Source organism: Nycticebus coucang, chromosome 21, assembly GCF_027406575.1.
Source record: "Nycticebus coucang isolate mNycCou1 chromosome 21, mNycCou1.pri, whole genome shotgun sequence".
Taxonomy (NCBI): Eukaryota; Metazoa; Chordata; class Mammalia; order Primates; family Lorisidae; genus Nycticebus; species Nycticebus coucang.
In genome coordinates this window covers 63,127,954-63,271,239 of record NC_069800.1, presented here as the reverse complement: position 1 = coordinate 63,271,239, position 143,286 = coordinate 63,127,954, and the positions used below count along the sequence as shown (strand labels likewise).

Sequence of the window (143,286 nt, the reverse complement as noted above, 5' to 3'; positions counted from 1 at the left end):
CCTGGCCCAGCTTTCTTTCCTATTGCAGCACTTATGAGCAACGCATTTGTGGCCTTTGTTTATTTTATCTCTGTTGGACTGCAGTGGATCGAGGTGAACCAAATCAAAGTGCTGCTCTTGTAGGTCAAAGACAGACGAATATTGGCAGTTTCACATGTTTTTACTGAATCCATTCTAGGGGACTTTGCTTCCTTGCTCACACACAGTAACTAGGACTGGGCCTGCCCCCAAGCCAACCCCCGACCCAAGCTGAGGGATGGATGAATGGATAAGACCGGTCATTTCGTGGCTTGGAGTGCAGACTCCTGGAGTTGTCTGCCCTAGGGGCAGAATGGATACGGGGCAATTACAGGAAGGTACTAAAGGTGCTCCAGCTGCCCCCTGCCCACGTGAGCCTCCCACGCATGACCCTGGGCTCAGGGAGATGGCAACCGCCAGGCCCTGTCACTGTCTTGCTAATGGTGGGTATTCAGGAAGCACATCAGGAGGCATGGGGAGGGTGCCAGGCCATTTGGCTCACGTTGGCCCCCCAGCTTCCTCCTGAATGCATTCGGGAGGGAGTGGGCGTGGAGTGGGGGGCCCAGAAGCAGGTTCTGGGGGTGCAGTGGGCCCAGTTGGCCGTGTGTACCGAAAGATGACCATTTTATATACCAGTGTCTAATGAAGGTCGCAGGTGAATGTGAATGGAACTAATGAGAAAATAATTATCCAAGCCGGGAAGCCATCAAACCTCTGGGTGCTGCGATTTCTGTGCTAATGGAAATGTGGCCAAAGGGAGGGGTAGCCGGAAGAAGCAGCCACTTGTGTGCTTTCCTGAACTTGAAGTTTCTGTCTGGGAAAGTTCTCGTGTGGGGAAAACGGGAGGCCAGACATGGGAATTCATCTTAGGCTGTCTGGGAATCACCCCCCTCCCCTTCCTTAAATCCCAAGTGGAGGGAATGAGAGATGTTAACCTGGGTATGTTGCTGGGGGGGTCCCTTCGTTCCACCGATCAAGCACTTTAGGACCAGGCTGAATGCCCCTTTCCTTCAGCTTTTGAAAAGAGCTTGGTTGGGAGGATGTCCACAGAGGACAGGCAGGTGGCGGCCAGGGTTAAGGCCAGGAAGGGGATGTCTGGGCAGGGACCTTGTTCGCAGGCTATTGTTTTGAGAGAGGAAGGGACATTCCACCCAGGGAATCGCCATCTGTGCCCAGAGATTTCAATAGCTCCAGGCTTCTTGGGGGTATCTGTCTATTGCTTCTTGCAACCTGGCTACTGGGGAGATAAAGCTGTACTCCCTGCCCAGCCTGCAGCCCCTCCCCGTGTCCTGGACAAATACAGCTGTAAGAACTATACTTGGTGACACTCGTAACATTTGTAGGAGCCAGTGGAGTACCACAGATTGCAAATTCAGGTCATTTCCACAGACACAGCACACATGTCTTAGGGCTTTAAATTGTGACTTGTGCTTCGAGAGAGGAAAATCCATCTTCCCCTGCCTCACTCTCAGCACTGGCCTTCAGGTTCAGCCTTGGGTCTACAAATTGCCCTCATAAGGCAGCAGATAAGTTAACTTGCCTAATTTAGCATTTTCTTCGCTCTGGGTGCTGGGGGAGAGGGGCAGGAGTGGAGCTTGGCTGCCCAGCTACACAGAACTTGAAAAATACAGGTTCCCAGGCCCTGCCCCAGACCTGCTGGTTTTGAGTCTCCAGGCTTGAATTCGGTCATTCTTGTTCTTATTAAAGCACTATCACCCCCCAAACCAGCCTTGGAGACATTGGCCTATAGATAATTCCAAGATGGATTCTTCATTCAAAGGGATTCAGGGGAGATTTGAGGTTGAGTGGTGAGCAACCGAGTTGATTTGCATGGGTTGGGGAGGCTGAGAAGTTTTCCACTACCTTGAGACTTGCTCTCCAACGACTTGAGGCTGTAATTATACATGCAAAGTGAAGCTAAAATTTCAGAGAAGTATCTGGAGAATTCAAGTCAGAAGAAGCACGTTCCTGTGAAATACCTAGATAATGAAAGAAAAAATATATTCACTGCATAAAGTGCTCATTAACTCACTCCTCCGTGGGGGCACACAGCTTAAAAGCAGGCGCTTTGATTAATCCAAGCTACATTAAATCCTCAAGATGCTCCGCCCCATGCTTGGATCTTCATATTTCTTTTCTCAAAAAAAAAAAAAATCATAAATAAAGTTGTCCTTTCGAAAAAATACATTTCAGATTTGGCTTGGCAGAATGAACCCTGTAGTTGGTAGAATCAATTTGGGTGCGCTTTTTCTTTTTTAAGTACACATTTTGAAATCAGATGCATTCTTTCCAGTTCACTGGAAATGCTAATTTTTTTTCCCATCACATTTCAAAGTTACATTATGTGTGGCTAAGTGAATAACACCCAACACAATAGCACTTCAGAGACCGAGGAGGACACAATCCCAATCAGGCGGAAAGTCAGGGAAATGGTTAATTTCAAAGGCAGGCAACTGATTGAGAAAAGGAATCTATACAATTACTTATTCCCTTACAAAAACCCTGAAAATTTAAAAAACCACTCGGAAAGAACAAGAGTGTAATCCTAACAGGTTGATTTCTCAAGGCTGTCTAAATGAAATCTCAGCATATCTGCTCCTCACCCCTCATCTGCGGGGCTGTGGGATCTTAAAACTCAGCTCCCTTTTTCTCTTTGTCTGTTTTGTGCAGGTGTAAAGGATCATCACTTGTCCACCTGGCTATTCTGCTTTTAATTTCTCTGTTCCCCAAACGTGCGGCTGGCTCCCTGCGAGGTGGTTCAGCCTCGTGTGGAACGCTTCTTACAGTCAGCCGTGAATTCCTCGATACCATTGTCCGGTCCTTTTACAAAATAGCATTTTTATGGCTGTCGGCTTGACCCAGTAAGAGTCTCCCCGTATCTTCCTAGGGCTCAGTATTAAGAACTTTGTGATGCCATGTTTTAGAAAGCTCATGGGGCGCACAGCAACATCCTGTATATAAATATATTTTTAAAAACTCTCTGTAGAAAAGAGGGGAGATGGACATTTTGGGATGCTCAAAACCACTCTTCATTCAGTTAACACAGTGATAGATTGTTCTGATGTAGGCATTGATGGAACCAATCCCCAGATTTGAGATTTTAGAAACCAGTAAAAAAAAGTAGTAATAATAATTAGCAGAGGAGATTGTCACTTTTTATTTTTATCAAGAAAGAGCATAAAAAAGCAACCACCTTCTAAGGCCACATCTTATAAAAACAAGAACATTTGAACTCCCTAAGAGCAAACATAAGCAAGAAGGATCAAATCTCAGAAAGGATGAAGCAATGTATTTATTCAAGACAGATCTGCTGAGGGCCTGCTCTGTGCCAGCCGCATTCCGGGATTGGATGTAAGCAAGGTCCAGATTTAAGGGCAGCTATCCATGTGGAGTGTTGTAGCCTTGGATAGACCCCCAGCCTGCGGGACTCACCTCAGGGGAGACCTTGCTCTACTGGATAGCACTTTGCCAATCAAGTGCCTGTCACCTCCCGTGTCAAGAAGCCATATGCCTTCCCTGGACAGAGATATGACCCACCGCAAATCCAGCATGGCGTCTGCTGTCCATCCCACCAGCGGTGGGTGATGAGATCTCCCAAAGCAAACCGGCAGCAAACCAGCAGACTGGTCAAGGAAGGAGAGGCAGGAGGCAGAAGGAGAGGCAGGAGAGGCAGGAGAGGCAGGAGAGGCAGGAGAGGCAGGAGGCAACCAGGTGGCCCACTCTGCCTTTCCTCCTGACACCAGGAGAAAACGGTGCCCAAGTAGGAATTCCATCCCCAGTGTCAGGCGTCACAAGCCCCTCCCCTGATCCCTAGACCTCTGACTCTTGCTCTGCCTCCTCTTCCAGGATACACTGAGATGTCAGTGCTCCAGGGGACACTCCTCCAACCCTTGCTGCAGGGGACACTTCAGGTGGCCTTCTGCTATGGTCTGCCCAATGGTAATGACCACTTTGACTATCTGGTGCACAGAGCAGCAAGCAAGAGTCTGACCTAGACTTAATTATTAGAGAGGGGCCCCACTGGTACCGGCCTTCCACGACAACTGTCTTCTTAAAAATCCCTCCTGCTTCTCTGCCTTTCATCAAACTCACTTGAAACGAGGCACTTGAGCTGGTGGGTGGTGCCAGGGGGACCGAGGTACCAGGATTGTGTAGAAAGATGTTCTAGGCCAGGTGTGGGCAAGCTATAGCCCTTAGGCCCGGCCGAGCCTGCTGGCTAAGAAAGAAAAAGAATATTTTTTCTTAATATACAGAAATTATTTATGGGAGCCCAAACTTGAATTCCCAGTGATGTTTCTTTGGCACGTGGCCACGTCCACTTGTGCCCGTCTCCTCTATGGCTGCTTTTTTTGGAAATATTTACTATCTGGTGCTTTGCAGAAAACATATTCTGCCCTGGTCTAAATCCATGGGTAGACCTTCAAAGGACTCCATGAGATCCCTGGAGTCGCTCACAGAGTGAAGCCCAGCCACTTTTCCAAAAGAAGAGCCACGGCTTCATCCAGCTCTCCAAGGGGCCCTCGCCCCCGAAACACAGGGCTGCCAGAGTAAGCAAGTCCGAACACGGGACGCTCAGTTACACTGGAATTCCAGACAAATGATGGATAATTTGTTAGCATTTGAGACATGCTTATACTAAAAAAATTATCCAGCATTTATCTGAAAATTCAGTGTAATTTAGGTATCTTATAATTTATCTGAAACTCGACCAGAAGAGAAAGAAGCACTAACTTCTAAGGGTCCCCTTCTATGGTCCCTCCCCACACTCTTGACCCCTCCTTCGAAGGAGTAACGGACACTCTTCCTCCCCTGATTCCCCCTGGGCCCCTCCCTGCACTGTTTCTTGCGCCATGTCGGGATCTAGTAAGGAAACTGAAATTCCATTTATTTCCTCTAAATTTATTTTGACATATTTTCATGGCATAAGTTCTTTTCTAATTACAATGAAATCCATGCTTATTATAAAAATTAAATCCTGTGTGAAATGGACAATAAATGAAGGAGAAGTATTCCATGATGGAGCTGCTGGCTACTCCCAGCAACTACTGGGGACAGATTCCCCCACTGTCTCCTGCCACTGTGCCAGCTGGACACTCCTCAGATGGATAGTCATGCCAGCCCCCTCCTAGGAAGCCCACAGGCCTTGTGCTTGCCTCCTGGCAGGCTCGGCCAGGCAGATGCAGGGAACGTCATGTGCATGGGCTCCTCATCTCCAGGCTGAGCCACAAGCTGATGGATCTTTCTGGAAACACAATGTCTTCCTCTTTCAACATAATGGGCCAGGATGAGCAAGAGCTGGGGGGGAGGTGGAAAGGGCAAGGGAAGTGGGGCACCAGCCACAAGCCCCCTACAAGGTTCTGGGAGATGTTTATAGGGAAAGAAGGAAGGAAGGAAGGAAGGAAGGAAGGAAGGAAGGAAGGAAGGAAGGAAGGAAGGAAGGAAGGAAGGAAGGAAGGAAGGAAGGAGGGAGGGAGGGAGGGAGGGAGGGAGGGAGGGAGGGAGGGAGGGAGGGAGGGAGGGAGGGAGGGAGGGAGGGAGGGAGGGAGGGAGGGAGGGAGGGAAGGAAGGAAGGAAGGAAGCTAAGTTTCCCAAAGTCAAAAATGGGTCATTCCTGCAGGCCTTGTCAGTGCCTTTGTAGAGTAAGGCTGATGGGCACTGGGACCCTTTCCCAGCAGGAGAATATCACTCCCACAGGTAATGGTTTTTTTCTATTTATGTTTGTGTCCCTGGCACCTGACTATAGGTCAGGCCTGCAGTAGCTATTCAATAAATACTACTAGATGAGGGGCAGCACCTATGGCTCAGTGAGTAGGGCACTGGCCCATATGCTGAGGGTGGCGGGTTCAAACCCGGCCCTGGCCAAACTGCAACAAAAAAATAGCTGAGCATTGTAGCAGGCGCCTGTAGTCCCAGTTACTCGGAAGGCTGAAGCAAGAGAACCACCTAAGCCCAAAAGCTGGAGGTTGCTGTGAGCTGTGATGCCACGGCACTCTACCGAGGGTGACAAAGTAAGACTCTGTCTCTAAAAAAAATTAAAAATTAAAAATTAATAAAAAAAACTACTAGATGAAAAACTGTCCAATGATGAGGATTCAGATGTGCTAACAATCTCAATGACTCCACCACGGGTGGTCACGCCCACTCACTGAGACACACAGTCCTGAGAGCAGGGCCAGAGGCACAGTCAATGGGTGCTGCTGGACCACCCGCAGACATCCTCCATGACAGTGCCTGAGATTCCACCATTAGGGATTCATTCTGTCAGCTTAAACATATACACACGTGCGCCTACACCATTTAAATTCGACTCTCCCTGAAGGACCAAAAGGAAATTTTCTTGTTCATCTTCCTCAATTTGAGTTGAAAACAGAGTATGGATCTGTATCATTTGAGAGTCCCTGAGACAATTCCTGGGTTCTATGCTTTGCTAGAAGTCCTTGCAGAATTCAGCATACTGCTGTGTTCACATTTACAATTTATCACAGGGAAAGGACACAGATTGAAATCAGCACACTTTTTAATGGGGTTGTTTTTTCCTTGCTGACTTGTTTCGGTTCCTTGCAGATTCTGGATATTAGTCCGTTGTTGGCCACATCGTTGGTGAATATTTTCTCCCATTCTGTAGAATGTCTGTTTACTCTTTTGGTTATTTCTTTTACTGTGCAGAGCTTTTTAGTTTAATTAAGTCCCATTAATCTGTTTTTGTTTTCATTGCATTTGATTTTGAGGTCTTAGTCATAGGATCTTTGCGTAGGCCAGTGTCCAGAAGAGTTTTTCTTCTACAATTTTTATGATTTCAGGTCTTACATTTAAGTCTTTAATCCACTTAGAGTTAATTTTTTGGACCTGGTGAGAGATAGGAGGCAGTTTCATTCTTCTGCATATGGCTAGTTTCTGCAGCACCATTTATCAAATAGCATGTCCCTTCCCAGTGTATGGATGTATGTTTTTATCTGCTTTGTTGAAGATCAGTTGGTTGTAGATAGATGGTTTTGTTTTGGGATTCTATGTTCTGTTCCATTGATCTATGTGTTATTTTTCTTCCAGCACCATGCTGTTTTGGTTACTATAGCCCTGCAGTACAATTTGAAGGAAGGTAACGTGAGGCCTATCAGTTTTATTCTTCTTGCTTAGGATTGCTTTGGCTCTTCAGGCTCTTTCTTTGGTTCCTTATAAATTTTAGGATTTTTTTCCCCCTAATTCGGTGGAAAATGACATTGTCATTTTGATAGAAATTACATTAAATATGTGGATGGTGCTGGGCAAGATGGTCAGTTTAACATTATTGGTTCTTCTGATCCCCGGGCATGGGATGTTCCTCCACTTGTTTGCGTTGTCCCCAGTTTCTTTCATCAGAGATTTGTAGTTCTTCTGGCAGAGATTGTTTACTTCCTCGGTTAAATATATTCCTAGGTAGTTTAATTCTTTTGCAGCTACTGTAAATGGGATTGAGTTCTTGACACTTCACTGCGCAGCCACTGCCATGTCCTGAGTTTAGAATCCTGCAGCCCTCAGCAACTGACCCAACCCAGGAGGTTCCACTTGAACACACCAACAGCTATGGAGGCTCAGGATGGGCCCCCAGGGAAGGCAGCTGCAGCAGGAGAGCAAGGTGGCAGGTAGCTAGTGACAGGCTTGGGTGACTTTATGGCTTCCAGAGGCCAAAATCTGGTTCGATTGGTCAAGTGCATAGACTTTCATGACCTTCCCGCACCCCAGCCACCAGCTCCACAAGACCAGAGAACCCCAGAGCGTGCTGTGTGACCTTCAGTGAGTTGACCCCTCTCTCTGGGCTACAGTCTTCCCCTCTGCAAGGCCAGAACTGGGCTGGAAGATGTTCAACGTTTGCTGATGAGTGAGCTGAACATTCAGAGGCCCTCCGGGTTCATCCCTATTTCTCAGACAGTGGGAGGGCACTGGGATTCTTTCTGGCTGGTGTTTTTTACTTCTGACTTTTCCTAGGTTCATGAGAGTGACACTGTGGATGATGTCACTAGCTCGTGCTCAGAGGACAGTGCTCTGAAGTCCGAAGCAGCTGAGAGGGATGAGCAAGGACTTTGTCCCAATAGTCACTGCCTTCATTTGAGTGTGAATACCACCGGGAGCCTTTCTTCTCCTCTGTGGGGAAGGTCCTGGGGGCCCTTCTCCTAAGCCTCACAGGTACTGAGAGAGTCTCCACAGTGGGGCCAGCTTGGGCTACCTGATGGGGGACAGACCCCAGAGGGACCATGGAGGGCCCAGGGTTTGCAGAGAGGCAGGCTAAGGACTGGAGGCAAATTCCCTAAGTGCAGTAGCAGGAAGAGCTGAGAAGCAGAGCGCATTGGTACTGAGCTGAGGATGCTGTTTGCCATTAAGTCTTGCTGCTATTTGACAGAGGGGCAAGTGACTCCTGGAACAAGCATAGGTCCCACTCCCACCCTCACAGTGGACAGAGGAGCCCTTTGCCCCCCAACCCCCTCCCAGGAGGCTGTACTTTAAGAGGCCAGAGTTAGCAGTTAGCTGTCCTCCAAAGTCCTCTCTTCTTGATATGTTCTTGACCACCTGAGTGAGAGGGTGTGGTGACTGGTGTAGACCCCTTCCCATACCCCAAAACCTAAGAGTAAGATGTCACCAGCTCAGGAAGAGGCTAGGCTTGGGTGGGAAGTTCAACCCACACAAACTTCAAGTCCGTGCCCATAATCACATTCTACCAGAAGGAGAGAAGTCACTGTCTGCTGCCCTCCTTGGTCATCTGCTGCCACTCATTTACTCATTAATCAAACCTTTATTAAAATCCTCTAAGGTTCCAGGCATGGGCCCAGGTGGCTGGGGAGATAGGGATGAACAGGAAACACATAACCTTGATTAGAAAGTCACTAATTGGGAAAGTCACTAACAATTGGGTGCCAGGCATTGAGGATACAAGAAGAACCAAGACAGATGGGGGCTTACAGTCTGATGGGGAAGGCACAGAGCTACCGGATGATGGCAGGGGTCCCGGTACAGTAGAAGGCCATGGAAGTACCCATGAGACACTGCTGAAGTTGTCCCTGGGCACATGTTAGGGAAAAAAGGCCATCTGAGAATGGTTTGGTCTAAGACAGCTGAGGAGGGTCCACGGTGTGCCCCTGTCCTGTTTCCACATCTCATGCTGAGCCTGGGTATCTGCTCTCTGTGCAAAGTACTGGCTAGGACAGAGAAGGTTAAGGTGAAGATGCTGCCAAGAAGAGATGCTGGACCTGAGGTGTTCATGGCAGTATCTGGTGACTACCTGGTTGGCTTTCTACACCCAGGCTGCTTGGAATGACCACATTCTTTAGGACCAACCATAGAGTCCTAGAAGTTCCATCTCCATCCATACTCTGGCCTTTGATTCTGTTAGTGTCCTGTTACACGTAAGTCCTCCTGCTACAGCAGTAGTCCTCACAGTTTGGGATAAGTTGAACGCAGAGAACTGGGAGCATTCGTTCACCTTTCCATCCTTATAGAGGAAGGCAAGTCAATGGCCATGTTTTCACTAAAGTGTGAATGACTAATAGTTGCTTATGAGATTTCTTTTCCTGTGGTACTAACAGATTGGGTGTGATGGTCTGGAGTGGGAAAAGAGAAGATTAAGGACATATAATAGTTGTCTTAAAATATTTGAAGGGCTGGGCGGTGCCTGTGGCTCAAAGGGGTGGGGCGCCAGCCCCATATGCCAGAGGTGGTGGGTTCAGGCCCAGCCCCAGCCAAAAACTGCAATATATATATATACATATTTTATATATATATTTATGTATATATATATTACATATATATATATTTGAAGGGCTGTTGTTGGCCAAGGCATCCAACTTTATGTAGCTCCAGGGAACAAAAGGAAGGTGGGGCGGTCTAAATTACCAAGAGGCATGTTTCAGCTTAATGTGTGAAAGAATTGCAAAAAACTGATTCTGCTCACCAATAAAGCCATTAGCTACTGGGCATTTGACCCATCAAATCTGGGCTAGGCACATGGGATCTTACGGTGTGTTGGGAAAGCCCTAGGAGGTTTTGCTCACTCCAGTGTGAGGGAGGCTTGTGGGAGGACGGCTCTGGCAAGAGCTGGTGCTCCCAAGGAGCAGATGTCTTCTTTTACTTAATTAAAATGAAAATTTAAAAACAGCAACGCTTGATTTAGTTACTGGAAAACTTTAGGGTTTGTTTGGAACAACTTGAATGTGTGAATCTACGTCTTCCACTTTAAATATTATAAAATCTAAATACAGATCACGCATTTCCAGCGAAAATTTAGCCTCTGAATTGAGATCTGCTGAAAGCGCAAAATACACACCAGATTTTGAAGGCGTGCTCTAGGAAAGAAGCATGTGACATCATGGTGCTTGTCTACATCGTCTCCATGTTGAAGTGATATTTCAGATGGTTTAAATAACCATGCTCAGCCCCCGGCACCGTCCCTGCAGATGTGAGCCACTCTGCTTGGAATGATTGAGCAGAGCTGAGGTTTGGGGGAAGAGATTCCTACTCAACACCAGAGACACAGGGGCGGGATTTTCTGCCGCAAGTAGCCACAATTTAAAATGTCATACACTGTGGTCTACCCTTCCAGCGAAGGGCTCCTGTACCAGTCAGTTTCACAGGTGGGACCCTATGGAGGACTGAGGAGTTCAGGTTCATGTTTTCCTTCAGAAATAGCAAGAATTGGTGCTGTTCCCATGGAACCCACAAAGCAAAAGGAAAGACCTGGAGCTGCCTTTTTGTGCCATGGTCCTTGGGCAGGGGAGAAGCCCTGTGGACATCGTCAGCTGGGCAGCATGTCCTCACGCCATGGCAGCCACCACACTTTCTTCTGAAAATAGCACAATAACAGAACAGCAACAACCAGAACTCAGCTTAGTGAAGGGCTCCTCCAGGTCAGGCATGGTTTCAAGGGCTTTATAGTATGATCGCCTCAGTCCATAGATGAGGAACTCGCTCAAATTTCCATGGTATTCAGTGGTGAAATTGGAATTTCAACCCTGGCAGTGACACTAGAGCTTCTACCTGAACCATGTGCCTTAGTAAGAGGAAGTGAAATGTGTAAATGCTGTGAAATGTGACTAGACTTGAGCTGAAATAAACCACCATGATCTCCAATAAGATCCCCTCTCTCCCCAAAGAGAGAGAGAAAAAAAAATAACCAACCACCATAAAAGCCCCAAGCTTGTCAAGCCACAATGGTGGTAGCAGTCTGCAGACCCAAAGACCCACACTGTGGTCAGCACACTCCTGGCATTCAGCAAGCACTCAATAAATGCTTGGTCGATGAATGAGGCTTACCTGAGGAGCGGAGCAAGGAGCCTGCCTCTCAATGCAGGACAGGGCTGGTGTCCACACACCACTGTTCACTGCTTTGTGTCGCAAATGTCAGTGGGAGTCATCAGGGCTGCTGAGGCTCATCAAAGCACCCTGGGGACTGGCAGGTGGGTGCTACTCATCTGGAGATGGAGGGGTCAGTGTTCTTACCAGAAAATAACTTGCCCAAGGTCACAAAAGCAGCTTCCCTGAGCACTGATAAGAAGCTGTCATCTTGGAGAAAACAGTCTGTATGAATAATTTCCTAAACCACCTGTTCCGGGGGCAGGAAGGGGGAAGTTGTACATCTGCTGGCCTTGACAGGGCGATTGGTGGAAAGCCCATTCTTCATCCCGTATCTGTTTCTGGCTTTTGCATGTAGCCCCATGACAGCCAACTCTGCTCCCCAGACAAAGTAAGCTGCAAAGGTGGTGAGTTTGCAGACCCCTCCACAGCAGCTCGTCACCACAGGGTGAGCTCACCTTCCCTTCCTACATTCAGCTACTCAAGGTGGAGTCTGTCACTTGGTGTGCACAGTTCCATCACAGCTTTCTGTGTGCAGGGCTCAGGAGTGCCAGAGGGCTTCTGCGGCATGCAGTCTCTCTCCCCGGTACCTAACAGGGTGCTGGACATGGGCAAGTTTTCTAACAGTTCGCTACTAACTGTCCGTTGTCCATTTCACACTAGCTCTAGGAGGAAGGTAAACAGAGGAATGCAATAATATACCATAGGTGAACTCAACTCATTTCTTTCCCTGCTAAGCCAGGCTAGGATAAAACTGCCCTAGACCTGTCTCCTAGCATTGCCCAGGATGGAAAAGTTCAAAAATAGAATCCCCTAGATTGATTTAAAAAAATAAATAAATAAATAAAACCAACAGCAGTCACACCTGTTTGTCCTCAAGGCCACGTCCCAGATGTTTCCTGTCTGCACAGCAGCCACCTGCACACTGAGGCACGTCCAAGGAGGGCTGTGAACCTGAGCCCTGACCCCTATGATGGATATGAGGACTCCCTTCCCCCAGCTGTGACTTTCTCCATGTTATATCCAAATAAGAGCCTTATTGTGTGACACTGCCCAGCCGGGAACTGTGGGTTCCTGTCCAGCAGGTTTAGGAGGCTCCCTTTGGCAGAGCCCTGTGGGTGATATATGTCCACACTTTATTTACCAGCAGACAGACAGAGCTCCTTGTTCCTCAGCCTGGTAACAACCTGAGGCTGTTCATCACCCGCTTGCTCCTTTTTGAAATTCACTGAGCAGCAGGCATCTCTTTAAACTCACACACATAATGCATTTTAAAGAGCATTTTCCACACAGCTCCATTTGCTCGACCTGGACTCTGAGCTCAAGATGGAATGGAGTTTTAGGAGGCACCTTCCGCAGCCTGTTTGGAATGCACGGACTGAGATGTAAATGTGGCTGTGGACCCCCCGGAGCCAAAGGGAGGCTGTCATTCAACACTGTCCAGCTGGTGGCTCAACGTGAGACCCTGAGCGTGGGGTTGTGGTACTTACAGAGGCAACAAGGCAGGGTTTCTGTCGTCTGGGCAAGGCGTGAAGATGTACACTGGAGTAACTAGAGCGTAGGCAAGGAGAGGCAGAGGATGGTAGCCCGTGTCTCTGGGTGCCAGGCGAAGGTTGGTTTACCCAGCAGGACTTTCTAGAGGAAGAGCTTGGCTTAAAGGATACCTTGGGTCTCCGTAGGGGCAGGTGATGGAGGCATCATTCCCAGGTGGGGAAGTATCCCTGGTGGAGTAGACAGAAGGATTTCAGTGTGATGCGAGCATCTCTCAGCTTACACAGAGGGGAACCTGGATGCCTTGTGGCCTCCAGACCTCACTTGCCCCAAACCAGACTCAAGGTTTCTCCCCTAAGCCCAGTCTTCTTTCCTAATCGCCTGCCTCAATGAATGGCCTCTCCATCCATCCAAAATCTATAAGCAAGTTCTCTGTTTGAGCTCGTGTCTGAGCCCCTGTAAGGGCATTGCTGCTTTGTGCTGTCCTCAGCTCCTCTGGTAACCACACATGTCCCTCTTCACCCCTTCCCAGTACACATTCTCCAATTTTTCCTGTACCCTCAAGGGAAGTAGTGCCCCCCAAATCAAGACAAAGTCACAGGATGCACTTTAGGCAGAAATGGCCGACATGTCTCACAGCAGAAGCCCCAGAGGAGGGAAAGGGATAAACCCTGTAGAAGGTGGTGGAGGGGGTGAACTGAGCCCAGAGGCTGCACCCTGGGTGACATGGAGCTGAACTGGGCTCTTGGTTTTGCACAGCAGTTTCTGGGGACCAGGAAGGAGGCAGGAGGGCCAGAAACTTCAGTTCCTTCCCTCCCTGCTCCCGGCCTTCAGTGTTCTAGCTGCCTGAACAGCCCCCAGAGCCAGCACTGACGGGGCTTGGGAGACAGCCCCAAGCAGGCAGGGGGACTGGACTTGCCTCAGGCGTCCTCTGCCCATCTGCCCTCCAGTCCCTGCTGCTTGCCTCACAGGGTGGTGGGCTGGCGGCTCTTAGCGAGATAGGGTGGGTGAGGCCCAGAGAGAAGCCACTGGCGGCCCGTCTGCATTGACCAGTGAGGTCTCAGCCTGATCCACAGCTACATACTTCAACCCTTTCCTCTGGATAATCAACCCCAAGATTCCCACACATGGGTAGAGAGACATGGCACGTGTGTGGGAGGCAGAGTGGGAGGGATTGATTTCCAATACCATGCAAGGAGCTCAATAACAGACAAAACTCCCAGCCCGAGGCTCCCTGGCTTCCTGGGCATGTGCTTCCTCCATCTCTGAGCTTGCAACTTCTCTAAAGGCACAGACTCCTTCATCTTGGTGTCTCATGAAGACTGCCGTCCTCCCTCGTATGAGAACGAGCATGGGCCAGCAAAGATTTCCAATGGAAACTGTGATTCTGCAGTTCCTAACTCTCCCTTGCCCCTGTGGGGGTACAGCCGCTCCCGCCCTCTGACAGTCCACACTGTATTTCGTCAGAGGACCTGCAGATTAACTACAATTCATGGAAGAGGATCCTGAAGTGTTTGCAGGGGTCCCGGGGTCTTTTTCAGGGCTAGTCCTTGTGACTATCTACATTTAGCAGTTCTAAAGTATTGCTAGGTTTTACAACCAAGCCCTGAGGCTGTCTGAAGAGGGATAAGCATTTGGCTTCGGGAGCTCATGGCTGGTGGCCTCTGCAGTTTGCTTTGCTAAAAGGCCAGAATGCATGGGCTTTTGGGGTTGGGAGCAGTGTGGTGTCGCCCTGAGACCAGCCCCGGGGCTTCCTGGTTAGAAACAGAGCAAATAGGGTGACTACTCAGCAGGACCTGTGTCTACCGAAGGAGAAGGTTCCCCAGGGGCCTTCATAAGCCATGAATGTGCCGGTGCATGTATGGGAAGGGGCTCTTCTGTCCTCAAGGTCTATGGAGATGCCCATTCCAGTTCCAAAGGCTTCAAGACTGTAGCTCCCAAGTCCAGGGCAGGGGAGGACACCACATGGCCCATTAGGACCTTGCTGCTAGGCCACTCCTGAAGTATTAGGGTCCCCAAGCCCCTGGACTGAAGCCCACACTGCTCCCACACCCATGTAAGGGTTTCACCAGACTCACAACAAATCCTGTCCTCCAACTCTACACCAAAAGCATGTGTTCTAGATGGTTCTCTGAGATGACCTCACCTGCCAAAGAACCCTGGGTAGTTCTTGTACTGAACCCTTGCAGGTCAGAAACATTTGATTATCTAGAGAAAGGACAGGCATCTTAGAACCCAGGGAAGGACCCAATTCTTCACCTTCGAGGCTGTCCTGTCCCCTGTTCCAGGCCAAGTGCTACAGGCCGGGAGCAATTGGACACATTGGAGCTGTTTGCTGAGAATGCTACCTGCTGGTTTTCTGCTAGTGAGCATCCTTCAACTTCATTACTGTAATGAAGACTTTCTGAAGCCCACCAGCCTGCATAATATTCCTACTCAACAGAAAGGCACACCTGCCAGGTACTGCTGTCCCTGGGGTAACATTTAGAGATTCTGCTAATAGACTCAGAGAATGGGCTCAGCTCAGGAGAGTGGAATTAGATTTACTTTCCATTTGCCGAGTCATCCATTCCATAGGTATTCTTTTGAAGTTGCTGGGGAAAGTTAGAACCCTGTAGGTCTGTGCAGGGTGATCAGAGAGGGCAGAGGCCTTTCCTTCTGCCCAGATACCTCCAGCTGCAGAAATGCACCTGTCCTCCCCTAAGGTGGCACTTTGCTTGCTCTGGGGCCCCTTTCCTGGGTGGTCTCTGAGAACTACTGAGGTGGGAATGTTCTTTATGCCAAAGTTATTGGCTTTATTTTCTTTTTTACCATCTTGTACTTTAACAAAATTAAGACGCTGGCTGTGAAACTTGGCTTTTAAAGTTTCCTTAATCTTTAGACTGAGTCACTAATATGTCAGAGTATTTCACAGAATCCTTATTTTAAAAGGTGGTACATTGCCAAAGCAATTCATTTTCTCACTAAGAAAAATTAAACAGGCGTCTCTGGTCTTCTTAATGCCTGAACCTGTTTTTCTGCTCCAACTGTGCAGCAGTCCTACCACCTTACATGAAAAAGTACACAAAATACCACAGTTTGATTCTTTTTCCCCCCAGGGATTCTTTTTTGGTCAACATCGTGATGTTTGTTTTGGTTTTTACCCTGCTTTGTTCATATCCGAGGTGGGAGTTGAAAGCCTTAAAGAAAATGAGAATGGTGAGGCGGTCGGGTCTCTTGGGAGTTGCAAGCTACACCCACGAGCCGTGTGCACTTTCTCCCACACTCTCCCCGGAAATAATGTGTTTGGAAACCTGTAATACTAATAATCCCTGCTGTAGAGTGAGGAGAAAACTTGGAGAGAAAAGTTCTCTTCTGAGGCCGTCTGAGTCCCAGTGGGTTGAACTGGTGGAGTGGGGTGAGGGGCGGAGGTTTTCCGTGGAGGAGGCTGTCGGTGTGGGGGCTGGGTCGCTCTGCAGCATGGCGCAAACACCAGCTCCTGCAGTGTGACCGAATCCTTATCCCCTGGCAACGCGGAGGTGGAGACTTGCGCGCATCTCCTGCTGTTTGCAAGGGTCTCTTCTTCTTTCCTTTAGGGTTTCTTTTGCACAGAGTTATCGCCTTTGTGTCCCTTTGCCGGGCCTTTGTGCACTAGGGAAGAATCTCCCTGTTCAGTTACCATGTCCCTGCTCATCGAGGATCATTCTTTTAAAAACCCCAGCAGGGAAAGAATGCCCATTGCTAGGGGACTGGTTAAACAAATCATGGTCTGTCTCTGCAGCATACTGCTACGCGACGGCTCTACACATATCAATAGGGTGTAAGCTTCCACATACATTGTCGGGTGAAGGAAACAAAGTGCAGAACGCTGTGTGTAGAATGTGCTACCGTTTATTTAAGGCAAAAGATACATACACATGCTTTGACATACAGAGCTGAACGCAGCAGACACCTGCAATGATGCTTGTCTTCAGAGAGGGAGAAAAAAGCAGAAAGGAGAGTTTTCACCGTCTACCCTTTTGTACTTTTGCATTATTTTTTAACCATGTACATACATTGTCTAGTTAACACAATAAATAAACCAAATGTTAAGAACCTATTAGAGAGTTTGCTGTTTAAACAAATCCAAGGGGAATGAATGCTTTCATTAACAGAGACACCTCTCTCTCTCTCTCTCTCTCACTGGCTTAAGGTTATAATTTGAAAACGTTTGAAGAGGTGAAAGCTAAATAGAGAAGAAAAATGCATTCTTCCAGTTCGATTTCTGGATTCAAGAATATGAGAAAAGTGTAAATGTAATTCCCAATAGTGCAGGATGAACCAAGTCAAGCTATTTTTTTTTTCTTTTTTAATGAACAAGTTCATGATTGTCTCCTGGCCATATTTCCTAGTGGCCTGAATCCACTTCCCTACCAGGCATTGATAAGTTGATTCTCCATTTCCTATGTTGAAATGCCTAAGAATTTCAACCCAAGAATGCTGCCCTTGAATTTTTAGCCTAGGACCTGGCAGGAAAGAGGAGGCAACTCAGGACTTTGCAGACGAAGCAAGTGGAGGGCTGCAGGATGAGCTGGAGAGACAGGAGGAAGATGGGAAGCCGAGGGGAAGACACCAGCATATTGGAGGTGCTGCTGCCCCCAAAGTCACATGATGTGTCTAGGGCTCTCTGAGAATTTCCAAGAATCTTGGGCTTTCTGGAAAATGGTGGCATTCATTTAAAACATTAATCAAGGCTGTTGACCTGACCCAATACACATTCTCCTCCATTTTAAGTAAGGGCCTGCAAACGGGATGGCAACTGTCCCAGAGGTGGGTGGACCCCCTACTCTCCCCACTACCAACCGGCTGGCACTGGCTTATGCCACCAAGCTGCTACTCTTGGGACAGAGGGGAGCCAGCTCACGTTAGTGGGACCTTTAGATTTGGAATTCCATGACGATTTGCACAGCGGTTGGGTTGATAGTTGCCACTGCAATTTCATTGAAAGCATTGTTTACCATAAAGAATGACAGAGATTTCTGGAGCCTGTTTCTCATTTGGAGAATCAACTGCTTGCAGGTGATTTCCGGAGCATGAGTGTGTTTGATTCAGCCTGTGGTTGGGATTAAAAAAAAAAGAAAGAAAGAAACATGAGATACTCAGCACAGTGCCTAATGTATTCCGAGTACTTAATACACACCAGCATCTCTCATTTTACCAAATCAGAATCTCTCTCAACTATTAAGAACAGCAAATGTCAAAAGACCTCTCCGGGGCAGTGGTTAAACTTAAACTCCTCTTGGTCAGTTTGTTAATTGTGCATTAGTGCATCCGTCATTGAGCATTTAGTGAGGGCCTTTTATGTGCCAAGTACTGGGCTAAGCTTTGAGGGGCTAGAGAGAAAAAATTGGTCTTTCTCCCCTGAAGGAACAGTCTAAGACAGGGATCCGCAAGCCATGGCTCCCAGCCCAAATCCAACACTCACGTTTTGTAGATGAAGCCAACCTATGTCCTACCCATGCCTGCCTCTTGTCACCATGTTGGAACTGGGTACACAGCAGAGAGCAGCTACATGGCCCACAACGTCTAAAATACTTAAGTGTACCCCTTTGCAGAAACAGTTTTCCAAAGTTGGTCTGGAGGGGAAATAGCAATGTCACCAGATATTTGGAATGTGGGGAGCACCATGTTATAACAAAGCAAAACACAGACAACTAAGGGATCACAGAGGGGGTCAGCCTGGCCTGGGGGTGCAAGGGCATTGTTCCCGGTATTAGGATTATTGGAATACTGCATTCTTTAAAAAAATAAAATAAACAATCACTAGCTAGTTTTGCCCACTTTGTTCTGGCTTCCTCCTAAATGCAGAAGTCTTCCTGTTGTTTTAAAGAAGAAACTAGACCCCACACAATCACCAGACCTGCAGCAGCTGGTTAAAGGTTTTCTCTTCTCCTCAGAGGAGGAAATGAGTGACTGGGACTCAGCGGTTGCCAAGCTGACCGCTGGTTTTCTGAAACTTCCAGAAACAGGCCATGAAACTCAAATGTTTCTGTGGCGCATTCTGGAAATAAACATCACGGATCCCCTGTCCTTGGTGATCATGGGGCTCCTGCAGAGGGGGTCGTGGCCATTGGGAGGGCGTGTGCTGAGATTTTGAGGCTGGGTTTTGTGGCCCATCCCCTTTTTTTTGCATCATGCTGACCTCATATTGAGGAGCCAGCAACTACATTTTAACTCCCATTTTGTCCTAATTTGAAATGCTCTTATCACAGTCAGGGAATAAAGCCCAAGCCAAGGCACCCCGCAGACTTCAGCATTTTCCTTGCAGGTTCCTTTGATGAGTTCTCTGTTTTATATCCTCCAGGTGGTTTCCCCGCACTGTTCTAAATCACAGCCTCACGCATCCTGCTTTTCCGCTGCCCAGCGGTATGCGATGGTAATCTGCAAGGCTGTGTGTCCACTGAGAGGCGTCGTGCCCACCTGCCCGCTCCCTAGACTGCCCAGAGGTGAGCTCTGTGCCAGACCAGAGCCTCTCCCCAGCCGGACAGGAGCTCCTGGAGGGAGGCAGTGACTGAGCCTGGATCTCTCCAGAGCCTGCCTCATTAGAACCCTCTGGAAGAACTGCTAGATGACCGTTCAGACACAACAATCTGGGGGAAAATAATCTAGTGCAAACTTCGCCATCTCAAAAGGGGAAAATCAAGGCTCCAGGCGGGAGGGGCATGAAAGACCTATCAAAGAGGCCACATTTTATCCACAGGTGAGATTCCCGAGGAGCAGATACCTGCAAGTGACCAGAGATGCTGTACCTGGACACGGCAGAAAGAGCTGTGAGGACGGCTGGAGCCAGGACAGGGGACAGAGAGGGCTAGAGTGGCGTGTTGGTTACAAGAAGGTCAAGGGAACATGAGGGAGGTGGAGGCCAGAGGTATGAAGGGAAACGGGGAGAAAGTCTCAGGGGTACCTTTCTTCTGCCTTCTGACTGTGGCAAGAGTGTGAGGTGGGAACAGAACCATCACTCTTTTGTGGGGGTGGATGGAGGGGGCAGGTGCTGCATTGCAGACAGATCTGGAAGGACTCATGCTGACCAGCCAAGCTCGCCTGGGTCAGCCCTCTCTCTGTAGCCCATGGGCACTGGCACGGTGGTTTGGAGCACTAAGGAAATGCCATGGCCAAGTGTCGCCTTGTCTGAAGGTGGGGATGGAATGATGGCCTATGATTAGTGGGAACAGAGAATGTCAGAGAGGTCTAACCCTATAGGGCCACTTGCTAGGGGGAGACAGAGTGCCTGGCGTGGGGCCTGGCACACAGTAGGCGCCCACAGTAAGCTCAGCATCCCCTTCCTTTCCCGAGGACCATCACATTAAGTAATTGCTTTAGTGGCTGCGTTATATATTACCGAGAATGAACCTGGCTTCGACTTATCATTCACTTTTACTGTTTTGCCTAGAGAGGTTTCTGTGGCAGCTCAGAAAGCCAGAAATGAATAAGGAGAGAGGTGACATTAAAGGCAGGCTGTTGGCAGAAGTGAAAATTAAACAACTCAGCCAAAAATCGAAGCCCGGTAGCGCCTTGCCCGCAGAAAATGGGGAGATGAATAGTGCCCCCCCAGTCCCTCCCGAGTGCTGGGAGTTCGTAAGGGATTATCTCTTCTTGATCCTAATACTTTTGATTCAGCCCTGCGGCTTACAGGTCGTAGCTCCCTTTTCTAGAGGAGTATACTGAGGCTCAGGGACATGTAATTACTTGTTCAAGGTCACACAGAGAAGGAACAGATGGGTGCTGGAATGAGACCCCCATCTTGGGGTCACCACTTGACCGGTGGGACAACTCACTTCACCAGGTCACATCCACGGACCACATAGGGAAGTCCATACCCTGAGCAGGCAGAAGAGAAGGTGCAATGGACAGATGGCGACAGACACTCCCCTTGCTCCAGTCAGGTGCGTAGCGCCAGACCTCAGGACTAGAACATGAAGGAATAAAACAGCAAATGGCAGGAGGCCCTTGAAACCCCATTCAGAGCATGCAGGGAGCAAAAGTCCCTGGCCAGACAGCTCTGGTGCAAGAGATTGGGATGATGGTGCCCAGAAGCCTGGTCCCCCTACAAGGTGACCGATGTACTCCCACCATTTCGGGCCATTGCACTGGCCCACTGAGCACTCACACTGACCCTAGGAGGAAGGGCCCTTCTTGGATCAGGACTCCGAGGCCCAGAAGGCTCGGGGGGCCCCCCACCTATGGCCACATGGGAGAGACGTGCAGTCTGTGGGGTTTACGCCCTGTGACCTAGCTGGGCTGGGCCCTGGAAGGCGAGGGGGAGGCTGAGCTCACTCACCAAGGGAGAAGGGAATTGTATTCTACACGCTGGGTAGGAGGCAGGGAAGAGCAGAGTCTGTTTCTTCACAAGTTACCCAAGAAGATGAACAAGGAGGCTTTGTGGGGCCCCCGGGGACAGATGCTCTGAGCTCCCCTGAGTCACTTGGGCAGCTTCCATGAATCATTTCCTGGGAGTTCTGCAGAGGGAGCCTTTATGGCAGGACATTTTACTTAAAGACGTGTCAGCCTCTATTGGTTACCACTCAACTCCAGACCTTGTCCCCAGAAAGCTTATGGAAAGGACGTGCCAGCCATCCGAGTCCTCAAACAGAAGTCCCATTGAGGCTCCCCCTCCTCATTTGCTGAGAAGATGCACGGGGGGTCTCCGCACCGCCATGGGAGGCTGGTCAGAACAGAGGTTCTCTATGAGCTTTGTGAGAGGCAGCGGGGCTTCCAGCACATCTGCATGGGAGCAGGGATGCGCTCGGCCCGTCTGGGGCACTGAATAGACCTCACTCTTCATCTCAAATAATCAGCCCTTGCAAGTGCCCCGAGTCAAGCACACAGGCCATACTTGTGCCTAAATATGATCTAATCAGGTAATCCTTTTCATTTGGGTGTCATATAATCAACGGGGAAAATGCAGCATATTTATAACCAACAATTAGGCTTTCACTGCATCCTCTCCCTTCCTTTTGTTCATCAGCAGACACCCCTCTGAACCCCATCCCCAAATCTGAGTCATCTCACTCTATCAGCCAGGTCTGTCCGGGTGCAGGGAAGATGGCACAGCATGGCTATGGGCTCGGGTGGGGGTGCGGGGCGGAAGTCCACTAAGGATTATTTTTAAATTCACACATCATGCAGCAAGATGGATTTCAGCATTAATCGGCAGCATTATTAAGAGCTAGCAGCCCAGAAGGGGAGACGTCCTTGAGAGGGTGTGTTGGTTATATACATTGCGTTATAAAGTAATATAATCAAGCCAAGTAAATGAACTCGTTATGATTGGCTTTTTATTCCCCACTTGTCAGGGGTCATAACTGTATGAAACATTCTCCACCTCGATCAATTGGAAAATCAATACCTTGGCATTTGTGGAGAGCATCTCTTATAGGAAGAAATGAAAGGAAATGTTTGGGAAACATTCAGAAAATTATTTAGCCCTTCTGACAGCCCAGGTTTTAAAGAAGTCGCTCTTCTTTGTAAGAGTTGGTGTTGAAGCAAGCACTTTCTCTTTGAGGTGGGTGGGCTAGCTGAGATGGGAGTGGTCGCATCACCCAAACTACATTTCCGTTGAAGCATCGAGAAGGAAGAGGCTGTAGTGTGTTTCACTCCTCTGCCTAAAGAACAGGTCCTTGCCAGACAAGGCTCCCATCCCAGGTAGTGTAGAGGTAGCATTTGCCTTGCTTGGCAGAGCCAGCTTGCCACCGGGGCCTCTACAGCCCTGGAGATGACCTGGAGTCTGTAATTCCCTCGGCCTTGGAGCCAGCAGCAGCCCCGACACCATCCCTGGAGCACGTCTTGACCGCAGGCTGTGGAGCACTAGGCAGCCGTTCATCAACTCTGGATTTTACAAGTTTGGCCTTGAGGTGATATGGCTGCGTAGGCTTCACTTCCTGGATTATCGATTGCTTTAAAAAAAAAAGAAATAGGGCAGCGCCTGTGGCTCAAAGGGGTAGAGCGCCAGCCCCATATGCCAGAGGTGGTGGGTTCAAACCCAGCCCCGGCCAAAAACTGCAAAAAAAAAAAAATAATAGTAATGATGATGGAATACAAAGTAGAGAGAACAGTGTCATGAACAACATGGCCCTGGCCCATGGGTTATTCTGGAGGGAATGCCAAACGTCACCCACACTTCCGTGTATGTCTCTAACAGATACAGACCCTTCAAGGAGTATAAACACTGCCATTATCACACAGAACAGATTGACATGTTCTCAGTGTGGTATAAGAATCTGGGTCCGGGTTTTCCCGATTGGCTTAATTCAAGGCCCAAATGATACCCACACATGGCAGCTGGTTACTTGGTTGACACATTTTCTAAGTCTTCCTCGGGAAATGCTCTATCCCTGCAATTTATCGGTTGAAGGAATGTGATCAAGACCTGTGGAGTTTTTCACAGTCTGCATTTTGCTGATTGCATCCCCATGGTTTCGCTTAAAATGGTGATATTCTGCGTCTGTCCTGTCTTCTCTATTTATTAACTGAAAGACATCTGTGAAGAGAGACTTCCCTTCATCAACTATGTAATTTCCCTGATGTACAGTTCTTACTTTAAAAGTGCAAGATCATTGCACTATTTTCTCCCCGTTATTTACCCGTTTTCAGAACAGGGAGTTGGCTCCCTAGTATCCTCCAAGATGCCCAGGGAGGCTCAGCGTTCCCATCTTTCAAGGCTATCGTGTTGCAGATGCTCAGCCGCCTTCACGGTCGGTGTGCCCTGGACAGACGCTGCCCTTGCCTTCCTTTCTATTCAAACCCCAGACCCCTGAGAGCCCCCGCGGGCTGCAGTGCTCACCGCAGCGCGTGACCCTGTCTCCTTACCACCTTGTGGGTGACAGATTCTGCTTCCTCATCCCTCTCGGCAGTCTTTAACAAATTGGGTCTAGTTATTTATCCGATTTGCTAATACATCAAAGGGTTGTAATGAATTTCTGGGCTATGGGGCTTGCTTCCTAAAAGCAATAAAGCAAAAATAAATTAACAAACCTACCTCCCCTCCCTCCCCAAATCCCAGCAATCTTCCTGCCCCAGAGCCTGAGGTTGCCCTGTCTGCCCCTTGACTTTCGTCACTGGAGTCTGTGCTGCCCTCAGTTGAGCTTCCTGGCCACCCCCAGTGCCATAAGGCAGCATGCAGGTTTCTGCCCCCTCATCCGTGTCATCTGGGTGATTTATTTGTCAAGGTGTGTCCCAGATACTGTGGTTTTCCTGTCAGTCTTCTGATCTTTTGGTGTCATCGTGCCTCGAGTCGCCTCCTGCTTCCTACAGAGGTGAAGCCACCCAGCCTGCCTGCTGCCCTGACTCTTCAGGGGAAATGTCGTGTTGTGACAAACACTGACATGGAGGTAGACATGGTGGGCGTCCTCCAGACGAGGTCCTGGGCCTCGTCTGTCTTTGTGGGAGAATTGCCGTGCTTTGGCCTAGCGTCTGGGTCGCCGTGTGCTGGGCAATCATTGACCACTATTGACACAGTCTGAGAACAGAGTCCAGCTCACCAAGCCAACCCACGCTTGTCTTGAGAGGAAGAGAGGAAGTTGGCCCAACTCTGCCCTAAAATACAAATAAAGATGTGGAGAGCGGGAGGGAGGAAAAGCGACAGCCCTTCACCCACCACGCGCAGCTCCCCCGGCGTGTCCTGCCCCTGCCCAGCATTCTGGCAGCAGCGTCCTGTGAACCCTGGCGCTGCTGGGGAGGCCGAGCCTCCTGTGACCCAGGATGAACCGCGCCGGCAGCGCTGGCCAGAGGGGAGCCAGCCTGCAGACTGAGTTGGGGGTCTTTCCCTTGGTCATCTCATCGCAGCCCTGTGAGGATGCAAAACTCATGCCCTGAGTCAAATCGGAAACCTCCACCCGTTCTTAAAGACAGTCTTCCCGCACAGCCCCTTTTCTGCGAGCTGCTGGGTTTTCCTAAGAATATCTCCACAGTCATCCTGTTTTCTCCTTCGAGTTCTTCCCATTTTCCCTTTCTCTTCTCGCTGTCACTCTTCCTTTCCCTCCTCCTCACCCTGGCCTTCCTCCTCCTCTTCTCCTTTCTCCTCTTCATCTTCTTTCTACTCTGCCTCGTCCTCCTCCCTTTTGTCCTCTTCCTCTCTCCCTTCCTCCTCCTCTCTTCCCCTCTTCCTCCCAAGCCCCCTCTCCTTCCCCCGCCCTCCGCAGAGTCCTTGCTCTCACTCCCGCACACCAGCTCTCTCCTCTCGCCTTCTCTTGTGAACAGTGAAATCCTCCACTTCCCACCGTCTCCGCTCACCCTCTTTCTCTCCCAGGTGGGTACTGCAGCCTTCAGCCCTTCCCTTGGTTTCTCTCTTCCCCGTGGCCTTGTCCAGCCCCACCCCCACCTCCCAGGGCTTGCCACCTGCAGCTCACAGCAACCCATCCATCTCCAGTATTGAGCACTCAGCAGGAGGTTGTCTCCATAGGGTACCTCAAGTCCCATGAGGCGTAACTGTGGTTCCCCAGACAAACCAGCTGTTGGATTTTGAAAACAGGTTCCCAACATCCTCTCAACCTTTTAAAAGAAAGTCCTTCCTTTGACCCTGAAATCATATCTGCTATCTTAGTCATTCCATATAATTTGAAAGAAGCCTTAATAGAACATAGACTCAATGATCTTTAGAAAAATAATGAAGACAAAAAGAAAACTGCTCCTTTCTTTACAGATTACCCACAGAGAACCACAGTACAGAAATACATTCAAATCTCATTAAATGGTTGTATCTCCCAGACTTTGCCAAGAAGCCAGATGCCAATTTGTTCCTCTGTGAGGACCGAGGGTGCCTGAGTGCCCCTCGGCTCAGGAACCTCAGATTGGGCAGGCTGTTGAGAACTTAGGACATGCCAAGTGCCGTTTCAGCCTCCTTCTTTGCCAATCTTCTTTCCGATATTTCTCCATTTCATCTTCTTGTAATCACCCAGACAGTACTCAGGGAAGAAATATGGTTACCAGGTTCCAAGGTCTCCATCTAATTAAAAACTGCTTGCGTTGGAGAGAATTTTAATTCATAAGCATTATTCCAACGGGGTGAAAGGAGGTAGGACTTTCAATAGATGATTTAAAGTCCAGAGATTTAGTAAGATACTAAATAAAAAGTGGATGGCTGATTTGCAAATCAGATTTTCAAATGTTGTCTCAGATAAAGGTCTTCTGAAGTTTGGGTTTTGGAAGTTGGCGTTTACCCATCCGAAAGAAAGCACTCCTTGTTTTCTTCTCATTAATCTAAAAAATACTCATCTTCTTGAGGACAGACTGAGGTACACACGGGAAGATGGAAGGGTGATTGTGGAAATAGTCAAAAGTTTTCATTTCCTTCATCCAATTTTTGCTTTTCCCTGAATTCCATCACATGCAAGATCCATTTTTTACTTTCATTTGTTCACTCATCAAAGCTAGTGGCCCCCAGCTCTGTGCTGAGCACCATCCTGAGCTCCTGAGCATGGGGATACAGCAGTGAGAAGCTGCAAAGTCTCTGCTGGGCAGAGTGTATGTGTTACCATGCCAAGGTCTTTAAGGGGTTGGTGGGGTGCAGGGGCACCCACCTTAGAACCCAGAGCTCGCTGCCTGGGGCTCTGGACTCCCACTCGGAGCTGGGTGAAGAGGCTCCAGGGTATATCATCTGGAAATTCCTGCCATGTGACCAGGGAGACTCCCAGGTGATGTGAGAGGATGGACTTGGCCCCCTGAACACACTGCCTCACTGGCCCCAAGGAGCTCACCCTACACAGCGACTCCACATGGGGCTCATGTTTGGTGCCAAGACTGGGGGGCAGGGCAGCGATTATCAAGAACCACGGCCCCTTCCTGGGTCCTTCCAGTTGGATTCCTGTTTCTTCCATGGCCTCCCCACAGTGTCAAGAGCTTATAGATGAGAACAAACTATGGGCAAAGAGGCAGGCAGGGCGTCACCTGGAGATCAGCAGCGAGCGAGGCCGGAAGACTCAGCCCTGTTCCCAACTGCATTTTCCCTTGGTGAGCCTGAGGATTGGCCCTAGGCGCTCTCAAGGGTGGGCAGTCTTTCCCCCCTTTTAGCATTATGGGCTCAATAACTACTTCCTTTAGAGTGGAAATGACTATCCTTTTCTTTAATTTCTAAACTATTACAAAATTGAGGTATAATTTATATTAAGTGAAATGCTCAAATCTGAACGATCAGATTCAATCAGCTCAGTGGAGGCTCACCAAGCATAGAATGTGTCCATCATCCCCGAAATCTCACTCAGTCCTCAGTTGGCCCTTCTCCCCTGATCTCATTTCTACGGGCACAGGTTAGTTTTACCTATTCTAGAACTTCATCTAGATTCTAGAAATTGAATTGTATGGCACGTACATTTTTGTGTCTGGCTTTTTGGGCTCACCATAATATTTTTGAGACTCCCCCATTTTGGAGTGGGGTTCAGTGCATCATTTCTCAGCACCGTTCCACAGTAGGGGGTGCACCACATTCTGATTATCCACTCATGAGCTGATGAACTCGTGTTCTTTCTAGTTTTGAGCTAACATGCATAAGCTTCCACCAGTATTTTGTATAGGATTTTTGTGAACATATACCCTTGTTTCTCTGGATAAAACCCCAGGAGTGGAATTGCTGGGTCATGGGGTGAATATACAGTGCTTTAAGAAGCTGCCAGCTAGTTTTCCAAAGTAAGTGTGCTGTCTTCTGTGTCTTTCTGGGTGCCTTCCCACCTAGTCTCCTAGTTACGAGGTGTATGTTGGCTGAGTCCCTTCCTCATGTTAGCTGCGCACTCATTGATTAAGAAAGATGTACTGAGCACCTGTTAGGTACCAGGCAGTGTCCAAGGCAGCAGGAATTCAACAAAGATTCCTGCCCTTATCCCGGCAGGCTGATTCTTCTTATCAGTTTTAGAAATTGATAAATTTATGTCCAAAGCAAAGAATATCCAACCTGATTTTTAAAAAGAAGAATGGAGAATTCATATTACCTAATCTTAAGATTTACTTTATAGTTTAGCAATCATGATTGTGGGCTAGATTAGAGGAAGAAAACCAGGATATAGGAGCAAAAAGTTCAGAAATGATGAGTTTTTCAACAAATGCTTTTGGAATGACTGAATGCTCATATCCAACCGCCCCCCACCCCTAAACCCCACAAACCTTGATCCAGACCTCATGCCATATACCAAAACTAACTTGAAATGGACTATAGACCTAATTGTAAAGCCCAAATTATAAAAATTCTGAAAACTCTTTGTGACCTTGGGTCAGGAAAAGATTTCTTAAATAGGATACCAAAATCATAAGTCATAATTAGAAAAAGTTGCTAACTTGGACTTCATTAAAACAAAACAAAACTTCTATTCTTCAAAAGACACTGTTAAGATAAGCCACAGAGTAGGAGAAAATATTGGTAAAACCCAGGTCTGATAAAAGACTTGTAACTAGAATATACAAAGCTGTTTATAGTTCAATAAAAGAAAACAACCCATTGTTTAAAATGTGCAAAAGATTTAAACAAGACACTTAATCAAAAAAGATAATAAGATAATAAGCAGATTTTGGGAAGACGCTCAACATCATTAGTCATTAAGGAAATGCAAATTAAAAATTAAAATGAGTTGCGCTACACACTTATTAGAATAGCTAAGATTAAAATAAAACAAAACCCCCCTGATAATACCACGTGCTAGAAAGAACGCAGAGCTACAGGAATTCTCTTCCGTTGCTGCTGGGAATGGAAAATGACAGAGCCACTTTGGAAAACACTGGTAGTTTTCGTGGAGCAATCACCACATGGCCCAGCCCTTCCACTCCTACAGATTTACCCAATGGAAACTCAGTTCACACAAAATCCTATCTATGAATGCTATGGCACCTGTATTCATAATTGCCAGAAACTGGAAAAAATGCAATTAATTGCCCATTCACTGGTGAATGGGTAAAATGTGGTGTATCCATGCAAAGGAGTATTACTCAGCCACACAAAATCATTTCCCGCTGTGTGCAGTAGCGTGGATGCGCCTGTGCCACACTTAGGCCACGCTGTATGATGCCATTTCTATGATATTTTGGAAAAGGCAAGACCGTAAGGACAGAAAACATCAGTGGTTGCCCGGAGGTCAGAGGGGATCAGCTATAGGGGGCCCAGGGAACTTTGGGATTGATGGAAATATTCTGCTTTTTTTTAATATTCTACAGTGTGATTGTGATGGAGGTCACAAGACTGTATGCATTTGTTCAAACTCAAAGAAGTACACACCGAAAAGGGGGACATTTATAGCTGCAAGGTGCACCCTGCACACCGCACCCTGCCCTGGGGGCCTTCCACAGTGCTCAGTGCACATCACAGCCTCCTGGGTTCTGTGTTTCTTCCCACGTTAAGGTGACCCATGGGAGATGTGTTTGTGTCCCTCCATCAACTGACATTGTCTTTGCTTTTCACTCGCTCTTCCATCTTTTAGGTTCTATTCGGGCATGGTGAAAGTTGCTGGGGTTTTGGTATCAGTTCTGGCTTGTACTTTGCTCAGTTTTTCTTGCAGGAATGGCCTGGATCACCATCCCAGGAGCTGGGTACATGGTGGCCTTGGGACACTTCATGCTGCATGAAAGCCACCACTTCCTGGAGCCTGGGAAGTGGATTTCGGCAGCCACCGGGCCACCTGGTTGCCTACTCAGCGCTCAGGTTGCCGTGAAGACTCTCCTTGTGGTCAGAGAGTCCCTTCTTCAAGGCTGCTCTTTGTTTTCCTAGCCTGACTGTCTTAATACCCTAGAAAAAGGTCCTGCCAAAGCCAACAGTCATCTTAAAAGGCCTTTTACAAAGATGTGTTTACCAAAGGTGGGAAAATGTAAAATAATCCCCACATGTCATGCATGAGGCAGCCTCCCCTTTTTAGAGTAGCTTTTGATGTCGAAGAGCTCTGAATTTAAAGTAAATCAAGAGGTAAAGAGGAGGAAGTCCAATAGAAAGAATGCTTTATAAACTAGCTGGGAACCTTGAGACTATGCCCCATGAACCTGGTGTTCCTTCATTGTAATAGAACATGCCCATTGGCCGGTGTGTTTCCAAGAGCAGTCATGTTGGAATAACACAGCAAAAAGTGGATTAATCTGGCAGTTCGAAGGCTAGAGAACTCATCAGTCTGACAACTGGAAGAGGCCACAAATGATTATTTGGTTCATCCTCCCGCCTCCACCCACTGCTGCCATGCAGGGTTGGTGAGAGTTGGGCCTTCCACGTGATAGATGAATTCAGAGGAATAAGAGCCCCACCCAGGACTGTCATCTGGTCTCAGAGCCACCAGGCGCAGCTCCAGACTCCCACTGCTGGCTTTCCTGCCTGGTCTGCTGCACCCCACAAATGAACTTCCAACTCAGCTACAGATTAAACTCCACTCAGCATAATGGAGTCATTCTTTGAAGGCTCCGAAGCCTTGGATCATCATTCAGCATACTGGTCCTTGTTGGCCTGAAACTCCTGAGTGATTGCCTGTCGGATGAGCTAGCTTTTACTGTAATGGCAACATTCGAGTCACCAATTTATCTTACTACATCTCCATGGGTACTGACACCATGGTGTCCTTCAGTGCCATCTGTATTAGGGCCACGTCCCCCTAACGGTCCACAGGTCTTCCTTATTGGAAACACAGATGTGGGAGGGAAGGACTCCAGACATGATGCTGTAACTTTGCAGGTCAGAATGCTGAGATTGAGAAGAAAGCAAGGGCCTGCTCCTGGTCACACAGCTGTCTATGACCACTCCATTTCCCAGGCTCAGTCCTTATGGACATAGGAGATTCTTCCATGGCCTCTTGGTCAACCCCCCCTTATGTTCTTGGGGAGGAGCATACTGGGTCCCTTTGGCTGCGTGGCCAAATGCTACCATCTGCTTGGGCCATACATGCAAGGTGACACCTAAGGAGATAAGACCACAGGGTTGACGAGGGCGAGCTGAGCGGGGGTGCTGCAGACCCAGCCGAGACGTGTCTTCTTCATGCCTGTCCTCTGGGTAGGTCAGCATGTGTGCGCCAGCTGCTGGTGAGTCCCCTGCGCACAGTCTGGACATTCAGAGGCATGAGGGCGGTAAGTACCCAACCAGCTCTGCAGTGTGGCACATGTGGGGTCTGGATACAGCTGGCCTGGAGCTCACACCTTGTGTAAGAAAAAGTTCAAACACATAGATAAGTGGACAAAACCGTATAGAAACCACCCACGCGCCCACCTCTAGGTAAACAGCTGTTTATTAGTGTTTTGCCATCTCTGCTTTAACTCGATTTTTTCTTGCGTGTGCGCGCGCATCTGCTGTTCCACAGTGAGCAGGTCTTTGCAAACCTAACCCCAAAGTCCGAGGAAGACAAGAGGCTGAAGAAAGAGCCCTACAGCTCCAGTTTCTCAGAAAAAAATGTTTAATAGGAATTTATGAACAGAAGCCATGACTCAGGACAATGTCTTCCTGCACTGCTACGCCTGAGCCAGGGTCTCTACCCCAGAGGGAAGGAGTGTGCGGGATAATTGAGTAGACCCATCAGGGAAATGCAGGAAGGCTCTGAGAATCTGCACTGGAGTGGGATTGGCAGTAACAGGACATCAGGTGGAAATCTTAGAGGAGTTAATCAGGGCCCCAGCTTGCAGATTTGCATCCAAGATGGAGGTACCATAGCCTCCACACATGCAGAGGTATTTTTGTGAAATCTCTGAAGACAAAGGTGCAGGCATCAAGACATTCTACATTACCACCAGATTGTCAGTACGCCCCAAGAAAGCTGCTCAAATCCCTGATATCATCTAATTCTTAGTCTTCATTCCAGCGTCTTGAGTTGTTTCGAAATGGTTGATTGCAGCTGCCATTATTGTTTTTAGAATCAGAATCCAATCAAAGCTCAGGAGCTGCCTTTGATTGTTTTGCCAGATGACTCTTTGAAGGGCCATTGAGGAAAGGCCCTGTAAAAACTGGAGCTGTCCATTAGCTCAGGGAAAAACCAAAAGGAAAAGGGGGGTGGGGGTGGCCCCAAAGTCTCTGCCTAGAGGAGACCAGATGTCTAGTTCAGTGGTCGCTGGGCTTTGGGGATAGTCCCACTCTGTGCTGAGGGTGCTTCCCCCCCAGAGTTTGCGAAACCCCAGCCATGCCACTGATTACCTGGCGACCTGTTTAGAGAGGGAGGAGCCCTGGGTTCCGCCCAACTGGAGCTGCATCTGGCCTCCTTTTATGAATGGAGGAAGACGGGGAGTATATTTATTTTCACTCTTGTCTCTGAGTGACATCTTAGGTTAGGCTCTCTCCTTCTCGCTCTCTTTCTTAGTTTGTCAGGAAAATATGTGAGGACACATCTCTCATCTTTCACAGACAAGCCTAGAGCCCTGGGGCTTGGTGCTATGGCCACGGGGAGCCGGTTTCTGTACATCACAGTGAGCTGCTGAGCTCTCTGTCAATCAGCCTGCTGTTTACCCCAAAGGGAAGGTATGAGTCACCAGCAAGGAACCAAGAGGGAGGGCAGGCCGGCCCGCGAGGGGGAGGGCTGCTGCGGACGGGGGTGCACATCCCTCACCCTGACCTCATCTCCTTGTTTCCCTAGAAGACCAGGCATTTTGGCAGGCGAGGGACAGGGCAGAGAGGAGCAAAGGGAAGCACAGCCAGGCTGGCCCTCTCTCCCCGAGATGGGCCTCCAGAGGGGGGACCGCACGCCAGACGGGCATGAGATTTTGTTCCATGCCACTATCCTTGAGGACAAACCCTGAGAAAACGAGGCGGGAGTCCTCCAGGGGCCACACGTCTCACCTTCTGCTAATCCAGGGATAGATTTTTCTGAGCTATTATAGCCTTTCCATGACCCCTGATCTGGAGGTCACCAAAGCCTTAGCACACACGTACCAGGAGACCTAGGGGTAAAGACATCAGATTCAGGGGTTCTGCTAGACATGAAAGAGCCTTTAGTCAAAAGCTCAAGGAACCTTAGAAATCACAGAAACCTCAGGTCACCTGATCTCACTCCTTCCATGGACGGAGAAAAAGCTGAGGGTCAAAGTGGGCCCCTGCCTGGGGCTGCTAGGGCTGGCTAGGAGCATTTCAGACCCAATGCTAGCCTCTCCTCTCAGGGCCTTTCCACCACACACTGCCCCTTCTCAAGTCGGGGACCCAGTTCTGCCTGCAGCCCTCTGATTATGTGGGGCCATGAGACCTTGGAAGACACTGCCTTGTAAACACAGAGAAAGGGGCAGGCTAAGGCCCTTTGCATAAGTAGCATTAACCCTGCAGCAATGAGGGACAAAGTGCCACTTAGAGTCAAAGGGGAGGTTGGCCAAGGTCCCTGCAGAAGCAGCAGACACCCTCCACTGCCACCACGCCAGCCTTGGACTTCTATCCTTGTTTGAATGTTTGCCGGACCACCTTGCCTGACAACCCCTTCTAGTGACAAATCTCTCATCTGATACTAAGCTGATCATGCGGCAGCCCTGGGCTGTTCTCTTTAATTCATGGGAGCGCTCCCTGGAGTCGCACCTCACGCTGCACTTTAACACTGCGCCAAAGGGAAGCGACAGATTCAATTTCAGGGGAATTACACCATCCATTTTGGTGGTGCAGACCAATATTCCAGGATTCAGATATGCCGCTGATCAAATTGTGTCCCCTCAGACTCAACCACTCCTCACCCTGAGACCCTGCCTGAGCACGCTCAGGCTCCGGGCCGGCCGTCAGCGTCCATCACCTTGCCGAGCTTCCAGGGTGCACCATGTCCTGCCCTCTGTCAAGCTGAACTCGGGCTTTGTGATCTGGAGGTTCCTGCTCTCTGGGGAGAAAAGAAGAAAAGGACATCTTGTGAGCAGCCAGCTACATCTGTGTTGTTATAGAAATGATGGATGCAATTCATTTTGGTGCAAAAACTAATAGTGACTTTTTACTAGCAGAATCCACAAAAATGTTACCCAGGCTAGGCTAAGAAGATTTTAAAAAATTTTTAATTATCATGGATACATAATTGTTGCATATCTTTATAGGGTACATGTCATGTTTTGACACAGGCATACAATGAGAATTAATCAAATCAGGGTAATTGAGGTGTCCGTCACCTCAGGAAATTATCATTTGTGTTAAGAATGTTCCAATTCCACTCTATTAGTTATTTTAAATTATTCTCCAACTCGGTGTTGATTACAGTCTCTTTATTGTGCTATCAAATATTGTTCACTCTATCTAACTATCTAACTATATTTTTATACCCATTAGCTACCCCTGCTTGAGATCCTGCCCGACTTTCCGCTACCCACCCCAGTCTCTGGTAATCATTCTACTCTCTGTCTCCAGGAGATCCATGTTTTTTGATATTTAGCTCCCACAGAGGGTGAGAACTGAGAGATTTGTCTTCCTGTGTTTGGCTTATTTCGCATACCACAGTGCTCTCCACTTCCACCCATGTTATTGCAAATGGCGGGATTTCATTCTTTTTTATGGTTATGTAATAATCCATCGTGTATATGAGCTGCCATTTCTTCCTCCAGTCACAAGGTGACTGATTTCTGTATTTTTCGCACACACAGGGGCTCTGAGTTGTTGGAGCTCCCCCACGGTAGGATGTTGAAACACTGTGGAGAGGATGAGAAAAGTCGCCATGGAGCACCATGAAACAGTGAAGTCGGCTTTCCTTTGTTTTTGTCCTGCAAGCGTATCTCTCCCAAAGGACCTGCCGCCTTGTTATCGCTTGTTTCATTCTTTGGTACAGTCATTCCTTTCTTCTTTCTTTCTCTTGTTTTTAAATTTCACTGAGAAGAGGAGCCTGCAGTACCTGGGCATGTTCTGGGGCTGGCTGTGTGGAGCACTCATGAGTGGTAAATGCCGTCAGCCAGTGGGTCTGAGGGGCAGAAACCACCGCTGATTTCTCCAAGTTGGACAGCGAAGGCGGAGCTCTTGATTGTGGTGAGAACATGGGTTTCTCCAGGGCTGTACCATCAGCTAATGAAATGCCTAAATGAAGAGGTGATATTTGGAGCTCTTGACAGCTCAGATGCTCAGTTTAGGCTTAACCCACAGCCCCCCAGGCAAGCCACGTGCCTTCCCGGGTCTGAGCCTATCCCTTGCCAAGAGGAGATACCTAGCACTTTGTTGAGCCAAGATTGTGCTCCATCCTGCAGCCATCCCAGATGGTTCCTGGGAAGGTTCCTGGGGATAGAGAGGGCAATGTACTTTTTACTTAATGGCTATATTTTTATTATAGTGCACGTTAGGGGAAAAATATCTAGAGCCTCCAGTGTATAATTTCAAGGATATGATTGTACAGGATCATACTAAGTTTAAAATTGAATTGACTTAAAATCAACTTTGGGAATTAAATTCTACTGGAGAAATCATGGTGTGCAGATGACTGAAGCTGAGGAAGGGCTATTTTGTTGCCTACTCAAGTCTGAATTTCCAAACTGTCCAAGCCCACCACGCCCACCCCCCAACCCAGGCCTCCATCTGCACTGTGGTCCCCTGAGATTTGCAAAGCCCATTGTAATATGTGTCCTATCTTCTTGACCAGAGAGGTGTCAGACCTCCCCGTGGCTTTCACCAGCACCCAGGACAGGACCTCACCCACAGGAGATGTTGGCTGTTGGGTACAGGGTGTTGATGAGACCCCTCTAACTAAGGGAAACTTGGGCACTAACCTTGGGTATCTCTTCCTCAGCCTCAGTTTTAGGGGAAAAGGCAAGCCCTAAAACTCATAAAATGGCAAAGATGTTTTGACCAGTGCAGAGGAAAATGGCTTTCTCCAGGATGGAGGAAATCAAAGCAAAGAAAAAGAAAATTGCTGCTCTGCCGAGAGTCTGCAGGGGTCCTGATGATTTGGCCGTTAGTACGAGCTGCCTGGCCAGAGAGGCAGCTGCAAGAAGGCCCTTCATAAAAGGTGGGATGCTGTTACTATGGGATCAGGGAGGTGACCTGCTCTCGGTGGTCTTGAAAGAGGGACACTGAACCGATCCCTCTGCCACACCAGGAGCCAACGGATGATGGATCTCTCCCTTCAGAACTGTTGCATAACGGTTTTCTTGGCTGATGCATTTAAAGAATTTAGATTTGGAACTGTGCTTTGAGTTGAAAGCCTGAATCTTAACCGAAGGTGCAGAAAGAACCCCACCCCCACCCCCACCACTTACAAAATAAAAACACCCCTGGCCAGGAAGTGTTCTTTTTGATTGGATCCTGGTTACGTTATTTATTTTAAATGGCATTTCTGCCTTTCAGTTTTGAGATTTTTCAGAAAACATGACTTCCCCAGAGGGCCAGGTGGCTAAAGGAGAAAGATGTTTTATTTTTTCTTAGTCACGAAATAAATACAATATCTTTCTAAAGTTGTTACTTTTAAATTGAACTGGGTTTTCTCTTTGCCGCAGTTGAACAAGTTGAAGAAAACAATGTCATCACTTGGCTATCAGCCACTGAGAGGGTTCTGTTTTATCTGACAATTTATATGCAGGGTGCAACATAGAGTTTAACCTACCTAATTGGGGAGCACACGGTCTGAATTAGCGACAAGACTACATTACGGTGCTTTAAAAAAAAAGATATTTCATTTTAGTACTTTCAAGTTTATGAAACCATTAGAACTGGTCTCCCAAAATATTGTTTGGTAAAGTCTCTCTGGGGAATTTTTTTTTAAAAAGAGAAAAGAAGAGCTTGTTTGCTTGAACACACTTGAAAACAGCATATTATTTTAGGTTGTTTATGCATTTCCTTTTCAAAATGTACTTGTGTTAATGAATTTGTCCAGATGAATTATTTTGTAAAACTGGGGGGTGGGGTTGATAAAGACTCGGGAATTGGTTCTGATTTCCTAAGTAGCTTCGTAAATTTTAGCCCAGCCCCTTTGTGGATGACCACAACCTGCCCCAGTGTGGTGATGGTTGATAGATTTTAGGTTTCCTCTCTGTCCAGATGGTCTTAGAAGTAAAAACAGAAAATGAAGACAAAGGGAAATGGTGGTGGCTTTAGGTGGCACATCCTTCTAGTGAGTGAGTTTAACCCAGCTGCCAGGAGCAGCTTCCCTTTGGAAGTCAAGTGAGCCAGAAGGCCCTTCTCAGTTCTGGTGTTTCCTAAAATCAGCCCATTCTCTAAGGAATGCCCCCATCTTACACAATCAGGATTGTGCCAAGGAAGCAGACGGCAGCTCAAAGGTGTTACAGAAGCCCATCAGGAGTATCAGAAACAAAAGGCTGGAAAAACACCAGGCTCATGGCTGGAAGAATCAACATTGTTAAAACATCCGTACTACCCAAAGCAATCTACAGATTTAACGCACTACTGTCATACTTTAAAGAGCTTGGGAAAATAGTGCTTCATTTTATATGGAATCAGAAAAAACCTTGAATAGTAAATACATTACTCAGAAATAAAAACAAAGCAGGAGGCATCATGTTACCAGACATCAGGCTATACTACAAATCTATAGTGATCAAAACAGCATGGTACTGGCACAAAAACAGAGAGGTAGATTTATGGAACAGAATAGAGAACCAAGAGATGAACCCAGCTACTTACCGTCATTTGATCTTTGATGAGCCTATCAAAAACATCCAGTGGGAGAAAGATTCCCTGTTTAACAAATGGTGCTGGGTGAACTGGCTGGTGACCTATAGAAGACTGAAACTGGACCCTCACCTTTCACCATTAACAAAAATTGATTCTCACTGGATAAAAGATTTACACTTAAGACATGAAACTATAAAAATACTAGAAGAGAGTACAGGGAAAACAATTCAAGAAATCGGCCTGGGAGAATATTTTTATGAGGAAGACCTCCCAGGGCAATTGAAGCAACACCATTACTAAGATCTGATCAAACTAAAAAGCTTTTGCACAGCCAAGAGCACAGTAAGTATAGCAAACAGACAAACTTCAGAATGGGAGAAAATTTTTACAGATTATGCTTTCGACAAAGGTCTGATAACTAGAATCTACAGAGAACTCAAACTAATCAATCAGAAATGAACAAATAACCCCCATTTCTGTGTGGGCAAGAGACTTGAACAGAAACTTCTCTGAAGAATACAGGCACATGGCCTACAAACACATGAAAAAATGCTCATCATCCCTAATCATCAGAGAAATGCGAATAAAAACCACTTTGAGATATCATCTAACTCCAGTAAGATTAGCCCACATCACAAAATCTCAAAACTACAGATGTTGGTGTGGATGCAGAGAGAAGGGAACCCTTCTACACTGCTGGTGGGAATGCAAGCTATGACGACCTTTTTGGAAAGAAGTTTAGAGAATATTCAAGGAACTAAAAGTAGACCTACTATTCAATCCTGCAATTCCTCTACTAGGTTTATACTCAGATGATCAAAAATTATTTTACAACAAAGACATTTGCACCAGAATGTGTATTACAGCCCAATTCATAATTGCCAAGACATGGAAACAGCCCGAGTGCCCATTGACCCATGAATGGATGAACAAATTGTGGTATATGTACACCATGGAATACTACGCAGCCACAAAAAAGGATGGAGACTTCATGTCTTTTATGTTTATCTGGATGGCGCTGGAACAGATTCTTCTTTTTTTTTTTTTTTTTTTTTTTTAATTTGGCCGGGGCTGGGTTTGAACCCACCACCTCCGGCATATGGGACCGGCGCCCTACTCCTTGAGCCACAGGGGCCGCCCACAGATTCTTCTTAGTAAAGTATCTCAAGAATGGGGGGAAAAGTATCCAATGTACTCAATACTACTATGAAATCAATATAGAATCACCTGTACATTCATACGAATGATAAAACAGAACAGCTGAAGAGAAGAGGAGAGAGAGGGGAGGAGAGGCAGGAGGAGGGACAGTATTTGGGGGGGACCTCACCTAATGTGCCTAATGCAATGGTTTATTTCAAAACTATTAAGAAAAGAGTACAATTGTGATGGATGCGTTAATCAGTTCAATGTAAGCATTCCACATTGTATATCAAATCAGTACACTGAACCCCCAAAATGCATCAATGTACACAGGATTTAATAAAAACAAAAAATAAATAAATAAATAAAATTAATAACAATGCTAAAAAAAATGAAAAAAAAAAACAAAAGGCTGATCTCATGCCTTTGTGAGGGTGGAGAAGCAGGATTCCCTCCATCCCCCAGGGACAGCCACTGTCAGCGCCTCTGATAACATGTGTGCAGAGTCTGTGCATCTGCAGCCAAGAAGGACTGGGTTGGAAATCCTGTGGCTAACGAGGCGGATTGATAGGCAGGGGAAACGGAAACCCACAGAAGTCTACCAAGAAATATCAATACTAATACATCATTTACATCCGGGTAGGGAGAAGGGAAACCTGTCTTGACAGTGATTGTTTCTGTTGTCAAATGTGCCAGAAGGGAAGAAACCTGACATGTAAAGTAATGTGCCCAGCTGTGACAGAAACGTCTCCTGTCTTAGGCCAGACGTGCCCGGGTTGAGGGGAGGGGCAGAGGTGGAGGGGCTCTGCCTCCCAGTCCCCCTTTGTGGATGTGTTTTCAATGATCCAGGATGGCTATTACAAGCTCTGTAGAACCTCTTTGAGGCAGGAATAAAAGGCCAGTGACCAAAGCCCAAACAGCTTCCCTTCAATTAGGACTCAAGAGCTAACCTATCTATGTGCAGAAGATGCCCACTATGGTTCGAGTGGCACTCAGACGCTCCGGCCTTAGGTCTCCATGTCCACGGAAGGATGCACTCAGTGTCCACAGGGGCCCACAGGGGCAGCCGGGTCTGCAGTAGGGCAGGGCCTCCTTTGCAGAACAAGGGGCCTAGAGCAGGGTTTTAGCCCAGGGTTATCTGGACTCCGCTGGGGAATGTCTGATGGTCTAGGAGGGGGAGGTGTTTGTTTCTTTGTGGTCTGAGGGCCATTGAGACATGCCCACCCCATGAAGAAGTGGGATGGGGAGGAAGCAGGTCAGCCCGTCTTCTTGGCATAAATTTCTCCCATCGTCATGGAAAACCAAGTGAGAAACAGGGGTGTTATCTAGAGCTGTTAATCAATCTCTTTTGGGTATTACAGGCAGAAGGATGAATTGTTTGAGGCAGCATCACTTACGATCTTCTTCACTATGCGTGTGTGCACATGTGCGTGTGTGTGCGTGTTTGTGCGTGTGCGTGCATGTGCGTGCGTGTGTGCGCGCGTGTGTGCGTGTGCGCACATGTGCGTGTGTTCCTCCTGCATTCTTCTTGTTATTAAGAGCTTTTCCTCACGTGAACATTTTAATTGAAAGAAATTACTTGCAAAAATATTGAAGGAAGAGAAAGGAATCCTGTATGTTTTTAATCTTTGTTCTTGTCTTAAGGGATCCGCTCTAAAAAAAAAAAAAAAAAAGTTTTTTTGTTGGTTTTTTTTCAATTTTTGGCAAAGCCAGAACTACTTAAAGCAGACAGGAGGAAGGCTGTCACCCTTTATACCAAACAGCCCTGACTTTTCCGGGAACAGGGAGAGATCATCCAGCGAAATCCCGTTTGGGGTTGACTTTGATGTTCTGATGTCTAGATGCAACTTTAAACATCTTTTAAATTCACAAACCACTCCTAAGAGCCTTTTCTCTTCTAAAAGGAAATTACTTGGAACAAATATGACATCGATTTTCCATCTCCCTTGATTAGTCTCATTTGGTCTGATTTTTATTATTTAAGGCTTACCGACAACGAGAATATACAGTTAGCAATGGTTCTAATTAGATTTTGTGACCTTTAAGAAAGAAAAGGAGGCTCTGGGCCTGACAATGTCTGAAACTGCCAAAGAACAGGGCAGGGATTTATGAGTCTCTCCCCATGGCTCACATGTGATGCTTGGACAAATAGCCCTACGTCTGCTCTGGGGGAGGGGGCAGGTCGGGAGGGGACGGGGGAACAGCGGCCCATTGCAGAGGGACCGGCTCCTGGTCAATGGGGTTTGTGTGGTCACTTTGAGCAACAGATGGTCAAATAAGGAACAGTGGCGGCAAACAGGTCTGGCTTTTTACTGGGTCCATTAACAACAAGTGGATTGCACCGGAGAGATGAGGTCATGGGGTAGCGAGGAGGCACAGGGGCTGTGACACGCATCCACAAAGGGGGTGCATCATGAAGGTGATCCACATGCTGAAGGGGCAACTCCCTCATCTGACACACTGGGAAGAATATGAGTTTCTCTAAGCCTGTTTTTCCATAATGGCTTGAGCTTTGGCACTTTCTGATCGGCCCAGAGAGAAAGAGAGAGAGAAGTACGTAGAATGTGGTCTGTGGAGTGTCCAATCTTTCTTCACTGAAGTTAAACCCTGGAACCTGACAAATAGTACGTAAGGGCCGATCCAAATTCTGAAGGCTTTCCTCTTTAGACGGACCTGCTTTTCCTAGCATCTGGAACCAAGATCAGATGATTCAACATTGGTGCCAGTAGTATGCCCGAGACCCCCCCAAAAAAGCCCACAATGTTATGTTTAAGGTAGGTCACAATTTCCATGGCCCCATTAACATGCCCACCTTAGACACATAGGCACCCCTATCAGGATGCAATGAACATTTATAAAAATGTAAATTGAAAACAGGCAGAGATTTCCGGTGGACATCTGTTTGATTTTCCTTTGGTGTGGTTCAGCAGGTGAGAGGCTGGCAACTCAGAAGGCCAAAGTCAAGGCCAAAGCAGAGAAGTCAAGACCAACCTGGACTTGGTACATTCCAGATCCCAAGCAGGAAAAAAACCTACAAAAGAAAATATTTGTTAGAGTCAATGCAGACATCCTGATGGGCTCACTCAGGGATGAAAATGGGTAGATGTAGTTCCAGAAGACTGAACTCTAAATAAGAAACTGCTGGGCTTTCCAACAGCACTGAGCTAAACTCTCTGACACATTAGTGATGTAAACTAGGGAAGAGATGTCTCCTCATGGGACCCAGTAGCCCCAGTCCTTCTCACTGTGAGATGGAGTCTATTTCTGGGGACAGCTAGGGTTTAGGGGCTACAGTAGACCTCAAGGTCATACTTTTCATACTTGAAAGTTTGTGAGAGAGACTTCTAAATGTACTATCTGCTTGGGCTTGAGAAAGCAGGTGTAAGTCTGCAGCCCTACAGCTGTGCCTGTCACGGGCTGACTGCGGCCAGGTACAAATATGACAGCCTAACACCTGTTGTCCAGTACAGGCGGGAATCGAGAGGTCTCCACGTGATTTGATGAGAGCTGGGACTGTCTTGCCGTGGCTTGGGTACCCCCGGGAGCCCCGTGCTCCCCTCTAGCTCTGCCCTCCCCATTAGCTGAGCACAATTCCAGTGGCCTCCTGTCTATAATCTCAAATCTTCTGAGCAAGTCTGTCTGGGACCAGCTCCCACTTCCACCCTCACTAGCCGGTGTGGCCTTGGACAAATTAGTTAACCTCTCTGGACCTCAGTTTCTCCACCTGTGAGAAAAGGATCAAGAAAGAAGCTCAGGGAGAGAATTTGCACAGATAACCCCCCCGGGGCATGGCAGTCCTAAGTGCTCAGCTGATGTCAGCTATTTACGGTGCAAACCTCAACACCTCTCACCCGCTGTGGAGCAGTGGGCTGGGCTGGCCCTCAGAGAGTAGAGGGTCTCCCCAGGACTGCACTGGTGCCCACCTGCTGAGTCTGCAGATGGAGCTGCAGAAGGGAACCAGCTGGGGATTTCTGGGGAAATCCTTCCTTGTGCCCCGCCTCCACAGCACCGCAATATTTATTTGGTAGACTGGATTTTTTTTTTTTTTTTTGGCTCTATGTGTCAAGTTAACCAAAAGAAACAAGGCTATGTTCTCAGTGATGTCCCCTCATTGACTTCTCACTGCCCACCAGGCCTCTTGGGCCCTGGTGCCTTCTCAGATGTCTCTTGCTCCTTCCAGGCAGAAAAGCCAGCCCGGGAGACTCCAGCCATGGCCCAGTTCTCTCCTGCAAGGGAAGGTGATCCCAGACGGGGTCACGGAGGCCCCGACCACACTAGGAGAAGAGAGCACCAGTGTCACATTGGCCTTGCGGGTGGGGCAGCGTGGGTGGTGGCAAGCTGTCAGGAAGGCAAGCCTAGTGACGGTGAGAGGCTTTCTCTCATGATATCAATTTCTTTTAATTATTCCATTCCGACAACTTTGAAAGTCACTCAGTAAGTTGACAGATGATTTATGCCTCGCATTAGCTCCTGGCGATGGCGGCTGAGGGCCTCCGCTTCTCCCGCACCCTCCCTCCCAGCCACACATCCCCACTGAGGGCTACAGGGAGTCACCGTGCTTGGCTGCCTGTGTCCAGCACTCCTGGGGAAGTCTTTAGGATGACAGCAGGACGGCCTCTTGGGGATCCCAGCTACCTCGAGACACAAATTGCAAACAATTGTGTTTGATCGGTTCTGTGTAATGGAAGCAGACCTGGGTGATAGTTCCCTTCCTCCCTCCTCGTCCTTTTTTCTCCCATCCTTTTTTCCCCCTTAATATATAATGAAGATTTGATATTTCTGTGTAGGGGGAAAGGCCACCTCTGAGATACCACCATTCCGCATGGTGAGAGACCCCACAGGCAGCCCCAACCAGCAGAGAAACAGGAGTGGCGACCAGGTACCAAAGGGTTACTTGGGTCTTGACAGCCACCCTAGAAGGACACTCAACGTCCTGACGACATGGAGAGACAAATGGCTGTCGAAGATCAATGCAGAACACACAAAGCTTCAGCTGGACCATCGCCACAGAGGAGGGGACTGGTGATGGCAGCAGTAGGCTGCCCTCAGCCCCAAGGCGGCTCCTGCCTGGGAGGACCCCTGGTGAAAAGGGCACTCGTGAAAACCCGTCTCTCTGAAGGTCAAGATTGTGTTTTGTAGGCCAAGAACATTCATAGAGTTGTAAAAAGGGTCATTTTTGCTAATGCCATGAAATTGTGCTCTGAGTCGAATAACAGAGGCCGCGGCAGTTACGGGAGTAATTTTCCTCGAGTGTGAAATGTGGCTTTCAGAGAAGTCGGAGGCGGCCCAGGTTGACGTTGACAGGGCCCCTTTTCTGTGAGCAATTTAAGTGACCCAACAGGAGCAGTGACTTTGTAAATGTGTCCCTCTAAAAAGTCCCCTGGGAGGGATAATGAGGCAGCCCTCATAGGAATATTTGACTGGGAGGAGAGGGGGCAGGACAAAGTTCCTGTCTCTCGGCAGGAAACTTGGAGAAAGCTCAACCGGCCCCTGTCCAAGTCACCCAGACTCCGAGAGGCAGAGAGAAGGTGGGCAGAGCCCTGTCCGCTGGGAGCCCTGGGGTGAGGAGGGGTGCAGGGAGGAGTGGGTCGCTCCAGTCAGGCAGGCACAATAGTGGCCTCAAGCCCTGGCCACGTGCCGGGCATTGGTCCTGAGTGGTTATGTGCACTAACACCTTTGACATCTCAGTGAATACATCTTAGACCATCCCAAGTGATAGCAAATTTCAGATAGGAAGAGCGGGAATAAAAATTCATGAGGGTTTTTAAAAAAATTCAGAATGCCCTTTGATGCAAATGTAATTGATCATCAAAGGTTTTTAAAAATGATGTCTTCAGGGTCTGGGGAGGTCACAGAAATGGTAAGGCACAGTTGTGGGCCGGAGGGGTGGGGGGAGGCAGAGCCGGGAGGTGAGAAAGGCCTCCAATCTGGGATGGGGTTCTAGATGCCCAGATTCCCTTGCTCAAGAAGCAGCAAGTCCAGGTGGTCCCACCAGACACCACCTGTTATATCCTATTCCCTGAGGGAGTCAAAAGGGACCAGCAGCTCTGGCTGAAAAGCTCCCTCCAAGGTGATGCCACCTGTCCCTCTGCACTTGACAAGACGGTAGCCACCTGTGACCCATGTTAGGCATCAGCACATTTTTCCTGTTCAATCCAGCAGCACAAATTGCTGTACCTGGATTAGCAAATTAAGCCAAAAGGTGTCAGGCTAGACGCTCTACGTCGCAAAGCAACTGGTTCTTTGAATTTGATTATTTGTTTGAAAATACTTTACTCAATGGAAAATTGGGAGCCATTGAACTTTTTTTGCAAATCACATATATTTTTAAAAATGCATCTAGGGAATGCCTGTTAAATGGAAAGCCTTGTGGCTGAGTGTTCTGGGAAAGTGAAAAATTGCTCCTGATATAGTTTGGGAAAAAAAAAAACAAGGTTTTTTATTTTTATTTTAATTTTTTCCTTTTAACCTATTGGTTTATCTCAAGGCAGGGTCATCTCTGCTCCTTGTAGGATTCTTGGGACAGTATCTTCCTCTGCCCCCAGGCTGCCCCTGGAGGGCGGGCCTAGTCCCCTCACTTGTATCCGGTGGCCGCTGCCAGGTCTGAGATGCTCTCCTATTTTATGGTTCTGAATGGCACGTTCTTGGCTGCTATCTTCTGGGTGGTTCTTCCTGTCTTGCCTTCCCTGTGGGCCCTGCTTTCAGTTCCAAGGCTCTCAGAATGATTTGGGATGGTGGCCATCTATGTTGTGGAAGCAGGTTCCATAGGGAGAGCCTCTCCAAGATCCAGCTCTTGCCAGCAAATCGTGCCAACAAATGAAACCCTCAGGCCACTTCATCCCAGCTACCCCTGTGCCTTTGATATGACCTTATGATGACACTCAAGGGCTAGTATCAAGTGACAGACTTGGCAGAGGAGGCAGAGAATGCGTCCCTTAACCCCCTTCCCCTCCAGCTGGCTCCAAGATCCAGATGAGGTGACAGTGGGTGCTCCCATGTGCCTTTCTCCTAGGATGCACGCAGTGAATACTTGTAGGCTTATCCCAGTGTACCTGGGCTGTTTTGCTTTCTCTTTTTTCTTTTCCCACCGTGGACGTAATTTAGCACTAGCTCTGGTGTTCTTCTGACTCCAATGCAAGTCATCAGGTTCTTTCTCCCATCACATCATTTTTACGAGCCTGTCCGAATGAACTACAGCGGCTGCACGATCACTACCCCTGCTCTGCTCCCCAGAGCTCTGTACCAGGGAAAGAAGCCTCCAGGTCTGGGTCTCCTCCTTCAGCACCCCTGAAAATGCCCCAGAAGAACAGGCAGCCCCCCTCCACCCTGGCCTTTGACCAGTCCAGCTCCTTTGAAGCTATGATAATATCCCAGTATTATATGCTCTAGGAAGAAAGATTTCTATTAAAAAAAAAAAAAAAGAACACCATTATAGAAAAAATGCTAATCCATTGGAAGGGATACACTTCTAAAAGTCTATGCTACCTTTTTTTGTATATAGGTAGATCTTAATTACAAATGAAACATCTATTTTGATGGCATATACCTGAATGCCCTAAACATAGTTGGGCAACTTGACCTTTAGTTAATACCATCTCATGCTCGGAGGGCTCGGGGTGGGGAAGCTACAAGCTCTAGGTCGGTTCACATCCTTTGTCCCACAGGGGCTCAGGAGAGGTCTTAGGAAGGCAGACCAGATGCCAAACAGAGGGAACGCCGGCTGAGAATGACATGGACACGCCTCCCGCCTCCATGTTCACTGACATTCGGGAAAGGAACCTGCTCTCCGGCGTGCGTGTGGCTTCTTCACAAAAAAGCACACAGGGCAGAACCTCTGGATCCATCCTCTTCCCCTTGATCCCCGGTGCCATCCTCAGCATGAGTCCCAGCTCCTACTGAACTGAGGTGGCTCTGGGTGTGACACTCCTCTCGTCTCCTTGTCCCAAGCCTGTGACGCTCCTGCCACCACCGGCACTCTGTACGGGGAGCTTTACGCCAGTGTTTGAACTTGTCCCAACTGAATCTTTCCGAGTCTTGAAGTCCTGCTGGGTTTCCTCTGGTCTAGACGGCTTAGCTCTCTTTGTGTGGGAGCCAGTTCTCCTTGATTCAGATTGATCAGAAAAATATTTTTGTTATTGTTTTTGTTTTTGAGATAGAGTCTCAAGATGGTGTCTTGATTTTGCTCAGGCTGGTCTCAAACTCCTGAGCTCAAATGATCCACCCACTTCAGCTTCCCAGACTGCTAGGATTACAGATGCAAGCCACTGTGCCTGGGCAAAAAATATGTTTTTTTAAGTAATTAAAGAGGGTTAAATTGGAAAGTACCTCAAGCATTATGTAGATCAGCCCTCCAGTTTTTACAGACAAGGAAACCAAGAGGGCATCAGGTCCGAGCCAGGATTTCAGATGACAGCCTGATCCCTGACCTCTTTATTGCATTAGGCAGGGAGACTCCCCACACACACATTGGTCAGGCCTGTCACCAGCTGCCGGGACCATGGGCACAGAGAAGTGGTGGACAGCCATTGTCCACTCCTGGGGGCAGGAGGTGACTTCTGGTTCCCCCACCTCTGCTACTTCCTCCTGCTGACCAGCAGCCAGCCAGCCCCCAGGGTTGAGGCTGTTTAGGTGGCTGAAGGACTTGTACTTTAAAAGTCTGTGAGACAGAAGCAGCTCTCTGTCCTGGGGTAACACCCAAAAATAGCACTAAAGAAACTGTGTAACATTACGTATCCAGCCATTCACTTCCTTGGCTCAGAAAACCCCTGCTCTCCTTGGCGTGTGATAATCCATCAGCATTAGAATGATGGGAACTTTGGGTGACCTTTTCCTCTTGCCAAAGGAAACAAAGCCATTTTTGAGCATTTTCAGCATAAAAGACAATCTCTTAAAATCACTACCCCACGACTCGCCTACGAGAAGGGGCAGACTGGGAGAGCCGTCTTAATCTGCCCACCATGCATCAAATTGATTTAGCAGGTAACAAATGTCAGGAGAAATTAAAAAGGGAGTAATAGCTCAAAGAAATTAAAAAAGGTTGACCAGCCTTCAGCTCTGTCACGTGGGGCCAGCTTATGTATTCACGGAGGCTTCTGGGTTTTTATTTCCTTTTAATCTCTAGCCTCTGGTGATGGTCAGAGCAATCTCTCACATCTGGAAAGCGCAGCGGCATGTACAAAGCGTTTGCCTGGGCGCCCGCTTGTTTCTGGGGTGTGAGTGCATGTGTGTGCACACGTACACCCCTGTGTGGTATGTTCTCGGGACCATCTGCATAAGCCCTCACTGGCCTGGAGCTCCAGACGTGGCCCTTGAGGGATGAGAGCCAAGACAGAACCCCAGCCCTAGTCCCAGCCCCGGGGAGGCGGGTGCTCCTTTTCTACTGGCAGAAATCACCTGCTGCCGGCTTCCTCCCTCCCAACCTGGGAGTGGGGCTGGCAATCAGCTGGGGAGGGGAAAGGTGGGACCACCTGGAAGCCTATAGCACTGTGTCCTGCCAGGGGGTCCCTAAGACTCAGGATCCGGTAAGAGATGGCGCCTACTCAGGAAGTTTTCGTTCAGCCAAAAAGCAACTCAGCAAAAGGATGCTGAAGAAACAGCTGGAGAAAGGCAGGAAGCTGGCCATTAAAAGGCAGTTAAGGGACCCTCACTCCGAAGCACTGGGAGAGCCCCTCTGAGGGAGCCTTCCTCCTCCTCACTGGCTGGAGGTCCATCTGGCATGGACAGGCAGGGCTGTGTGGTCACTGTGGGTCCGTGTGCCCCAACCCGCTGCAGCTGGGCTGCAGGAGAGCTTGTAGGCCTGTCTGCGGGAGCAGGAGGTGGACCTTTCTCCCTTGCTCTGGCCTAGGCATGTGTCAGTCCCTACTCTGGTCTCTCCTGTCTGTCATCCTCCTGTCTGCCTAACCGCCTCTGCACCCAGCCAGTCACCCTCCTTCCATATGTCCCCACTTGCCCTTTCTTCTGCTCACCCTTTCTTTATCTAACCATCCTCTCTGCCTTCCATCTCCCCCGCCCCACCTGCCTTCCTCCGGCTCAGCAGTGGGAGCCCCTGGGCATGGCGTGTCATCCCACATGCACACACAGGTTTTTAGTTCTGGGTAGCTTCGCACCTGCGGACAGCCCCCCTCGCCCATGGTGGTCTGGCCAGAGCTCATCACCCCCACCAGAGGAGCAACTTGTCACACAGCAAGGAACTGAACCTGGTGCCAGTTTCATCCACCAGGCTCTCGCTGGGCTGTGTCGGGGCTGGCGGTCCGGTTAGAGTCAGGAGTTGCTGTCCAGGTCGGAATCTGGGTGTTGAGAGAAGGAAGCCCCCCGTCCCCTGCAGGTGGGCCCCTGAACACTGGCCGTGTCCCCTGCACTCTGCAAATGTAGGTTTGGAGAAAATGGACATGTGCACTGTCCCTAGTGTCCCATCTGTCAAAATGGGGAGTCAGCTACGACATCCTCCTAGAATGCTCCAGCAGGCTTTGGGGGATAGTCTAAAGGGCTGGGTGGCCCACAGCACCCCCTCTTCTTATTGGGCCTCCCAGCTCTATCTCCCTGTCCCCCAGGCCAGGCCAAAGCGGGAAGGGCCTGCCCTCGACTTCCTGGGGGAGGTACTGGGCTCTGCTGTCACCCTCCAGGGGTCCTGGACTGGGGAAGTCAGGAAGCCCAAGAGCCCATGGTCTCCCCAGACTGCCTGCCCAGCCCTTAGGTTTCCAGGGAACCACCGCCCAGGACTCTGGATTCATGGAGCTGCAATTTCCTTCTGTTGCTGGGGGCAGGGGGAGCCATCAGTTATCCTTAATAACCAGGCAGACGACAGGGTAGCATTGCCCTCGGCTTTCTTAATAGCAGAGAGTGGTCACTCTCTCTCTTTTTAGAATACCAATTCCACTGACTCCATTACCGGAATGGCTCTTGCTGCCCGTGCCCTGTCTAAGTTGCCATGCTGTTGTTTTATTGCTTCTCTGAAAAGCTCCTACTAATTAAGGGGAAAGCCAGATACAAACAGGGCTGAGTTGTGAGGACAGGTCCTGCTCCGAGCTGGCCTGGGGGCTTCTTGGGGCCCTGCAGCTGCCACCTCCTTTCTGTCAAGGCTCCTGGTCTCTGAGAGTCCATCGAGGCCTGGACTCTCCCTGGTGGAGAAAGAATCAGACGACCTTGTAATGCCCTCAGCTCTGTCTGTGCTTGGTGGCTGGGGGTGGGAGGCAGTGACAGTGGGGACAGCTAGTGTCCCCTCTAACTGCAGAGCTCAGGGAGTGTGTTCCGTGTTTTGCAGCTCAGAGAATTGTCAAGGCCGCCCCAGTCAAGGGACTGAGAATTCAAATGAAGAGAGGGGACGTACATCTGTAAGCAGCAGACCTGAGCCCATGGCAGAGGACGCTGAATCTCTGGGCCAGGAGGCCAGTCAGAGGGATGACCATTCCGCTTGGGAACAGGGGTGGAAAATCAGGACAGTTTTCTGGAGTCAGAAGACATTGGCCTTTTTGGTTTGAGTTTCATGACAGGGTAATTGAGAAACACTTAGAAAAGCATGTGTGTGTGCCTGAGTGTGTATACATATGCAGAGCTCAGTCTCACAAACCAAACGCACGTGTGTCTCCCCTGTTGTTAACCTGCTCCAAAGGGAAGCCCCTATCCCAACCTCAAACAGCAGAGATTAAGTTTGCTTGCTTTGTTAATCAGTCACTGTGTTTTGTTTTCTTTTGTGACACAAAATACTAGCATAAAACAAATACCATTTGCTTTGTTTTTAATTATACGGTTAGAAAGAACATATTTTTTAAATGGGGTTTTCCACTCTGGGAGCCGAGGTGGGTGGAATGCTTGAGCACATGAGTTTGAGACCAGCCTAAGCCAGAGTGAGACCCTGTCTCTAAAACCAGCCAGGCAATGTGGCGGGCACTTGTAGTCCCAGCTACTTGGGAAGTTGAGGCAAGAGCATCACTTGAGCCCAAGAGTTTGAGTTCTGACGCCACAGCACTCTACCCAGGGTGACAAAGTGAGACACTCTGCCTTAAAAATAAATAGAATCAGTGTAACCTGGCTTATTGTACCCTCAATGAATCCCCAACAGTAAAAATAAATAAATAAATAAATAGACAGACAGATATAGATAGATAGATAAAATGGGTTTTCTAGAGGGACAAATACTACTTTTCCCCAAAATATTTTGACATTATGTTAATAGATTTTTATTATTTTTTTGCTTTATGATTTGTATTGTGTTTTGTCATGGATTTTATTTTTGAAAAACAATTTGGAACATTCAATGGGGTATGATGGTATTAACTGAAGACTGACTAATAATACATATAACTTTTTTATTGAGGCACAATTTATATACAGCAAATTCACACATACATGTACAATTTGATGAGATTTAAGTAAGGCAGATTCCCATGTAACTACCTCAACCAAGACAGACAATATTTCTATTGCCCCAGAAAGTTCCCTCCTGTGTCCCTTCCAGCTCATGGCCACGAGACTGGACTGTTCTAATTCCAATCACCATAGATCAGTCTTGCCTGATCTGAACTCCTACACACACAGTCACAGAGGGAGTTGTGTGTTCCCTTATACAACATACTGCTTCTTCAGATTCATCTATATTATTGCAAGTTATCAGTTGTTGGTTCTTCTCTCGCTGGGTAATATCGCATGGTATGAATAGACATGACAATTTATCCATTCTTTCCTTAGTAGACATTTGGGCTGTGCCTGTTTTTGTGGACAGATGTTCTCATTTTCTTTTGAGTAAACAGCTGGGAGGGGAATTGTCTCCTGATGGGGAAGCTTACTATGTTTAACTTACTGTGAAACCTAGAAAGTTTCCCTCCGTCGTAGCTGTAACATCTTACACCCTCGCCAGCAGCGTGTGGTGTGCGGTTACCCCTCATTCTCACCCACAACGGGAGCCGTCAGCCTTTCGAATCCTGACTCAATGCTGGGTGTGAAGTGCTGTGCTGCTGTACATTTTCCTGCTGACTACTGAGTAACTTTACACGTGCTGACTGTACATTTGTGTATGTTCTTTTGTGAAGAGTCTGTTCAAGCTTTGTTCTGGTTGTTGTTTTGTTTTGTTACTGGACTAGAGGGTCTTTTTCTTTTTTAAGGTATTCTGGATACAAGTTCTTTGTCAGACGTGTATATTGCGAATATTTTCTCTCAAACTGTGGTTTGCCTGTTCATATTCTTAATGTTGACTTCTGATGACAAAAAGGTTTTAATTTTGATGAAGTCTAATTTGTCAATATTTTTGTGATTAGTGCTTTCAGGGTCCTCTCTTAAAAATATTTGCCTACCTCAAGTCCATGAAGAAGGTCTCTCATGTATCCCGCTGGAAGCCTTACAGCTCCAGCTTTTGCGTGAGGTCTGCGATCCACCCATCTCAAATTAATTTTCATGTGATGGAAGTAATAGTCAAGACTCTTTTTTCTATCCATTTTCTTAGTTTTTCTGGCTCATTTGCTGGACAGATGTTTCTTTTCTCGTTTTGCATTGTTTGTCATCTTTGTAAAAAACAAAACACCAATTGACTGAACATATGTAAGTCTATCTTGGGTTTTTTTGTTATGATCCGTTAATCTATTTGTCTATGATTTCATTGGTGCTGTACCACCTTGGTTATTGCAGCCTTTGGTGGTGAACTAATAGCTTCTGTAACAGCCTGAGTGCAACTGGAGACCATTCTTCTAAGTGAAGTTTCATAACAATGGAAAAACAAACACCACAGGTACTCACGATGAAATTGGAACTAATCAATCAACACCCATGTGCACATCTGGTAGTAAAACTCAGCGGAAAACAAGCAGACGGGAGGGCGCAGGTTGGGGGTAGTGGTAAATTCATACCTAATAGGTACAAAGCACCTATTTCGGGGTGAGGGGCACACTTTTAACTTTGACTAAAACTGTACAAAAGCAATTCATGTAACCCAAATATGCGTATCTTTGTAATATTTTGAAAATTTAAAAGTAAGTGTGAGTTTTCCCATCTGGTTGCTTATTTTCAAGACAGCGTTGACATTCTAAGTCTTTTGCATTTCCATTTAAATTTTAGAAACAATTTGTCAATTTTACAAAAAAGATCCTGTTGATATGTGAATTAGAACAGTCTTGGAGCTATAGAAATCTATAGTTCAATGTGGGACGAATTCACATTTTAATAACACTGAATTTCCAAAATGTACATGTGGTTTATCCATTCATTCATTTAGATTTTTAATTTCCCTGAGCAATGTGCTGTACTTTGCTACACACAGGTCTGGCAGTTAAAATTATTCCTAAGTATTTTATGGGTTTGATGCTGTTATAAATGTAATTATATTAAAATTTCATTTCCAGTTATTTGCTGCTAGAATAAAAAAATACAATTGTTTTCATATTTTACTTTGTATCCTACGACCTTGTTAAATATGATTAGTCCTAATGGTTATTGTTAAATAGTCTTTAAAATTTTTTGTGTAGTCACAGCCTTTCTAAGTATGCTGAGATTTATTATTATTTTTCTCAATCCAGATGCGTTTTACTTTTCTTGCCTTATTCCAGCTAGAATTTCATGACAGTGGTGAATAGGAACGGTCAGTTCAGGTGTGCTTACCTTGTTCCCTACCTTAGGAGAAAAGCCTTCGATGTTTCTGCAATAAATTTGATATTTACTAGGATTTCACAGATGCCCCCAATCACTGAAGAATTTGTCTTCTTGTCCAAGTTTGCTGGCAATTTCGATAATAAATGCCCACTGAATTTTGTCAGACATTTTTCGGTATCTTTTGAAATGGTCATAGGATCTTTTCCTACCTATTTTGTGAAGAAGGTGATTTATATTGGTTCATTTCTAGATGTAAAATCATCTCTTTGTTCTTTGGGAGGGGAACCACCTAATAGCGGTACATAGGTCACTACAAAAGTTTTGAGACAGACTGTGTTATGGTTCATTATTTCAATTCCAAGAAACACAATGGAAAGAACACACGCCCTTTATTGAATTTTATATATCATTGGATTTAATTTTCCAATATCATCCAATATCATTTAATTTTTTGTATGCTTCATGAGATGTATTGGGCTGTAAGTTTCTTATCATGCTTTTGTCAGGCTTTAATATCTGGATTATATTAACATTCAACTAGAGTGATGTGAGGAGCATTTTCCTCTCCTTTTTCTGAAAGCGTTTGTGCAGGAGTTGCTTTAGTTCATCTTTGTATATTTGATAGTCCTCACCAGTGAAGCCCTTGGGCCTGGGATTGCCTTGTGGGAAGGATTCAATAACAAATTCACTTTCTTTAGTAGATATTGAACCATTCTGAGTATGTTTCCAAGCTGTGTCTGTCTGTTTTGGCGACGTAGTGGTTTTCAAGGCACGTGCTGGGCTCGCGTATGTGCTGGAATGTATTGGCAGGGCTGTCTTGTATGTGTTTCCATTGTCCTTGCAATGCCTGTAGGTTCTATGATGATGCCCCCTTTTTCATTTCTGATGCTGATAATTTGTGAGTCTTTCCCTTTCTTTTTGATCAATCCTGCTAGAGATTTTTAGAGAGCTTTATTGAGGTGTACTTGGTATGGAATAGACTGCATGTGTGTAAAGTTTACAACTTGTGAAGGCCGACATCTCTGAAACCCTTACCACATGGTGTAGTGAACACTTCCACCATTCACAAAAGTTTACTCATGCCTTGGTGCAGTTTATCTCTGCCTGGACCCCCATCACCATGCAGCCATTGATTTGCTCTCTGCAGTTACAGAATAGTTTGCATTTTCTAGAAATGTATATAAATACATTTATGGGCACATACTATGTTATTTAGTCTGGCTTCTTTCACTCAGCGTACTGATTTTGAGATGCATCCCTATAATCCCATGTATCATAAGTTCGTTCTATTCTTATGGCTGAATAGTATTTTTTATATATATATATATTTTTTTTTGAGGCAGAGTCTCACTATGTCGCCCTTACAGTAGAGTGCTGTACCGTCACAGCTCACAGCAACTTCTAACTCTTGGGCTTAAGCGATTCTCTTGCCTCAGCCTTCCGAGTAGCTGGGACCACAGGCCCCGCCACAATGCCCTGCTATTTTTTCGTTGTGGTTGCCATCATTGTTTAGCTGGCCGAGGTTGGGTTTGAACCCACCAGCCCCACTGTATGTGGGGCATATAACAGTATTCTAATCCAAAGAAGTATCAAAATGTGTGTCTTTGTTCACCCAGAGATGAACGTTGACATTGCTGCAGTTCCTGTCCTTTATAAATGGTGCTATGAACGTTCATGTATAAGCTGCGCATAGGCAAATCTTTCATCTCTCAAGGAACTACCTAGAAGTAGAATGATTAGATAATACAGTAGGTTTTTGTTTTAACTTAAAAAAAACAAAAACAACTATCCAACTGTTTTCCAAAGCAGTTGTACAATTCTGTATTCTCATCAGCAGCACATGAGAGCCCCATTTGCCTCACAGCTTCTACAACATTTTATGGCCAGTTTAAAATATTTTAGCCATTAGTGTGTGTAATGATATTACATTATAGCTTTAATTTGCAATTACCTACCTACAAATGATGTCGAGCACATGTTCCTGGGCTTATGTGCTATGCACGTGTGTTCTTCAGTGAAGTATCTGCTCAAACCTTTAAGCCATTTTTAAGTTGGCTGTGTTCTTTTTCATTAGTAAATTCTAAGAGGTCTTCAAATATTATATTAAAAAGTCCTTTATCATTTATGTATTTTGCAACTATCTTCCTCCCAAATTGTGGATTGCTTTTGCCTTTTATTAAAAGTGCTTTGGGGAGATATTCTTCTTTTTAAAGATTTAATTGACAAATAATAAGAGTATATATTTATGGCTCGGCGCCTGTAGCTCAGGGCGCCAGCCACATACACCAAAGCTGGTAGATTTGAATCCGGCCTGGGTCTGCCAAACAAAAATGACAACTACAACCAAAAAAAAAATAGCCATGAGTCGGGGCCTATAGTTCTAGCTACTTGGGAGACTGTGCAAGAGACTCACTTAAACCCAAGAGTTTGAGGTTGCTGTGAGTTGTGACGCCATGGCACTCTACCCAGGGTGACAGCTTGAGACTCTGTCTCAAAAAAAAAAACAAAAGAGAGTATATATTTATGGCCTACAAAGTGATGATACATGACTACATTGCGGAATAATTAATCACACTAATTAAGATATCCACTCCCTCACACACACATAATCTCTTAGTGGTGAGAACATTTAAAATCATCTCTTCTAGCAACTTTGAAATGTAGAACACATTCTTTTTTTTTTTAATATTTATTTATTTATTTATTTTGAGACAGAGTCTCACTATGTCACCCTCGGTAGAGTGCTGTGGCATCACAGCTCACAGCAACCTCTAACTCCTGGGCTCAAGCAATTCTCCTGCCTCCACCTCCCAAGTAGCTGGGACTACAGGCAACCACCACAACGCCCGGCTTGTTTTTGGTTGCAGCCGTCATTGTTGTTTAGCTGGTCCGGGTCGGGTTTGAACCCGCCAGCCCTGATGTATGTGGCTGGCACCCTAACTGCTGAGCTATGGGCGCCAAGCCTGAAACACATTCTTATCAACTATATCACTGTGCTGTGCAACAGACCTCTGGACCATACTCCTCCTGCCTAACTGAAACTTTGCGCCCTTTGACCAACATCTCTCCTTTCCCGGCCTCTGAAGTCCACCATTCCATTCTCTGCCTCCATGAATTCAACTTCTTTAGAATCCATATATAAATGAGATCATGTGGTATTTGTCTTTCTCTTAACACTATCTTTCGAAGAGCAAAACTCTTTAATATTGATAAAGTCCACTCAGCATATTTCTCTTGTGATTCATCCAAGTTATTGCATATAAATCACTTCTTCATTCCTTTTTTTTTTTTCTCGCAGTTTTTGTCCGGGGCTAGGTTTGAACCCACCACCTCCGGTATAAAAGGGGCAGCGCCCTACTCCTTTGAGCCACAGGTCTCACTTCTTCATTCCTTGTTATGGCTGAGCAGTATTCTGTGATATGGATGTAACATGAAGCAGCGTCTGCTTAACTGATCACCCACTAAAGGGCATCTGAGACTTTCCTTTATGGTTGTTACCAAAAGATCCTACCTTAAATATTTGCATGCAGTTTATTTTTTATTTTTTTCATGAACACAAGTTTCTATTTCTCTGGAATTAATAATCCATGATGCAATTTCTGGGTCATGTTACGTGTCCAATCTCATAAGAAACTGCTAGACTATTTTCCAGATGGGCTGTACCGTTTTATGGTCTGGCTATCAATATATGAAGTATCTAGTTTCTTTACACTTTTTCAGCATTTAGCATATCACTGTTTTTTATTTTAGCCAGTCTGCTGGGTGTGTAGGGATGCCTTGCTGCGGTTTTAATTTGCATCTCCCTGAGCAACTCTCCATGTGACTTGCTTTCTGTACCTCCTCCTCCGTGGAATGTGTGTTCATATTTTTGCCCATATTCTAATCAGATCATTTGCTTTTTGCTGCTCAGTTTTGAGAATTCTTCACACAGTTCACACACTAGCTTTTTGGTAAAACGTGTAGTTGGCAAATATGTTGGCGCTTGTCTTTTCCTTTCTTCATAAGCCCTTTTGTAGAGCAAAACTTTAAAATTTTGCCAAGGTTTCAATTTATCAATTTTTCTCTTTATAGAGCACGCTTTTGGTGTTAAATCTAAGATCCTTTCTCTTTTTTTTTAGAGACAGAGTCTCACTTTATGGCCCTCGGTAGAGTGCCGTGGCCTCACACAGCTCACAGCAACCTCCAACTCCTGGGCTTAAGCGATTCTCTTGCCTCAGCCTCCCGAGTAGCTGGGACTACAGGCGCCCGCCACAACGCCCGGCTATTTTTTGGTTGCAGTTTGGCCGGGGCCGGGTTTGAACCCGCCACCCTCGGTATATGGGGCCGGTGCCTTACCGACTGAGCCACAGGTGCCGCCCTAAGATCCTTTCTCTTAGCCCTGGAGTATTATCCCCCATGTGTCTCTCTAAAAGTTTAGAGGTTTTTTTTTTTTTTTACTGTTGGGGATTCATTGAGGGTACAATAAGCCAGATTACACTGATTGCATTTGTTAGGCAAAGTCCCTCTTGCAGTCGTGTCTTACCCCCAAAAGGTGTGGCACACACCAAGGCCCCACCTCCCTCCCTCCTTCCCTCTCTCTGCTCTTCCTTTCTCCACCCTCCCTCCTTCTTTCTCTCTCTGCTCTCCTCTTCCCCCACCCCCACTGTGACCTTAATTGTCATTAATTGTCCTCATATCAAAATTGAGTACATAGGATTCATGCTTCTCCATTCTTGTGATGCTTTACTAAGAATAATGTCTTCCGCGTCCATCCAAGTTAATACAAAGGATGTAAAGTCTCCATTTTTTAAAAGTTTAGAGTTTTATATTAGGTTCATAATCTATTTGAATTAATGTTCGTATGAAGCATAGGATTCAGGTGGATATTCACTTTCTTGCTATGAATGTCTAATGACTCCAGCACCATTTGTTGAAAACGTTCATGCCTTTGTTCAATTATCATTTGTACAGGTTCTGGGTTCCCTATTCCAGCCCACTGACTGCGTGTTTACCCTCTACTAACACCGTACTTTCTTGATTTCTGTCACTCTAGCACAAAAACCTTAATGTCAGGGAGAGTGATTCTTTTCATTTTATTCTTTGTTGTTTTAGCTATTCTAGGGCTTGAGGCTTTCCATATAAATTTTAGAATAAGCTTGTCTATGTATAGTTTAAAAAGTGCTTGGATTTTGACAGGAATTGTATTGAACCTAGAGATCAGTGTGAAGTGAGCTGACATCATTACTGAAATCCTATTGCATTTAATTTATCCATTAATACGGTCTGTCTCTCCATTTAGTCTTTAGTGTATTCCCTCGGTATCCTGCACAAGTCCTGTTAAATAGACGCTATGCTTTTTCTTTCTCTTGCTTTATTGCAATGACCAGAACTTCCAGGACTCTGTTTAATAAGATGGTAAGAGTGGACATTTTTGCCTTACTCTTAATCTTAAGGAGAAAACATTCTGTAATTTATTACAGTCAATACTATTGGCTGATGATATTGGTAGTTATTATTGGTTATTATAATATTAGTAGTCCATTATTGGGTTAAGGAAGTTTCCCTCTATTCCTAGTTTGCTAAGAGTTTTTAAAAGTGTAAATGAATGTTAAATTTTGTCATAGGCTCTTCCTGCTCATGTTGAGATATTCATATGGTTTTTCTTCTATAGTCTATTGATATGAATTTCATCCATTGATTTTCTAACATTAAACCAGCTTTCTTTAATTCCCAGGATAAACCCCACTTGGTCATGAGGTATCTTTAAATATATACACACATATGTATTTAAATATATACACACACATATATTTAGAAGCATATATATTAAAATGTACTTATGTTCTAAAACATATATATTTTAAAATGTTTGCAATTTGCAAGTATTTCGTTGAGGACGTTTGCACCCATGTTGATGGGAGATGTTACTCTGCAGTTTTCTATCTTGTGATGAGTCTTTGTCTCAGAGTAATGCTGGCTTCATGAAATGAGTTCAGAAGTGCATCCTCGTCTTCTGTTTTCTGGAGGAGTTTGCATGGAATTGGTATTTTCTTTTGTAAATATTTGGTAGAATTTATCAGCAAAGCTATCAGAGGCCTGAGGTTGTCTTTATGAAAAAGTTTGAAAGTACAAATTTAATTTCAGCGTCTTAACATTCAAATTCAAAACCTTTCATAATTATAGGGTTATTCAGGTTACATATTTCATCTTAAGAATTTGCATTATTAATTTGTGTCATTTAATAAATTTGTCCATTTTATCTTAGCTGAATTTACTGACAAAAAATTCTTCATAATATTCACTTATTATCCTTTTTTACATCTATAGGATCTATAGCAATGAGCCTTCTTTAATTCTGATGTTAGTGATTAACATCAGAAAGAAGTTAGTGAAAGAAGATTTATATCTTCTTTCTTCCTGATCAATCTGGTCAGAGATTTATTGATATTCTCAAAAAATACGCTTTCTCTTTTATTGATTTTTCTATATTGTTTTTCTCTTTTCCCTTGTACTTTGGGTTTAATTTACTTCTTTTTCTAGTTTATTAAGTAATTGATTTGGGATCTTCCTACTTTTCTAATACAAGCATCTAGTGCCTGGCATTTTCTTCTAACTTTAACTGCATCTCGCAAGTCTTGTCATGTTTTAATTTTTACTTATTGACCTTATTCTTGTAATTTTTTCTTTAACCCATGGATTTTCCTGAAAGGATGTGCTTTAATTTCTACACATTTGGGGGGCTTTCTAGATATTGTTGCTGCTGATTTTTAACTGAATTCCATTGTGATCAAAGAATATTATTTGTACAATTTCAATTCTTTTAAATTTAGTGAGAGTTGTTTCATGGCCCAGAACATGATCTATGTTTTTTGTTGTTTCAGTTTTTGGCCGGGGCTGGGTTTGAACCCACCACTTCTGGCCTATGGGGCCGGCACCCTACTCCTTGAGGCACAGGTGCCACCCAAACAAGATCTATCTTAACAAATGTTTCATGTGCCCTTGAAAAGAATGTGTGTTCTGCTGCTGTTGGTGGTGGTGTTCGAGTTTTCTATGCATTTACTGTCTCACTTTTATTGAGAGAAGACTGATGAAAACTCCACTTAATTGTGTATCTGTTTCTCTGGTGAAATCGTCGGTTTTTCTTCACGTATTTTGAAGCTCCATTGTCTGGTGTACAAAGGTTTAGGGTGGTTTGGTGCTCTTGGGGGAATTGCCTCCTTGAGCATTATGACATGACCCTCTTCATCCTTGTAATATTCCTTGCTCTTAAATTCACCTTATCTTGTATTAACATAGCAACTCTAGATTTCTTTTGCTCAGTATTAGTACTGTACCTTTCTCCATCCTTTTACTCTTCTTTACATTAAATTTTGGAAATGGGTTTCTTTCTTTTTTTATAGAGACAGAGTCTCTATCACCCTTGGTAGAGTGCTGTGGCATCACAACTCACAGCAACCTCCAACTCCTGGACTTAGGCGATTCCCTTGCCTCAGCCTCCTGCGTAGCTAGGACCACAGGCACCAACCACAACACCCAGGTATTTTTTTTTTTTTTTTTTGGCAGTTTGGATAGGGCCGGGTTTGAACCCGCCACCCTCGGTATATGGGGCCAGTGCCCTACTCACTGAGCCACAGGCACCGTCCCGGAAATGGATTTCTTATAGTCAGCTGAAAGGTAGGCATTGTTTTCATATCCAAGCTTACAATGTTTAACTGGTATGTTTAGACTGTTTACATTTAATGTGATAGTTCACAATGTTGAGTATAAATTCATTATCTTGTAACATATTTTTATGTGTCCCATTTCTTTTCTTTCTTTTTCTTTTTTTTGCAGTTTTTGGCTGGGGCTGGGTTTGAACCCGCCACCTCTGGTATATGGGGCCGGCACCCTGCTCCTTGAGCCACAGGTGCTGCCCCTATTTTCATTTCCTTTTTCTTCTTTTCGTGTTTGGAGAGAGTTTCTAGGCCACAACATAGGGAGTGGGTTTGCAAACGCAGTGGTCCCTATGAATTGAACAGCAAGCATTTGGAGCTCAGAAAGGCCAAAGTGGTGAGACTTTGTGAATCAGTACTTAATACTTGAGACCCACTGGTCCAGCTGCTGGCCTGCACCAGGAGAGGGCCTGTGCAGGTGTCCACTTCTCCCCCATTCTTGGGCAGTGCCTTGACACACAGGGATTTCTGTCCAGCACAAATGTTGCAGGACCACCAGAAGAGTTGCCTTTTGCCTGTTTAGGTGATACTTTCATGGATCTATCAGTGTCCCCACCACACAGGTAAGGAAATTTGCTGGCAGATTCCAGGTCTCCAAGCTACCACATGGCAGTGTTGGGAGGCCAGTTTTGTAGATCACGGGGCACGCAGAGCATCCTGCCTTCTGGGGCATAGGCAGCCCAGGGATTGCACGCAGGTGGTGCCTAATAAATATTATTGGATAAGGAACGTGGTTTCAGGCCATCAGAACACTAGAGCAAGTAGGGTGGTGGATGCCACAGAAATTCACCCAACTAGTTAGGACGTCTGTAGTTACGAAGTGGGTGGACTTTCCCTGGTTACTCCAAAATTGATCTACGAAGAGGAGGAAGGGTCCGAGATAGCACTGCATTTCTACTGAAGCCAGTAGGAACATATCCTTTGGGGAGCGGGGGGGACAGCCTCATGTTCTAACTGTGCAACCATAAACGTAAACCAGGCTGCTGAGCTTTTGAATTTGGGGGGTTTGTTTTCAGTTCTGCTTTCCTGACTGCAGAATGCTCCCTGGACTGACCCCCAAGTCCTCTGGGACCACAATGGGGACTGAAACAAAAATGACCCCTTGGCAGGATATGGATAAGAACTAGCAGCACTCGGAGTATGGTGCCGGCTCAGGCAGAGGCGGCCTGGCACTCGGGACTAGACCAGCAGCAGGGTCTGTGGGGTGGCCACTCCCCTGCTGAGCCCTTTCCCTGAGGTCACACCGGAAGGAGCCCTGTGTTCCCAGGAGCTGAGCCCCAGTGGGTGGGCGGGAGGCCGGGAGCTGCAGACCTGGCTTCCCAGAGCTCACAGGATGGCTACGTGGCACATGTGCGTGGGGCCTGGTACTTTTCCAAAGGCTTTTAAATGCATTATCTTGTTGGAGGCTCATTTGAGGCAAGGACTAGAAGCAGACAGAAAAACAACTAATTTACTGAATCCTGAGTGGAGAGGAAGCAGAATGCAGTGTGTGTTTCTGCTGAGTCTCAAACCAAAACAACCTTTTGTTAAAGAACAAACAAATAAACAAAAATGCTGAACACTAATTCACCAGGGAACACGGTCTGGATGGAGGCTCAGGGCAGCAAATTCCACAAACATTTATGGGGTGGGAGGCTGCTAGGGTCAGCAGGAACTCGGACTCTGGGCCAGGAAGGAGGGGCTACCTGGGCTCCTGTGTGCCTGAGGGGCGAATACAGCCTGAGGTAGCTTCTTTTTTTTTTTTTTTTGGGTGGGGGGAAGGTCACCAGCCCCTGGCTGGAGTAATTAATCAGAGTAATTAATCTGCAGGGGAGGTGGGGTGGGATTTTCTGAGATGATTGAATGGCCTGCCAGCGCTGCCCAATAGAAAAATTTCATTCCATGCTAGCCTCTTCTTTGAAGTGAGTCTATCTCCTCTGTTGCTGGCGGCACAGAAAGGTGCAGGGACAGAGATTAGTATTCATCCCTTTTCCTCCCATCTGCTCCTCAAGCCTTGGAGAAGCTCATCGCACCCCCTGCACCCCTTTCCCTAGAGACAGCTTCATCCTCTTGTCCCTTGGTTCCTGTCTTTAGGGGTAACAGCCCCAGGTGGGCACTGGGATTCCAGATGGGGGTGGGAGGCAGTGTGAGGGGGGTCCTGATCCCCCCTCCCTTCCTCAGCATCCCTGGGCCCCACGTGTCTGTGGTGATGGCTGCTACCAAGTTCACCTGGGAACACTAATGTACATCTCATATTCCCTCCCCCTGCTGGCCCTGCTCGGCCCCCCAGGCTCACAAGTTGTACTTCCTCACCCAGCTCATCCTCCGGCGATTGCCAGAAACCAAGAACAAGTGGACCTGAGAGCACCCACCTGCCTCTGCTGCTGACTGGCCTGTGACCCTGTTGCTGGGGCTCCGGCAGGGCTAAGGGGAGCAGCCGCTAAATCCTAAGGCCCTCTGGCTCACCCCGCAGACCCCTGACTCCAGGCACATGAGCCAGACCCCAAGCCTGCAGCTGGTCTGCAGCTGGATCCCCGGCCCTGAGACTGCCTTTGTGCCTGCACAAGGGAGACTCAGTTCCTTCTGCTCCTTGACCTTGCATCCTGTGCCCTGGCCATGCGGCCCCCTGGCAGGGGGAGCAGATGGGTCTGGGGTCTGGCAGGGGGTGCCAGCTGCCTCGGAGAAGGAACCAGACCACCTCGGCGACCTCTGCCTCTTCTGGGCGTCTCAGAGTGAAGGGATAGAGAGCAGCCTATTGAAGTGCTATTAAGCCAGCCAGTGACCCCTGAAGGCTGCAGGTGCCCAGCTATGCCCCTCAGCTGAGAAGCCGCATCACCTGCTCCCACCACTGCCCATAGTCACCATTCTGGGTCTGACTACAGTTTCCTCAGATGGGGGGTGGGCCTTGGTGTGGGTTCTCAGGCCCAGACAGGGCTATGCATACAGCAGGCACTTAATAAACATCTGCTTGAGATCAGGCCCAGAAAGAGTCACCCTGATTCCAGGGCTGTGGACAGAGTCCCAGGGCCCTGGCAGTCTGAGGTTCAGGGCTGCCTCCTGTTTCCCCCACACTGGCTCCGGGGCCAGTCTCTAAATCAGAGAGGTCAGAGAAAGAATAGCGGAGACAGGCGAAGGTGTGGTGTGGCCCAATTTATTTCAGCCTCAAGTGAATTCGGAGGGGCCAGAGTAGGACCCTCGTGCTCCATAAAATCGGTCCCCTGCATAAGTCACTTCACTTTCCAAAGGGGAGGGTGGCTAGATGTGCTGGCTTGACCCGGGCAGCGTGAACGCCTGGGCCCTGTGCAGTGCTGGATGGCCGGAGGAGGGCCTGGGAAAGGCAGCGCAGCAGCCATAGGGGGCCCCAAGGGGGCCCCGAGGGGGCAGTACAGCATGGGAAGGCCTGTGGTAGCTCAGACAGAAACCAGCCCCAGCACGCCCTGGCCCCTTCCATGGCCCCAGCCAAGCCCTAAGCTGTCTTCTAGGACATAAGACAGAGCCATTCCCATCACCACCACAGTTATAAACAAAAAAACAAACCCAAACCCATTTTAAGGGACAATCTTCAATTGCTTAAAATTAATCAGTGCAAAGTGAGGTAAGAGAACCCCGTGTCTTTGGGGGCTGAGCGGAGGCCAGACCCTCACACGAGCCTGCGTCTCTTGGTATCCCTCCCCACGTCCCCCTCTTGTGTGTCCATCTCACAGCCCAGCGGGGACACCAGATTCAGCAGAGGGTCCTCGGAGGCACGGCCAAAAAGTGCCAGCAGGAGCGCCACACCAAAGCCGGTGGCACGCTCGCCCTGTGAGCAAAGGGGGGCACGAACTCTGAGCATGGGGCCTCTGCATGGGAGGCTCCCACATCCCCCTACTTGCCCCACAGCTCCTCCCTGCCCAGTAAGGCATCCTAGAGCACAAGCCAAAGCTTTGGGTCTTCCCACTGTCAGGCCATGCTAAGGGCTAAGGGCTGGGGAAGTGGGAACTCAAGGGCCCTGGGCCAGTACTACATGCACAGCCACTCTGTTCCCAGGAAGGAGAGGAGGGACATCAGGGCCTCCTTCTGATAAGCTCAGGTGGCTCCAGGGTCAGAGAGGGGCTCTGAGTGGATGAGGACGGGAGGGGCAGATGGCAGAAGGGTGGTCCTGACACTCACAGCGTGCACTGGTGCAGCAATGTCCAGGTGGACCCAGACCCCAGGCCAGTCAAACCCAAGGTGGGAGGCGATGAAGAGTCCAGCACAGGAGCTGGGGCTGTTGTCTCGATCCTGGGGAGGCCGAGAGGACACACAGTGACCTTTTGCTCCACTAGGAACACCTATGGGGCTGGTTTGCAGATACTTAGGGGTGGCTCATGCTGGGCACTCTTGATCGTGCACCATCACCTCCCTGGAGTCTGCAAGGAGCCTGGGCAGAGAGAGCCCTGACCATGGCCAAGGAGTCTGCATCTACCCTAGGGCAAGTAGGAGCCAGCGACAGGCCTCCTAAGGAGACCAAGGCAGACCCACAGCTGTGAGGCAGGAAGACCAGTCCGGGGAGGTGTCTGTGCACTGATGCTGCTTCCCAGGGCTACGCCGTCTCCCTAGATGCACTGGCCCCTGGAGGCAGTACTCTGCCGCCCTGTTCCACTCCCAAGGGCAAAGCCGATGCCTGCAGACTTACCGCCACTGAGTTCTTCATGTCAGCCACAGCCGAGGTGAATTCGCTGAAGTGCAGCTCGGGGCAGTAGACAAGTGGGTGCACCAGGTCCCCGCATTTCCTGCCCGCCTTCACACATGCCGTCTCCCACTCGGCGCTGTTGGTGAGCACGGCAGCATGGTACTTCCCTGTGGCGATGCCCTGGCCGGGCGGGGGGCCCAGAAAACACCAGATGGGGAAAGCCAGAGAGAAACACAAAAAACAAAAGAGGGAAGGAGAGGTAAGCAGAAAAACAAGGAAAGCAAAAGAGAGGCGGTGAGAATCCGAGCGAAAAGGAAGAGAATCGATCCCATCAAGTACAGAGGGCGATTTCTGCTCCAGGCCCATTTCTCAGGCACCGGCACCCTCACTGGGTACAACCGAGGGTCCCCACTGCCTCCTTGGTCAGTTAGAAGAATTTGGTGACAGCAGCCGCACCCCACCTGCCTTCCCCACCCTGAGGCCACAGCCAGGGTGGTGCACAGCAACGCTCACCTGAGCCCCAGTCAGTGTGGCCATGTCCAGGATGATGTCGGCTCCCAGGTCCTTGCAGGCGTAGGACACACCATCCGCCAGCACCAGCCTGCCCTCGGCATCTGTGTTGTTAATTTCCACTGTCCTGGGTGTGCAGAAACCCTGGCTCAGAGATGGGGCCCCTTTTGACGCTGAGGCGAGTCCCTGTGGACTGTGGAGACCCATCTAGAGCTGCCTATCCCTGTGGCCCCCCAGCTCTAGCACAGACACTCCTGCAGCAATGCTGTGCTGGGCCAAATCCCTGCCTGCTCTCTTGAGCTGTGAGCCACAGCAAGCTTCTCAGCTCCCCTCTGCCTCAGCCTCTGAACCTGTAAGGTGGGTGGTGTGAACTGGGCTGGACTAGCACTTGGCGCACTGTGCCTGGCACTGGGTACATGGGGAGGGGGAACAGAGGGGAGGTTCCTAGTCAGCACCAGGATATGGTACAGGCACAAAAGGGTTTCATGTCCTGAGTTCTGGGGCCTCTGTGCCCTGGGAGCTACTCAGCTTTCTCTCTCAAGTGTGTCCCTCTGCCACTGAGAAGGAGCAGCCAAGGGCCAGCCTTGAGGGGAAGATGCAGGGAGGGGGCAAAGCTTCAGACGGCCAAAGAATGTTAAAAATAAAGGTTGGAAAGGCTCGTCCCCCTCGTGCAATGGAGACCCTGAGTTCCTGGGCCAGGTGCCCCAAGGGAGCCCAGCATCTCATCAGGTGCCATGGATCACTCGTGAGGTCCCTCTACCAGAGTTCCTGGGCACTCCAAGAAGCAAACAGCCTGTGACCTGGGGACTCTGATACAGGACACCCTCCCAGCAGGTGGGGGTGAGCAGGATATGGTTGAGTGGAATCTGTCCCTACCCTGTGTGTGGTTGGGGTGGCCCCGGGGAAGGGTGACGGGGGCAGAGGGTCCGCCTTACTTTCCTGAGTACAGCAGATGAATGTCATCAGGCCTTGTTGCATTGGGTCCAACGGAGTTCTCAGCCAAGCAGAACACGGCATGCAGGTTGTCTTTGAAACCCTGAAAGGAGAAGCAGCAGAAGCTCCAGTTACAGGTTAGAAGTTTGGGGAAGGGAAGGAGGTGCCAGGAGTGCTCAGACCCACAGACAGCAGGAGACAGACAGACAGACAGACAGACAGCTCTGAGGTGCCGAGAGTAGGGCTCTGCCCTCCCCCACCATGCTAGGTTCAGTCTTGGCAGCTCCTCGGGCTAAGATTCACTCCTCTGGGGTTTCCCAGCTTCCCGTCCACCCACCTAGTAGACAAGCCCATAGAGGGGCTGGGCTGCAGTTTGAATCCTGGCCCCACTGCTTGCTCAGGCCTCATCAGCCTCTGCCCCCATCCCAGGATGCAGCCAGAAGCCCACAGCCCTCAACATGCACACATGTGAGGTCAGGAATAGCTCAGCCACACGGAGACTTAAGTATGAAGTTACAGTTTCTGAGGCCTAACCCCAAATCATTTGTATACTGAGAAACGCGCAGCAAAAAGGCAGCGGTCTCTGCCCTGCACAGGCTCCGAGCCTCCCCCTGGCCCCAGGCAGCGGGGTCCAAGTGGGCAGAGCTCCTGCAGCCTCAGGGGCCCTTGTGAGCGGCTCTACTGGACCCAGCACTGTCTCATCTGCCTGACACGCATGGAGCCCACAGCAGAAGTAAATGTTTGGGCAGGGCAGAAGGGGTGGGGGCAGTTGTAAGCCCTGGAGACCTCCCTGGGCTCCTCTCCATGCTGTGTACCTGAGCCTCACAGATGGCTGCACACCCCCCACATGAGGCAGGAGGTAGAACCCCACCAGCTCCTGGGAGCAAGGACGTGAGTACCCATCAGTTGTGCTAGATGCTGAGGCTCCCTGTCCCACACTCGCAGCCAGCCTGTGGAAGGACATGGGGGCAAGGGCTTCAGGATCCCAGACCACTGACATTGGATAACCACACACAGTGGCCACAGCACAGCCTGTGCCAGGGACCCCAGCAGTCTACATCTGGGGGACTGGGTATTGGGAACAAACGAATGAATGACAAGATTGCTCTGATGTCTCAGGATGATGCTGGGGGGCTCAGAGCCACAGAGACCAAGGAGATGAGCTCTGGCGCCAATAAAGGAAGGAACCCTGGGGAATCGCTAAGAGGCGTGCTGGGTTTGCACCCCAGTTAGAAGATGGAGCAGACATTGCCCTGCCCTCCTGGCTCTCCTGGCCAGGTCTACCCATCACCAGGGGAGATGGGAAACTTCAGGACTCAGAAGAGCTGGTGGTGGGCCCAGGAGCTGCCAATGTCCATACACTGCCCAGTATTCTCAGTGACACTCGGGACCCACTGATTTAACAGAAGAGGGTAGTTAAAGACGGGGCTGAACAGTGCCTCAGGGACAGCCTGGGAAGGGCTGAGGCCTGGGCAGGGTCCTGATGTGTAGAGAGGATCACAGACACCCCCAGAGCCTGGTACCACCATGCTTATTCCCAGCATACCCTGATGTCGATGAATGGCACAGCCTCAATTTCTAGAAAAGTTTTAAACATTTCATTGTGAAATAGGTTCAAACGTACAAAAATATTACAAAAGTTACATAAACAATTCCCAATGCCCTTCACCTGGGAGTTACCACTGTCAGGTCACCACCACCTCCAAATGTTGCCAGATTCCACCTGCCCCACCGACATCCATGTCCCACTGGGCCACATGCCACCCTTAACTGCCAGGTCTCCTAAGTTTCTTTAATCTGGACACTCGCACCGTCTGGTCTGGCTTTGTCTTTTGTGATCTTGGCACCTGTACTTCTGGGTCTGTCCGGGGCTTCCTCACGGCTACTTTCAGGTCATGCATCTTCGGCAGGAATCCCACAGAAGTGCTGTGTCCTTCTTGGTGCCTTGCTGCAGGTGGCTTTGGCTCTGCCCTGGCAACGTGCCCTGCAATGTGTGAAGAAGGGCCGGCCACTGTCTCCCTGCGACGCTGCGAGGCGTGCCGTGCCTGGAGGCACCGTGGACCACCTCACTGCTCTGCTGCCAACCACGCCCTTGTGCTTCTGTTTGGCACAGGTGAGTGCTCTTCTCTAGAAGAATTACTGGTGGTGGTGTTTGCCAAATGGTGATTTTTCTATTTTCTACCTACTCCCATCATTGCTTCTACATTAAGTAACTGGGATTCCACTGTGAGAAACAGCCTCCTCCTTCATCTGTTCATTCAATGACTTATTCTTACCATATGGATACATGGACTCTTAATTTATTCTGTGGATTAAATAATAACTCACTATTCTTTATTTTGTGGCTCAAACTAAAGTACATTCCTTTTTGAGAGGCTGGCATATCAAAGCTAAACAGGACACTATTGTCAACAGTGGGGCTTCCAGGTGGGGGCTCTTGTGGGAGGGGTATTAGCACTTTCAGGTCACAGGCTGTAGCACCCCTGGAGGTGTGGGAGTCCTGAGAACACCCGTAGCTGCCAGCTGATGAATCTGTGGCTTCCTGCGAAAGGGAATATAAGCCCAGAAGCATCTACCTGTGGGGGCATTTCCCAGGTGCCAGGATGGACCCCCTGTTGGGGAAGTAAGCAGGGATGAGTGGCAATACCAGCCACAGAGTGCCAGCCACATGGCTCCCCCAAAACCACTTGCCCACCCTGTGCTGAGCAGTAGCCGTTCCCTGCAGAAAGGGCCCCACGGGGAGCATCCGTGTCCCTCAGCATCCTTCTGAAAGGCTCATCACCCAAGGCAGCCAGAGGGCCCTGGAGGGAGCACGGTGGAGGGGAGGGAGCTAGGTGGCAGGAGCCTATGTCCCCATAGGCGGTGCTGAGACAGTCAAGTCCTCATCCAATGCTGGCAGTGTCCCTCATTAGTCTCCAGCCAGCGAGGGGGTAAGAGCACTGAGGACATATGTTCCTTCTCCAGCGTCCCCCCGCAGGGCTCTGCAGTGGATGGGCCACGGCAGGTGCTCTCAGAAGCCTGTGGCTCTGGGGCTGAATGCGCAGCCCTACCTGTGTGCTCTGCGTGAGCCAATGCTCAGCCGTGAGCTCTATGAAGGCCTTTTCCAAATGAAGGCGTGCAGGGCACAGCAAAATGTTCCAGCCAGCCTCAAAACGCTGCCCAAGTTGTCTCACCCCCTGCACCTCAATGTCCCTGCCAGCCGGAGCTGTGGTCGGCTGGCCCTGTCTGGGACAGCACAGTTGTCTAGGACGCCTCAGGCATATAGAGCAAGCTCGTCCCTCCTCCAGGGACCTCTATTCTGCTTCTTAAGACCAGGTACCTGCCAGACACCTGACCAGTCAGAATTAGAAACTATTTGTCAGGCTTTTTGTTTTTCAATTTCGAGTTTACCCTGAGAAATGGGATTTCACAGGCTAAGCCTATGGGGAAAGAATGTCTTATACTCAGTGACACAAAGAGCTTGGCCTCCTCAAAGCCGGCCTGAGAAAGCCAGGAGCATGGGGTGGGGAGAGGCTTGGCCTGGAGGGTGGGGGACCAAGCTGGGGAGGCGGGTTGGAACACAGGAGGGTGGCAGGAGGGATACTGGAAGCGCACCTGCAACATGTGGGCTTACACCTGCCACGTGCCTTGTGGTTCCACTAAACACACTCACTGGCTTGAGCCCAGCCAGGCCCTGAGCATGGGTGGACTCTGGCCTTGGGTGAATCAGATAAAGGCCGGAAGGGCCCAAGATCAGAGGAGGGACAGGCACCAGCTGTGGACCCAGGAAGGGACCAGGGAAAGGGCAGGAGAAATTTCCAGGGAGAAAGCCCAGGATGCCCCTGCAGGGCAGGCAGGGTCTCACTCACCTGCTTGGTGGCAGCTCTGAAGGCCCCCAAGATAGCTGCAGCACCCCCGCAATCCCGCTTCATCCCTGGCATGGTGGTCTGCAGGTGGTAAAGGAACCAAGGAGAAGGTGAGCTGCGTGCACAGAAGCCTGGCTGCAGGCCCTGCACACCCCCACCAGACCCTGCCTCCCACAGCACCCCCTAGGCCTGTATGGACCTCCTGCCTGGCCCTCTGGACACTCCTAGGACTCACGAAACTGGCTACAAATGGGGATACCCAGAAGCAATGGGAAGTGATGGTCAAAGACAGTAGAGATCCCTTTTGTTAGAGTAGAGCTTTGGGGTTACCACCTAGTAACTGCAGGGTGCTGTCTCTCCCCTCCTGCCCTCCTGCTTTAGACGGGTCTCAGGAAGGGCTACAAGAAATAGCCACATTTAGAGGTGCCCTCCTACTGCACATATAAATGCTACTTTCAATAAACTGGTTGAGAGTGATTACACACTTTTACATTTTATACATTCCCAACTCTAATCAGCAAGTTCATATTTTAAATTAACAACAGGTCCACAGATGTAAAGGTTCAGGGCTGAAATTTACCGAGGGATTTCTGAACCCTTATTATATTACACAAGCCCTGAATTTTAGTGGAAAGTATTTTTACATATAAACTGAGCTGCTTTTATAATTAAGTCAAGTGAAAATGATCCATTTCTTCTGACCTTATGTTCAAGAAAGCATAAGACTGTTCAAATGGAAAAATGGGGCCTCAGATCTGGAGTCCAACAATTTGCAAAACGGGCTGCTCTGAATGTCACAGGTGCCAGTTCACAGTCGCAGGTGGGACAAATGCCGACCTTGCAAATAAAGCTCCAGTTGATTGTGCAAAGTTCCACCAACCCCCACGTTATTTCTATTCTTATCAAAGACATGATTTTCTCAGTAATATTAAGATGTTTCTGCCTCCTCCATTGGGTTGACACTTGCACCCACAGTCGAGGCCGCCGCACTATAATCATTTCCACACCCACCAGGAAGATAAAACATGCCAATTTTGCTTAAGAATTTCTTTGCTGAAGCAGTAAAATTAAATTTTAAAAATCTGAAGCCTTGAATACCAGACATCTCCAATATTCTGCGTGAGGGAACAGAAGGTGCCCAGGAAGGGCCAGAACACAGTGCGGGTGTGACTGTGTGAGCTCCAAGTGCCCTCAGCCATTCTCACCAGTTTTACTTGAAAGAGCAACTGACAGATAAAGGATGGTTATTTGGACTCTGGTACCTGCAGAAATTTCCTAGAAAAGGAACAAAGTGAGCTTCTCACTTCCAGAAAACAGTTGACATTATTTACTGCCAAGGGTGTACACTTGAGCTTTCAAGCAAAAATCAGAATTTTGGAAAACTTGTCATGCCAGCCTCCTCGCACTCAGTGACTTTTCTGATGAGATGAATGGTGATATTAGTGAAGATGCTTTTTTGATATTCTATAAAGTGTCAAAATTTGGAGGATTTGCATAACCCTGTGAACCAATTATTTCCAAATGGTCCATTCAAGATATCACAAAACCATGCGTGGCAACGTCAAGAGAGACCAGTGGGTTTTACTGCACAAAAGTTCACTCATGTGGCTTCAGATTCCAAATTATAACCAAAACTTTAAGAAACTAGCACTTGTTGAGTTTTGGTGTAATAGCAAAGAATGCTATAGTGACCTCCCTGTTCTAACCGTGAAATGTGCTGGGCAGATTTCTTGGATAGAGTTCAACTGAAACAGTATGTCACGACAGACTAAATGCAGAATCAAATGCAAGATCCTGGCTGTCTTCTTTTACATCAGACACTAACGGGATTTGCATAAATGCACAATGCTACTCTCAATTATTTTTCATTTTCAAAAATAGTTATTTTTATAAAATTACATTATTTATGGTAACGTGCAATGGACTTTTATTGATATTTTAAAATGAATTAGAAGTATCTTATAAATCTGAGTTTTAATTTCCAGTACAATATCACTAGATTCCACCCTTATAAGCAAAACTTTCTGGGGGTCAGTACTTGCCAAGCATCTAAAGGGTCCCCCGTGATGCCTTTGAAGCCACCTAGTCCCTGCAGCTCCCAGTTTGATTTTGGTGGTTCCTCCCTCCCCTGGGTACAGTGCTGTGGCAGCATAGCTCACAACAACCTCAAAGTCCTGATTTCAAGCAATCCTCTTGACTTTGCCTCCTGAGTAGCTGGGACTACAAGTGTGTGCCATGGCTCCCAGCTAGTTTTTCTATTTTCAGTAGAGAGACAGGTCTCACTCTTGCTCAGGCTGATCTCAAACTCCTGAGCTGAAGCAATCCACCTTCCTCACCTCCTAAGGTGCTAGGATTACAGCTGTGAGCCACCGCACCTGGCTTCCCAATTCAAATTTTTAAAAGCGCCATTTGGGCCAAAAGGCCACATCTGTGAGCCACTGTCCTCCCAGCAATCCTAGGCACACATTCACAGTCCACTGCTTCCCAGGACTACCAACCCAGGCCCCTGTGGTGTGGGATGAACAGATGAAGATGGTGTGGAGGAGAGGCCACACCTAGGTGGACAGATGTGGCTGTGACTGGCTCCTCATGTGCCTGCCACACCACAGGAGAGGCTGCTACGGCCGCCTCCCAGGGACAAGCCCAGGTGACTTGCTTCTGTGCTGAGGCCAAATTGCTTTGGTTTTCATAAGGGTCACATGCCTTCTGAGGGCTTGTGTGGACCCCATGGAATATCTCTCTGTGGAGAACTCGATGGACTCAGGTTTGGAGACCTGGGCACCCCCTTTGCCCTTCCCTCCCCCAGGCAAACCACTCTGGGGCTGAACTTGGCTCCCTGGGTTCTGATTCCTTTAATCATTTCTGTGGCTTTTCTTTGGCCCCTGGCCAGAATTTTTGCTTCTAGACTCCTATTTGAAATATGGGCTTGAAATACAGGTGTCCCACAGGAAATTGCTTCCTTCTTAAGACAGGGACAGCCCTGTTGACTCCCCTGAACCTGGCCCAACTGCAAACTCGCAGAACCCTCACTGCCTTCAAAGGTGCCTCCAAGAGAACTGGCCGAGCCCGCCTTGGTCCTCCCCAACCTGGGACCTGCCCAACACCTCACCTTCCCTTTGATGCTGAGGCCGCCAGTGTCATAGACGATTCCTTTGCCCACCCAGGCGATGGTTTGTGTGGCTCCGTCAGGGGTATGGCTGAGGACAGCCAGAGCTGGGGGGTGCAGGGCAGCTTTGCCAACTCCATAGATACCTATGAGAGTGTGGGAAGAGCTGGTTAGGCTCAGTACAAACTGAGCAGAAAACTCCCCGAAGGCCTGTAGTCCCAGCTACTCGGGAGGCTGAGGCAAGAGAATCGCTTAAGCCCAGGAGTTGGAGGTTGCTGTGAGCTGTGTGAGGCCACGGCACTCTACCAAGGGCCATAAAGTGAGACTCTGTCTCTACAAAAAAAAAAAAAACTCCCCGAAGGCCCCAGCAAATACCAGCTCCCAGCACAGGCTGGCAATATTTCTCCTGGAGAGCTGTACTGCCCGGCTGGAGCTGCCTGCCTGTTCCTACCTCCTGGTCAGTAAGGGACTAGGGAATGAAAATTAGTTCCAATGTCTGGAACTGCAAACAAATTCTGGGCAAAGTATTGTTAGGCAAGAAAATCCACTGAGGAAAAGAAAATATTGTATCATTTCAAGAGAGAATAGGACAAGGTTACATAATGAAATGATTTCTGGATAATGCTCTAGGCCACTCTAGCCCACACTCATCCCCTTCCCAGTCCCCTCGCACACTCAGTGACTGCCTCACCCTTCCCAAGGTCGTGCTCATGTGTTTTGTACCATTGCCTCACTTGTGCGTTTACATGCTTCATCTTCTCAAGAAAACAGTGGCCTGCTTGGGGGCGGAGTCTGTGCCTCAGGGTCCCCCAATAAGTGACCAGGACAGGAACTATGGCTGCCTGACAAACTGCTACTCCTCCTGCAAGACCCACTGCAAACACCACCTCCTCTGTGAAGCTTTCCCTGATACGAGTGGCCACTTCTCCATTTGTAACTGGCTTCTGTGTCTGTGATACACACAACTCAGAAGGCTTCCTAGGACCCCACCTTGGAGCATCCATGTCCGGGTCTATCCTAACGCTTCACCTCTAATCAAAAGAAAACAGCAGAAGTGATGAGATGCCACTTCTGAGATCAGGTTAGGAAAACATGGGAGTTTCCACCTTGCTCGCTCTTTTTCTCGGTATCCGTCCGATAGCTTGCCCCGAGGGCGGCTCACACAGCAAGGAACTGCTGTCACCAGCCAACAGTACACGAGGGCCCATAAACGGCCAGCCTAGTGAGTCTTCCTGGAAGCGCGTCACTGGCCCCATGTGAGCCTTCAGATGACTACGGCAGGGAGATCCCTGGCACTGTGACACAATACACAGGTGTTGCCTTCAGCTGCACCCTCTAGGGCAGCGTGTTTTGTAGCCACAGATAACTACGAAAGCCCCCTCCCTTTGTCAGTCTGAAAGCACCTTGAGGCAGTTGAGTCAGTTATCTGTCCCTCCAGCTCAGGGGGAGGATGAGCCTGAGGAATCAGGGAAGGCCTCTGTGGGGAGGTGATATCTGAGCTAACATGTGCTGGATGAGATGGCCCTCGCCCATCATAAGAACATCCTGAGGGAAAGTCCTCCAGATAGAGCTGACCGTAGGAGGCCCTGACACAGACGTGAACTTGTGTACTCGAGGAACAGAAAGGCCCCATGGAGCTGGCCCAGGGAGTGAGGGCGTGCAGCACAGGAGGCAGCTGGAGAGCTGAGGGCGGGGGAAGGGCTTGGACCTAGCAGCTTCCAGAATCCAAATCAGAGTCTGGATCGCTTCCCCTTTCTCCCCTGGAGATGTTCTGCTTCCCAGGGTCTGGCCTGGGGCTTGGACATGGACTGATCCTGCCCAAGTCACACGCAGGATGAAGACTGGGACTATGTACCCTGGGGCCTGCCACTGCCCCCACCTGAGTGCGCCCCGCAGCTCCCTGAGGCCAGGACCTGCAGGGTGCTGCTCTACCCACCTCCAAATCCTCTTGCCTTCAACTCCTCATCCCGGATGACGGTTGGAATGATCCCCAGCTCTTTTCCAACTTTGTTAATCTCCTGGATGTGTTCATGGAAAAAACAACACAACAAGAACACGCGAAGATGGCTTAAGTCAAGGCGAGGCCTTTACGGCAGGAGAGGAGCCTGTCTGGAGAGCCAGCAGCTTCCACACTCTCCGCGTTCCGTGTGATTAAACCCAGGAGAGCAGGCTCACCCTCCACGCCCTCCAACTTCCTGTGGCTCGTGGCTGCAGTCCTGCTGGAGAGCCTTGAAGAGGAGGCCCTGTCCTCCCCACACCCTTCCGGACACCTCTTGGAGCATAACTTCACTGGACGTGGCCCCAGGTCCTCAGGCCGGGTCAGAGAGTGTGCATAGCCCCCAGGTTTCCTCTGGCTCTCCTTAGGGCCTACGACACCCACTCCACCCTGGTTCCACCCCTGGCATGACGGGGCCACGAACCTCGAGGAAGGCATCTGTGTTCATCTCACTGCAGGGCGTGTCCACGATGCGGGCTGCCAGCCGAACACCTTCTGTGGCATTTGCTAAGCACTAAAGAAAAACAGAAAGCTGTCACTGGGGTCCTGGGGCTAGGTGGCAAACATGTCTCCAATGTGCCCATCCCTAGTAACCCAAACATGTCAGAGGCACATGCCAGCCCAGCAGAGGCTGTGGGGCTGCCAACAGGGCAGCAAGCATCAGTGGGGAGGGAGAAGAAAAATTCTTGCCGCCCACTCCTCTGCCAGTAGCCTGTGACTGCCCACCCCCCACCCTCTGCAGAAAGAAGCTCAACACAGCTGCCTTCCCCCATCCCCCTGTGCTTCTAGAATTATACAGGTACTCCTAGACTGAGGCCCTGCCCCTGTATCTGTATATCTGGGGTCCTTTCCAGGGCTCGTGTCCTGATCTTCTCCTTATCCCCTTGTGCCAACCCGAGTGCATGCCGGCCCACGTCTGGCCTCTGCAGGTCCTGAACTCTCCTCTTCCTGCCAAGATTCCAGCCACCGTTTGAGGCACTTCTGAAAGGCCACATCCTCCAAATCCTCCCAGCAGAGCAAAAGCCTCTTCATGCCGAGCCTCAAACCTGCCAGTCCTCCCGGATGCCCTCCCTCTGGGCCACTGAGGAGGTGCTTTCCTCCCAGGTGAGTCTGTCTTTGTGACCTGACACAGCTCCGCCCACAGAGATGGGCCCTGCCTGGTAGCGCTTCCTTGACCACCCAGGAACTGGCAACACAGACCGTGCCAGGCTTTCAGGGTCTGAGAGCTCAGGGAAAGTGCATGCCCAAGAGCAATCACCACATGCACCCTGGAAATAGCCACCACAGTGAGACTGCGGGGACACCACCCTGTCTTTGCTTCAGCCCTGGCCCTGCAAGTTCTTTGCTGTCTCACTCTCCGCTGCCTCACTCTGCCCCTGGAGTCTTGCTCTCAGCTGTACCCGAGAGCACCCCTGCCCTATTTTGGTCCCCAGTGTCCACCCCCATGCGTCAGAGGCTGCAGAAGGCCAGCAGCTGCGATGGCTTCCTTCGCTCACTGAAAAGAGACGATATTAAAAGAGGAAAAGTGGCGCAGGTGTCGCGGGGGTGCAGGACAGCACCGAGTTTGTCATCACGGCTCGAGTCTTGTAATGTCAGGGAGGGCAGGCGCTGGGTCGATACTGCCAGCCTAGCTGCCTCCCCCGCCCTGTCTGGTGGCGGCAAGAGCCTCTGCTTGTCCTGAGGTAATTAAACCCCAGAGCCTCAAAGGTAGAGCCCTGGAACTTGACAGCTCAGATATGAAGTGTGCAGTCCCTGCTGCCTGCCAGCAGGCTCACCTCCTGTCTGAGGACACAAGAACACAGTGAGGACCACTGGGGAAGAGTGTCAATGATGTAAGCCCTGCTTCCAAGGAGGCCAGGTGTCACCTCGAAGACCCCAGACCCCAGCAAGCTTGGAGCTGGCTCCAGGTGGCCATACTGCTGCACAACCATGCTGTATGTCACCAGGGGAGAACCAGACATTTGTCTGTCCGTATTTGTAGGAGGACCCACTGCGTGCTGGGTACCATGCTCGGCTCAGAATCCAAAGATGTCCAAGGGACTCAAGTCCAGCACAGAATTACAATACACCACCCCATTAAATGTTACACAGGAGAACGATGGGAGGTCATAGGACTCAGAAGGGACCAGAGTCCTGGGCAGGAGCTGAGGAGGTTCCCACAGTGATGAGAAGGGAGAGAGGCTAGTAAGGGCCATGGCATACCAGACTCTGGTGTGTTCTGGATCTGAGGTATCTGGGCAGGGGCACTGATGACAAACGACATGTCTGTGGGGAAGGGCGCTCGGACTGCCAGAGCACTGGAATGCGGCAGGGCTGGGGAAGGAACACAGACAGAAACCAAAAGACACCAGGCAGAGCTGGAGAAAGGACCCTCATAGAGGGAAACTGAGCAGGAACGAACCTGGCAAGGCCAAGGGACAGCAGTGAGAGGGGAGGGGACAAAGGGCTGCTAGCTGGGATCTGGTGGACGGTAGGGCTGGATCTCAGAAGGAAGTCACTGGAGTCAGAGGGGAGGCTGGTCATCACCATCCCGCTGCAGAATGGTTCCTGGGGGTGGCAGAGACACCCAGAGAAGACTGGGCGAGCTCAGGGTGTTAGCAGCCGTGATGGACTACTTAACAGCATGAAGTAGGCTAGGGAGAAGCGGGAAGAGGGATGGCGCTGCACAAGGTGGGTGCACTTCAAGGAGGGACGCCCAGCGTCCCAGTTTAACAAACAGGGCCCTGTAAAAAAGCAGTGTCAGGAGGAGGGCCAAAACTAGGTTTGGGTGGGTTAAGGAGGAAAAGAGAATTAAGAAAGGCAAAGCAATTAGACTATGTTTTTTAAAAGGTTGGGGATGAAGAAAGAAGGGGTGCTGTTTTGGGTTAAGGAGGAAAAGAGAATTAAGAAATACAAAGCAACCAGACTATGGTTTTTAAAAGCTTGGGGATGCAGAAAGAAGGAGCATTGTTTCAAGATAGTAAAGAGGGAAATACGTTCTCTCCAGGTCGAGGAGAGATAACTTCAGGTCATAGAGAGGAAGAAGCAAGGTATAGACCGTGCCCTCAGTTGGGAGAGCTTGTTTGGGGCAGAAGCAGGAGAAAGGGACAAGATGCGTGGGGCTGGGTGAGTGGGGTCTGCGGGTGGGCAGACAGGGCCACAGTGGAGTCTAGGATGGCTGCGGTGGGAAGGGAGCCCCATGTCAAGCCCATCTAAAGACCTCAAGGTTGGAAATCACTTCCAGCCTTGCCTGATTTTAGGACCAAGTGACATAACATATGTAAAAGTGCTCCCTGTAAAAGGTGATGCAGTACATTCCCGGGCAGGATTATTAGTATAAAAACATGCTTAGGTGTTCAGTAAACACCGTCTGAACAGAAAAGAATCCTGCAGTGGAGACCTCCCTGAGGGGGAGGGAGCCCACTATCTGGCTTTGGTATCACTGGAACCAAAACAGCCCTCCCTGAAGGGGAGCCAGGGCTCTCCCGACAGCCCTTCCACCCGCCCAAGGGACTCAGTCTGCAGTTCTAGACACCCACTTGCAATGTGGACACTTCCACTGGCCCGTTGTCTTGTCCCACCAGGTAAAACTCCACCGTGACGGTCTTCTCTGTGCGTCTCAAGGCACCTGAGCGGTGGCTAAACAATGGGAAGGCTCGGGCCAGGGCACAGGCAGAGGCGAAGACATCAGGCTGCTCACAAACCATCTGCAGCACAGGGAAAGAGCCAGGGAAGTCCATCAGAAAGTGCCAGGGCTGTGTCTTCACTGCCTCCCAAACACAGTTAACTCCCGGGTAGGAACATTCTAGACCAGCGGTTCTCAACCTGTGGGTCGCAACCCACAGGTGCTGTATTAAAGGGCTGCAGCATTAGGAAAATTGAAAACCACTGTTCAAGACAGAGGTGCCGCAGCAGCAGTGGTCAGCCCATCCCCCAGGGACCTTCCCGGAAGCACAGAACGCTGGAAGCACTGTCTTGCCTACCCGAGGAAGAAGATATTGGTCACCATCAACTGCCTTAACAGACAGGAAAATGTCTGACACACAGAGACAGACACTGGACCTGGCCTCAGATTTGCCACCAAAACGGATCTGGGGCAAATCACTGTGTCTCTCTGGACCAGTTTGTCTGTAAAGCAGGGGTGGTAACATCCTGGTCCTAGGGGGCAGAGTGCTCTGCAGTCTGTAGAGAGCTGTGAGCCCCCCTGACACACGAGGTCAGCGCAGCCGTCACTGGCAGCATTGTGGCTCCCAATGCACCTGGCCTGGTGGCCACCGCTCTCCACAGCACTCACCACAATGCACCGATGGGCTCCGGGCGGCAGGCAGGTCCGCACAAGCCGGGTGATGAAGTGGGCAGCGGAGGGGCTGTTGTGCCGGCTCACCCTGGAGGGCAGGGCAGCCACAGTGGCGTAGTTCAGGTAGAGGGGACAGCTGTCTGTGGGGTTGGGGTTGAGCACGCTCAGAGCGGCCTGCCAGAGCTGGATCAGAGGGAGAGACAAGAGACAGGCTTCAAACAGCCCGCCTGAGGCAGCCCTGCCCCAGCTGCGCCTGCGCTTCGCCTCCGCAAGGGCACTTTAAGCGCCCCTGATCCGTAATTAAGGAGTCGTGTGGCCTGTAGCTGGAGCTAAGTGTCTCTCTCTGCTGGCGCTCTTCCACCATGTGGGATTAAGGCGTCAGGATTGAAAGGCCAGGTTGGGCCCCGTATTGCTTAAAACACTTGAAAACCCCAACTTGTTTGGGACTTAGCCATTTTCCACGAGAGAGGGTCTGGGAGCCAGATACCCCAGAGGGAGGCAGGGAGAGTGGCCACGGGGATTTCTGGAAGGCAGGGCCTGCCTGGAAGCAGGGCCCACCTGCAGCCCTGGGAAGGCGGCCCTTTCTGGGCAGCATCTCCCCCTCCCTGTCGCAGGTGTAGCAGCCAGGACAGCGCTGGGCCTCTGCAGGCTTGGACGGGGCCTGATGGCTGCTCCGGAAGGGAAGCGGCTGGCCTCTGAGGCCCAGCCGCTGGGGAGGCCGCGCGGCGGGGCTGCGGGCGGCGAGGCGGGGCCTCTGCGGCCTCCCCGGGCCTGGGCCGCCCCCGCCGCCCGGCCGGGCCTGGGCCAACGTGCGCTGGCGGCCGGCGGCCCCTCACCTCCTCGGTGACCCGGGGCTGCAGCTTCCCGCGGACGTGGCTCCAGGGCACGCGGAGCAGGTGGTGCAGCTGCCCGAGCAGCAGCAGGGGCCGGCTCTGTGGGTCCGCGTCCCCGGCGCTCGCCTGGAACTGCAGCCCCACGCTCGCCATCTTCCCGCCGGCCCGCGCCCCCGGCCCGGTCCGCCGCTCGCCCCGCTCCGGCCCGGGCTCGGCGCCGCCCCGGCCCTGCCCGGCCGCCCGCGGGCCCCGCCTCCCCCGCCGCTCCGGGCCGCTCGCAAGACGTGCAGGGCCCGCCCGGGGCGCGAGGGGGCGCCGGCCCGGCAGGGCGGGAAGGTGCGGGCAGGGCGCGGGCAGGCCCCGCCGAGCAGGCCCTGCCAGGTCAGCTTCGAGCAGGCCTGGCCCGCAGAGCCCGAGCGGCCTGGCTGCCAGCGATGCCGCCCCCAGACCCAAGCAGGTGCCGGGGCCGCTCGGGCCCAGGCGGGCCTAGCCTCGCAGTGAGGAAGTGCTCGCCAGATGTTGCTTCCAGGAACGGGTCCGACTTCCAGGGAGGTCTTCGGCGGTCTGAGGCCCAACCTCAAGCCCACCTGGTGTAGTTTTTGCCAGGCAGCCGCTAAGACCCCAAGCAGGCCCCCCAGAGGTCGCTGAGCGGCCAATGGCCATTGCCCGGGACCCCACAGGGCAGGGCCACCCTTTCTACGCCACACACTTGGGCTCCCAGACGTTTGTTGGGTTGAGATTGGCTTGGTGATTCTTGGATTCAGGCCAGCTCCGCAGTCTAGCTGGACCTCACTGCCAGTGCCGGTGGGTAGCGTCTACAGTCATTTCCTCCTCACTTCCTACTAGGTTCTTTGACACATGTCAGACTTCTGTTCTTTGGTAGGCACTGTCCTCCATATGAGAGATGTGACAGGGGTTTCCATCCAGGTCACTGCTTCTGGGATGGCCAAGGACAATTCATGGCACTGCCTTGATGAATGGGGGTTCCTTCCCCAGCCCACCCCTTTGCAAGAAGGGTCACCTGGCAGCCATTTGAGCAAGCTGTCCTGACTACCTGCCACCCCACTGAGAGAAGGATGACATGAGCAAGTGGGGTGATTTATAAGACCTAGGGCACCTCTGCCACCTTTCCTTGGAGAAGTCCAGTGGGAGGGGGAAGGGGGATGTGCCACTAGTTGGGGTCCTGGCTTCTGCTGAGGCTAAGACGCAAGGTTCAAGGAATGATGACCAGAATCATTTAAATATAAAACTTTGTTACTTGTTATTGCCCATATCCTGATTGCTGCGGGGCCTTTGGTTGGCACCCGTCTCTCAGAGACCTCCAGCTACTTCCATGTGCCACTCTTCCTATTTAGAGTTTCTTCATTATCAACCTTACAACAAAAAGTAGCCAAGCCAACTCCCAGGCATGGCATTGGAAGCTCTCTGACACTGAGCTCCTAGCTCCTCCCTGCTCCCTGATGAGCAGCCCATGATCAAGCCACACTTTCATCTTCCCTGTCCGCTTTGAGCTGTGGTCCCTGGCACAGGGCAAAGCCTGAGCAACACCATATAGAGTAGAGCTTCAGCCTCCGGAAGGCAGGTCTTTTTGTCTGCCCCACCCCCACCCCAGTGCCTAGCACAGAGCAGATGCTAAAAAAATAGCTGTCGAATGAGTGAAAGGAATTCCTATGAAACCCTTGGCTTTCCCAACATAAAAGTCAACGTTAATTGGATCTTATTTTCTTCAAAAGATTAGACAGCAGCTGAATGTTTTCACACATTTGTAAAGGGTACTGACAGTGTATATGAAGAGCACTCTTTTTTTTTGTTTGTTTGCAAATTCACTGCAGACAATCACACAGCCGCCCCATAGTCAGACTCAGTTGGCTGGGGGGAGTCCTCCCGGGAAGGTGGGAGATTAAGGCTGAGTCCTGACTGATGAAATAGGACTTGCACAGGCCGAGAGGTCAGGGGATGGCATCCCACGTGGGAACAGACCCTGAGAGAAAGCACAGAAGCTTAGTGTGCCCAAGAGGCTGTGCACAACACCACTGTGGTTCCAACAAGCCCCCTGGTAAACAGGGGAGGCGTGGGGGAGGGGAGACTGGAGTCTCTGGTTCACTCCATAGAATCTGGCAGACTGAAGAGAGACCTAAGAAGCATTTCAGAAAGCTAGCTCTAGCAGTTTTGTGTACAAAGAGTTGGAAGATGAGAGAAACTATCGGTGGAGAGGTCATTTTGGAGATTTTTTTCCTTTTAGAATTCTTCTGTATTTAAGAATAGACCAAATAACCCTGACAGACTCAAGAAAGGATGAATGAGATGATTCAATTTAACCAACATTTATTGAGCACTTAATACACACAAAGCAAGAGAAAATGTTAGATGCTTGTTGAAAGCAAATATTGGTGATTCTGGTTTTAAGCCATCCCTGAATTGAAGAAATCCAAACTAAACAGAACACTAAGGAATTATTCCACTTCAAATGCCTGCCAATTTCCTCAAGATGCAGGCTCGTGACAGATACAAATATATTCCAGGAAAGTACTTCCCCCTTTCCCTGCAGACATTACAGGCTTTAACATAAATAAGACAGACATCACTTTGTTTAGATAAATTTTTATGAACATATCAATCCATGGCTTAGTATATATTCCACTGTCAATGAAAAATTCACCTCTATTTAATTTTCCTTAAAAATGAATGTTTAAAACAAATTACCAGATCTTTAATGCAACCCAAGAAGCAACTTATGTTTTTGATGACTCTGAAACCCATTCCACACTTAACTGGGTGTTCAGGCTCAGCTCAAAGGTTGAAGAAAAGATTAAAAACTTCTGGAAGAAATCAGAATAAAGTTCCCAGGACTTATTTGGAAGTTTTTTGGTACAGTTCACATTCCAGGACACATCTGTAAAGTCATGTCCCTTAAGATGGCTCCAGGCATCTGAAATGTGCATTTATATATTAATTTCATGCCAGAGTTCACCCATGTAAAATCTCCTAAGGCCTGAGCTTTAGCTGATCTCCCCATGAGGCTCTTAGATTCCATCATATCTGGTATTTCAAAGAAACACTCATTTCCTTGGCACACTCGCTTCATGCTCTCTGGCATAATCATTTATTCATTCAACATCCATTTATTGAACATCAGCTCTGAAAAGCACCAGGCCCAAGGGCTGGGCGAGGTGGCTTATGCCTATAATCCCACTCTGGGAGGCTGAGGTATGTGGATTGCCTGAGCAAGAATAAGACCCTGTCTCTAAAACTAGCCAGGCATTGTAGTAGAAACCTGTAGTTCCAGTTACTTGGGAGGCTGAGGCAGGAGGATCACTTGAGCCCAAGATTTTGAGGTTGCTGTGAGCTATGATGCTATGGTATTCTACTCAGAGTGACAGAGTGAGACTCTGTCTCAGGGGAGGGGGGAGTGGGGAATAGAAAGAAAAAAGCTCTGTCAGGCTTTAGGGATGTGATGGTGTGTGTGTGTGTACATGCACAGGTGTGTGGTGGGGGAGAAGAGGAACACATGTATTAGTAAAATCCAGAGATCCAGTCACCGAGAAAAGCTGAGTCAGAGAAGGCCCCTTGGACTAGGAGGAAGCTTTGAGCTGCGTCTAGAGGCCTGGGTTAACATGAGCTAGGCATTCTGATCCCTTGGCAAGGAATTGTTTGTGCGAAGGTCTGAAGCATTAAATAAAGGTCATGTCCATTCTGGCACCATCAGCAGTTCATATGGCTGGACATAAAGTGCATGCCTACAGAGTTTGCACTTGTGGGTCACTGAAGGCCAGAGGAAGTGCTTCTGTCAGGCCCTGATGGGAAATAAAGGCAGAGCTCCTTCTGGTGGAGCCCACCTGCTGCCTCGTGAGCCCAGACCAAGCAGAGGTAGGCTGGGGGGCCAGGGACCTCTCCCTGCAGCACCATCTGAGGGTGCCCGCACCTTCCCTCACCGTGGCCAGAGGAGATGCTCCCCCCATCACTTTTTGTAACTAGTGGCACTCTACATGTGACCTGTACTAGGTGTTCCCCGAAGGAATGAAAAAGAACTTGTTGCTATGAAAAGCACATGTCTATAGAAACCCTTTGGAAAAATTCATTTATTTATGAAAAAAGATTAATAACATAATGAATGCATATATACCCTTCACCTAGATTCATACACCTAAAGATATGTATGTGTACACACATACACATTTAAGTATACAGGCATACCTCAGAGATACCATGCCTTTGGTTCCAGACCACTGTTAATGAAGTGACAGCTGCGTGTACGCAGGCCTCTGCGTGGGTGTGTTTGTGCGTCCATACATTTGTTCCCTCTGTAGCATTTAAAGTAAGTTGCATACACTCACCCTCATCTTAGTGTATCTTTCTAAAGAACAAAGATTACTAGCCGACATCATCATAATATCCCTATCACACATGTGGAAGTTTAACACCCAAACAATAACATTATCCCATGTAACAGTCTACAGGCTATACATCCCATATAATCCAATGTCAAAGACGTTAAAATTTCCTTAATTGTCTCCAGGTCCTTCATGGCTTTTTCTATCTAAATCCAGAACCCAAATAAGGATCAGGCATTCCATTGGATTGTCAAGCCTCTCTAGTTTCCTTTAATGCAGAACAATCCCTGCCTTTGTCTCCCAGGACATTGGAATGTCCTGTAGAAGGTCTTACAGCCTGGGGGTGGCACCTGTGGCTCAAAGTGAGAGGGCACTGGCCCCATATGCCGGAGATGGTGGGTTCAAACCCAGCCCCAGCCAAAAAATGCAAAAAAAAAAGAAAAAAAAACAAGGGTGGTGCCTGTGGCTCAAAGGGGTAGGGTGCTAGCCCCATATGCTGGAGGTGGCGGGTTCAAACCCAGCCCTGGCCAAAACCTGCAAATAAATAAATAAATAAATAAAACAAAGAAAAAAAGAAAAAGAAGAAGGTCTTACAGCCTGGATTCTTCTGTTTCCTTATGATTAGATTTGAGTTAAATGTTTTTTGGCAAAAATACATGCTGTGGTTCCCACCGTAGCTCACCAGGACGCACAGAATCTGTGTCCCCATTATCGGCCAAGTGGGGTCTGCCAGGTCTCTTGTGGTAACAGCATATTTCCCCCTTTATAACTAATAGAATTAAAATCAGTTTCCCATTTATCATCTGCAGCATGACACTTAAGACTATTAGAAAAACGTTCTGAGTCCCAACAACATTTTCCCCGATGTCTTTGGCATCAGTGGTGATCCCTGCCCAAAGCAAGTGCTGCTGCAGTCTCATCGGGCTCTGGCTTCCCTTCTGCATTTATTACCAGGTGCTGTTTGACACAGATCTTCCCTCTCTCCCCAGGACCAGCTACATAATGTGTGGAGTCCAGGGCAAAATGAAAATGTGGAGCCTCTTTAAACAAAATAAAACACAATTTTGAGATGCCAATAGCAGAGTATCAACCCAGACCCAGGACCCGAACGCCTGCAGGCCTGGGAAGCCAGCCTGCCAGGGTGTGTATGTGTGGGTCATTAAGTATCCTTGCTCCAGGTGTCCTCACTTAGGCCAGCAAGATCTCCATCAGGCTGCCTGCTGTGTCTTGACATGTTCTTTGTTGTTTTTGAGGACTTTTGCCTATTCTGGAACAGTAGGCTGGTCCCCAAGCTGGCTTGGTTCCCTCCTCACCCCAAACCCACTTACCCCTTTCTCCAAGAAACTTAGGCTTCTTTTGGTGGGGACAATGGTTGGGTGGGAACCCAGCTCTGAGAGCACGTGGATTCACCACTACCCAGATGTCACTGCTGGAGATCAGAGGTGGATTCTTGTCTTTTTAGTGCCATGGGTTCACTCTGATTCCTCTAACTCAAATCCCACACTACTGGGCTCTTACTCACCTGCCACTGTCACTGTGCCCATGGCAAGGAGCCTGGCTTCAAACCCTCCTCCCGGATACTTGCTCACTGACAGCCTCCACGACGGACAACAGAATGACCACAGGGAGGTCAAGGTCTTTACATTCTTCCTGTTCTTAAGAGTGTACCCCACTGATATATTCGAAATCGACTTTGTGCAGTTTAGCAATGTGAAGTACATCCAGGTTCATGCGTTCGCATAGGACGCTTTCATTCTTTTTTCATGTTGTTTTTTGAACATAAAACATTGACATAGTTCAAAAGTCAAAACCGTAAAAAGCAATGCTGTGAGACGCCTCCCCCCCAGCCCTGACCTTTCCCCACTTTTCCTCTAACCTTCACAGATAACATGTTTACCCCCATACGCAACCATTTTTGTTTGCCTTTAGTTTATCTTTCCTGTTTCTTTTGGAAGGAAATAAGATTATATATATTCATGGATCTTACACAAAAGGTAGCATACTACATGTAATCTTTTGCACTTTGCTCAAAAAGCACATTTTGTAACCTAATCTGTAAACAGTGTGTTTTTACTTTCTGCTATCAGCGGGACGAGAGACTATGTTAATAAAACATGCAGGCAGAGCCATTTATTAACAACAAAAAGTGTTGCTTCTAGTATTGGTTTTTAGGACTTCTTGATAAAATGAGGGGGCCGAACTGGTTGCTCTCTGAGGCCCCTCGCCGTTCTAGCAGCCTAAATTACTCTCCCAGGAAGGGGACAGGACAAGACAGCAATAACCTGCATGTCTCAGGAACTAAATTCCTATTTACTTCTGAACACCAGCAAAATTATTTTTGTAGCTGCAAAAGTTTTCAAGGGCACCTTGAAGACCTGCGCCCTGGGATAGGGAAGCTGCGGCAGGAAGGGAAAGAGAAAAAATTAACAGACCAAATGTGGTCCCACATTCCTGTAAGCAAACTCAACATATAAAAATGGAGACTTATAGAAAAACAAAATTAGAGGGTAAATGTTTGTTTTGATCAAGAAATCTTTTCTTTAGGAAAACCTTCACTCACAGGATCCTTTTAAATAGTACGTTTCTCTGGCGCAGTGAAAATGATTCAATCTTCAAAAACCTGAGTCATATTTTTCCCAGAAATACCCTTGTGTTTATTACACATCTATCTATCTGTCGTCTCTGAATGGAGATCTTTTAAAAAGTAAAAAGAATCATGAATCTGTTACCAGGGATTTGGGCAGCTAAGCAGTGCGAGGGAAGAAAAAAATGAACCAGAAATTGTTAGGTTTTTTTTTTTAAGGGCAATGAAAAGGAAATTCAATCTTTTTTTCCTTATGAAATCTGGAAAGTTCCCTATTTGGGGCTGGTTCATAGTAATGGATGGGAAGTACTGAAGTGTACCAACCTTACTTGTATTACAAAGAAGATTAAAATGCTAGATTTGAAATAAGATCACTTATCCGTTCTCAACAATTTACAAACCTTGAGTGACATTATAACCCAAACAGAGTAAAAAGCATGCCAGTCAGGTTCATGGTTTTCCTAACATCTTCATAAACTCGGTAATACTTAAACATTAGCTATGAGAGCCACAAAAGGACATTTTGAAGTCTTTGTCTTAACATGTAAGGAAGACACAGTCAACGCATACTATAGAGTACTGTTTTTAAAACAGGATTTATTTCTTACATCATAAACTCGGCAGCACACGAAACCAAATAGTGTATACACCTTTTTCTTTCCTTTTTAAATGAGAGGCTACTTTCCATTTCCAGTACTCCAATACCTGGGGCCCCAGAAAAGTAGAGCTAGTTGGTATAGCAGGGACACAGCTGTCTATTGAGACTACAGCTCTCCAGGGGGACTCTGGGGATCTAAGGAGAAGGGTGACAGGGTTGGCAGCCAGCTTAGGGCCTCCCCAAGTTGGGGTTGGTCGAGGCTCTGCTGGTTTATGCCCACCATTGCTGGGGACTCTGGTACCTCACTATTGTGCCCAGACATGACATGTGTGCCTTAACCAGGCACAACGTGAGTGCCCAAGTCCTGTGTAAATTTAATTATTAGCATGAACTGAAGGTACTGTCATTGTTTAACTCATCCGACCTTTTAAATGGATAACCAACCTTGAGGCTTAATTGGATTTAAAAAAAATCAATTTCTAGACATTGCATAGTGTTGAAATGAACTGCTGCATTCTCAGGCAATTGTAAAATCAGTTCGGCCGCTGACTATTTTTTATTATTTACAACTTTAAAATGACATTATCCATCTCGGTAAGTGTTTTATGTACACATACACCTTTTATAAACAACCGCAAACACACATATGCGTCCACCAAGTCACGTCACAAAAGAATCCTTCTTTTCTGCTTGGCAGCGGGCTGATTCATCAGCCGCAGTCTCTTCACACCAATTACACAAAAAACTGAACTGGGGATAATGACATGCCACTGTTTGCAAATCTCTCTTAGCCTCAGCCAGTCTCATCTTTGTAATAAGAAAAAAATCCTTGAGGAAGCTTTTTACCAAATCACATCTTGACCATTAAATCTTTCTCGAAGAAGGTCATTTAATTTTATGGAAAGAAAGAAATGAACAATTAAAATGGCATAAGCAGAAACAGCACCAGTCTGGAAACCAGAAAGCCCCCTGGTTCTAGTTCAAGTCTCCTGACCTTGGTGAGCTCTCTGGTGGGTCTGTTTCCCCATCCGGAAAAACAGGAAGATCTATGGTAAAGGGGAGATGTTCTCTTTTCCCCACAGATGATGAAATTGGAGGTCTATTATGGTGTCCTGAGTCAAAACACCAAGCTAAAAAAGAATGAAAAAATAAACCATTTGATTCCTTCGGCACTTCCTCTGAGAAAAAAGAGGCCAAATGATACAAACCAGAGCCCTCTGCCTCTTGTTATAACATCTATAAAATGAGAGCAATAGTGATTACTAATGGCGGAATTTGGATGATTAGCTAAAAGCAATTATAGAATTATAGTTGACAAACAGAAAATGCTAAGCCCAGTGGTCTATTTTAACTGAGCCTCATTTAAATGGTCCATTTTAGCCAGGATTAGGGCGCTGAAGTAGAGAGCCATACAATTACCCTGAGTGTTCAGGACAGTCCATAGAGCAAATTTGGACAATTGGACAAATGATTATTTTCTTTTGCCTCAATTGACCAGATAATTGTGCACAAGTCTCTGCCATTTGACTCTGTGGAATGTGCCTTTGTGTACTAATAGCACCCAGCCCTAGACTGGCACCGTGACATCTGACCCAGGGTGGTGTGGATTTGGGGACAAGATGCACACCGTTGACATCTACTGTCTAACTCTTGAGTCCTAAACTGGGAACACTTTCACACGAGCTAGAAGTCCCTGCATGCCCAGCCAGGGTCCCCATCAGTCCATTCTAATACCTACTGTTTGGGAGGAGGTCGTTTTCCCTCACTTTCAAAATGGAATCAAACAAAAACACCAGGCAACAAGATTAGAGATGGTATCTGGCTGGCCGAAAAATTTGGAAAGGAAGTTTTTAAGGGCTTATTATACCCAGAGATGTGTAATTTTAGGCACCATTTGTAAGCATGCACGGTGTTAAATTCTGAAATACAGCTAACAGCAGATCTGTTAACCAGGTCTGCCTACCTAAATCTCAGAAGAAATGGAAAGTCTTAAGGACTCAATGAATTAGAACCACTGAGAGGCAGGAATTCTTGGTGCTGACCGTTTCCCCCACACCCAACCAATGCACATTCCCTTCTGTGAAAATCTCTCCTTATGGTTCCCACATGGTCTGACTACGATAAGAGATCCTGATGATCAGAATTCACGCAGCACACAGAATAACACTCTACCCTATTAAATTCAGATACAAACTGTGCTAGGCTCGGTAAGTTATTGTGCTGAGGCAACAGAGCTGCGACAGACAGACTGGGAGGATTCTGGATCACTCAGACTTTTTGTGGTGATCAAACTTCTATAGCATGTTCACTAAAATCAGCAGGGCATATCAGTGGCCAGCCTGCTTTTTCCCCACAGTCAAGGTTAGCATTCAAAGGTACCCCCGGTAGTCTGCCACTTCCAGGGTTGCAGACAAGTCACCCCTCTAGGCTGGGACTGAGTCTTTGTGGCTCCTCACTAGACAACAGTGCTGGGCCACTGAGACTCAGCCAGGAACAACAGCCCAGGAAGTTTCCCAGGAAGTTTTCACCTTGTGCACGTTCATAGCCTGTACCTTCACCTTCAAGGTGAGGGGCTTAACATTATTACCACTGCTCAGAATGTTCTGGAACCCTATGGCAAACATCTGTTTTTTTGGAGGTGGATCTGATTCTTGGACAGAGCCTATGGCTGATGTGCTAGTTGGGGAGATGGAATTTTAAGCCAATCAACAAGGCCAGAGCACAACAAGAGGGGGTTGTTGCTGTGTGTGGTTTGTCAATAGGCTCTGCAGAGAGCTGCAGGAACACCACGGGCAGCTCAGGCTGGATGCCTGGTATCCCAAGGCTGTCACCTGGACAGCTCCTGCTTTTGTGTGCATTGACTCAGGGGTTTAGCTAATTAAAACACTTAATACCCCCTTCATATTTCGGTACCACATCTGCCCCCCAGACATGCATATATGTGAAAGCCAGGGTTTAGGACAGTACCAGCCCAGCCTTTGAGGAAGAACCCCCCCCCCCCCCACTTACACACCCATTTGAAGGGAATGCAGTTTTTTGGCTTTGAAGTCAGCAGGGCAACCACTATCCCTGATGTTTTTGGTATAAACAAGACAGGAAGCATTGTAAGTCATTTATAAAGTCAAGTCTCCTGGAGCCTGTAAGAATCACTTCTCAGCAAAGCACACAGCAGTTTTATTTGAAGATTTTCAAATGCTTCCTGGTATGTATATAAGGCATGTTTTCATAATAAAAATAATTATGCATCTTTTAGGTGGTTTCCCTTTTCTGTCTGTTGGATAGCAAGTAGACTAGCCCCTTTGAAAGTGTCCATTAGACAGACTGACTACAAGACACTGAGGCAGCCTCAGGCACAAAACTAGCACTCTCTGGCCCAAAGGACCACGAAACCAACCAGGCCCTCCCCAACACAATAGCATTGTTAAAATTAATACCAGGACTGCAGCATGTTCTTCAATCCGCATGATGGCTTTATTGTACAAAAAGTTTCCAGTAACAGTAAATTAGTTTTAAAAATGGACAAAAAAAGTCATTTTGGATAGAAGCGCTTCACTAATTGCTTTATTTAAGCATACAAGAGAAAAAAGTCTTAATCTGACCAATTAGGTTGGAAGGGTTTTATTACCTTTAAGAAGCCATTAGCTAGGATAAAACACTGAAAGCACTTGTGTCAAAACAAATAAATAATGCTCTCTCAATTAGCAGAGAAAGCAGTAAATCTGTTAAATTAGAGACACACACTGCTTCACACGGCACGGCCCAGCCAGCACCAGCAACCCCAAAATGAACAAACAAGAGACAGCAGTTTTCAGCGACAATCCTGGGAAGATCAGGAGCTTGGGAGGATGGAGGGCGGACACTTCTTTCTCCTCCCAGGTAAGCCTCTTCCCCAGGTGCGTGGTAGGCAGGGAAGAGACTAGACTGGGCGATTGTCATCTCCATGGCCCAAGAGAGAGACCCAAAGGGCACGTCGTGCCCTGGTGCAGGCTGCCAGCAAGGAAAGGGGTCCACCTCCTTCACAGAGAGGAACCCTGAGGTACAGGACATGATTATTTTCTCTTACCTCTTCAAATGCTACTGATCTTTCCCCAGACACAGGCTCAACAGAAAAATATAGTCATTTGAGGACCCCGACAAGTTAGGATACAGGCTCTGGGGCCAGATCTAGGCTGTTTCCTGCCTGAGGACAGCAGTTATGGCAGCAGACAGCTTTAGCTGACCCTGAACTGGCTTTGGAAAGAAGAGACAGTTCCCCATTCCAAAATGAGATCCTTAGAACAATTTCTAATCAGATCCATCATTTTACCCAAATGGGGGGGTGGGATCTGAAACCAACCCCCGATCACCATATTCGGTTAATAAATAGAAATGAACAGCAATCCTTTCTTAGAGGGTCACTTTCTTCAATGGAAAGACAGACTTCAGGAATCCTGTCACTGCAGACTGTTTCTGAGGCACAGCACCCACCTGTGCCCCACTCCTGAGCAACAGTCTGCCTGTGGTCATCGTCTAGCTGAGACTCAGAGTGACTCTCAGGACTGGTAGAAGACGGTGTTTCAGAGGTGACTGAGGAGTCACTGAGTTCTTATTCCCTGGCCCTCTTTTCTAACAGATGTTTGTCAGGGAATACCACACTATTTCCTGAAATCTCAGGAACACCTTTAACCTTTGGGTCATTTCATTCTACAGCCACATGAGTCAAAGAAACTCAGTGGCTGCCTGGAGGCATCGACTCAGGCAGGTTTGGGTATTAAGCCCATGATCTGTTTGGACAACTTGACTCTCTGGACTTGGGTTTAAATTTCTGGGAACAACTTCACAGTCAATTCTAGAGAAACATTTTATGTGACTGGTCCAAATGAAACGTAACACATTAAGAGAAGCAAAAACAAAGAAAAAGCTATCAAAAATTACACAAAGACCATTAAAATGATAGTGGTGTCAAAACAAGGTCCATGAAACATGAACAACTTCAGTTTTCAAAGTTATCGCTTTCCACATTATTCTACAGTTCCAGGAACATTTCGAGCACCATATTGATAACAGGTGGGTAACTGACAAAGCCCCCCTGTGGTAATCTGATCTGCACCCTCACAAACGACACATTTCCTAGTCATCATGTCCACAGCCCTCAGAAATATGCCTGCTCTCTGGGCATTGCTAAGTAGCAACGGAAGAGCCAATCAATCAAGTCACTGGTAGAATATTTTACTTTGAAATGGAGTTATGTTTGGTTAATAATTTGAAATCCACTAATCCTAAATGGGGTGACCCATTTAAAATGGCCTCTGTGTAAATTCACAGTTCATTAAATGGAGTCTGGTTTGAACAGGTCATTATGTAGTTAGCATATAAGTAATGGGCTAAGGATGGTGGGGGGACACCGAGGGCCACACTAGCTGAATCTGGTGACTTTCATGACACTGTCAAGCTTCCTTTAATATGAGGTTCATTCAAATCACCAACTTTTAAATTTAGGTAGTTTGGCTTAGTAACCCCTTTTGGTTTACAGTAGAAAATGCAGAGCAAAAATTTTAAATGAGGAATATTCCATTTGCAATTAAATTCAAACTTATGAAGCTGTTTTAACTGGCCCATCTAAATGTGTTAATTAACATCAATGATGGTTTCTTATTTTTCACACTTTGTTACTCTGATCATTAACAGTGATGGAAAAGCTAAATTAAGTTAATGGGGAACGGATTATAAATTCTTAAAGGACTTCTTAGTTTGTTTTCAATTGGAAAATATACAGAGAAAGATGAAGAGGCATTTTCACCTCTACTCATAAATTTTTGGTACCAAATTTCTTAAAAACTAGATGGTTTAAAAAATTTTTTTCCAAAAATTATTTTAATATGCTGCTCAGACATGACTGCTAAAAAAATAGCATATACACAATAACACTGAACAGCTTTTGCAGTGCCTGTTAACTTTCAACTCATTTTCTCTTTCTTAAAAAAAAAAAAGTATTAAAACTGATCATAGAACTCAATCTTTATTCTCCAACAGTATCAAAGGTCCTTAAATACTCAACATGAAGGAAAAACATAAACCCATTCTCCTCGCTTGAGCACGGCTGTGAAGAGGGTCCGTGGAAAGGTCCTCTGCCCTGATGCCTGAGGGTCCCTCGTGGCTGCACCTCTGTAGGCAGCTGGCGGGGCGTAGGCCAAACCTCTCACGCCTAGGAAACCCACATGTGCCGCACACACGAGAGCCCAATGCCACTTAGCGGGACTTCACACCGACGAGGATGACAATGAGGACAATGATGATGACAAATAGTATTAGAATTACAAGCATTTTCCGATTCTTCTTTTGATACTGTTCTGCCTACAAAGAGAGGAGGGAAAAAGGCAGTCATTTTCCCCAAAATGCCAAATCAAGTCTCACTTGTTTCCCTTTGAGGTTTCTGGATCTCCAGCACAGTAACTGCGTCTCTGCTCCAAACTATGCCACTGTTAACCCCTGCACTGTTTCAAGAGAATCCAACTGCTGTGTGTAAAAGAGTTCCGTGATTCTGGAGCGCTTATTCACCCTGGGCTTAGGAACAAACTTATTGGAAATCTACTGTTGAAACCAAAGCTAACAGAGAAGTCAAAGATTACGCATCCACGTCAGGGTGCACCTGCTTCTCCCTACTTCGCTCTACACAGGCTACCATGACCATTCTTGCAACAAGAGCTGTCTATTTCTAGCCATCCCTCCTTGAATGAATGTGGCCTGTCTCACTATGAAATGATGTCACCATAAACAGTAGGCATGGAACAGTAGGATGGGCACAAAGAGGCCATTTTCTACCTCCCCTAAATTTGGAAATGAAAAAGAAACCCCATCCTTTCAAATAAGTGGGTACATGTGCCCCACTGATGTGATATACAGAAAGAATCAGCCTGCGCAAGTCCTCCCAGTGCTAATAAGGACACACAGAGGGGCTTCCAAAGCTTGACCTGGCAGCAAGGCCCCTCCTTTAACATCTCTTCCCAAAAAATGGCACCCTGGAAACTCAGTGGTGCCAGGAATTCCATCACAACTGTGGTGCCAAACATACTGACATGCCCCCACGTTGCTGGTGACAGACACAAAACTCTGAGAAGGGAGAGTCGCAAAGTGTCCCTAAGCACACCCAACCCTGCTAAAAGCATTGCTCAAAGATACAAGAAAATGGGCATAATTTATTTGTGCAGCATCATCATATTCCACTGTAGACAGCTGCAAGGCAAGACCTGGTAGGAACTACTCATTTCTCCTGTTCTATTTCCAACACCCCCCAACCTTCTGACAAGGACTTTGTTTCCAGTCCACCCACCCACCTGAGGAGCCCCTCATCAACCAGGAGGAAACAGCAGGGCAGGTGGGCCCATCTTGAGAGCCAGGTCAGCAGAGGCAGCTCCCAAGGCTCAATCACCCTTACAGGCTATCGACTGCCAGGGACCGGCCAGCTGCTGCCGACAGTAAATGGGACTGGAGGGAGAAGACGGCGCGCGCTTACTTTTCTAATGAGTAACTCAGAACACTAGGGAGGCCAGTACTAAATAATATACTTTGAAACCTTTCAAAATGATTTATAAAGTAGAATCCAAAACAAAATTTTTAGTTCCCACTAGATTTGTTCACTCCTGCAGAGAAAGCTTTTTCCTTTATCTGTGTTATATTATACAACATGTTTCACTAGTTTTTATTTAGTAAACTTCAAAACCAATGCATAATTCAGCAGCACATCAAAACCTGGGCATTAGAGAATGAAAAAACTAAAGTTTGTTTTCACTTTTAAATATACAGAGCTTGGTAAACAAGTTAATCTAAATGCTTGAAAACCCTGTGCACAAACAGAGTAAGGCTTCTCTTTCCCACCACATAGGCAACAAGCCCACCAGAAAGACAGGTAAGAGTTTCTGGTCAGATTTGTGCAAGATCTAACTTTCTGTAAACCTGATACCACTAGTAGATGGGGCTATCTCTGCTACAGGAAGCAACTGTTTTTGGAGAAATAACAGAGTAGAGAACATGAGTGAATTAGAAAAAATGCTCATTATATAGCTAGAAATACTACCGGGGCTCAAAGATACAAAGATATTCCTTTTAAAGAAATATGTACTCTGCTAGTTACATATGCGAGCCGCTCAGCAGCTTATACGCGTTTCTCATAACTGATTACACGATTTCTAAGATGCTCCGTAACTATTTCTTTAAAGAGAAATTAACAAATACCATCCCGAAATAGCCACCCCATTAGCAAAGAATAAGAGAGCCACTACTCTCACTTCAACCAGCTTCTCTCAAGGCAGCACACAGATATGCTGGGGCAATTCAAGAGAAAATTAGATTTTTATCTTCTCCAGAATGAGTCCCACCCAGCAGTTCATCAGAAATGTGTCACAACAAGAGACGCCCGAGTCAGCAGCAACAGACAGAAAAACAAGAAGACTCAAAAAGGGTGAGACATTTTCTCAAAGGAAGGAAACCCCAATCCCTTTGGTAACAAAAGGGAGTTAAGAAGTTTCAGATCCACATGTGAGGTGCGTCTGGACTTGCTAACTGCGTAAAATGCCAACACCCACCACCGTCGTCTGCTTTAAATACAAAGATGTGCATCTTTATGCCACTGTGCTGAGAGTTGACAACATAAAACAAGGATGCTGAAAACAGTTAAGAGGGAAGAGGAATGATCAATATTTGACACTACTTCCTAAAATTCTCAGCTATTGAAAGGTATGGCATTACCTTGTGAAGCTGTTTCAAGCCATCTTCGGTTTTGATACAGGACTGTTCAACATTATAGTCAATCCTATCAAGGACTGTGCCCTGGGTAATAAGTGACAGTAACAGATGATCAACAACCAAACCTGGAAAATTGGGCTTCAAAAATGAGATATGCAAATTACAGACACCATCATCCACCGAATGATCTGTTTCACTTAACCTAAGGTACACGCTAAGGGCTGGGGAATCTGTCCTCAAACACTATTAGGCATTCAAGGGCAGAGTGCCTGTTACTGCAAGTAACATATCACTCTGAGAATGCCTGAGAAAGAAAATACTGACAAACTGAGGTTTCTTTTTTGGATTTAGCCACTATAGGATATGCCATATTCAGACTTACTGAGGCTTCAAAAAATATACAGTTCAATGGAAATAGCTCTGAATGACAAAGGGCTAGTCTTGTGCCCATTTGTGGCTTAAATACTTGGATTCCAGTAAGCGGAGAATGCCAGTTAAGCTTACCCCAGATATGATTAGACCTGCAAATTGACTATCACATCTGTAAACGTGAACATAGGTCTCCACGGGTCAGAGCAGAGAACAATAAACTCCAATCCAACATCTAAAATTAAAAATTTGGCCTCAAGGAGAATTTTTAAATTGTTTAATCTCTTAGTTCAAATAAGAAGAAGGGAAAGCCAGGCTACAAGAAAGAACAGAGCTTTTATTGGAAACATGCTGGATTAGAAGAGATAGCAGCTCATGGGGAAGCGCTGGAGTAATTAATGTAACTGGATCTTCATGGCCTGAACACTGTACTCTGCAGTTGGTTTCAGGGGATTGGGACCCAAATCCCTGCTGGCAAGATAATAAAATGCCCTAATCAGATTTTAACGGTGAACAACAATTTAATTGTACTTGAAAGCTAGTGGTTCCAATCGCCATTACACAATAGCCTGTCAAAATTAGAAGGGAAATCTTATATATCGCCAGAACCCTGCTGAACTTAGTCAGAATCAACCAGGTCTCCAAAGCAGGGAGTCACATGAGTGCCCTGCGGCCGTGGGCAGAGAATATTACAATTTTATTTTTTATTTAAAAAAAGGTTTATTAATATTTTTACAGGGAACACGATGGCCTCTACATGCTATATCTAGCATAGTATATAATTAGTAAATACATAGACAACAGTTGAGTACCCCTTATCTGAAATGCTTGAGACTAGCAGTGTCTTACATTTTTTCACATTCTGGAGGATTTGCCTATAAATGATTAGATATTTTGGTGATAGGGCCAAAGTCTAAACATAAAACCCATTTGTTTCACATATACTCTATACACGTAGCCTGAAGGTAATTTTATCCAATATTTTTAACAATTTTGTGCATAAAACAAAATTTTGAATACAATCTGTCACATGGGATCAGGTGTTGATTTTTCCACTGTGGCATCATGTCAGTACTCGGTAAATTTCAGATTATGGAGCACTTCAGATTAGGGATGCTCAACCTTCATATACATTTACTTGCACACACACACACACACACACACACAGTGGGAAAAGGCTCTATCTTTTTTTCCTGAAAGGAGTATAGGATCAAAACATTTAGAGATGGACCAGACATTACAGTAAGAAAACCCATGGATGAAGAAGGTCAGCTCACATACCTGTTCCACAATCATTGCTCCTAAGTCCCTAAATATTTCATTCAGGTCAGAAATGGACTGTACAATCTGGCGAATCTCTCGCTCTCTCTCTTCCACCATCAGTGTATTCTGCTCCACAAGCACTAACTGGTCATCTGTAAAACCCTAGCAAAATAACAGTGCAGAATTTATAGGTTAGATTCCCACCCCCCTCAGGAAAGCTATGGTATACCAATTTAAATATAATTTAAAGAAAATGAATTCTGAAAATATTTATTTAAAGCAAATAGGAAAGACATAACCCCCCAAAACCAGCAGGACCGACAGCACTATGGCCAAAGCAGGGAACATGAAGAGAAGTCTCCATCTGCGGCTCAGCAGAGACAGAGTGAAACCCCCAGGGATGAGCCTGAGCTTCTCTGGGATGTTCCTAGGAAAGTGGGGCACAGACAGTTTTCCTCAAGGTTCTGGAAAGCAAATAACACGATTTCCCTGTGGCCTTTAGAAAGGAAGAAACTGCACGGCTACTCCTCTACCTGGGGCCACAACTACCTGATGGACACAAAAGTCAACAGCCCTGACCTGTCTGCACTATGCAGAAACCAGAAGTCCAAGCAGAGGAGGAGACAGAACGGGGCACAAACGTGCAGCAGTCAGCTCCGCAGCCCCCTTCACATACCCGATCATAAAGTGTATTATCCTCCCCGTCATCCATTAGTGGTACTGACGTATCGAAAAAATGCTGGGATCTTTCCTCTCGATTCTTCATGCCTGTCATAGATAGGAATCCACTTTACTTGAACATGTAAACCATGTAAACCATCCTGTTCTACCATTAAAAATGGGAAATCTAGAGTAAACTCAACTGTCAAAATGGAGACATTCTCAGCAGCTCCAAAAAAGCCTATCTCCAGTGGGGGCGGGACAGAGTAAAGGATTATAAATACACAACAATATGCAAGCATCTGGGATTACTCAAGAAAAAGTCACGCTGTGAACGTACACAATTCACCGGTGCCAAAACAAAAATGACATAACCATCTGAGAATCTTCAAATGAAGCAGAAATATTTAATCTAACTGCTGTTACTTAAAAAAAAAAAATCAATATTTCTCTCTAGAAGCATCTCTAATAAGAATTCCAAATGGCCCTAATCAAATTTTAGAAGTAATAAAATTAAAATACAAATGTGCTTGTTGCCAGAACTAAGGTTTCTTTGGGGTATGTGAGGACTTTATTGATTACAATGGCAATAAAGGAAAAGCCAATTTACAGGGTACTTAGAAGGAGGACAAAGCTGAAATTTGGCTTTGCGCAATTTGGGGAAAGGCCGGTTGAAGTCAGGGGTGACAGCAAAGAAGTATTTAAAATACTCCAGGGAGGTTTGTCAGGCAGGTAGTCTCACACACTTCCATTGTTATGCAAATACATGGCTTCAAGTGATAACAACTGTTTTTTACATATGTAAGGAGTAGCTCCCACAAACCCTGACATTTAGAAAACAACAAGGTTTTTTAAATGTGCTGGATTGATTTCCAAATTTTTCCAGCCTGACAGGAAATAAGTTTTGTTTTGTTTACTTAAAAGTGAACTATTTTGGAGCCTTTTGCCACTGCAGTCAGAACCCAAATGGAGCCTTAACTCCCAGGCAGCAGTTCCGCCCTGGGAAGTGGCTTCTATTGCCGCTCAAAAACTAACAACCAGGGTGCAAGACTAAGTGGAAAGATAGCAGAAAAACAAGCAAAGAAAACAAAGGTGTCTTCTGACTCAAATCCCCTCAGCCAGCCAGGCTGCACTCACGTTTGAGGTAGTCCGACTGTGCATGCCGGAAGCTGGTGGACAGCTCCTGCAGGGCCTGGGCCAGGGAGGCCACCACATTCCGGAGCAGCCGCTCCTCCTGCTCGGAGCAGGCCCTGTGGGCCCGGCTGGGCAAGGCCTGCACAGCTCGCTGGCATCTGTGGAAAAGCTAAGAGAACAAGCCCAAGGCTCAAGGCAAGCCTGGGGGAGAAGCCCCTGGGCTAAGGCTTCCACCCTTCACAAGTCAGAAGTAACAAGTGCAAGACTCTGTTCCTACAGGTTGGTTTAGAGAAAGACGAACAGATACAAGTAATCTCATGCTTACTTTATACACACAAAAAGTTAACCCGATTAACTCCTACCGTGCAGTGCCTCACGTGCTGGGTCATCAGGCTATGCAGGTTGGGCCACCAGTGTTTTGGATTTCAATTTGGGACTTTCTATTATTTGCAGAATACATACTAGTTGAGCATCCCTAATCTGAAATCCAAAATGCTCCAGTGAGCATTTGCTTCGATCATGTGGATGGTCACAAAGTTTCAGATTTTGGAGCATTTTGGATCTTCAGATTAGAGCTGCTCAACCCCCTACTATTATTTACCATTATGTTCTTGCCTTCTCATTTAGTACCTGCGTCCCATGAGGCAGGTACTATTATTATAATTATTTTTCCCACTTTACAGATAAGAAGGCTCAAGTCAGAGAGATTAAATGAGAATCATGCCACTGTTACAAATGCTGAGAGTCAGTATTCCAGCTCCAACATTCAAGGGCTTTTAACATCACACTCTTCTGATAATTAGCCCTCAGGAGACTTGAGTGAAACATGCATGTAAATACTGAAGGTTAAATACCAGTCATGTTATTTAAAAACTAGTTAAATTTAACACTTTACAAGAAATTTTTCTACAATACTAAATTTCTTTTCATATAAGAGGATTATATTTTAGCAGAAGAATTTTAAGCACTGGTATGGGACAGAAGTTACACATTTTAAAATCAAACCATTCAAGTTAGTAATGCTCCAAATTTCATTTTTATTTAATCAAATGTGGTTTTATTTAATTTAATCACTGTATTATCTTCAAAAATAATCCCATACCTCTGTCAAAGAAGACATGCAACCTATGCTGATACCCCAGAAACCTTAGGGCCTCTTAAAGATCCTTGGAAAACTTCAGGCTGGGAAGTGAATTTAGGAAACTGACTTGCCGGCTGACTTAGAAGAACACTCTATAGCTTTTATGACTGCCATGAGGCCCGGCCGGCTCTCCCAGGACTCCCTTGCTTATTATCCTCACCTGTGTGATCTCTTGGGTGGTTATTTCAATGGCGTGCTCCTCCTCACTGCAGTCATCCAGGGTGGGTCTGTTTAAATGCTTGTCATGAAGGCTGGCTAATTCTTTCATCTTCTGTTTAATCCGGCCAATATCATACTGTATCTACACAAATGAGGACACCAGAACTCTCATAATGCCTGGCAGGTATCTTCTGCCTCCCAGACAGTCAGCTACACTCCAAACACGGAATTCAGTCTTCAGCATACTTGGTTTGCTAATATGTGAAAAACTTTTAATTCAAGTTATCAGAAAATCAAATGCCATTCTTTCTTGTTGTATGGTTATTCTTCCTACAATTCAGGTAGTTTCTACTAATATTAAAACTAAAGCCAAAATCATTAATACACACACACACACACGCATATACACAACTTTTTCTTGTGGTTAAGTGAACAAACCTACAGCTAATGTATTTCTAGGGACACAAATTTAAGTATAGCAAAATCAGTTTATACAATAGTAGATTTTTTTTTTTAATTTTTTTTCTTACTAGTCAAGTGCAGTAGTGAGAAGGAGGGAAAGAGTGGAATGGAACAAGGATTGCACCTGGAACTGACTTGTCAACACTCAACGGCAATAACTCATTACCTTCGGACGGGCCCATATGGCAGATATCTTAATATGCTGTCACAATTTACTTTAAAAAATGTGAAATTAACATTCAACTTACTTCATCCACTCCATCCACCCATTTAGGAGGGGACCGTTTTGTCACGCCAATTGCTGCTTCTGGATCTAAACTGATGCCCGACACCAGTGCCATACGGTCATCAGCAAGCTACAGGGAAATAAAGCGATGTGAAAAGAATATTCAAGTTCAATTTGGATAAGCGTATTCTCACTCCCATTTAAATGTGCCTCCCTAAAAAGATACAGAAACGTAGGAGTAAATGCACTTGCCTGTATTACAAACTTGCTTTTGGTACTGCTAGGATTTGGAATTGTTTTCCTATCTTTTTCATGCACCAGTTCTTAACTTCCTTGGACATACTTGAGAACATGAATTTGACTTGATCTGGCTATAGAAATGTAATGAAAAAGTCAACAAAACGTCCTTAAAAGAAATACCTCTTAGCACTAGCACTATGATAGAACAGCATGAACTGCAACAATTAATGTGATTAGACACAAGTAAAAAAATATTAGGCTATCAGCGAAACTAATACAAAATTTTTAATAGTAGCAAGTTTTGCTTACATACACTTAGCATATTTTAGAAGTAGTCTGATCTAGTTATCTCAGTCACACGATCATTAACCATATGCTAAAATGTATGAAACTGCCTAAAATGGTTAGTAAATTATCTACCATTTGGCAAAAGCAATCCTTAAAATTTCAATGCAATCTTACATTGTCATTTCTTTTCTTCAGCTAAATGTCCACAGGCAACATTTTCCCTTATTTTAAAATGATATCAATAGTTCCTGTTTATTTTAACCATATAATACACTGCCTTAGAAAGCTCTTAAGAATGGGAAGGAAATCACAGGTTTGGCATGGTTAAGCGGTTTTCTTGCCTGGAGGCAATGAACTGGTTGAAAGGCTCTTGAGGTGTTCTCAGAAGCTCAGAAATTTTAAATACCAGTTTCAAAAGATCTGAATGATCATCAAAATATAATGGAAAATAGCCTATAAAAGTCCTTTATAGATAATACTTTGCAAATTTTCCAAATCACACTGTAGGACTGGGTGAGGAATTTTTATTGCTTTTCTTCCCTCATCTCTGCATTTATCTAAGTTTATTTTTTCACTCATTCCGTAAATACTTATTTGCTTTTCTAACAATAAACAAGACAAAATTTAAAAATTTACAGATGGAGAAAAAATAGAAAGAAAAAACTAAGTTAAAAGAACTCTTCGAGTAATCGATCCTAAATCCTGAACAGAGTTCACAGCAAAGTTCCTAAAAGCTAACTGGTATCTTCCCCATCAACGGTCCTGCCCGCTGTGTGGTGCTGCCTCCACCCGCCTGAGGCATTCTGCATACTCCTGGGCACCTGTCCACACAGGGAGGGCACCTCATACAACCACCACACCAGCGGAACCAGGCCCAGTAACCGCCCCCAGAGTGTCTACTAGAACCATGATTAAGCTCACCGGTGTTTGGCTGCTGTGTGGACAGGACACTGCGGGCCCAGTGTCTCTTAAGTTCTTAATCAGATGATGTGTCATCCACACCTGTGCTGTCCAGGGCTCTGAGTCCCTGAAGTAGTAATTCTTAATCACCATCACTTTTTGTTTGGTTTTAAGAGTTTACTACTAGAAATTTTACATTCTTTTAAAAAATTTTAATCCTTACAAAAACTAGGTAAGCTAGGAATTATTACTCTAACCTATAAATATGTAAATTTTTCTAATTTCTAATCAGAAATGTTAAGTAGCTTGCCTAAAGTCACAAAGCAATTATGTGACCAATTAAAATCTGGGCCAGCTGACTCCAAAAGCCCCTTCAACCCTAAAATCTTTGCCAACCACTCTGGCAAGCCCATGAAATGTAACTGCCATTTGCTCAGAAAATGAATCAGGACAACAAGCCATCAGATGACATAACACAGCATTCCGATTCATTTTCCACCAATTGAACCAGGGATTAGAGGATAGACTCCTCTAAGCACACAGTGGGTAAAAACTGCCTCTTGCGCTGATGCTTGGTAGACAGAGGAGGTCTGGGACTCACCCTATACACAGCATACACAGACGGCACATGCTCGGGTGACCACAGGCATCCTTGTTTCTTGTCAACACTCTTGTTCCAAAGTCACCAAGAGGTACACAACTTGCAGTTTGTGGAGGACAAACTGACTAAGACAGAGGGACAAACCACATGCCCAGCTGTTGGCTTCCTGCCCACTGTGCAGCAGGTGTTGGGCATAGGATTCTTACTGGCCTAAAGCAGAACTTGAACTTAAAGCTTTAGTTGTTCATACAAAGCAAAACCTAAAACTGCTAGGGTACCCCTTCACGATTCATAAAACTTACACTATGCAGTTTATTATCTAATCCACCATTTTTTATTATGCCAAATTTCAAAAGTAATAATAATTTATTTATAGTGAGTTTATCAATTTTAAACTCGTGATCTTACTTTGTACTGTTTTTCCTGTTTACAGATCCAATACACATCAAACTAAAAAGGTGCACGGCGAGACAGTGCGTCTCCAAATTGTGATTAGAATAGTTTTCCTCAAAACAAGAATGAGAATATTTCAGATTGTATATGAAACCCACACATTGTACCCCTTGATTGCACTAATGTACACAGCTATGATTTAACAATAAAAATAAATTAAAAAAAACAAAAACAAGAAATTACAAACCACATTACGAAAAGTCAACTTAAGTGGATTCAACTCTTTGACTAAGTACCTAATTTTATATAATGGATGTTTCCCCCAAATTAGATGTAAATCAGACTTAGGGAGAACACCCTCTCTCTCATGGGCCCTAAGGAAGATTGCTAATAAGTGACCCCTACATGACAAGGACAGATGCCGGCCCGTCCAGTGGGCGCTAGCATTCCCACACCCTCTATCACGGTTTTGCCAATGAGATAGAACAGCTGATTCTCTGGGAACACAAACTTTAAAAAGCGAGTAATTTGTCTCCTTTCTGATACAGTCTGTAGCTATAGCTCATCATGACAAAGAAATGCTGCCCCTCCCGAGAAAGGAGTTTCTCCTTCTGTTGGTCTGGGTCTGTAAGGCGCAGCACGGCATGTGCTATTAAAAAGACTGCATGTTTTGGAAAGGTAAAACATAAGTGAAAATAAATGTCAACGATTTGAAATGGGAACAAATCTGAAGAACAAAATAAATTTTAAATGCAAAAGAATCACCTCACTCCTTTAACTTCGCAAACCTCAATTCCCATTCAAAAACATGTTTTCTTATTTGCTGAAGACCCAGCATGGGCGTCCAATTTTCAAGTTGCCATCCTATTCCATACAGATCTTAAAAACTGATAGGTTGCTAATTCTCTTTACTTATCCTTGCTGAATTTAAACTCAGTCTCTTCTCCAAATATATGATATTCATTATTAAACTTTTTAAAAAACGAACTTGTGATTCTAAAGTTAAAAAAAAAATCTATGCCTTTTAAATCGGAAAGAATTTTTTACAAAGACTGTTCTTAAGATAATTAAGAATTCAATAATTCTTCTCTTTGATTTATAGTTTTACCCTCCAAGAATTACTGGGGTATATTATATCTAACCCAGAGTCACTCTTCCAGGGAAATGCAGAAAAACTGCAAGAGATACTAAAAATAAAAAGCACACCCAAATGGTGTGCCTGCCAGTCTCATTCAAGTTATCTTTTGCCCTTGATCCACTTCAGACGCTGACATCTATCCCTGTAGAGTACTGGATAGTATGGACAAGTTGTTGCTCTATGGAAGGAACACATTCTCTTATAAATCTTACTGTTCCAAATCTACAGCCTTCCTACTCTTAAAATCCTGCTGTAACGTGAAGGCTGATTCAGTGTACGGTTAAGAATAAAGAAACATCAAAGCCTCTGTAGAGACTGGAAAAGTCAGATATGCCTCCTCATCTAAAAAAAATAAACTACGGTTAGCCATAATGAATTAGTAATGAGAATACTACTATATACTACTACAATTCTGGACTGTCCGTGGCAATGAACATTTAAAAAGTCCAGAAGGGACCTTAAAAATGACAGCCTGGCAACTCTCGCTTCCATGTGAGACCCTGGGAGCGTGTATGGTGAAGTCAGCCAAGCATGGGCTCAGAAGCCTCCAAGATTCCGCTGATAGACAATCAGGCTCAGGAAATCTGAGTGTTTGAAGAGTATACAAGCATGTGGATGAAAGAGAACGAGGGTAGATCAGCACTACATTTTAAAAAACCTGTGGCAATTTTAAAATAATGCTTACTTTTTCTGATTATGAAATGTTCAGATAGATACTTTTTCAACTGCACAAAACATACAGAAATAAAGCCCTGAGAATCATACCACCCTGATATTAATCCTGTTAGTTTCATTACTCTTTCCTTTCTTCTCAACTAATATATATATGCTTGGGGGGGGGGAATGTAGGGAATGTTATGCAATTAATTACCTGTCTTCTTTTGTACCGTACCAAGTAACTCTACCGACTTGAACATTTTTAGTCCCAATAACCACCCTGGCGGGGGTTGGCGAGGGGGCTGTCCCCTACTCTTTGAATGTGGACCCTGAGGCCAGTTGGGCTAAGACTCTCTCAGGGCTCCATCAGAGTGACCAGTCCAGATGCCCACCAGGTCACCCAGCCCTCCCCAGATGAGTGGTTTGAGAGCCTGACATTTGCATCTTGTAATTTTCCAACAGTTCCTATTTTGAATTAAAAAGACCAAAATCTTGGGAGATTATTTTGTCATAAGAGGGAAACAGATTAGACTCAGAAAACAAAGGAGAGGGCCAGATACTTCCTAGGGCAGAAGAGTGAATGGTGGGGGGTTTCTTCCTCAGGGGACTCCTTACTTACCATTTTCTGAGAAATGAATGGTATCTCTAGGGACAAATGGAGGTGGCCAGACTACAGGGCATCTCTGAGTAAGCGGGAGCCATCAGATGACTTTACTCTGGGAGGCCCAGGAGATGCAGTCAGGGACTCTTCTCAGGCCTCACCTACCATGGGGTGGCCTTCTCTCTGATCTACCTGGGGAGCTGCCTTCCCAGAAGACACCAATTTGAAGGTCCTACTGCTGGCTCAGGAAAGAAGCTTCTGGACACCATTCCCAATCACCCCCCAGCTCCTAGATCAGTTTTTGGCTCTCTGTAGTAATAAATACACAATTACAATTAGTCAAATGAATTGACAATAAATGGGTGGAATGAATGCATGAAAGAAACATATGTCACATACACTTCTGGAAGGTGCAGTTGATGCAAAAGATAATGGTACTAGACAAAGGAGAACACAGGGGAAGTGAAATGCACAAGTAAGGTGGTGGCCACAGGCACCCAGAAGAGCCTGGACCGTGAGCTTTAGGATACAACTCATGTTCCTAACAGCTTGCGAGGAGGAGAAAGTGGGTATCTGATCTGCAACATGAAGACCCCCTTTTCAACTTCAGAGGCTAAGTGTAAGAAAAGCAAAAGGGTTTGTCAAGTTCACATGGTGCACAGTCAGTTTCCAGAACTTGCTGCCTGAGGAGGTAGGAAGGATTGGAAACTGGTTCAGATAGCAGACCACCTATGTACCCTCCTCAGAAAACTACTCAATATGCTTTTCAACATAAGTCATTCTATTATCTGTGAACAACACCCCCTACCCCATACACTTCCTGTTGGGGTTATAAATTCCTATTTGCAAATGGTTCAGTAAGGAGTAACATCTATTCTAGAAGTACCTGCTCTCTAAGCCCCAGGCTTTACCATTTTTTTTTTTTTTTTTTTTCAGACAGAGCCTCAAGCTGTCGTCCTGGGTAGAGTGCCGTGACATCACAGCTCACAGCAACCTCCAACTCCTGGGCTCGAGCAATTCTCTTGCTTCCGCCTCCCAAGTAGCTGGGACTACAGGCAACCACCACAACGCCCGGCTTGTTTTTGGTTGCAGCTGTCATTGTTGTTTGGCGGGCCGGGCTGGATTCAAACCCGCCAACTCCGGTGTATATGGCTGGCACCTCAGCCGCTTGAGCAACAGGTGCCGAGCCCCTTATCGTTTTTTGAGTTTGGTCAGCAATCTAGCCTTATGCAATGTGTCCAAGAGATCTCTAAACTCACTACATGTTTTGGCCTCTCCAGGACCCAGTCCCGGGGCTGGCAGTGAGGGTCCTAACTGGGAACAGGATGTACGCACGACCATGGAACCTACCTCAAAGAGCTACCAGCTATGTGTTGGTTTTTAAATACTAAGTGTTGTTTAGTGACAAAAGTCATACATGCACATGATTTAAAAATACATATACACCTTAAGAAAAGGGTTTGCAATAGAAAGGAAGTTTCTAACATAGACTTTTCTTGGGGGTTATCAACTGTTAACAGTTTATTGTGTATCTTTTCTGAGAACTTTTAAGCACATACAAGCATAAATGTGAGCTTTCTTTCTTTCTCTCCTTTTTTAAGGAGAAGTCACATTACCTACAATATTTTGCATCTAGCTTCCTTCCCACTTAGCAAGGTGTCTGGGAGCTCATTCTACTGCAGCCCCCCCGGATGGGCTTCACTCTTAAAAGCTACAGGGTATTAGAGACGCTGCACAATTTATTTAACTGTCCCCAGTGAAGGATATTAGGCCATGCACAGTCTGTTATTACCATCTATTTAATGTTTTTAGACTCTCTAGGCAGATCTTAGTCTACTAGTTAGGATCCCACTGGTTTTGAAGACAGTGATCCTAATCCCACCTTACTGTTCATAGTTCTAAATTAAAACAAAGAAAAACAACCTCCTCATTACTGTATTTAAAAAGTCTACACTCAGGAAAAATATTTTCATCCCTTTACTGCTGAAATAAATAGACCCAAACATTAGCAGCAGCAGTTGGATCTCATCTTTCTTCAACCCTTTCATTAGGGCTATTAAAATAGTGCTTTGAATATATGCTCTCTCCACCTTCAGGGCGAGATGCTAGAAGTAATGAAAAGGCCAGAAGGAGGCTGCTAAGCAGGGGCGAGTGTCACTTCATCCCGGGAAGACTCTCCCACAGCGCTGGCTTCGTCCTCCCGCAGACATGCTGGCCTTCTGCACTCTCCCTGAGCAGCTCACCACTCACCTCTGACAAACCAGAAAATCAAAACAGAACCCTAAAAGCAATCTGGCTCACTTCAGGTTCAAAAAAATGTTCAACCTTTACTGCTTTCAAAGCTAGGCCACTTTCCCGAGGGTAGTAAACAACGTTCTTAACCCTTTTCCTAAATCATGAATTTGCATATTGGTGTGAAAGCATATTAAACAAATTCTAAGTATTCAATCGCTAAACAAAGTAATCACAACAAATGCTAAAATACATATAAGCTCTGTTGACATTTTATATATGAGTCAAGACTTCAGGAAAAGCAGGTATTTTATAAACCAAAATTACCTAACACACAAAAAATAGTCAAAACACAATACCTCATCCAGCTCCTGAAGAGATAATGTGGTTCCATCAGGCCCATCCAGTTAGGATAGCAAAAAGAAAGATGCATGGGACAGACAGATAAGGCATGGTCAGTTGAGAAAACAGAGATTTTAAGCAACTCTAAACTTAATAAAATAAAAATCCACTAACCAAGGCATTTAAAAAATCCCCACTCTTATTATTCCTTAAAAAAAATAAGCTAAATCAATATATGTTTTTATTTTTATTTAGTATGACTGTTGTTTTGGTAAATGAAATGGGAAACAAGCAATAAATACTTGTAAAATTTAAAATACATTAGAAACGTATAAAACACACTTGCTTTAATGTCACTAAAATATACAGTTAAACTGTTTCACAAATATCAAACATCCTATAAAATACCACATTCTACATTTCCCTTAAGAAGATAAAATAACAACAAAGCTAAAATATAATTTTACCATGTCAAATAAATATATATTTTAGCATATAAATCTGCCCTGCAAATACAACAAAATTAAAAAAATGAATACGCCACAAAAATTGTCTATGGCCAGATTCAGATAATATTTGACTAACCACATATGTAAGACCTCTGCAAATTAAATTCCCGCAGACATGGCTTTATCCCTGGTAATAAGAGAGCTGAGAAACCACTCTTTCCCGGAGAGAGACACAGGTGGCAAAATAAAAGAAAAACTCTTACCATTTGCTTGGTATATATTAGCAGTAGTAGTATAGAAAGGGCACATAAAGCTATTAAAAAAGCAAGCCAACAAGACAAAACAAAAGCTAAGAAGAGATTGTTTTTAGGGAAATGGGAAGGGAGAAGCACGGCACTAGAGGGTTAAATTTCAATTTAAAACTAAAGATTCTTTTTTAGATCAACGTGGAATTCTATCTTCTGAATAGACATTTACTAATGACAGATATAAGCAAGTAGGTCTTTTTTTTTTTTTAACAGTATTGATTACTGAAATAAATGGTGGTGAATTTCAATAATCAACTGTGTTCATTTTTTTTATGTTGAACAGTAAATTTAGAAAATAAAAAACATAACTTTCCTATTTAAAAATTAATAGTGCAAATGAAGCTGGTCTATCAGGGCCAAAATATCACTAAGCAACGATAGCAATAAAGATGTAATCAAACAACATTTCCCCCTGTAAAAATTCAATTAGATGACATTATAGAAAGCTGAAAATCTTCATTCCTTCTACAATCTGCTAAGAGCAAAAGGGAATGACATTTATACACATATCCTGCCATGATAGAAGTGCTACAAGATATTAATAGAGACGATGGTGTCAAATGGAAATTTGATCCAATTACCTATTACTTTAAAAAAAATCTTTATTTTTTTAAAGCTTAACATTTTCATTAAGAGAACACTGTAATCTTTTATTAATAAAACACAATGCAAGGCAAAACCCCTAACTCTGTATCTCAACATTCCTTTCTGCAACGGCTCCTTGGCATTTAATCTTACTGCAAACCTTGGTTAAAAATCTCTGCTACACACGAGCCTATCCTCTTAGATTATTAACTGAGCACACACATCCTCATCTTTTGATTTCTATAATTATTAGCCGATAATAGGTGAAATCAGAATCCCGAGATTCTACGGCTAGAAACAACTCTTTTCTTTCCAATAAAAAAAAAAACAACTAAGCTTCAAAATGTACAAATACATTGCCCGAAGTCACAGAGTTTGTTAATGGTTAGTACAGGGCCAGATCCAGGTATTTCAGGCCTCTTGCCACCCTACCTTACAACCTCTAATTTTATTCACAAATCTAGAAATTATTTGTGATAAGTAGTTACTACCATACCACATCTGGAATTAAATTCAAGTTATCTTTTCAAAGAAACACCTTCTCCTCATTTTACTACTTAAAAATAGAAGGCTTTCAAAACTCTCCCTGCCACCAAATTATTAGGAAATTTAGTCAAGACCTGAATTAAACATTTAGAATTACAATCAGCAAAGACCAAAACACAGCCAAATGAAAACATGTTATTATACACATCATCACCTTCTAAATCTTTATAATGTTTAAATCTAGGTTTTTGACCTGCCAATGGCATGCAATCAAACAAATATTGAAAACTCCAAGTAGCATGTGGAATTTATAGTGTAAAGAACTTTCTACATAAAACTGAAAAATAAGTGGAAACCCATCTGTGTTTACTCAGGAAGTCTGGAAAAGTTGAGCAAAATGAGTTGGAAATACAGGTCTATGCTATAGTGATATTTACTTTATTTCTGTTGCTGCCAAAATAAAAGTTTGCTTCACTTTTACCCAACAAAGTACCCTTATTCTCAAGTAAGCCTCATTGCTCAAATGGAATCTTTAAAAGCAGAAAAGCAAATAGATCTAAAGAGAAATATACAATGATTTCATACTTGGATTCTAAAGACAGAGAACTAATTTTCCAATAGACTTGGCCTGGACTCAAACTGAGAACCTTCAACATGCATGTTAAAATTGACTATCTAAGGTTGTGAAGTGAGATAAAGAAAGATGCTAGCCTACTGCAGGAAAAAAAGTTATTTCAAACAACAGGTCTTTCCATTTCCCAGGGTCTGCAGTACAAGTCCTAGAAAACACAGCCAGCAGCACAGCGGTTTGGGGGTGAGCATAGGCCTCTGAAGCCAGGTTTGCCACTGTTCCCATCACAGCTGCACCCCAAAGTCTACACATTATGTGAGTGGCACTAAGCCAGTTTCTAAACTCCTCTAAATCTCAGTTTCTTATCTGTATCATGAGAAAAACAATAATACCTATTAGATGGGGCACTGTGAGGACAGGCTAAGGTCACCCATGGTAAGGGGCTTAGCCCAGAGCCAGGACATAGTAAACACTCAATAAATCTTACCTAATATAATAACCAAGACTGAGCAAGGACCTCAGGTTTCTTACAACCATAATTCATCCTTAATTTCTTTTTTTCTTAAAGCATATGTTTTATTAAAAATAATGTGCTGGTTTCAAGCTAGTCTAAGACCAATTAACTCTAGCTTCCAATTATAGATTATGTGTTATTTTAAAGCAGAATATAGATTAGGTAGTAAACACTAATCTAGCAGCTCCCACCCCTACATTATATCCCTTCTAGGAGATCAAAAGAAATCACACAAACCCACAAAAGAATTTCATCTGATCAGAACAGCAACTCAACAGCTACTTTCACTCATTAACACGTTAGGAATTCTTTGAATGGTTTTTTTAACTTCATAAATCCATTCAATTACCTAAAGCCAAGTTGCCTGTAATTGTTTGAATGAGGTGCTTGACTGACAGAATGTCAAAGTTACTTCTGCACAGTACTGGGCTACTTCTAAGGATTTTTGTCAGTAACCTTGGGCTGACACCAACACACTGTTGTTGACTATGGCCTTCTTTTCAAATTAAAGGTAAGGTCAAGAGAAACAATGTTGTGAAGAGAACTTGAGAAAACATTATTGAATTGATAGGGCCACAAGAAATCACCTAACTCAAAGCCCTCAATTTACAAATCAGGCAAATCAGTTTAAAAACATTTAAAACTTGCCTAAAAACATACTCTGAGTAAGCAGCAGATTAGGATTTAGCCCTTGATTGCCAGACTCACTGTCCACACGTCTTTCCTTTATTTCATGATGCCCCCCAAAGCATAAATGTGATGGGGCACCCCAAACTGAGGACAAAAAAGAATTCACTGGAAAAAGAATTCACTGGAAATGCCAACAATTGCATTTTGTTGAAATTATAAAATCAAACTCCAGTATGTTTTTAACAAATAATTTTACTAATACTAACACAACCAAGAGCAGAAGTAAGAATTTTGTTGAGCTCTGGGTCCTAAACTTTAAAAAACGGATACAGAAAAACTAAACATCATTCATAGGAAAGAAACTTAACCATGCCGTTTGAGCCGGGACTGCTCAGCCTAGAAAAAAACTACGGAGAATGAGGCTGCGGGAAGGAGGAGGCTTCCTGAGTTAGAGACCCTACCGGGCCAGAACTAGGACCAGGATGGGAGACATACAGACTGGGATTAATACAGGAAGGACATTTTGGTAGTAAAAGATGCAGAGAGACAAACTACCGGAATTTCCTACCGCTGTCACAGAACACGGTCAAGCAAGGTAGGCATGAGGGGTTATTACCAACGGGCCGTTAGACCAAATGACCTTTAGGTGTTTCAGGCCTATGGAACGTTTTGTTTGTCTGGCCTCCTTAAATTCCTGCTAATCTGTGAAATATCTGCCTGATTGTTGTCCAAACCTGAACATATATACAGATATACAAAAACACCCCCCCATCAACAGTTTCTGATTTTTTTCCCTCAAACTAGGCTGTAAAAAATTTGATTTAAAATTTCTTGAATGATACAGCTTTAGGTGTGCTTACTTTTTAAGTGTGTGAGATATACACACACATCACTTTGCAATCAGTTTCTGTAAGTTTTCTCTCAAATAAGAATGAAAATTCAGGATTATAATTTTTTTTAAATTATTTTAGGTATGACTTATTTTTAGTTGTGTACATGAGAAAACAAATACAGCAAGATCAACTTCTATAGTCTTTTCTTCTCATTAGAAACTTAAAAATTCAGGTTGTAATTTTTAAAATTAAACTCCTAGGTTTAATTTCTTCCTTTTTAATTGCCTGACTTTTAGATAACATATTTACAAATTATCTCTAATTGTTTTACATTACTGTAATTATTTAAAAACTTGCAAACACAAAGTATGTAAAATGGTATAATGCTCCCCCCCCCCATATTTATCACTAGCATAAAAATTAGCATTATTCTGCCTTATTTGCTTCCTCTACTTTGGAGGAGAGAGTTAAGTACTTAAGTAATAGACATCTTGACATTTAACTACTAAACATTTCAGGAGTCACCTCTAATAAAATCAACAAATTTAATTAACTATAATTAGTTTAATTAATAATGTCAATATCGCCAGACACCTAGTTCACATTTAAATTTGACAGATACAGTTTTCTTTGATTTGCTACATGGTTTTGAAATTTACAAGTCAGAAAGGAGGCTTTAAATTTTTTATGAGCTAGATAGGCACTGCATGAGTTATTCAATGGTTTTAAAAATTTGTGTTAGACATGGCTTTCTCTCCAAAATGTTTATGCTTTTCCAACTTCCAGAAAAGTTGAGAGAATTGTAACGTCTATTTAATCGTGTTAGCATTTTGCTGTATTTGATTCTGTATGTGTGTGCGTGCTCAGAAATAGTTTCGGTAAAATCACTTGCAAGCAAACTGAAGCTGTAACAGTTCACCTGTAAACACTTCAAAATTGTGACATGCCTTGTGTTTTATAAAGAACATAATTAAAAAATATAAATGTGTATTTTCTTTTTAAATTCTAACAGGCAAACTACATTAGATGGTAAAATCTATTTTTTAAATTATCTGAACTATGAGGACATTTTAAATGCTCTGATTGTTTTTAATGATCTGAGAAAGATTTTTAAATGGTCAGATTAATGTGTGTGTAACATTTTCAATGGTATGAAACATAGAAAATATTTTTTAATGTTCTGATTTAACTGAATTTAGAAATTTTCAAAAAACTGAAATGACCTAAATCTATCTATACATTTGCTATTTTTCCAAACTGCATACTCAAGTTGTCCATTTTTCATTATTTTAGCTTATGTATTTTTTAAAAATTGCTCAACTTAGAAAATCATTTTAAAACGCAATTTAACTCAAAGATGACTTTTGAAAGGCTTCCTCCTCTCAGACACTAGGTTCTTAAACTGTCTAACTTAATGGTTAAAAATCTCATGTTACCCAAAGGTTCAGGGTGTGTTGAACCTTTTATGATAAAAATTTTAAAAACAAATAGTATGTTTTTCAATTAAAACTGATACTCTATATCATTAAGGTGAGTTTTAGTTCGGTTCTCCCTCCACCCCAAACGAGGTAACCTAAATTCAAGTTATTTAATATGCAGTTTTAATTTAACATAACTAAAGTTCCATTTAAGAACTTCATTCATTCAATTTCTACTCCCTGTTTTGTGGCTTATTTCAGGACACTCTTTTCAAAATTAGCACTAGAATTAGCCCCTTTCTGTGCTAACAGATAAATTCACACTTATTTCATTATAATACCATTTCTTTCAGTTTATAAATGTAAAAAAACCTCCAAATTCTTAAGTAAATGAAAACCAACGCAGGTTCCATCCGTTTTCTATGCTTTTTCCTTTGCTTTTATTTTTAAAATTGCTCAAACGGCTTAAAATTGCTTTCCTATGATCAATATGGCCAAAGACATTTTCCATTTGTGATTTACTAAAAGGAAAAATTGTCTTTGTAGACACTGTCTTTGTAGACAAGTCGATAGTCATGACACATGGAAGAATATTCCAGAAGCATTTAGATAAAATCATAAAGAGAAAAAATTAATAGGCAGTACAGTTCCTAAGAGAGTGGGATTTCCAAAACTGTATTTAAAGTATACCCCTCAAGAAATCCGGTTTTGGAATAACTATTCCCTCATGCTCCAATGCAGCTTCTGTTGAAACCTCGCCTGTGCATAGCTCCTGCTACAACTAGTTTCATAAGTCCAAGCTTCAATTTAAGATATTACAGAGCTAATAATTACTGTCTTGTACAAACCAGCCAGACCTGCCCTCTCATTTAACAGTAAACTGAGGCTCGGAAATGGAAAGTTACCCCCACTAAAAACAAAATCAGGACCTCCCTAAAAACTCCACTGCTAAGCTCAATCAAGGTTCTGCTTAATAAAATGTAAAAAAAATGTCCTAATTGGGGGGGGGGTGTCTTAATTTTCACATATACATTAATGTTTGTTTAAAAAGTTCGAACGGAGAGGAAAGCTTAAATTCCTGTCTGGGAAATGGAAAACGAAGAGCCTAGCACCTTACAGTCTCACCAACAGGAGCCCCCAGGAAAAACAGTGCAGCAATTATTCAGCCCTCACAGAGGGCTGTGAGGCCATTAAGAGAAAACTGGCAGAAAAGGAAAAAGAAAAAAAAAAAAAAAAACACAACTCCTTCCTCTGGTGGGGGAGGGAGTCGTTCTTTTACAAGGATTAGGACCAAAACGAGGCTCACTCCTGGGGGGGTGGGGGGAGGAGGACTTAAAACAAAACGAAACAAAAAGGATTCAGAAAGGCCCAGCGCTTCTCAATCTTAGTGTTAAAACATATGTAAATTGCAGGCAGCCGGTCGCGCAGTGACCGCGGGAGGGGGCGGAAGGGGGGAGGCTGCGGAAGTGAGGAGAGAGCGCCAGGCAGAGGTGGAGCGGGAACCTAAGACGGTTTTTTCCCCATCCATGGATATAGGTGCCTCTGACCCTAGCCAAGAGACTTTGCATTTCCGTATTAGTTATTATTCTTATCTTCTTTTTTAAAACAGAGAAGACAGACAGAGACAGACAGACAGGCAGAGCCGCAGTGCACACGGTGCGTGTGTCGAAGAGGCCGCCGGGAGACTCACCGCAGCAATGCTACGTGAATGCAGAGGACTGGAGGTGGTGTGACTACTCACTTGCTCGGCTAACAGCTGCCGGTTTTGGATGGAATTATTCCGCAACAACAAGAAAGCGTCGGTTAAACGCCTGGTGGCCATGTCTCACCCTTTGTGACCCCCCTCTCAGGGGCCCCCCACCCATATATTCCTGATTTGTTCACTTTCTTGCTCTTGGTCTGGCTTCAGCAGCCCACCCATTCAAAGAAACCTCTTGACAAGGCCTCAGGCCTGCAGCCAAAAAGGAGAAGCTTCGACAAAGAGCAAAGACCCCTCCCCAAATAACCACCTAGGCTTTTCAATTGTCTGACTCCCCCTACCCAAGACCTGCCTTCGATCTCTAAGCACTTGAATCCCCCCAATCCTTGCTTAGCTAGCCAACGTCCTAGAGACCCCTCCCCAATCCAACTTTGGATCTACAAGCGTCTAACTCGCCAATCCAGCTCTGCAGTGGGAGGGCCTGAAGCCCCCTACTCTCCTTAATTTCTCAGACCCCCGAAGGTCTTGGTCCTCTACCCCTAACTTGGCTCTTAAGAGTCTAGGTCGTGCCTTGAGGCCTGGTTCTGACTTAATTTTCCCACCAGAGGCCTAAACTATGCTCTATGGACAAGGAGGCAGCGTGGGAGCGCCTGCTGCTCCCTTTCTCAAACTTGTTTGCGCCTGCTCAGGCCCTGCCCGACCTCCTGACCCCTTCCTTTCCTGGGCAGCCTGGTCCTTCACTGCAAGCAGACTGCAGGCCTCCAGGAGGACAACAGGGACTGCCTCCCCGGCCTTCTCACTCCTCTTCTCCGGCTCCCTCCATCCCCGGATCTGATTGCAGTTCAGCCCCGGGCCGTTTCCGTGCTGTGGTCCGGGGTTCTGGCTTCCCCCTGGCCCTCTTCCTGTCCGTCCCTCGCGAGTGCCCCCCTGCGACGTTCACAAGCCTTGCTCGCAACGTTCCGGGCACGGGAACTCCCTGCCCCCATGCCCCAGGGCGCGGGACCACGCCCTCTCCGAGGGTGTTCTCAGGACACTGATTTTCCCGGTCCCAAACTGGGCGCAGGCACTAGCAACAGACGAACCGGCAGGTCCGAGCCTAGCCACGTGGCCCCGAAGCTGTAAACCACTGCTAGGAGCCTTGGCGCCTGCGTTAGAGTGGAAGTGATCGGCAGGCAAATTTGGGCTCCTTGAGAGCCGAACTTTTTAGCATGGGGAGTTGAAGCGGGAGAGGAAAAGTTGGAGACTACTGCCTCTGCAGGCGGAGCACGCTCCACTGCAGGCGGCCGCTGGCGCGCTCGCTTTTTTTTTTTTTTTAAACTGAAAAAAAAAAAAAAAGAAAGATGTATCATCCGAAAAACAACCAGGAAAAAAGAGAGAGAGAGAGAAAAGAAAGCTTGAGCTCCAGGCCGCATTGCGGCCTCGCTGCGGTCCCCAGTCGGGGGTCGTCAGGGGCGCCGGCCCTCCCCCAGCTGCCGCTTTCTGTAGGGGGCACTGCAGGGTTGTAGAATCTCAAGTGGAAAAGTTCCCCGAAAACTTTGACACCCCTGACCCCACCCCCTCAAAAACGTCTCCTTAGGCCCGTGTGCCGGCGTGCTGGGCCCGGGCCCCGTGACCCCTGTCCCAGGACTTGGTCCCCAGCTGCTGGCCGGGCCGGGGTCGGCTTGCACACCTGAATAAGCCACTGGGGTCCCAGGCCCGCGGAATCCGGACAGGGGCCCCACGGCCCCGGGTCAAGCTCTAGCCGCCCAGGCGGGAGTGAGGCGACCAGGAACAGATGGCCACCCCTTCGAGGCCTGGGTGCTCCTGCAGCTACCCACGAGGCTGAAGCCCCAGGGGCACAGGTGGGTTGGCGGCCGGAGAAGGTCGGGGTCGCTGAGCGGTCCGGCCGCGCCTCCCCAGGCTGGGGCCTGGGTAGGGCCGGCTTCCCCTATCTGGGGGGAACCGGGGCCCCGCGGGCTGCGGGCCACGCTGGGGACTGGGGTTTTAACAAAGGGACGTGTCCCTGCAGCCCCAGAAGCTGGCCCTCCTGCCTGCCTTTGTTTTCTGCTTTGAACAAACTTTACACACTCGTGTGCAGTGCTGGGCTCGCAAAGAGGAGGCACACACGCAGAGACACGAGGCCGGGGTCCTGGGCTCGCCGAGGGCGCGGGGACCGACAGCGATCACCCCGAGGCGCAGGCTGGACCCCACGGCCCGGGAGACAGCGCTGGTGACAAACGCTCCCCCACACCATGTGCTTTTTCTCTAACGGGGAATGCTCCTTACGCTCATTGTGCACTAAAAATCAATGTGAACAATTTCTTCGAGGCAAATAGCAAAATGCATTAAATAAAATAAAAAGGATCGAGAAAGCCAGCGAGCTCTGCCAGGCGAGTTAATTGTGAGGATGGGCTGCAGTATCCGCGCCGCAGGGGAGCAGGGCGCTAGCTCCCAGCCCTGGCGGCGGCGGGAGCTGCCCAGTCTGGACCCAACCTCCGCGCGCGGCTGCAACCCGGGGACCTGCTGGGGCTGCAGGGACGTGGGGACGGACGGTCCAAAGACTGAGACGCTGTGGGGGAAAATTCAGAGAGCCTTTGTGAGGACCCCTGGGTTTAGCACGACTCAGGAAAAATTTGCGGAAGGAGAGACAGTTTGTCCCCACACTACGGATGACTTCTCCTACCCCAGTGAGATCTGACCCCAGTTATACCGCCAAGTGTCCCCTCTAAGAGGATAGATATTGGTGAATAACAACTGAGCTAGCGACGATTAGAAACATGGTGCTCCTTTTTCTCGAGCACTAGTCACCCAGCAAAGCAGCGACTTGTTTACCTCTTTTGGCTCTCTTCCCCCAGCCTAGAACGTGATCTTCCTCCTATACAGGGGGTGGTGTTTTATTCATCTTTGTACCCACTGCTATTTCATCTGGCTTGGAACAGGCTCCAGCTAAATGTTTTTTAAATATGTGCATGAATGTATTAGAGGCCTAAGATTTAGTCCCCAAACTCTCTGACCTCCCTGGAGTGACTTTAAGCCTTTAGAGCTCTTATCTGTTAGGAAAGAAAAGAAATGTGGGGTTTTTATAATCCTTGTAATCTGTGCCCTGTCTACCTCTCTGGGGTTATTGTGAAGATCAAATAAGATAAGTGAAAATGCTTTGTAAACTACCAGGTGCTGAACAAATATTATATAGGATGGTTATTCATTCATTCCCTCTATTTGGGAAGCTTAACGAAGTAATTCCTGGTCTTGTGTTTCAGCAGATGGCCGTCACCCTTCCTGGTCAGTCTTAAATATTTATTGCAGGACAATCTCATTCTTACATTTAGGAAATCAATCAAGCTTCCATTTCTTTGAGTGAAATGAACAGTGCTCTCACACATAAATAATGGAAGAAAAATCCTCATCTTCCCAAAACAGCCACCCCAAATAACCCAAGAGCCCAACAGCAGGGAGATCATGAAAAATCAAAGAGATTGGCATAGCAACCCAAAGATAGCACTGTGCGGCTATAACCCCGCTGAGTCCAGGCATGGGATTGTGTACATGAAATAGTGTTAAGAGAGAAGAAGGGAGCCAGGAGAGGGCATGCATCCTGGCCGTGGTCATATCCATGTACACCCTGACCCACATTGGAAGGGAGTAGGGGAAGGATGTAAATCATTATGTTTGAATGTTTTTTGGCTGTTTTATTTTCCTGTCAAGTGGCTTAAGCTTAATTTTTTTTTTTTTTAAGCATTTCCTCGTGGCCAAGTATGTGTTTCCTTGGAATTGAAATCTAGGTTGATGGTTTTATATTTTAAAAGCTTTCATTGTGACTCATTCTTGGCCTGGGCTAGGGTTCTGTAATACTCCCCAAGCTTCGAGAGCCCCAGTGTCCTGTTTCTTGGGCTTTGTACCCACTTTCTAACATTTTGCCAATGGATCCAAGAACTTACTTTTGGGGACAAGTGTTTCATTGTCTTCTTGTCATCCTAACCCATGCAGAAGAGAACCCGGATGGAACCAGGCCATGGCAGAAGCAGGGGCAGGCTTTTACATTCTGAGACCCAGTGAGTAGTTAGGCAAAATGGGTTGCCAGTGGGTCATTCGCATCCTTTGGTGAAGAAATTTAAAGGAGATGGGACTTGTGAAACCCTCATAAGGGCTCAGTACAGAATAAGCACCCTGCAAACTGCAAACGGGTGATGTGATTTATGACAGCACAGTCGTGCTGTTGGAAAGCTCATGTGGACTCAGGTGTCACGGAAAGGCATCAAAGACTCCAAAGAGAAGGGCATGGTAGAGGTAACTGAATACTATCTAAGCACACTTTCAAGATTCTTGTTCTGTGGCATGGGAATCCAGATGTGTCTGCGACGTACCTTCATGTAGAAGAGAAGCTTAAATGGTCTCAAATGGACACCTTTTAACTTGGCCTTTCTAGCACCTGTAGACAGACAGATGGTCATTCTTTTATAAAGATGAGCAACAAATGCCCTCAAGTCTAATAGATGTCTCATTTGCACAGACCCAACATAACAGGCAGATGTGAGCCCGGTTCTCATAACAAGAGCTTTGTATTATGCCTCCCCCAATATTTCCTCAACACCTTGAGAGTCTTTTCAGTCTCGGAAAACTCCCGATCTCGTTTGTCTTCTGTAGCGGTGCCTCTTCCAAGCAGGGGGACTCTGGAGAGAGGCATCAGTTGTTTGTCCGGACTCTATTAGCTTTTATACCAGACAGCAGGCATTTCTAAAAATCTCCCGGTGGCTGTGCCTGCCTCTCGACGGACACTAAAAAGGATGAAACAGAAGAAAACTCTTGCCTTCAGGGAATTTGCATCTCTACTGCTTCTGCCCAGATTCGCTTCTCATCATGTACATTTTCCCAACAGCCTCCTAACAACCACCCGTCTCTTCCCGCTTCATCCTGCGGCCGTGGTGACCTTTCCAAAGCACAAATCTGATCAAGTCACCGCCTGATTGAGGCCCTGAAGCAGCTCCCTCTGGCCCACACCAGCCAATCTCAAACGATACTCAGCAGAGAGCAGGTGGGAAGCTGGGCCATCACTAATATTAACTAATGACAGTCTTTTCTTGGTTGGCAGAAAAAAAATTAAGCTAATTGATGGAATAGTCTCCATCTTAAGTGTTTCTCCACTCACTTTTTCTTAAACCTGAAGTCTGCTGCCACTTAGCTATATTTATATACCATGTGAGACTCTCTCTGATTGATCCCAGAATCATGAATTTCATTATAATTTTTTTTCATGCATCACTATTTCCTGGTGCCCTGTGTATAGATGCTCTGTGCTCTCAACACCGTCAAGTCCTCCCTGCCTCCCCCCAGGGATGAAGGCATTCGAAGCCCTGCCCAGTAGTTCCCACTCACGTGGTGAATGTTTTCTTTTCCAGGACTTGGTTTATATGCTTTTCTGTTTAGGGTGGGAATCTTTCCCTGTCTGCTCAGCAAACTCTTCCTTCAAGACTTGGCACTACCCACCAAATAGGGTAGTGAGTGTTTGTGGAATGGATGCATGGGTGGGTTGATACTCAGAACGATAGGATTAAATATGTAACATACACAGAATACCAGAATTTCAAGACTCAAAACAGGGGTCCTGGACAGAGAGGATGACTGTCCTTTTTCCTTATCACTCAACATTCCTCAGCCACACCCTCTTCAGAACTCACCGTTCCCTCCTCTTTCTCCAGGTGATCAGCTCCTTCTTACAACACCTGTTGTAGACCACCTAGTATAGAGTTACCCTCCTACCTCATCCCATGTTGGGAGAGGCCAACTGCTCTCCCAGGACCCCACATCCATCGCGCCTTGTGCCCTTGCTTGGTCAACTTCAGGACTCAAACAATCTCTACCATCATGGCTTTGGGATTTGAGGCCTAAAAAGAGGCCTCTTTGGTAACAGCATATGCCAGCAAAGCATATCTGCAATCTACTTTTTTTTCCAGGATGATGTTGACACATGTGTACTCAAATAAATCAACCTTCCCATCCTAACCATCTCCCTTGGCAGGAACAATAAGTTGATTTGCCAAGCCAGAACTGACCTGGATGACTCAACCCTTGAAAAATATAAAGGAAATCATTGTGTTTTCACGCTAGCAGGTATTGAGATGCAGCCAGCTCATCCGTTTCTACTTTCTTTGTTCCCATGGCCATAACCACTGACTTGTTTATGGTAATTTGTGTGATATGCAAGTGCAGGGCTGGACTCAAGCCTTCTCCAAATGCTACTCTTGTGACCAGCAGCCTCTCATTAGCAACATGGCCTTGACTGGAGTTAGGACTCCTTTGGTTGCAAGTGACAGAACCCAAATCAAATCGACTTAAGCTTAAAAGTAAACATGTTGGCCCAAATAACTAAAAAAAATCCAGGCATTGCTGGATCCAGAGGATAAATAATATCAACAAGGGTCTCTATTTCTAAGTTCTTCCTTCCTCTGTGTTCTTGTCATTCTCAAGTCAGGATGTGGCAAATTGATGTCTGGAAGCTCATCCCAGCACAGCCACCCCAAGAGGGTGAGCACTTCTCTTTCCCCATGATTTTGAAAGTCCTAGAATCGACTCTCATTGGCCTGTCATGAACCACATTCTTTTCCCTGAATCTAAACCGTGGCCAGAAAGTAGTGACCATCAGATTTGTCAGTCCTGGGTCCCATGACCACTTCTGAACTCAAGGAGGATGGTAGGATCAGAGCCATGCAAACAAAACTGCAAATTCGCCTTTTTGAAAATCAGTATGTTGAAGAAAAGGGTTACTAAGTGCTCAAATGTAACAGATCTCCGTGCCCTTTACACACTGCCATATACCTCTCCTTAAAACTCACTCCTCTGGCTTCCGGAACTTTGGTCATGGCTGGTTCTTCTCCTTAGTAATCTCTCTGTGGCCCAGCCCCCAAATGTTGATTTTCCTCAATGTTTTTCTGGTACTCTGGTTGCCAGAGTACCAGATACTCATGGATACCACCTGCCTATGGGCCTCCTGCACAAACTCATTTGGAGCACCCACATGGCCTTCTAGCTTTCAGCTGAGCTGCCCAGTGGTGAGCCACTGGCTGCCTGTCTGAGCATGCGCCTCCTCTGTTCTTTGGCTTTGGCAACGGCCACCCTAACTAGAGCCATCCTAGCTCCACTTCACCCTGCCACCTGCCACTATACCACCCACGGCCACGGCAAGAAAGATTCTGCAACTTTCTCACCTAAATGCAGCAGTCCACTCCCCTGTACACCCCCACTGCTCGCATCCCCTCTTTTGCCTGGGAAATTGCAATAGCAGCCTGTCCAGTTGGTCTCCACACCTCCCAGGCTGGTCCCTGGTGCACTCTAAACCATCAGCTTTCTAAGAAGATCAATCTGTTCACGTTCCTCTCCTGATGAGATACCTATTGAGTCGTCCTACTGCCTACTAGAAGAAATTAACCCTTTCACTTGACCTCTAAAAGCCTGATGTACCCAGGGTCCCTCCCACCACTTTCAATCCTATGCCCTGTAGACCATGCTCCTCATGCTCTGCTCACCATGTCTGTCTTCTCTTGACTTTGACACCCTCTATGTGGGAGACCTTCCTCCACCCCCACCCCCTTCTCTGGGAACATTTTCACTCATCTTTCAAGATCAAGCTCTAATATCAGTCCCTCTGCTTCTTGGAGCACAAAGCGTGGTGTTTACGCGTGGCTTGCAGCACACGCCACCTGCCTTCTGCTGAACACACGGAGGCAAGGCACTGGCCCCTCAGCTCTGTACCCTCTCAGGCTGCCGCAGAGGACATGCTGACTCCCTGTGCATGACCAAGTGGGTGAGGGAAGCATGGAGGAGATGTCTTCAGGGCCTGCTGCCACTAATTAGGAGCCAACTCTAAGCTCAAATGCCTTGAGAGACACTTGGGTTAATGAGAAAGTTGTATATACCAAGGACAAGAGGAAAAACATTCCACTGGATTTTTCATCTTCAATTGGCACATGCCCCCGCCTTCTGAGCGGCCAAGTCATCCTTAGCTGGCAGCCGAAATCAATTTGAGCCTCAAGGTTGGATTGTCGGTGATAAACACATGTCTCTTGCTCCCTCTTTCTCTTTTTTTTCTTCCAAAGTTCAGTTCTAAACCCAGTTAAATATTTCCTTTGGCTCTGAGAGATGAGACTTCACTCCGCTGCCCTGATGGGATCAACAGCCCGCTTCTGTCTTTTTGATGAAAATGAAGGCTGATCAAGTCAGACTTGTGTCAAATCATCTCCGGTAATATGGTAGACATGGGCTCTGGGTGAAGCTCATTTGGTTCTCTCTGGGTGCTGTGTCCAGGAGTGGTTCCAGGAGCTGGGGCGGCAAGATGCGTGTTCTGAGTATCTTCCCAAGGCGAGACTTCCAAAGGAAAGGGTTGCGGGGGGAGGCGAAGGGGGTCCGTGCAGAAGTCCCACCTAAGCAGGTAGGTGGGGGTGGAAAGACAGGAGAGGAGCACCCACACACACACACAAGACCTCTCTGTCCTCAGTATCTTCTGCCATGACAGTCATCAGCACTGGGATTTTTAGCACCTCCTCAGTGCCCCAGGGACAATTTCCAGCAATCAGCATTGGGATCTCGCTCGATCAATGAAGGAACTGATTGATTTACCAACACAGAAGTATCGAACAGCTACCATAGGCCCAACATTGTGGGAAGGGCAAGAGTTATACGAGACACTCTGCTCTCAAAGAACTCGCAGTCTAGCTGGGGACACAAAACCAGCAGACGGGAAACAATCAGTGAGCAATGGGGCTTGAAAAAATATGCCAAAGTGAGTGTAAGGCAGCAGCCGCTCAGAAAAGGGAAAGATGATATTTCAACGAAAGCTCCCTTGGTGGAGGCAGCAGGGGGAGACCTGTGCCTTGAAGGACAGGAAAGGGCTTCAGAAAGGGAAGGGTGTTTCAGACAGGGGATTGGGAGGCATAGGAGCAGTAGCAGGACTCAGAATAAGACAGGTGAGAGACAGGATACCTGACCGAGCCGAGTGAACCTGGTGAAATGTGGGAGGTGAGCATGGACACATAAATTTGAGTGGCCCAAGATTTGGAACCCCCAGAAGTCAGAAGTTTAAATCTGATGTTCATTCAATTCACATGTGTTTATTGAGTATCTACTGTGTTTCAGATACTGTGTGAATTGTGCTGGAGATTCAGAGATGAACAAGATACAAATCAGACTCATCACTATCTTATGACGAGTGTTACAGTAAAGGTATATCCCAAGTGCCCAGAAGACAGAAAGGGGCACCCACCCAACCCGACTTAGTAGAGAGTCAAGTGGAGGTGACATTTATGCCGAATCTTGCAGAGCACTAGAAGTTGGCCAGTGGGGCAGGGGCAGGAGCATGATCTAGGCACCTATAAGGATGCTCAGTGTAGTGTCATTTGCCCTCATGAAAAATGAAAAGCAATCTAATTGCCCAGCAAGAAGCCACAGTGGAATAAGTGATAGTTCACCCATATGGAGTCCCATATAGCTTTTAAAAAGAATTAAAAAGTTCTACACATTTTGATTTTGAAAATCTCTGAGATATACCATTGAGAGAAAAAAAAAATGAGATCCAGGAAAAAAACATAGCAGAACCTCGGTAAGTTGACCACCCAAGGTGGTAAATGTAGAGAGATAGTCAACACAGGAACTGGGCCTACTGTACTGACATGTGCACTTGGGCATGTCTGGTCTATGAAAATTAGGTCAACCTAAGGAGATGGTCAGTGTAGGGAGGTGGTCATCATGGAGGTTTTACTGAATAATCTATGTTATCTTTCATGTGAGGAAAAAAGAAGTATGTATTTTGTTGGTAGATGACTAGAACATCTCTGGAAAGAGATGAAAGAAATGTGGAAGAATAGATGTTTTCAGGGAAAAGAACTAATGTGGGAAGCATAGAGAGGCTCTGACTCCATCTTGGTGTAAAATGGTTCCAAAAGACAATATTGCTTAAAGAGTGAATCTTAGAAAGTGCTAAGGGTTACCCAGGAAGATGAGCAAGAAATAGTATCCTGGATGGGTCTGGGGGAGGGCTCAGATGAACCTGGGATGTTTAGAGATCCTTGAGGAGTTGGGAGGAAGGCAGACTGGGTCAGGCAGCTGCTGGGGAGGCAGAGTCCAGACTCAGGCGTTGACACATGAGTCCCAAACCATTTCCCCTATCCCTGTGTTGGTCTGGATGTGGGCCTCTGCTGATGGCTTTGAAATGTGTTAACTTGGCCAGGCCCAACTACACTTGCTAGAATCCTCTTTCCGGTATGTCTACACTTAGGAGGCCCACAAGGAGGATACTTGCAAGATTCGGAAGGGGAGAGGGGCAGCAGCCATTTTTTGTAGTTGAGGCATCTTGTTGCCTGTCTGCGGACTCACCTTGTCCTGACACAGCCTGCAACTCCACCTGCAACCTTCCCCTGCATCTTCTTTCAGATTTTGTTCTGGGGCTGTTGTTCATGCTGTGGGTTCCAGCTTATTCCCACTCCCTTATTATATCCACCTTCCCTCCCACTTCCTGTCCTGTGGACCTCAGGCACCAGCATCGGACAGGGACACAGTCTCCCAATGACTGCTTACCCAGCTCCCAGGAGCAGGTGGGCCAATTCTCCATGCCGAATCTCCAGTTTATCTGTATAGATGTGTCTGTTTTTCTTGATTGTCTGATTAACTGGCAGACCCACCCCTCACGTGCCTGGCACTGCTCCTGAAACAGAGGGTGCAATGATGAGCAATAGCCGTGGAGCACATGCACTCCCACCTTTCACTTTCCAGGAGAAGGAATCAGGAAATAAATGACAAATGAATAATGTCATCTCAGAGAGTGACACATGCTTGGAGGAAACTGAAAAGAGTCTCCTACTGAGACAGCGGGCAGTTCAGGGAGGCTTCACAGAACAAATGACATTTGAAGAGAGCCCTAAAGAGAAGCAGAAGACGGCCACGCAAAGACGACTCCGGACAGGGCGCGGCTCCAAGGCGGCACGGCCCGGAGCCTTCGAGGAACATAGAGGAGTCAGGCTGGCTGGAGGGAGGGTGTGCAGGGTGGGGTTGGAGCCCAAGGCTGGCTCCAACCTTGTTGGGCTTGGAAGCCAAAGTAGAGAGTTTGGATTTTATTCTGAGAGCGTCCTGGAGCTAAAGCATCTTTCAAAGTTGGCCAAGCAAGAGCCCACACACAGTTTCCCTTTGAAAAATGGGGAGGAGATGTGGTCTTGCTCTCTCCCATGCACTGTGTGTGTGTGTAAAAGAGAGACAGACATTTTAGGTCTTGGTTTTCCCTTCGTCTGGACTCACATGCCTGTCCACCCTTCATCCGTGCTGGGAGGGCCCAGCTCCCTGACAGTCTCACCAGAATGCCATCTTCCCACGGAAAGCAGGCTTCCTCTCACTGAGGAGTTCTTTCCAGGGCCTCTGATAAAAGCATTATGTGACGCTGAATAACTCATGTGGTTTTCCACTTCATTTCCTTGGGATGCCATTAGCGACATCAAGCACTTCTGTCTTTATTTGACAAAATTTCCTACCCCGATCTGCCAGGAACCGGAGAAGAACGAAAAGAGACAAATGGCATCGGCAAGTTGGGTGGTGGGGCAGCTGTTTCAGGGTGGGGAGGCCGTACAGTCCCACGGAGGGAGAGGCCCTCCCCAAGCAGGAGGAAGCCATCTTTCTCCCCAAGGGGTCAGTCTCATGTTCTCTGGCTCCTGTTCCAAGCCTGTTGGCTGCAGCATTTCTGTCTAATTGATTCAGAAATAACGCATTTACTGGACAGATGCTTAGAGATCATGCGCATAGCCCAGAAAAGGGAAGCAATTTGCCCAAGGTGACACAGCTGCCCAGTAGCAGAGTTGGGCCTTAAAGCGAGCTCTCAGAGCAGCCCCGAGCACTCCTCAGAGAAGAGTTAGCATCTTCCAGAAGTCTCCTGCAAAGACCAGTACCTCCCATGTTTTGTTCTCTGGGACAATTGGTGTCATTTCTCTTTTGGAGATGAAAGCCACTTAGATCTTGATCCAGCACTCAAGAGGAGGATGGGGTGGGGTGGGGTGGGCAGGTTGGAGAGAATCAAAGCAGGAGCTGCTTACTCGCTGGCAGGTCAGTTGCACACATTTGGCTCAGCCGCCAGATGTGCCGTGGTCCACGTCTCCCACTGACACACACAAGGAGTCTGGCTGCCTTCTCTTCTCGCCGTCATTTTAAGACCAAAGTTGCACCTTCAGGACACCTTCCTAGATTGGTGGAAGGATGAATGGGTTCTTTGGCCTTGACCAGTTGGATTGGCAACTTCCACTGTTTCTGGGCTTATGGGTCATTCCAATGAGGCTTCAGAACCGAGTTTCAGTGGTTCAAAGTGGGTGACACACACACATCCCAGCCCAACCAATGCTATCACAGAAGTGTGAGGCTCATCTGGCCTGTAACAGAGCTGGCACCAGGCCAAGCCCCCGGGCCTCATGGACGGAAGCAGATGGGGGGTACTTTCCCAAGGAAAATCAGGGCGTTTTCACCAGAACACCCTGGCAGTGAGCCCCACAGACTGCAAACAAGGATTTTTCTTATCTCCCTATAAGAACACAAAGAGCTGTAGGACCATGTGTACTTAATTCATTTCTGTACCATCCCCACGCAGAATGAGGACTTTGTAAATATTTGTTGAGTGAATGAAAGAATAAATGAATAGTAAATGAATGAACCCCTGAATGGTAAAGGCAGTCCTCATGGTGGGCACAAGGCAGGGACCGTGGTGCACACACCACAGGCAGGCCGCAGCTCCACGCTCTGGTGGGATTGGCCAGTGAGACAATCTGGGGAGCCCAGGCTGTTTGGACAGTGTGCAGGGTCTCAGCAGGCAGGACGGTGCCTCTGCCAAAGGCACTTGGGCTTGAAGTTAAAGAGGAGAGGCTGCACGAGCTGGCACACAGGGGACAGAGCTGTGGCTGGAGAGCAGCTCAGTGTGAAATGAGGGGCCGCTCCTCTCAGATGTGTCAGCCTTGGCTGGTGGCCCTGGTCCTGGAGAAACTTCCCCGGCAACAGATGGATCTGGAGTGATAGGAGAGAGCCCCCGGGCATGATAATTTCCTTCACTCCTCAGAAGCTGAGTGTCGGCAGCGCAGAAGGGAGAACTGATAGGTATTCTGGGGGGAAGGCGGGAGGGTGCTGGTGGCAGCAGAGAGCAAGAACATTCAGGAACAAGGGCAGGGCAGCAGCTCTTCCCTGGAGGCCAGCCTGGCTGGTGTCCCCTTGCCTGTTCTTATTGTAGCCCTCTAGATCCCCACCAGCAGTGCCCCATATGTGTTAATGGCTTCGAACCTAGAATTCTTTTGTTTTCAACACAGGACTCTCCTATAGGCTGTCTTCACCACTGGGAAGGGGCAGAGTGGCTGTGTCCAAGGTTAACCTTAACCGAGCCTCCTTTAGGGTGTTTTCTCTGCAACTCCCAGGACTGAGTTCCCCAAGAGCAGGGAGCAGCTCTTTTCACAGCTCCTTTTGGTCTTTTAAAATGAGAGGCACCTGGAGGGTAGAAGAACTCGGTGGCCCCCAAAGGACCTACTGGGAAAGAAACAACTTCAGGCTCTCTTGTTTCACACTAAACAAGCATCTTGTTTTTCTAGGAACCGCCTAATGGTGCTTCTCCTTGTAGGGAGGGGCCTCCTCTGTGCTCAGCACATAAAACACATCGTCTCACTCAACTCTCCCTTTTGCCCTTCCATTTTACAGACAAAGCAATTTTAGAGAGCTCAGGTGATGGACATGAAGTCATGGAGAGGCAGTGCCAAGATGGAACTCAGGTCCGGCTGGCTCCAGCGCCCACCTTCTAGCCCCTCAGTCATGTTGATTTGGAAAAAACCTACCAGCATCAACCTTGATGATCTTAGTCTGTTCAGCTGAGAGCACCTCCTAACCAAGTCCTCAGAGCCTTGGCGACCTAGCAGAGCCCCCAGTGTAGGAGCTTGGCCTCGACCATGACAGATACTAAAGAGCAGCTGCTGCGTGCCAGGCACAGAACTGGCTGCTGGAATGGGCAGCCATGGGCAGCAAGACACAAGGTCCCTGCCTTATGGGACACAGGAAAGGTGGTCAGGGAAGGCTTTCAGGAGGAAGTGACATTGGAGCAGGACCCAGGAGTAAGTGATGAAACTCTTAAGGGAAGGAGCGTCACAGGAGAGGGGACTGCAGGGCAGACTCAGGGAGGCACACCCGATGTGTTCACAGTGGGTCACAGCAGGAGCGGAAGGAGAAGGGCCCGCAGGCCACCGTCAGGACTGTGCATTTGGTTGAGTCCAATCAGGCTGTGGCAGTTCCTGGAGTCTTTACACACAGGTGCTTGGAGGCTCCCTCTGGGGTTTCTGGGGGCAGCAGTCCCTCCAGGCTGGAGGCGTTAATTCATACCTTCCACTCTTTAGTTATGGAGAAGGTTGGAGGTGCCTCCCTTGTAATGTGGGGCTAGTGAGCACCAGCCACCGAGGTAGTCTCATTCCCCTGTCCCTGTGTTCACTGCCCTCGCCACCACTTGGGATGGAAGAATTACAAAGCCCTTCTCTAGAATTTTCTACCTAACATCTCCAGGTAACACACATACAGACAGGCCAGCCGGGTAGATTTACCCGGGAGAATCCTCTTCTTCCCTTCCTCCCCCCCCTTTTCCCGCCTCCTCTCCCTCCCCCCTTCCATCTCCCCGTCTTGCTCCCCACCCCTTCCTTCCTCCCCTTTTTCCTCTCCTTTCCTTTCTTCCTTCTTTTTCTCCCTTCTTCTTCCCTGGAGAGACTTTGTGCCAGAGCAACAGGTATGAGGCAGCCCCTCACCTGGCCTAGGTGTATCACTTCCTCGGGTGACTCAGAAAGGCCACCAGGATGCGGAGAAGCCTGCGGAAGCCTCAGCAGCCTGCTGCCGCACACCCTGGGGTAGCATCGGCCCCTGTTGTTGCAGGATGTGTCTGTGAGCAGCAGAAATGCCAGGAGCGCACCGGGGCCCATCGTAGGGATGTGAGGTGTGGGGAGGCCGGGTGAGGGCCTCCCAGGCCTTCTAGAAAGCTTTCCTGTGCGGCTCCCCACACTGTGGTGGGTATGGCCTGACCTTTACTTTCCTTAAGCTTTCATTTTTCATTTTTTTCCCCCTGGTTCTTGGCTCTGGAAAAAGTGGAAAAACATATACAGTGACCATCCTGTTGATGTCTTGGTCAGAGAGGAGGAAAGATTTCATAGTCACTGAGAGAAAACACTCCCTGACATGTGGGCTAATAAATCACGCCCACATTTATGCATTTGCGGGTCTGGGTCTTTATGGTATTTTTTCTTTCTCAAGAAGAGAATTTAAGCTCTAGATGCTCTGACAAGCCTCCACTAAATGGGGCTTTTCTCCTGCCTGCTGAGGGCGGTTTTCCTAGGAGTGTTTGTCTAATAGAATCTGAATCACCTTTTCCCTCTCTTTCGGGAGGACAGGAGCCATGCACACAGGGATGGGTGTCCGCTCTGAAGACTGGCCTTTGGGGAAAGTGAACAGGGTTTTCTTGCATAAAGTTCACGAAATTAGAGTGAAGAAAGGTGTTTTCCTGGGCAGAGGTCATAGGACCCCAGCATCAAGGGCAGTGCCAGGCTTTGCAGGGGGATGTGATAGAACCAGCAACTTCTTGTGCCCAAACTCGCAAAGTGGATGACTTTCTCTGTGGTGTGTTCTTCTGCCCCTTCACTCTCTTATTCCCTCTCTTAACTTAGCTTGTAGTTACCAGGCTGTAAAATGACTTCTGAATAAACTATTGATCAAATAACAAATACATTTGGACATCTATCATGTATATGCCACTGGGTAAAGACCTGGAAAGTGTATGGGGCTTTGGGGAGGAAAGGAGGTTCTCCGTTACGAAGGATGGCAAATACATGGCCCACCCGACCCAGTCTCCCCTCCTGTGCTCCTAGCAGACATCACCAATCAATCACCACATGTGTAGCTTCAGAGTTAGTTTGACAGAGAGGCCTGGGCTGCTGCTTCTTGGGACAGCCTTTCAGTACATGGCTCTGGGAAGTAAGGGGTCACCACCTGACCAGCTAGATGTATCACATCAATCCTGGTGATCAGTGATGTAACAGATATCGCATACCAGTCACTGACATGTCACCCTATTCTGAGCATCTTGGGAGGATTAGAGAGGGTTAGGGAGACCCATCCCTCATAACCCAAAAAACCTTAAGAGGCGAAGCCACAGGTGATGCTGGTCAGATGAGGCAATGGCCGGAGGCCTAAGCTTTCTGTGGTATTACTGCTCACCTCCACATCGGAAACCCTGGAAGACCTCCCGGAGGTGGTCATGTGCCAGTGTGTTAACTGCCTCACCCCTCCTACGGCCTTTGTCCTTGATCAAATGAGAATCCTGAATTCCTACTCCTCACCGCTGTCCAGCCAGAGTCACCCCGAGCTCATCCCTAGGATCCCCTTTCTCACGTCAGCTCCATGATGCTGCAGCTCCCTGTCATGGAAACAGTTTTGTGCTTGCTGATGAGAGGGCTGGCTGCTTCTCTTCCTTCAGGCCCCAGCTGGAGTGGCCCTTCCTCAGGGAAGTCCTCCTGCCACACACTCTCAATCGGTCTCTTCTACCAGGACATGAGCCAGCCTGGCCGCATGGTCCAACGCCTTTGGGCAGTTTAGGTACTTAGTAAATATTTATCCAAAGAATAAAGAATAAATGATGCTCTGATGGTCTTTGTGGAAGGCACTGCGGTAAGGCCAGGGTTGCAAGGAGGCCTTGGCGAAGCCTCTCCGTGGGGGATCACGTTGCTCTAAGTATTTCATGGGACCCTGGCTGCTGCTCTGAAGCCGTGCATAACTCTTCCCCTGCGGAAAGCCGCACAGCAGCCGTGTCCTGACGCGAGCTCGTAGGTCCTCTGTGAAGCTGCTTCTGCACCCCTCTCCATGTGTGTCTTGGATGCAGGCGCGGTGTGGCCAACCCCGGCTGACGGGAAACAACCGAGAACTCACGTACTCTCAATGTGGAATAATGTCAACGCCCCGCACACTCGGAGCCCCAAGCCCAGTTCCTCAGGCCAGAAGTCTAAAATGCAGGTGTGGTCAGGCTCCTTCCCAAGACTCCAGGGGAGCGTCTTCCTGGCCTCGGCCAGCTTCTGGTGGGTCCAGTGCTCCTCGGCTTGTGACCACATCACTCCAGTCTCTGCCTCTGTCTCCATGTGGCCCTCTTCCCCATAAGGACACCCATTATTGGACTAGGGCCCACTCTAAATCTAGGGTGATGTCACAATTATATCTTCAGAGAACGTATTTCCAAATAAGATCACTTTCTAAGATTCCAGGTGGACAGGAAATTTGGGGGACCCTATTTGATATACTATTGGAGTCATTAGGGAAGAGGCTGGCTGTGGGCAGGTGTACCCAGGGTTGCTGCAGACCCAAGCACCCTCGGAGGAGAAGTCCATTTGGGCAGGGTGACCCGCCACTGGGCACATCCTGGCCTGTGGGGTCTGCGCATGCCTGCCCACTTTCCAGAATGGCTTTAGAAAGGGCTTTATACTTTTTTTTTCTTTTGGGGCCACATGGAGAAACAGTCACCTTGGATTCTAACATCATCATCATTATCATCAATTTTGACTTTGCTTTTGTTGTGTATGTGTGTTTTAAAAATTTTTTTTATTTCTTAAAAGGTACACTAGGGCCAGGAGAGTGTCTTTGGGGCCTCATATTGGTCGCTATAGGCTGACAGAGGATCCATTGTCCATGGGGCTGCCAGTCCTCTGGGGACACGTAGGTGTCTTTCCTTCTGGGGCCTGGGACTGGTCTCAGCTGCAGGCTTTGCTGGGAAGTGGGCTGGGAAGTGTGGACCCCAGGAGAGTCATAAACCCCAGGCAGGAATGAAACAGGGATTAAAGTGCTTGGATTTGAATAGAATAATGCACAGCCTAGGAGATAAGCCCTCTCCTCTTATTCCAGGGCCTGGCTTGCTATAAAAAGGCCACAGATCGGATTAGTGTGAAGAGCTGAGCCTGAAAAGGGGTGTCTCATTTAGCTCTCCTGCCTCCCATTCATGGGGACAACCAACATACACGCGGGAAGCCCCAGGATAGGGTGAGGGCAAGCAGGGAAGAGGCCAGGAAGCCAGATTTGAGGAGGCAAGAAGAATGATTCCAAGAGGCACTGGCATGCCTCCCTCTCCCTCTGTCCCCTCACACCCAATCCAGGCCGCCATCATCCAAAGGACCATGATAGCCACCACTGGTTTCCAGGGCTCCTCCTTCCACCCTAAAAATTCTCCACACCTGAGCCACTGAGAGCGTTTAAAAATAAAGGGAAAGAGTTGGCTCGGCGTCCGTAGCACAGTGGTTATGGTACCGGCCACATACGCTGAGGCTGGTGGGTTCAAACCCAACTGGGGTCAGCTAAGCAACAACGACAACTGCGCAACAGAAAAATAGCCGGGCCTTATGGCGGGCGCCTGTGGTCCCAGCTACTTGGGAGACCGAGGCAAGAGAATCGCTTAAGCCTAAGAGTTTGAGGTTGCTGTGAGCTGTGACGCCATAGCACTCTACCTAAGGTGACATAGCGAGACTCTGACTCAGAAAAAAAATAAAAAGAGGGAAAGAGTCCATGTAGGGTGAGACCCACCCCCTGGTCTTATCTGAAATGACTGTGGTGTGGGGCATATGTATCTGTTTCCCTGCAGACGTCCAGTGCCCTGGGCACCTCCTATGCGTTTTCACCTCTTTGCCTCACCAGTGAGAGGAGCCGCTGGAACACGTGGTCTTGAACCACAGTGGGCACAGCCTTCCTAAGCCCCCACAACTGGCTGGGTCTCCTTTGGGGTGCCACCTCCTTTCTGACCTTACCCTGACTTCTTCAGGGAAGAGTGGGTAAAGCTCTCCACCTACAAAGCCTCTGTCCTCTGGCAATCACACGCTACTCTTGAGATCAAAAACAACCAACTTCACCCAGACATGAAGGATCCCTGACACCCAAGCAACTGAGGGACTTTGCAGAAAGATGACTTCTTATGGAGGGGACAAAGGTCTCCTTAGTGGGAAACAGAGAGAGAGTTTCCAGCTGAATTCCAGAAGGCTTCAGAGAAATCCACGGACACCACTTTCAGGTGACTTCCGAAGCACCTTCCTAGCACAAAGCCTGGCACATCAATGGTGCTCATTAACTATTTGAGGAAAACAAATAAAAATCATATTAATAACAATGCTAACACTAGTGGCTCTTCCTTGGGCACTTACGAGATTGCAGCCCGTGTGTTTAGCATTTTGTGCTAAGCACTTTACTTACAAGGGGAGACGTGCTCTCACCCACCAAGGGTGATGATCAGGCGTGTTCAGGCATCAGCCTGGGAGACGGTGATGGTGGACATTTGCCCAACCCTCTGGAAGCTCACATCTAGTTAGAAAGACAAGATATCGAAAACTCCACTGTTGATAAGGGTTAAATAGCCAGTCGATACAACAATGGAAGAGATATTCGAGGCAGCGCGTGATTAATTGCCCGGCAAATCGTGGGGATGATAAATGTTTTAGCAACTCAGAGGAGGGAGCCATTTCTCCAAGCCAGGCAGAACAGACAGACACCAGGGGGGTAATTGTGCCCTTTCAAACGGCCCGTGGGGTACTGTCTGAGGAGGTCATTGTCCCGCTGTGGGAGTTGGAAGAGACCTTTTTTTCTCTCTCTTTTAAGGTGTAAGTCAGGTACCCAGATGCCCACTTTCTATAATCCTACCACACTGGCATCTTTAGGAAACCAAAAGCTTGCTACCTATTCCCCTCCCAGTTGTTTAAACATCTCCAGGACGAGATATCCATCTGAAATCTCCCCTCCAGTTAGTGGCACTGGAATTCGATGTTTGCATAATGTGAGAAAAGGCTGATGTTGCCGGTTTTGAGCCCTGAAAGCAGCCGGGGCACCTCTCCCTTAGCAAATGGGTCCCACGTAATTTTACAAAAACACATCATTTTCATGGTAGTGATAAGACTGACAAGTGTTTGGATTTTGCCTGAAATTTCAAGAGGCAAGAGCTGAGAATTTTCTTTGAAGCTCTGGGAGCTCTGGACTGTGTTCAGTTTGGGTGTCTATTAAGAAGGTAGCCATTTCATCATGGCTTGTACCATAAATTGGTTCATGGATGCCCAAGGCTTTATCTCATTAAATCGTGCTGCTATCTATAAATGGTGTTCAGGCTGCTTCTCTGTGAGTGAGGTTATCTGACTGTTTAGAAACTCCAACCCAGGATGGTAAGAATCTGCTATCTGCAGACTTGGGTGTAAAGACCATGTTTCCAGAGATGCAAGCAATCTCAAAAGCGATTGCTGCTGCCCTTTTGGAGCTGTGACAGGGCAGGGTGCAGCAGCCGCCCAACCAGATCTAGCCTGCTCTGGGCTCTGGCTGTCCCCAGCAGTGAGAAAGCAGGTGGCTGATGATAGATCACAGGGCTGTCATCTGCAGGGGCTGGCAGGTGACGTCACAGCCGGGGAGGGGGCTTCTGGAGCCAGGGGAGGCCCAGAGGGACTTGTCAGGGCTGAGTTAGACACAGTGGCGCTGCACCAGATCTCCACCCCCTCTTCATCTTTTGCCCTCCAGCCTGATTTGAAGTCCTCAGGAGCCGGTGCACTTGTGCAAACACACATCCTTGTCTTCAATGTTAAGAGCAAGGAAGTGATTTTGCACCCCTCCCCAAGCTGTGATGCCATCTTAGAAGGGGGCCACCGTGGAACCATGATGAGAGCCATTCCATGCTGGACTCAACCTCTCTGTCTCAGTCTCCACACCTGTAAAAGGATTGTGATGAACATAGAATCAAATGATGCATTCCAGAAGTTAGAATACTCGGGTCCCTGGGGAAGCCTGCACGTTGTCAGCAGGATGGGCCCCTCTGTACTCAGGTGGGCTTCAGCCTTGCTGTAGGGTAGAGGGTGCACCATTAGCCTGGTTTTTGTCCAAACCCTCCAAAGATTAGGGCAACAGCTTTCTTTCCTATAACTCTCCCCTGGTGGGAAGAGGGAGAAAGAATGCTTGAGAAGGGAACAGTAGCTATCAGCTCATCCAGAAGCCAGAGGTGCGGAGGGGCCCCCAACATGGTCAGGACAAGGGGATGGGTGGGATTGTCCGGGGTGGACACAAAGACACAGCCCCAGAGTAGCACAGCCCTGTGTTTACAGGACAGCAGAAGTCACGGCGGGAGGCAGGGAAAGAAGAGGAAAGGGGTGTGTGTGGGAGGCTAAGTTCCATATGTTTATGGTCCGCAAGGAAGGCACCTCGGCACCGGGAGCCCTGGCAGCTGCTGGAGGCCTGGCCCTGGGATGGGGTCTTATGGAATGTGGCACCAAATCCTGCTTCAGTCGCTTGAGTTGGTGAAGAAAAGCAGTGTCCTGCGAACCCCTGGCACACAAGACACCAGGATATGAAGCTGGAAGGGAGGCGAGGAGGACAGCCGTACAGAGCCCTGGGGCAGGATGCTCCCTGCAATGGGGCTACAGAGAGAGATGTTTCTAGAACAAGAAACAATGGCAGTCACTCAGTGGCCCCTGAGGCCCTTCACCCCAGCGGCCACCGGTCATGAGCCTGGGCCTTGTCCATCCCTCTCCCCCACCCCCCACCAGGACAGAGTCTGAGCCCCTCACCCAGCCTTGGGAGCCCTTCTGTGAGGAGATGACGGCAGGGTGGGAAGAGCCCGGCTCTGGAGCCCAGGTGCCCAGCAGGACGTCACTGCCCCTCCCGGCCCTCGCTGCTGCGCAGCCCTATGGGGCGGGCGACATGGTGAAGCCTTCCCACTGAGTGTGTGTCTCGGACACGTGCAGCTCTGAGTTCAGTGCCTGGCACGTCGCGAGGGCTCGTTGCGGGGACTTTTGGGATTCCCTTTGCAGCCTTTTCCATGTGCTCAGTGACACTGCCCACAGCTCACCTCTGTTGGTGAGTTCATAAGGGATTCTATGAAGAGAAAGGAAGGAGAAGAGGAACAAAGAGCTGCAAGGAGAAGGGGACCAGAAGGGAGAGGAGGGAGAAGAGGGAGTGAGAGCAGAAGGGAAAGAAGGAGAGGTGGCGCCACCAGCCAGACAGTGCTCTGCACCCCAGGGCGCCAGACAAATCCCAGCCTAATACCAGACTCCAGCCACCCTTGATCTGGGAGCCTGGGAGATCCTGGCATGCTTGTCGAGGCGGGGGCTGAGCCCACACATGTGGCTTCCACATGTGGCTCCCCAAGGCCCCCATAGCATTGATTTCCAGCACAGCACCCAGATGAGAAATATCCAGACCCAAACCTTTTAAAGTTTCTGCCTCTAATAACATGATTTCTTTCTCTGTCATCGGTGGCAATAAACTGATCTATAAAAGGTCTTAAAAGTGCTGCAAATTGCTCCTCCAGTCCCCTGAAGTCAAGCTCACTGGGGAAATGGCTGGCTTCACTGCTCCCCGCACTCTGGGTGTCTGTGTGTTGGGGAGAGGGAGTTCTTCCCTGGGTTTTTAGGGCGGTGTAGGCGCCTCCTGAAGTGGGGTGAAAGGAGAGCGTCTGGGTTGCAGGAGGGCTCCTGGGGGGCTGCCTGGGCTGGCCTGTGTCCCATCGACCCTCTGCCCTCTGCATCCTCCCTACTGGGGGTGGGATGAGGGGCAGGTGAGTGAGGCGTCGCATTTAATGTGCAACCTACATTGCAACCCACCGGTGCTAGTGCAGGGTGAGTGCTGCCTTCAATTCTGCACCTTGAGCATCTCACCTGGGTGGGGAGGAAGCAACACAGGGCTCTGCCATGCGCTCAGCCTCATTTTCCCCACCTGTGAATGGCACCATCTGCCCACCTCTGGTTTATTGGCAGCGTACATCGCCCCAGGCACTGGTTCTCACCAAACTGGGTCTGCACTCACAAAGCTCCCCATCCGGCGGGACAGACAGAGGATGGAGGAATCACAGACAAGCAACGAACTGTGCTGCTCACGAACTCAGGTTCTGAGAGAATGGTGGAGAAACTGTGTCCCAGCAATGATAGAAAAACACAGGGCAAGTGGGTTGAGGGAAGGGCAGTGAGGCTCGGGGTCCAAACAGGGAGGATAGAGCAGGTGATGCCGGCCTGGACAAAGAGCCCGCCTTGGGTCACATGGAGGCTCGCAAGTTAGGGGCCACCTTCCTCTCACTCCTAAGGCTCACTGGCCTGGACCACTTCTCAAACAGTCTGCGATCTGAACAATTCCTGAGCCATGTCTCACCTACACCGACCTCTCTGGTATCACTGGGCACCCTGTCTCCTGCTTAGTGATGGTAACAAATTTTTACTCACACCAAAGAGTCACTATGCTGCTATTTCTCCAGGAAATATGGATCCATTTTCAACAGGGTAGGCTTTCTGCTGGCTCTTTTGTCTCTCAAAGGGGCCCCTGGTGACGGAGACACGGGTCTGGTCTGGGCCTGTAGGACAACATGGGATACGGGGTGGTGCTGGTGAGACTGTTCCCTGAAACCTGCCCTCACAGCCACCTCCCAGCTCAGCCTTCTTCCCAAGCCGGGGTCTGCATTGTTCATGGACATTTTAACACGAAGTGATTAATAACAGGCATGTGTGAGAAATCACGCATTCTCCTCTGGAAGCTTCTAGACTATAGCTAGAAGAGTGACCCATCAGGGAGGGGGGAATCAAAATCTAGCCTTGCATTACAGCCATCTCTGCAGCCTCACCTCCTTCCACGCTGCCCTGGCTCCCCAGCCCTGCTGGTCTCTGAATATGCCCAGGTCCCTCCCAGCCCTTTGCACTGGCTGTTCCCTCTGCTCAGAGCTCTTCCACTTCTCCTCCTCACATCACCCACTCACTTCACCTGTTGTTCATCCAGACCTCCACTTACACACCTCCACCAAGCTCCTGCTATACCCCCCACTCTGCTAAACACAGGGACACAGCAAGATGGCACGGCCCCGACCGTGTGGGGTTTGTATTCCAGCGTACAAATAAGCACGGGCCGTTGTTCAGGCAGTCCCGACAGCTATGAAGACATGTCACCCGGGGCGCTCACCATCTGGTCTGTTTCTTGCTATTTATCTGTTTCTGTTGGCTGTCCATCCCTTCCACTGGACTGTTAGCTTTGTGAGGTCTGGGTCTGGTGCTAGGTGATGATTTCCCCCTAGAAGCTTCTGGATCATATCCAGAAGAGTGTCCCTTAGTGGAAGAGGGGATGACTCTAGTGTGGGTGGGGGCAGCTCCCCCTAAAGAGATTCACTGAGAATCAGGTCTCAAGCAGGGTCCTAGCACCCCCACCCTCAGCCCACATGTGGCTGGTACCCCACAGTCATGGCCTGAAAATGGTGGGGGCCTGGCCTGCACCCTGCAGGGCCTCTGAGAAGGGCCATCTCAGGAGCCCATCTGCCTGCCTTCTGACCACTGATTTCTGGCTGGGGAGAGCATCCCTGCTTCTTGGAGTTGATATCTGTCCCATCCCCCACACAAAACGCTAGGTTTAATGCCGCAGCAGCCCTCAGTGTAGGCGTGGGTGATTCAGAGTGGGCTGGGGCCGCAGGGGGGCCGCTCAATCCGCGCTGAGCTGAGCGCAGCCCCCACAGTCTGCAGCTCAGCCAGTGACTCACTCCAGACGCGAATGAGTCAGCGGCTCAGCGGCTCAGCGGCTCAGGCCGGCTCTGACACCCTCTGCACACCAATGAGACCCCAGCAAAACAAACACACGTGGAGGATGGGCGAGCTGGGGGAGTGCAGGGGGTCGCCACCACTTGCGTACACAGCCTCGGACGCACACACTCACGCACATATTCACACACACTCTCACACTGATACATACTTATACATGCATGTCCACACCCTCATACATGCTCATGTCCACACCCTCATACACGCTCATGTCCACATCCACACACACGGGCACACCAAAAGTCACTACACACACACCCCCTCTCATATGTACAACGCCTCCTCCCTCTTTCTTCTTCTGTCCTTGTTTCTTTCTTCGCTTCCCTCCTCCCTGAGCCCCACCTCTCTCCCTTCCTGGCTAAGAACACCAGCCTTGAAACCAGGGTCCTCACTCCCCAGCCTCACCACACGCCAGTCACGTGACAGCAGACAAGTTCCTTTGCAGCCCTGTTGTCCTGTCTCCTCAACTGCAAGACGTGGGGACCATTGACACCACTTTCTGGATTAAACTCCATGCAAAGTGCTTAGGACGAGGTGTCTAGCACATGGCAGGTGCACTGTGTTGGTCTGGGCCCTTGTGGTTAGGGTCATTCATTGATCCAACTAGCATTTCCCTGGGTGCCTGGTTTGTGCTATACAACCCTCCTCTCCACAGACCCAGAGTCTGGGAGTGGTGATGGCGGGTAAACAGACAAATAGCACTCCAGGCAGTGAGAACCAAATGGGGTGGGCATGGCGGGCACAGTAGTCTTGGGTTTTTAGGGAGACAACCTTAGGAAGGATGTGGAAGGGTGAACTGGAGACGAGAGACGGGTCTCAGATCAGCACAGCCTCAGATCACTCCTGCAGACAATGGAGGGAGCGTGGTCAGCAGGGATTAGGAGCCAAGGAAGTGGGCTCTGCCCAGAGGTTCCCAGAGGTGACCGGGGCTGAGTGGGAAGAGCCCCCTTTCCCAGTGCCCCTATTTTCTCATTAGCCTCTGGGTGGAACATGGGACATCTTGGTGTATTAACAAGGCTCCTTTCATTGCAAAGAGCAGAAACCCACTTCAGGGTGGCTCAAGGGAAAAGGTAGGACTTCATTGTTTGGTGAAAGTGCATATCTGGGGTGAGAGGGTGGATTTCAGGCAAAGCAAGATCCAGGGGCATGAGAACTGTCCTCAGGGTTCTGTGTCTTGCTTGACTTTGAGCTCTGGTTTCCTCCACATTGGCTTCCTTCCTAGGTAGGCTCTTCCCACAGCGATGCCTCCCTAACTGGCCACCCCACTGGAAAGGCACAGTGACCTACAGCCCTGCCCAAGCATGCTTCCATCCTTTGGGCCCCCTGGGTCATGTGCCATCTCTATGTCAGTCATAGTGACCAGAAGACAGAATGCTCCAACTACTC

At 47.3% G+C, this 143,286-nt stretch overlaps 2 protein-coding genes across 9 annotated transcripts; both read right to left on the bottom strand.

Moving 5' to 3' along the window:
* Positions 1–63,784: 63,784 nt before the first annotated feature.
* On the bottom strand, positions 63,785–81,056 carry NPEPL1 (aminopeptidase like 1). Of its 2 annotated transcripts, XM_053573667.1 has the most exons (12): positions 80,808–81,056; positions 79,969–80,154; positions 79,214–79,381; positions 76,120–76,209; positions 75,636–75,717; positions 73,703–73,845; positions 70,597–70,674; positions 66,751–66,851; positions 65,819–65,942; positions 65,309–65,485; positions 64,804–64,914; positions 63,785–64,453 (listed from the first exon to the last, which is right to left on the bottom strand). In XM_053573667.1, exons 1-12 carry the CDS (start codon positions 80,955–80,957, stop codon positions 64,295–64,297), a joined length of 1,569 nt encoding a protein of 522 aa, XP_053429642.1. In that variant the 5' UTR covers positions 80,958–81,056; the 3' UTR covers positions 63,785–64,294. The 2 variants fall into 2 exon arrangements, with proteins under 2 accessions (XP_053429642.1, XP_053429643.1); XM_053573668.1 differs by lacking the exon at positions 64,804–64,914.
* A 10,708-nt stretch (positions 81,057–91,764) lies between these two features.
* On the bottom strand, positions 91,765–118,219 carry STX16 (syntaxin 16). 7 transcript variants are annotated; one of them, XM_053573663.1, is made up of 10 exons: positions 117,358–118,218; positions 106,415–106,586; positions 102,705–102,823; positions 102,475–102,582; positions 101,766–101,906; positions 100,468–100,633; positions 99,347–99,438; positions 98,689–98,832; positions 97,042–97,122; positions 91,765–94,650 (listed from the first exon to the last, which is right to left on the bottom strand). In XM_053573663.1, exons 4-10 carry the CDS (start codon positions 102,565–102,567, stop codon positions 94,546–94,548), a joined length of 822 nt encoding a protein of 273 aa, XP_053429638.1. In that variant the 5' UTR covers positions 102,568–102,582; positions 102,705–102,823; positions 106,415–106,586; positions 117,358–118,218; the 3' UTR covers positions 91,765–94,545. The 7 variants fall into 7 exon arrangements, with proteins under 7 accessions (XP_053429638.1, XP_053429634.1, XP_053429636.1 ...); XM_053573659.1 differs by lacking the exons at positions 102,705–102,823; positions 106,415–106,586 and adding an exon at positions 109,862–109,873 and having other exon boundaries at positions 117,329–118,219; XM_053573661.1 differs by lacking the exon at positions 102,705–102,823.
* Between the last annotated feature and the right edge of the window lie 25,067 nt (positions 118,220–143,286).

Coding starts and splice junctions, on each gene's coding strand:
- NPEPL1 (XM_053573667.1), bottom strand. CDS start 80,957: ATGGCGAGCGTGGGGCTGCAGTTCCAGGCGAGCGCCGGGGACGCGGAC. Junction 79,382..79,968: donor GAGCCCATCGGTGCATTGTG/GTGAGTGCTGTG, acceptor CCTGTGCTGCAG/ATGGTTTGTGAGCAGCCTGA. Junction 73,846..75,635: donor GAAGGCAAGAGGATTTGGAG/GTGGGTAGAGCA, acceptor ACACTCTCATAG/GTATCTATGGAGTTGGCAAA.
- STX16 (XM_053573659.1), bottom strand. CDS start 117,460: ATGGCCACCAGGCGTTTAACCGACGCTTTCTTGTTGTTGCGGAATAAT. Junction 98,833..99,346: donor ATAATACACTTTATGATCGG/GTATGTGAAGGG, acceptor TTATTTTGCTAG/GGTTTTACAGATGACCAGTT. Junction 97,123..98,688: donor GAGCAATGATTGTGGAACAG/GTATGTGAGCTG, acceptor CTTATTACCCAG/GGCACAGTCCTTGATAGGAT.